The sequence below is a fragment of the Meriones unguiculatus genome, chromosome 6, assembly GCF_030254825.1.
Source record: "Meriones unguiculatus strain TT.TT164.6M chromosome 6, Bangor_MerUng_6.1, whole genome shotgun sequence".
NCBI lineage: Eukaryota > Metazoa > Chordata > Mammalia > Rodentia > Muridae > Meriones > Meriones unguiculatus.
The window spans coordinates 38181343-38297634 of record NC_083354.1 but is presented as its reverse complement, the minus strand read 5'-3'; the positions used below and the strand labels follow the sequence as shown (position 1 = coordinate 38297634).

Sequence of the window (116292 nt, the reverse complement as noted above, 5' to 3'; positions counted from 1 at the left end):
CACAGAGAAACCCTAGTGGCACATCCCTATAATCCCAGACTCTGGGAGACAGAAGCAGGGGTATCTCTGTGAGTTCAAGACCAGCCTGGTCTACAAATAAAGTCCAGGAGAGCCAAGGCTACACAGAGAAACCCCATATAATTTTTTTTAAATAGACAAGTATTAGAAGCAGAGATACATTCAATATGACCACACTAGGAAGTGAACCCAAACCTCTCCGTCTTCAAGGGCAATGACAGAGGTTTAGGTCTGATAGAGGACAAGAGGTATGTGTAAGTAATCATTCTCAGTCAAGGTGCTGTCCTAGCCACCTTGCTGTCATTGTCTCAACTCCAATCTCTCCTGCAAGAACAGAGTAAAAGTCTTTCGGGAAGACAGAGGATACAAAATACTATCTCTCCCTCTCTCATCAGTGCCCTTCATCAAAAACATTTTCTACATATCTTTAATACCCCCAGGTGCTATCTCTAAAGTTGGAATCAAGGCAACACAGCCTGTCATTTTCCTAACTTTTGGGATTGAGATTACTTGGTCATGCAACTGCCTCCTTCCCTAAGCCCTCCCTTTAGTGGGAGTTTTGGTGTCTTTTAAAAACTCAGTTATGTTACATAAATATGTTTTTGTTTGAATCTCAGGTGTGGGATATGGGGCTGCTTTAGGTTGTCCACAGCAGCAAACTCTTTGCCTCGTGGGCGCTCTGAGAGGGGTGTGATTTTTGCCAGCTGAGAACAGTTTCATTATGAGGACTCTGAGAGAGAATAACTGTCAGACCCTGGGGTAGGGGATGGGGATCTGAGGAAGGAGGCAGCAGCTGCTTTCCCCCTGCTGCTCCTGGTTGCAGTTGCTGCAGTTTGACGAGAAAGAGAAGTTGGAGACATCCTGAAATGAAGATTGGACTTGCCTCAAAAAACTCCATAACCCTAACCAACAGGAAATAGTCAAATGAAAACTATGAACCCTCTCCCCACTAACCTTCCTTCTCTCCTGCCTGATGTTGGAGTGTTGGAAGGGACTGGACTGGAGAAAGGAGGTAGAAGCATAAATAAACCAAATAAAATAGATTAAAAAAATACATGCAACACTTTTGCTAATCTCTAATGACCTATCCTTCTCCCAGGGTACTCTAAATTCTACAAGCACCCTCCTCTCCTCTCCAGTGCATGTGCCTAAAGAGGTCAGGCGAGGCACTGTATCCCTGGAGCTGAGTTAAAGCTATGACCTACCTGGTGTGGGTACTGTGAACCAAACTCAGTTTCTATGGAAGAACAGCAACTGCTCTTAACCACTAAGCCATCTCTACAACCCAACCCTGTACACACACTTTTTTTTTTTTGAGCCAGGATATTGTGAATGTATAACTCCCTCTGTAGCCCAGGTTGGCCTTAAATTAACTGTGATTCTCCTTTGTCATCCCTAGTGCTGGGATTAAATATCTGGTGGTTTGAATAGAGATGGCTCCCATAGATTCCTGTGTGTGTGTGTGTGTGTGTGTGTGTGTGTGTGTGTGTGTGTTGAATGCTTGGCCCATAGGGAGTAGAACTAGTAGGAGGTGTGGCCTTTTTGGAAGGAGGGCTTTGAGGTCTCTTATGCTCAAGCTACAACCAGTGTGGCACAGTCTCCTGCTTCGAGTCAAGATGTAGAACTCTCGGCTCCAGCACCATGTCTGTCTGCATGCTGCCATGCTCCTTGCCGGGGTGATAATGGACTAAATCTCTGAAACTGTAAGTCAGCCCCAATTAAATGCCTTCCTTTGTAAGACTTGCATGGTGGTGGTGTCTCTTCACAGCAATAGAAACCCTAAGACAACATTCATGAACCATCATGCCCTGTTTCCAAAGATAGTTGTTTGGCAGAGAAAAGTCTCCTATTTTCTTTGGGTGTGGTCTTGAATCTAGTTCCACTGATTTCTGCTTTCCGTTTTTTTCAGTAGAGCTGAGAGCTGAACTAACCTGAGAGTTGTTGCTGTTTTGAGACTGGGCCTTGGTTGGCCTGGAGAACTGTATAGATCGGGCTGGCCACAAACTGAGAGATCCCACCTGCTTCAGCCTCCAGCGTGCCCCACGACCCTTGGCCCTAACCTTAGACGTTGGCAAGTGATCTTAGCAGAGGCTCTGCTTCTGTGTATGTTTGCGTGCTTCTTTAGTGCACAGATTGGTTGAAGAGATAGATGATAGTTTTGTACAATTACACTCACCCCAAGAATCAGAGAATTTACCCCATCCCTTTATTTTCCAATAGTTAATAATAGACCTGGCTAATCCATGTAGCTGGACCCACATCCATCTCTATTCACGACTCAAATCCTTTGGAACTCAAATCCCTTGGACTCAAAACTTTGGAAACTGTTTTGTGAACAGACCTGATAAAAAAATGGAGGGGGCAGTTCTCCTCAGAACCCCATGTTTAGGGATGAGGAGACACAGAAGACCTTCAGTAGGCACCTGGACATGGGCAGGCAGCCCCCATGCTTAGTGTGGCTTTGGTCTTTCGTGGGGCTATCTCCGTTTCTTCGTCTTCACGTTACCTGAACCATAACCTCTCGTTTTCTTTAGAAAAATATTGGTTTTCTTGAAGTTAACCCTCACAGCAATTTACGTGCTTTCTTTTAGCGTACAAGACTAAGCAATCACGAGGGTGTCACACATTCTTGGGCTATTTCAAAGTCACCAGAAGTTCTGGGGTCTGTAAATGTCACTCTTTTGTTTTGTTTGAGACAAATCCTCGTTTGCAGCCTCGGTTCGGCTGGAGCTCGCTAAGTAGACCAAGCTGACCTGGAGCTTGGGATCAGTCCGCTTCTTCCTCGCAAACGCGGGGATTAAAGTTTGACTTTCCACCGTTCCTGAGTTGCCGGGGCGGGGGAGAGAGGACCTTTAGGGAGGGCTGACTGGCTCATTCCCCTGTCAATCAAGATTTCCTGCACCACAGGCCTAACTTAATTCCTCAAACGAGACGCCATCGCTTTTCTCCGCGGCGGGGCCAAAAGCCGACGGCGGGGTATTTCCCGGCCCCGACGGAAGTAGGACCCGGAACCACTTCTTCCAGTGCGGGCCAATGAGCTCTCTCCTATGGCAGCCAATTTAGTCCCGGGGTTTGATTGGTGGCTCGGCGGACGACGCAGAGGCTCACGGGAACGCCTTGCGGCCGCTTCGCCGTGACTGCCCCGGAGACCTGCCAGTCACCCGAGCCGCCCCGCTCTGGTCACGCCCCTTCCGCCGCCAGACCGCGACGCCGCGGGGGCCGGGCAGCGCCGCTCGGCCCAGGCGCTTGTGCCGCCGCGAGGCGCCGGGCCGCGCGGGGCGGGCCTGGGAGGGGAGCGGCTGCGGGGGCGGGGCCGGGGCGGGGCCGGAGGAGGAGGCGGAAGCGGCGAGCGAGCCCGAGCTGGAGCCGCATCGAAGCTGCGTCCGGGCCGGCGGAGCGGCGGCGGCGGGGTTGGCCGGGGCGAAGGGGCGCTGGAGCCTGGGCGGGCGGGCAGAGGGCCGGGGGGGCGCGGCCCGGGAGCGGGAGACGGGCGTGCCGGGGCGGGGGGGATGCGAGCCGGGGCCGCGGGGCGGGGCGGGCGGCGGCCGCGGGAGCGGCGCCGGGGGCGGGCGGCGGCATGAGGCGCGGGGCCGGCGGCCGCGGGAGGGCGGCGCGGCCCGCGGCCCGGTCGCTCCCGCTGCAGCTGCTGGCCGGCGCGCTGTGCCCTGACAGCTGGGCCTCGGCCGCTCTCGTCTCAGCCGCGTCCCGGGCCGCCGCTGGTGACCACTCGCCGCGCCGCCGGAGGCTTCACCCGCGTCCTCCCTCAGGACGCGCCCGCGGAGCTCGGACGCCTTCGCCCCGGACCCGGAGGCCGCGCTACGCGGGGCGGCGGCGAGGCCGGAAGATGGCCTGGGTGCTCAGTATGGACGAGGTGATCGAGTCCGGGCTGGTGCACGACTTCGACTCCAGCCTGTCCGGCATCGGGCAGGAGCTGGGCGCCGGCGCCTACAGCATGAGGTGAGGGGCGCGCGGCGGCTTCCTCGGGGTGGGGCCTGGGCCGCGGGGTCGGGGTCCTGCCGCGTGGCGCCGTGGTCTCGGAGGCCGACGGGGGCGGCTGCCGGTGGACCCCGGGGAGCCGCTCTGCTCCGGCTGTCGGGCTCTGGTCGCGGGGGAACGGGGCTTTCTTTCCCAAGTGATGTACGTGGCCTTTTCGCTGGAACGGGCTTGTACAAAAGGCCCGGGTTCTAATGGGGAAGGTGCCCCCTTTCCCGCGGTGCCTGGTAGCGTGGCCTGCGAATTTCAGCCGCTTGACATTGTTATAGGAAGTTCCGCCGAGTGGAAGGAGCCCCGAGGGCTGGCGAGCGCGTTGGCTTGTTTGTGTAGTCAGTCTCCCGATTGTCTGAGGATGGAGCTGGGCCCTTGACTTGGGTTCTCCCCTCGGGCTGTTTCCTGTTGCAGAGAGGGCTGTGAGATTGTGCCACAAACAATAGTTTAGTCAGTGCTGTCTGCACCAGCAGCTGTTCCGTTCGTGTAATTGGGAGAGTTTGACACAGATAGGAGCCAAGTGTGTGTGCCCCTTACCGCAGAAAGAGTTGAAGACTTCTTCGTGGCCCCGAAGCTCTTTGTTTCGGTATTGGAAAATGACTTGTGGAAGTGAAGAGCTAAGGGGTCTTTGAGATTGGTGAATTAAGTGTAGCAGTCTGTTTTTCAGCAAAATGACTGGTGTGGGACATGAAGTGCAGTGCTACCCAGGAGAGGACAGAAGCATTGATAACCCCGTGAGAAATGACCTGCGTCAGAGCTGGTCTGGAGAAGTCCAGGCTCATCCCGTGAAGCAATTTAGCGTAGCTCTGCCCCACGCGGAACGCAGAACAGTCGGGAGGTTTCTTGGCCCGTGGGGAGGCGCGGTGGAAAGCATACTAAACTGAGAGGGAGGTTGCTCCCATCTGACCCTGGTTTGGTCTCTGCTCGGCTCCCTCACCTTGGCACCTCCTTTCTCTCCAGTTGTGTAACTAGAAGGTTTTGGATGAGGTGGATTGTTTTCTAGAACTGTCTTGGTTGTTGAGGATATTGAGCTACTGAAAATCTCGGGGGTCACCCAGAGAGGAGTACTGGAGTACTGGAGTACTGGAAAACCTCCAGTCAGTGCCTGTCTGCTTGAGAGCACATGAACGGAGCCCAACGTTGTCTCCTTGCTTCCCATTTTCAGTCACATGGGGTTGCTGAAAAGCTTGCTTATTGGTAGTTTTTAGAGCTTGGCTTTTTTCTAGGGTCTTATGCGAAATGTGATTTATTTTTATTGTTGTTGTTATTATTATTTTGGTGATTCTGCTAACTTGGTTAACTTATGTTTAGGGTTATTTCTATGACATTATTATTATTATTTTAAGTCATACTGGCATCTTTGTGGTTCTCATTTATGATACTCCACTTGGGAAAACCTTTTTTCTTTAGTGTTTCTGGCTGTGTCATTAAATCGAAAATTTCCAGGGTCTCAAAAAGTGATTATCAGTTTTGAAGGCACTTGTTTATTTGTTCATATTTAATTATGAGAAATCAAGAGGAGCTTGTCCCTTGTGCCTTCAAGACCTTTGGTTTGAAAATTTCAAGTATTAAGACATTGCAAAATTGAGCTGACCAGCAGAATGGCTGAGGGGCATTAGGCTTCTGCAGGCCTCCCTTGATTTGCCATCTCTCTCCCCATTTACCCAGGGTCCCCAGAAGCAGGCTGCTGCTTCTGCATAGGAATTAGGAAGCAAGCCTTCCCTTGTTGTTACTTGTTCTCATCTGTTAAGCTCAAGAAGTGAGCCTGAGGTTGTGGATAACAATTGTAATTTCAACCCTCGAGAGGCTGAGGCAGGAAGATGATCTGAGCCTGAGTCCAGCCTGGGTACATATTTTGACTGTCATCAGACACACACACAGCTCAAGAAATAGACTTGAACTTTTTAGGAAAATCTTGATAAAAATTTGGTTTGGTGGGCTTCAGAGATGGCTCAGCAGGTAAAGTAACTGCCACCAAGCTTGCTGACATGATTTTCAGCCCTAGGATACAGATGATGGAAGGAGAGAACTGACTTCTGCAAGTTGCCCTTTTTAGGCATGCTTGTGCTAATTTGTTTTTGTTTTTTTTTTTAATTAAGTGTAAGCCACTTTCCATTTTTCTTTAAACTATAGTTACTTTTTTTGGATATCTCAAAACCAAATTCATTCCATCTCTACCTTCAGGGCTCTGAGAATTGAACTCAAGGCCTTGAGTTTACTAGGTAAGGTGTTTGTTTTCTTTTTTCCTTTTTCTCTTTATTTTATTTATTTTTGAGACAAGGTCTCATTATGCAGTCCAGGCTGTTTTGGGATTCACTATGTAGCCGCGGTTTGCCTTGAATAGATCCTGAGTGCTGGGATTATAGGAATAAGCCACTGTAACCAGTTAAGGCAAAGTATTAAAACTTTTTGGCTTTCTTTTTCTTTTTTGGGGGGCTGGGGTGGGGTGGGGTGGGAAGAAGGGTCTCATTTAACCCAGACTGGCCTTGAGCTCACTGAGTATCTGAGTGTGACTTTGAACTTCTGATCCTCCTGCCTCTATCTCCAGAGTGTAGGTACAAGCCACCTCCTGATCTATGTGATGCAGGGATTGAATCCAGGTCTTCTTGCATGGTAGCTGGCCAAGCATGTTACCAATTGAGCTATACCTTTTGTCTTTTTTCAGACTGTTGTTTTAGGTTGTCTTGGAGCTTATAGTATATCCCAGGCTGGCCTCAAACATAAGATCTGCTTCTGCCTTCCAAATACTGCAATTTTATTTTTAAAACTTATTTTAGGAGGTGGTTTCCTTGGCTTTTGCTGACTGTAACTTGAAAGAATATACAGCCTTATACATGTTTTATTAAATAATGTAATATTGGAACTGTGTTTAGGCCATTTTCTGGTATTCCCTTTGCCTTTCTTTTTCTGGGGGAAAGGGTCTGGATCTCATTTTGCAGATATGTGTTCTGTGGCCAAACTTGTAAGCTAGCTGTTCAGATTGCCTTTGAAATGAACCAAGTCACACATAAATCTTAATTTTTAAGATTATAATATCAATTCTAGGCTGGAGGTGTAGCTGAATTCCTAACAGTGCTTGCCTAGCATGCCTGAAACCGTGGGTTCAGTCCCCATCACTGCCTGAAAGTTGGCACAGCGTTACACGCATTGCTTGTAGATGGGAACGTCAAAGTCAAGGCTATCCTGGGCTATAGCAGGGCCCAGGCCAGCTTAACTACATAAGACTGTTAAAGAGGGAGGAAGGCAAGCTAACCCTACTACTCGATAAGTAACTACAAATGCCTTGCCCCATGGAGTGCTCTGGTGATAGTCTCCAAAGCTCTGCTGGCATGTGGAATCTAAAACCATCACATTTCAGTAGTTTTTGATTTTGCTTTTTCTCTGTTGTTTTGAGGCAGTCTATTTTTGTAGCTCTTTTGCCAGGAACTCTATCCTCCTGCCTCAAAGTGCTGGTTACAGGTGTGTGCTAGTATGGCCAGTAACATTTTGACACTTTCAAGTTACATAGTGTCAAGAAGTTGTGTTCATTAATATTGCTGTCTGCACATGGTAGAGTCCAAGAGTTTATTACTGCAACATATTATCAGGTTTTTTTTCTTTTTCTATTTATTTATTTATTTATTTATTTATTTATTTTGCCTTGAATGATGGGCTCACTTTGTTAAACTTTTAATTTTAAAAATTATACTTATTTATTGTGTGTGTGCACACCCCAGGGTATGCATGATGTAAAAGTCAGAAAACAGCTTTTGGGTTTCTGCGTCCACCAGGTGTGTCAGGGATGGAACTCGGTGTGAGGCCTGGCAGCAAGCCCCTTTACCAGCTAGGTCCTCTTGCCAGTCTTCGCTGTGTTAAATTTGAAAACATTTCTGCTCTACATCCAGATCTGAGTAGTCATACCTTTTCAGGTTAAAATGGCTGTTCCAGTCTCTCATATTGTAAGATCTTTCTCTCAGCTTCACCAGTTATTAGAGCCCAGAGAAGCTGAGTAGCCTGCAGAGTGTCACTCAAAAAGTGACAGCTGGAGTTCCCAGATCCAGACTAGGACTGGCCTCGGGTCCTTAACATCATCTTAAGCATCCTCCTCAATAGGAGTTGAGCAGCCTCAGCATTCAAGAGGGGGATCTCAACAGGAGGAAAGTCGGTTGGGAATCATGTGGGGTTTGTTGTTGTTTTGTGTTGTATTGTTTTTTGAGTGAGGTTTCCTTATATAGTCCGTGCCATACATTTGGTCTCAGATTCACTATGTAGCTCAGGCTATTCCTACACTTGTACAGTCTTCACGTAGAGGCACGTGGCTTGTTTGGAACTTCTGTTGTGCTCCCTCACCCTGCTTGTTTTTTATTTCATCCTAGGGCTGTGTAGGATCTCTTGACAGTGGCTTTAACTTAAATGGTGATGGTTTTTTTTTTCCTACTTCTTACATTTCCCTCTTTCTTCCTCTTTATGAGATGCCCTCTGTCTTTCTCTTTGTGAGATGTCTAGGGTTTCAGTGAAATGTTGGCTAAGTACACCAAAAGCTGGAATCCATAGTTATCTTACTGATTTTATAGAGAATACTTCTAAATTTTCATTATTTTTTTGTCTCTGTTCTTAGCTTTTGTCTCTGTTCTTTTAGCTTTCTTTTCTTTCATTATTATTATTTTATTATTTTGGTTTTTCGAGACAAGGTTTCTCTGTGTAGCCTTGACTATCCTGGTCTCCAAAGCAAGTCTAGGACTGGCTTTGTAAGTCCTCAAACTTACAGTGATCCTTCTGCCTCTGCCTCCCTGAGTGCTGGGATTACAGGCGTGCGCTGTCACACCTGGCTTCTTTTTGAAAATGTTTAAAAATATTCCCTTGCATGTACATCTGTGCACCATGTTTGTGCACCGTGGTGCCCAAGGAGGCCAAAGGTATCAGATTTCCTGCTGCTGGGGTGTGAATGGCTGTGTGCTACCATGTGGGTCCTAGGAGCCACACCCATGGCCTCTTTAAGAACAAGTTCTTAATGTGAGCCATCTCTCCAGGTCTTTGTACTGCATTTTACTAGAAAGTAAGTAAATGTGTATGTGTGTGTGTGTGTGTGTGTGTGTCTGTAATTGCCACAGCACACATATGAAGGTCAGAGGACAGCTTTCAGGATTTCATTCTTTTCTTCTACCTTGTGGGCCCCAGCTTTTCAACAAGTGCCTCTACCAGATGAGCAATTTCACTGCCCTTGTTTTTCTTAGAATCACATTCTATAGCCTGTGCAGGGCTGGGATTTAACTATTCAGAGATTGAGGCCAGTCAGGCTGGCACACACCTAAAATCCTAGTAGTACTTAGGAGTGGAGGCAGTTTGAGGACCATCCTTGGCTACTTAGTGAATTCAAGGTCATCCTGAGCTACATGAGACCTTTTAAGACGAAAAAAGTTTTGTGTAGTTTACCTAGAATAAATTCTGGATTTGAGCTTTTAGCTCTTTTTTGTTTCTCTGTGTAGCCTTAGCTGTCCTAGACTCACTTTGTAGGTCAGGCTGGCCTCAAACTCCGAGGTCCACCATGCCTGGCTTTTTTTTAAGCTCTTTTTCAGTGAGTATGTTTGCATTTATTTCCGGAACATGGCACTATTCAGATTATTTCAGGTGACTCAAGCTGCTCGGTAGTTTGTGACATCTTGCCTCTGCTCCTGTCCCTTACCCCTCACTGCTTTCCTAGAGGGCTTTCCAGTCTCAGGATGCTCCCTTTGTGTCCAGCAGACTGACTCCCTTACTTGATGTTGAGTGATCAGAGAAACTCTGCACATACTCAGGACTGATAAGTTGTCTTAGCTGAGGTGTGCTTGGTCATGGCTCCCTTTGTGTGTATCCTGGTTTGGTCAGTTGGGCTTTTTGACAGTGAATTGGGATAGTTATCAAGTCTGATATTTGCTCAGCCTTTGTCTCTTCGGATATTACCCCTGCTGTGGAGGCTTCTAGAGCAGTCGGTGGTAATGTGCAGTTGTAGTCAGGTATGGGCACATACCTTTAATGTCAGCACTCAGGGGGCAGAGGCTGGCCCTTCTCTGTGGGGCCAGCCAGAGCTACATGGTAAGACCCTGTTATAATCCTCCACTCTTAAAAAAAAAAAAAATCTACATTTTTCCCCCTCTTTTTCTTTACATTTTCCCCCTCAATTTGCCATCTCTGGATAACTTCTTTTTCTTCATTCCATTTTCCTGCGTTTTTAGTTACTTAGAGCTGTTGTTTGACCTGAGTTCTTAATTTGGGTCAGCTTAATTTCCTTTCCTGGGAGTTCTGTGTGTTCCCTTTCTGGTTTGCTATCCTTGAAAGTCTCCTGTTCCTGCACATCTTTCCAGATTTGTCTTCTAGTTCTTCAAGCTAGGTAAGCATGATTTCATAGTTTGGGCCTGATAATTCTAGTGTTTGAAATTTGAATCAGTTTTGTATCCAATTAGGAACATGGAAACCGCTGAGGTGCTGAGAGGGCTGGGGAAGGGGCTGTGGTGCCCTAAAGCTCCTGCTGGGTCAGCGTCCAGCTCTCCGAGGCCTGTGTGTTGCCTGCCTTGCGCCTGCCTCACTCTGAAATTTCCCAGAAGTACTTCTCTTTGGCTCAAGCTAACAAGATTCCAGCTAGCAAGAAGTCTCCTGTGAGTGGTTGTGAGGCCTCTGTTTTTCTGCAGCAGAGACAGAAGAGTTGGTACTGCGGCAGACAGGGGTCTGATTGCGTGTTAGCCATCTGTTGTTTTTGCTTCAGTTCTTATTCCTAGAGTCTTGTTTGTCCTTTTACACTCAGTTATTTTAGAGTCTTGGCATTGTGGGATCACCTGGAATAATTTGATGCCTGGAATAACTTAATGCTTTTCATCAGCTTGTCAAACTCTGAGAAGGCCTTCCTTCCTGGTTAGGGCCACCCTAAGTCCACATTTAGCACTTTCCTGGATCATCTGGAGAAACATATGACAGGCATCCTTGCAGAAACTTGCCCTCCTTCATCCTTGCTCTTGGCCTCTTTCCTCTCCAGTTCATTTGGTGGTGGGAGTATTCTAGACCCATAAGGTAGCCAATATCATAACTCAACATGGTGGTTCTATCTTCAACCTGGAAAGGCACCCTTTGGTAAAAGCTGTTTTGTGTCCCAGGCTTGCGCAGAGCTTTTGAACTTTCCTTATATGTCAGCTTACTTCTGTACAAGAGAGTTAATTCATAAGTACTTGTAAGGAGAATATATGTTGAGACTGGAGAGAAAGCTCAGCAGTTAAGAGTGCTCCCTGCTCTTGCAGACAGGGTTTAGCACTCACACTGTGGCTCACAACCACCTGTAGCTTCAGTTGCAAAAGATCCAGTGCTCTCTTTTGGCTTCCTTAAGCTCCTGCATCCACGTGGGGCACATACAATTCATGCATGGGCGTGTGCATACACACACTAAATAAATCTTTAAAAAAAAAAAAGAACGTGATATTTTATAGCCCTCTCCAGTTTGCTGGCCTGGAACTCTCAGTAGTGTTGTCCTTGGGTTGATTGATTTGCCTCATGCTTGCTGTCTTGTTCTGCGTAGAGCAGAGTTGGGCATAGACTGCTCTCCATGTTATTTCCATCTTGGTTTTATTCTTGTCTTTTGAATTTAAAAAAAAAATATTATACTATTACTGTGTGTGAGAGCATGTATACATATGCATGCCATAGCACCCCTGTGAAAGTCAGAAGACAAGTTCTTGTAGTTGGCCCTGTCCTTTAACCATGTGGGTCTTGGGGGACTGACCTGGGCACCAGGATTTATGTGCCCAGGGCCTTTCCTGGATGAATCATTTAACCAGCCCTGGGTCTTTTGAATTCTTTAGAATTTCACCTTCCAAATTACTTACTTGTTACTTTCTCACTAAGAAGGTATCAAGTTTCAACTTGTTTTTGAAAACTAATCCATTGCTGTAGCTGTGTTCAACCTTGGCTGTGAAAGGGGACACGACACCCAGGTGCATGCAGGGCCCAGCCATCCTTCTGGAGAGCAGTAGGCACTGCTGGACATTTAGGTGTCCTTAAGTTATTCATGCAGTCATATTATCAGGTTGGGTGGGGTTTTGTTGTTTATTTTTTCTTAAGGCAAGGTCTTACACAGCTCAGGTGGAGCTCAAACTCATATGTAGCCAAAGCTGGCCTTGAACCCCTGACACCTCTAGTGCTGGGTTACAGGAGTACACTGCCAGACCCAGCATATTTATCTTGTGACAAATAATGTGTTTCCTGTAGCCCAAGCTGGTTTTCAGCTCCACATGTAGCTAAGGATAACTTTGAACTCCTGACCCTGATTCTGCTGGGATGATGGCAGGAATGCACCACTGTGTCCAGCTTTGTTATGGTTTTAAAGTCACAACTTCAGTGCTGTGTAAATGCTTCAGCTTTTTTTTTAAAGTTATTAGTATTATTTATTACAATTTATTCACTTCTTATCCCAGCTGTAGCCCCCTCCCACATCTCTTCCTGGTCTCCCCCCTTCCTCCCTCCTCCCTTGTCCCTCCCCTAGTCTGCTGGTAGGGGAGGTCCTTCCCTACTATCTGACTCTAGCCTATCAGGTCTCATCAGGAGTGTCTGGATCTTCTTTCTCTGTGGCCTAGTAAGGCCACCCTGCCAGGGGGAGGTTGATCAAAGAGCACGCAACCAGGTTCATGCCAGTGGCTGTCCCTGTTCCCCTTACTAGGGAACCTCCATGCATGGTCCTTGGTTGATTCATCAGTCTCTTCAGGCCCCACCCTGGGCCCAGATATTTTGGTTCTGTTGGTCTCCTTGTGGAGCTCCTGTCTCCTCCAGGTCTTTCTATCGCCCCCCCTTCTTCTGTAAGATTCCCTGCCCTCTGCCCAAAGTTTGGCTGTGAGTCTCAGCATCTGCTTTGATACCCTGCTGGGTAGAGAGTCTTTCAGAGGCCCTCTGTGGTAGGCTGTCCTGTTCCCTGTCTTCTCTTGCTTCCAATGTCTATCCTATTTGCCCTTCTGAATGAAGATTAAGGGGGCAATCTGGCTGTGACATCTGTCGCCCCACTGATTGACAGGGTTGAATCAGCTGATCTGGCTGGCTAGGCAGACGTCCCTAGCCACTTCCTCCCTCACCACTCCATGTGTGTACCTCCCAAAACTGCGTGTCAGCTTTTCTTATTTAGAGTTTTGTCAGGTTTTATGCATTTTTTTTTATCATTTATTTTTTTATTTTTTTTAATAATTTATTTTATTTTGTGTGTATTAGTGTGAAGGTGTCAGATCCCTTGGAATTGGTGGTATAGACAGTTGTTAGCTGCCATATGGGTGCTGAGAATTGAACCCGGGTCCTTTGGAAGAGCAGACAGTGCTCTTAACCACTGAGCCATCTCTCCAGCCCCGGTTTTATGCATTTTGAGGCTATGCAGTAGATACATTGCAGAATCAAGTCTGTTGTAGTATCCATGTGTGTTTCACTCAGAAATATTCCACTTGTTTGAAACATCATGTGATGTCCTATATATGTGTATTATTTTGTCAGTCTTAAAAAATAAAATGTACTTATTTTAGTTCAGTTTAAGAATCTGTCCTGGGCTGGAGCAATGGCTCAGGAGTTAAGAGCATTGGCTGCTCTTCCACAGGACCCAGGTTCCATTTCTAGGACCCACATGGTGGCTCACAACCATCTGTAGCTCCCGTTCCAGGGTATCCAGTGCCGCCTTCTGGCCTCTGGGTGCCAGACATGCACATGGGACACAGACATACATGAAGGCAAAATACCCATACATATAAAATAATTTAAAAAGAGCCTTTAACATTTAAAAGGTTCTCCATTTCTGCAATTACAAAGACCACTAAGTGTTAGAACTTTATATGGCTCAACATAGGAAATATTGACCTATAAATGTTTTATTGATTCAGCAAATATTTTGGCTCCTTTGTATTAGATGACAGTTCCAGGGGAGCTAATGTCCTCTTCTGGCTTCCATGGGAACCAAATATGCATATGGCGCACATACACAAATACATACATACAGATAAAACCATTCATACACATAAAATAAAAACAAGTAATTTTTTTTAAATCCTCCCTGTTTTAATGGTGGGCATGTATCATAGCTGCTCTGGAAAGCTGTTTGACCATGAGGACTCTGCTGAGCTCATGCTCCGAGAGCTGAGTCATATCAACACAGAAACATATGTATGTTCCCAGCATTATTCATAGCTGGGACAGAGAAGAAGCCCCATGTCATCACAACAGATGCAGAATGTGTTGTGTCCATATAATGTAGTATGGTTGTACAAAGGAGAGAAGTCCTGGTTCATGCTGAACCACAGATAGACCCAAAAAGATGATAAGTGCAACAGCCCATCACAGGAGACAGTATAGAACTGATGACTCCATTTGCATTAACTGTCTAGAATCAGCGAGTTAGTAGGCCAGTGATGGGGGTGGGGTGGGCAGGACAGTGAATCATTACTGTTGGATATGGGGCATCTAAGTTTTCCTCCTTTGAGGGACGGTGTCTTGTAGCTCAAGCTGACCTCAAACTGGCTCTGTAGTAAGGCTGACCTTGAACTTCTGGGATTACGAGTGGGACCCACTGTATCTTGTTTGAGTGGTGTTGGAGATCAAACCCAGGGCTTCAGGGGTGGTAGGCAAACACCTACATTTTTAGCCTTCTTTGGTTCTTTTGAGATAGGGTTTCTCTGTGTAACAGCCCTGGTTGTCCTAACACTTGCTCTGTAGACCAGTCTGACCTCAAACTCAAAGAAATTCACCTGCCTCTGTCTCCCAAGTGCTGGGATTAAAGGGGTAGGCCACCGTGGCTTTTTTTTTTTTTTTTTTTTTCTCTCTAAAGAAACTCACTGTATAATTTAGGCTGGCATCATTAACTGTTGATTCTTCCAAGAGCAGAGATTACAATAAGAAGAGATTTCTTTTTGAGGAGGAAAATGTTCTGGAATCAGATACTAGTAGTGATTGCATGACTATCAGTATGCCAAGGATAATGGAGTCGTATTTGGTAAAAGATGAGTGCTGCTGCTCAGTGATGCTGTTAGACACACAGAGGCAGCTAGCCATGCCCAGATGTGTTGAGCCACAAGGCTGACAGGTGCAGACCATCCCAGGAGATCCCTGGGTACAGGTTACTCCTGGGACAGAAGTAGCGGCTGTTTCTACTGCCAGTTTGCTTTGGGAGAAAATGTTTTGGACTAAACGAGAAACCTTATGTTCTCAGCCAGAGCAGGCTTCAGTAGGTAGCGGTTTGTTAAGCACCATTTTATTCAGTGTTTCTTTGTGGCTTCATGATGCTAGTGTGACTGTCTTCAGGCAGCAGTGTTAGTCCCTGCCTTTCAAAACAGGTAGCTAAGCAGTCTAAATTTACTTTTTTCCTTTTTAAATAAAGGTAAGCAAGTTTTATTTGTTTGTTTTTACTTGGCCGGACCAGGGTGCCATGCAGCTCAAGTTCTTCTGAGCTACATCATATATCCCTAGCCAGAGTTTTCTAGTTTATTTATTTTGAGAGTGTCAGTATGTAACATTTGCAAGTCTGGAACTTGCTACATAGGCCTTGAACTCATAGAGATCCACCTTCCTCTGCCTCCTGGAACTGGGGTTAAAGACCTGTACCTCTATACCTGGCCAGTTTACTTTTTAAAAGAAAAAAATTTCCAGGTGATTTTTGTGGTGGTGGTGGTATTAGGGGTTAAGCCTAGGGCCCTGGCTCGTTAGGCTGGCATTCTCCACTGAACTGCATGCTACAACTGTTATTTTACCTCGTTCTTTGTGTGCTCTTACTGCAAAATGGTTAACTTACAGCATCTTGTAGATGGATGAGATTAGCATTAATAGTTTTATTCTATAAAACATTTCTTAAGTTTTAAATTAAATAATTCAATAACTGCCTAGCATGGGCAAAGCTTTGGGTTCTATCTTAAGCCCTGAATGGGTGATAATAACCCCTGAATTAGGTTTACACCTTTCAGATATCTGAAACGCAAAGGAAGTTCATTTCTAATGTTGTTTTTCAGTGATGTATTGGCACTGCCCATCTTCAAGCAAGAAGATTCCAGCCTTTCCTTGGATGATGAGGCCAAGCACCCCCCCTTTCAGTATGTAATGTGTGCTGCAACTTCGCCAGCTGTGAAACTGCATGATGAGACACTCACTTACTTGAACCAAGGTTCGTGTGGTTTGTCATACTGATATGTAAAAATCTACAAAAATCATAAGGGAACGTTTTTTATTGTAACCTACAGTGCTAGTGATAATTTAAAATTAGGTTCTTAAATTGTACAGTCTTAGAAAAAACTGTAGGACTTTTTCTGTGAGCCAGCAGTGTTACACAGAAATAGCCCTTTCATGTATATTGTGGTTCTTTTTTTGTCATTAAATGGAATCTTTAATTCATTGAACAATAGGTTTTAGGTTTTATATTTATGGTTAATATTAAAAATGTGGAAAGGGAGCTAGTGGCACATGTTTTTTAAGCCCAGCGCTTGGGAAGTAGAGGCAGACCTCTGAGTTTGGGGTCACTCTGGTCTATATAGTGAGTTCCAAAACTATGAAGTGAGACCCTATCTTTAAAAAGGTATGGAGGGAGATAACTTGTAATTTTCCTTGATAAGGATTTTAGAATCACGAGGCTCTTTGGTAGTCCTATCTGTAGCGCATATGGTCACCTCACTTGGCTTTTAACCTATAGTACTTACTTGGGCTTCAGTTATTGGAGAGTTAACTTTCAAATGATTTTATTAGTAATTTGTTTGGGATTTAATGTCGGGAGCCGCATTCGCCATTACGAGATGGCGCTGGCTTCCTGCTTCCTGGTTCTTCTTGCTAGAACTCGCCTTACAGCGGCGCATGCGCCACATGATGCTAATACGGATTTGAGTGCTCTCCCTATCAGAGAACACATGCTAATTGGGTATTGTGCGGAGCACCAATCACAGACGAGCACGCCGCCCTGCAGGCTATTTAAGCAGAGCGCGCTTGGGGTTTGGGGTCCTTCTCCATCTACCTACAAGAGCTCTACAATAAAGATTCTGCTGGACAAATCTTCGGTTGCCGCGTCTTCCTTATCGGCGAAGGATTGCACGCGACAATTTAAAGTTTTCAGAAGAAACAGCATGGGGCGAGGATACTCATTTAACCTTTTTTATTGTGTTGGTTGACTGTGGTGTCAGGGATAGAACCCTGAGAATTGTTTAGGCATTAACGGATGACATGGTTGATTCTTAGCTATTCTAGTCAGAGGTGTCTTTGAGGTGCTTGGGATCCAACCCAGGGATCTAGGTGTGTAAGGCAAGTGCTGCACTCTGCACCTGGCCCACTAAGAGCTTTTCTGGCACAGGACCTTGTTCCAAGGGGAAGTCTGAATTTGGAGTCCTGACTGGCCAGGTACTTGTGCTTACACAAAGAGCAGTGCTTTCAGAGTTGCAGGGAGGCTGAGGGGCCTAGTAGGTTTAGGGCAGGACCCAGGAGCTTTGCCTTTCTTTTTTGCTCTCTACTTTTCTCTCATCTCTCTTTTGAGACAAGTTCCCTGGCTGGCCAGTAGCTCACAGAGGCCTACCTGCTAAGTGCTGAGGTTAAAGGTGTGTGCTACCACACTGCTAGGAACTTGTGTTTCTGATAAATTGAGGTGAGGCTGCTGCTGGCTTGGGGACCACAGTGCTGGCCCTGTCCCCAGTCCTTTTTTGACAAAAGGGCCTTACTGTATGTCTTAGAGCTTCTATTGCTGTGAAATGACACCATGACAACTCTTATAAAGGAAAACATTTAACTGGGGCTGGCTTAACAGTTTCAGAAGCTTAGTCTGTTATCGTCATGGTGGGAAACATGGCAGCATGCAGGCAGACATGGTGCTGGGGAAGGAGCTGAGAGTTCTATATTTTGATCCACAGGCAGCAGAAGGAGACTGCTACACTGGGCCTAGCTTACGCGTATGAGACCTCAAAGCCCATCTCCACAGTAACACACTTCTTCCAACCTTCTTCAGCAAGGACACGCCTGATAGTACCACTCCCTACTGGCCAAGCATTCAAACACATGAGTCTATGGAGCCATTTCTATTCAAACCACTGTAAATCCCTGACTATCCTTGGAACTCACTTGTGTAGACCCAGCTGGCCTTGAACTCATAGAGAGCTGCCTGCCTCTGCCTCAGTTGCTGTGATTAAAACTGCACCACCACACTCCTCACAATTCACTTTTTGTTTTTGTGTTTTGTTTTTTGAGAGAGGTCTTATCTATGTAATAGCCCTGGCTGTCACTTTCTAGACCCACTTTCTAGACCAGGCTGGCCTCACTAGGATCTGGCTGCTTCTGCCTCCTGAGTGCTGGGATGATAGGTGCATGCCACCATGCCTGACTTGCTTTTTTTTTTTTTTTTAATCACTTGGAATATTTAGAAAAATAAGTGGACTTTCATTGACTTTCTGTTTGCCTGCCTATCTGCTGGGGATCAAACCCTGGCCTCATGCATGCAGAACAGGTACTCCACTGCTAAGCTTCACCTCCAGCCCTCCAGCACCACCTGTTGGAGGATTCTGTTCAGAGGAGAGTTGGCAGTATTCAGGAGCTAATGCTGTGATCTGCTGTCTGCAAGTAGCTTCCGCTTTAGGCTCACTGCTAACCTGCTCTTAGAGCTATTCATTAGGACTGTACCATTGGGAAACATGAAGAAAAGACAGAGGAAACTGTAGGTAACTTAGGTAGCAGAAATTGGAACAAGAATTCTTAGCTGGGTGGCAGGGTATTGTCTTCAAACTGTAGGAATACAGAGCTTAAAAACTGCTGTTGTGTATTTGGTTGGTTGTGTCTGAGTAGCCATTTGTGAGAAGAGTTAGGTCCATGACTTTGACCCTAGAGTAAAAACTAGTCTAGCCTGGAGTAACTGGTTCTTCCTTGAGCAGGGTCTGACTCAAGTAGAGGACTAAGTCTCTAGGGGATGTGAGTGAGACCCGTTCTGCCTTATTGCATTCTGGATTAGCTTCTTGTAGTTACTGGAGCATTCCTTCACTCTGCTAGCCAAAAAGAACCTTTCTCCTAGGTTTTCTCAAAATACTGTTCATTTGTAGCTGAATTCTGTGTGGAGAATATTCTGCTATGAATGTTAATTAATGTTAACCAGTGTTAGCTTCTTTGCAAATAGGTTTTGGGCTCTAGGAAATAATAGCATGTTTATTGACTTATATGTCTATTAAAATACTGTATACTTTAGGGAAAAAAATGAATCTTTTAAATTACTTTCATTCCATAGTAGATTTTCTTTTTTTTAGTTTTGGTTCTTGTTACTAAAAGTCAGAACTACAGAAATAAAAGGCTGAAACTTAGGTAGCTGAGCAGTTAAAAACACTTGCTGCCCTGTTTTTTTTTTGTTTTTGTTTTTGTTTTGTTTTGTTTTGTTTTGTTTTGTTTTTTAAGATAGGATCTCAGCTGCGTGGTCTTGACTGGCCTGGAACTCAGCTGTCCTCAAATTCACAGAAATCTGCCTCTCCCTCCCACATGCTAGGCTTTCCAGCCTTAAAAACACTTGGTACTCAGCTAGGCTGGGCAGTACACACCTTTAATCTCAGCACTTGGGAAGCAGAGGCAGGTGGATCTCTGTGAGTTCTAGGACAGCCAAGGCTACACAGAGAAACCCTGTCAAGGTTTGGGGGCAGGATGAGAGCCAACAAAAAACTCACTTGCTACTCTTGCAGAAGAAGAACCTGAGTTCAGTTCCCAGCACCCGCATGCCCTGTACAACCATTTGTAACTCCAGGTCCAGAAGATCTAGTACATTCTTCTTGCCTCTGTGGACACCGGCCACATGAGGAGACAAAGCATTCATTCACATAAAATTAAAAAAAAATGAATTTTTTTCAAAAGCTTTATTGATTCTTTGTGAATTTCACATCATGCACCCCAACCCTACTCATTTCTCCATCCTTGAAACCTCCCCCCGAAAAAGAATAAAATAAGATAGAATTTAAAAAAACAATCTTGTATCACAGTATATTTTTTTGTTCACACATCTTGCAAATGTTCATTGCAATGAGTCATTGGTCATTTTCAAGGCACCTCTGGCTTCTGCCACACTGGGAATCACAGGACTCCTCTCAGATATCCAGTTGTTACTTTGTGTCATGGAGCTCCTGCAGCTTTGGATCTGCATTACCAGCCCCTTCATATGCCCCAGCAGATCATAGATGGGGTAAATGTTGGGGTGGGCCAACCCAAAGCCCGAGATCTGGACCTGGAAAGTAGCTGAGTTGGTCAGTCTACCAGCTCTCCTGGGCCCACACCACCAGGGTGAGTTCTCTAGCACTGTCCCAGCTAAACTCATCCAGTGCCACAGCCAGCAAGGGACAGGGTCAGCTCTCCTGTTCTCATGACTTTGGGTCCAGTTTACCCACACACTTACCACCAGGGCCAGCTCTGCTATGCTTCCCAGAGGAGGTTCAGGGCCTGCCCTCCCAAGTGCTGCAGCCAGTGAGAGGAGGGCCCAGCTCACCTGCCTACCACAGGCTATGAAGGGCCAGGAGGGGACATCTCTCTTACCCATGCCCATGACACCCCATGGTAAATGAGGGGCAGGGGCAGGTCTCATGCACTCAGGCTCTCAGGGTCCACTCACCTGTACCCCTGCCACCAGTGTCAGCTCTACGGTGCTGTCCAGGCAAGGAGCAGGGCCAGCTCTCATTCTTTCATGACCTGTAGGCCAGTTCACCCACTTGCCATAGGCTGTAAGGGAGGGTATCTCTCCCTAACCCTTTTCCAGTGAGGGACTAGGCCAGGCCAGCTGTCTTTCACTCTTGCCCTCAGGGCCAGCTCATCTGCTGTCGGGTCAGCTCTACTGTGCTGCCCAAGCCCAGGGAGGGTCAGGACCAGCTCAGCACAGTGCCTCAGGCAGCAGTCTAGATCAGGGACATCTGCATGGCCTCTGGTGATAACATGGGCCTGGGACATCAACACAGGCCCAGGCTGCCATAGGACCACAGACAAGGCATGGTCCTGGCAGCAACCTGGGCATGGATGTCCCCATGGCCTCAGGTAGCAGCACAGGCCACTCAGATCAGCACTCCCCACAGCCCACTCTCTCCTGTCTCTATTTCTTTGCTTCCTCAGCCCCACAGCACAGATCACAGACATCTGCTTGGCCTTTGGTGGTAACTAGGGGTGCAGACATCAACACAGACCCCAGTTGCAGCAGGATCACGAACCCAGAAATGGCCCTTGGCAGCAGCCAGGCTAGGACCTGACTCATATCTGCCTGCTCATCATTCCAGTTCCACCTTTCTCTACAGTATTAAACCCCTCAGCTTCACTTACTCTTCCATCTCTCCACCACATACTTCATCTTTCCCATCTCTCCATCACACATTCGCTCATCAAAGCGGAGCCTGTGGCAGGCACTTGGGTGTCTTTCTTCCATCTGCCGCATGGTCCTATGTTAGCATACTTTTTCTAAACTATTTTACTTATGTTTCTTATGTCTCTTCCTCCCTTCTCCTCCCCAATCCCTTCCAGCACCCCATCAACAGGTAGGAGAGAAAGGTGGGGAGAGGGAGCGTAGTTTTCTTTAGCTGATTCCTTCTGGATAGGGTTGTTGGGTTCCTTGGCAAATCCAATCCTTAAGAATATCTCCAGCTTCTCTCATCAAGCGACATCAGCAACCAGAAGCAGCGGGGGGGGGGGGGAGCACCAGCAGTATTCTTCCTTGGAGCCCCTTTTCTCTGTCTGGACTCTGGCCTCTCTTTCCTCTCATAGTCCTCAGAATTACAGTATCTGCAGCTGGCAAAGAGCCCCCTCTCAGAGACTGCACGAGGCAAATAGTTTGCTACTGTGAACATTTGACTCAGTCCCACATCCCACACCTGGGATTAAAATAAAAACGTGCCAGGCATGGTGGCGCACACAGACAGGCGGATCTCTGTGAGTTCAAGGCCAGCATAGTCTACATATCATAAACCAAAATTTCAACAACAGTCCCAGGACAAGTGCTTGGGTGTCTTTCTTTGGGCCAGCTGGTGCCGTGAATTTTATTTGTTTGTTTTTGTTTTTTAATGTTTAAGCTTAGCCAGGTAGACATTAGGTAGATTTAAAGTCTGAGTACTCAAAAGATAGGTAGGGGATATGAACCCATCATAGCAGCTGTATTTTCTTTTCCTGGGTGGGGGAAAGAGCACTGTTTGTTTGCTTGTGTGTTTGTTTTTCGAGACAAGGTTTTTCTTTGTAGCCCCTTCTGTCTTGGAACTCACTTTAGACCAGGCTGGCCTTGAATTCACAGAGATCCACTTACCTCTGTCTTCTGAGCACTGGGATTTAAAGTTGTACACTACCACACCTGGGTAGCAGTTGTATTTTCAACCATGGTAGTTCTTCTGTGCTAATAAACCCAAAAAGAAAAAAAAATATCAAAGTGTGGAACATAAATTGAGACAGTAGTGTCTAGAACAATGGCTCAGTGGTTAAGAGTACTTAATGCTCTTGTAGACAACCTGGGTTTAGTTCCCAGCATACACATGGTGCCCTGTACCTATCTGAACTCCAGTTTCCTCCACAGGCATTGCATGAGCATGGTGCACATGTATACTGTAAGCAAGTACATTAGATAAAAAGTAAATAATTTTTTTTTTTTTAAATCAAAGGTAAAGCTCAAAACAGGATCAGCAGCTCACAGGATGTCACAGTTTGACTGTGTATACTTTATTAAGAGTGGAAACATTTCACATTTCATTTGGAACTAAAACCCAAGAGGTTGAAAAGTCTGGGGAGGACAGGACAGATGGAAAGAGAAACCTGTGAAGTCCTGGTCATCCTTCCAATGGATGTTCCATTGGGGTTTGACCAGGCAGGTGCTGTATCTCTGAGCTATATTCCCTAGGGATTTAAAAAAGGATGTCAAGTATTGGGATTACAGAGCAGCACCATGTCCAGTTCACAGAACCCTTTAAAGCCCACTACTGGTTTTGGGAGAATAAACATTTAGAGCCTATTGTCCAAGAGCAGCAAGTCTTGATCTGTCTGTGGGAAGACACTGCATGGTTCCTTACGTGGACCAGGAAACTTCAAGCAAAGAAAGCAGGGATGCCAGGACTCCTCTTTGCTCTTATTCTTCTGACATGTAGATTTTGAGTTTCCAAGGATCAGGAAATAAGCCCAATGGGATGTTTCCCTTTGTCCATGACAGCCATATGAGCACTACTTTGTCATCCTCTCACTCACTGCTTTCCTTAGGCGACTCTTATCTTCACTCCTTCCGTGACCCTTGTTTAAATGGCCTGACCCAACAACTGTATCCCAAAAAGCCATCTGTTAGCCTCTGCAGCCCAATCTCTTCCTGTAGCTACAGATTTTAAATTAATTTACTGGTGTGGGTGCCCAGTGGGCTCAGACTTAATCCTCTATGTGTTGATCTGCTCTGGGTCTGCTCCTTGCTGCCTTTACCATGTCTGGAGCTGGCAGCTGCTCTACCTTGATTAGAACTCTGGAGCGGCTCTCAGCTCCCCTCTCACAGTTTCAATGAACAGAAAACTCCCTTGGGCTCTTCTTGCAGAGTCTCCAGTGAGTGACCTCTGCTTTCAGCCTGTTGCAACTCAAACTGAGGGGCTGACACCACCCTGATAGGTCAGTAATGGTCTGTATTTCTCTCATGGAGGTTGATTGGTCTTAAATTGGCATTTCCTTTCTTTTCTTTTTTGATCCCTAGGACACAGTTTCCTCTGTGTAGCCCTGGCTGTCCTGGAATTCACTCTGTAGACCAGGCCGGCCTCAAACTCAGAGATCCACCAGCCTCTGCCTCCCAAGATTAAAGCCGTGCTGGGATTAAAGCTGTGTACTACCACACCCAGCTTTGTGAGCACTTACTGAGTATTGGGTGGACAGCCCTTTGAGGAGAGGACAAGTTAAAATAGTGCTCTTATACTTTTGTTAGAATACTGAATCTTGACAGGTGCATACAGGTTGCTTTCCAGAGGGACTATTTACAGTTCACCATTGGATGAAATCATTCCTTCCCCCTTGACTTTTTCAAGACTGTGTTTCACTGTGTATCTTGGGTCTTGCTTCACCCACCAGAGTGTTGACTTTTAGTTAATTAAGCATTTTTATTAGTTGGATAACCAACACAAACCTTTTATTTTTATTTCCTAAATTCTCGTGAATTTTTTGTTTGTTTGGTTTGGTTTGGTTTTTTGTTTGTTTGTTTGTTTGTTTGTTTGTTTTGTTCTGTTTTTCCTTTTTTGAGACAGGGTTTCTTTGTGTAGCCCTAGCTATCCTGGACTATCTTTGTAGACCAAGATGGCCTTGAACTCACAGATATCTGCCTGCCTCTGTTTCTCTGAATACTGGGATTACAGTGTTCGACACCGCGCTAGACTGAGATTTGGTGTTATTTTAAGTATGCAATGGTATATTTTTCAAAACTGCATCTGTGCTTTTAAAAAAATGGTTAGTTTTCAAAATTACAGTTCATTGTTAAGTATGTTGTAGTCTGTGTCTTAAATATTTTAACCTCTTGTCATAAATGCTTTTATTATTCTTTCAATATGATGGACACATTTAAGAATATTTCTCAGGAATGTTTTATGCCCAGCTGGTTTTTTTCATCAGTTTTCAAGTGATTTGATTATGTTTTGATTACCTTTTGTTGAAAACTATGATCTAAAGCAGTATCGCTCAACCTTCCTTATGCCGAGACCCTTTAATACAGTTTCTCATGTTGTGCTGATCCCCAACCATAAAATCATTTTGTTGCTTCTTCAATAACTGTAATTTTGCCACTGTTAGGAATGTTGAGAAGTGCTGATGTGGTCTCTTCTGCATATTTTTCTATAGGCCCACAGGATTGATGGGGCGTTGATAGTTAAAAGTCTCTAACTCACTGGTATTAGACACAGTCTACAGTTTATATCAAAGTACATTTTCATTATTAACAACCCAGGACAGTATTTTGTTGTAATTTGGACATGTACATTTAACTGTGTGCATGTATGTACATGTTTCTTGTGGGGTTAGGTGGTGTGGATGTGAGTGCTGTTACCCTCTAGCTAGCATTGTAGGAGGTTGTAAGCACGTGATAACAGGTACAGTGAATCAAAACTTTGGAAAAGCTATAAGTGCTCTTAAACACTAAACCACCTCTCTAGCTCCTCGTGGTTAATTTAATTTTATTTTTGCAACAGCAGCTTATTCCTAATTTTCTAAATTTTCTAGACCAGTGTGTAGAAATTGCATGCATGTGCATGTGTGTGTGTGTGTGTGTGTGTGTGTGTGTACAAATGAAGCAATGGGCAAATGTGACTTGAATTCAGTAACACAGAGAGAACCTCTCAGATTAAAATTGGTGTTGGTCCGTACAAAAAATATTTTGTCCATGTTCATAGTACCATTTGTTGTCACCCCAAAATTGGAAACAACCCAAAATATACATCATTTATGAGTGGATGAACAAAATTTTTGGGCTGTGTATGCAGTAGAATATTTTTTTGGCAATAAAAAGGAAAATAATTGTATTAATTTATATGAAGTGAAAGAAGCCAATCTCCAAAACCCAACATACTATGTTTTTGTTATATAAATGTCTTTAGTAGCCAAGTCCCTAGAGATTGAGGTGGATTAGTCATTGTCCGGGCCTTAGGGGATGGGGCGGGAGCATAAGAAGGGATTGCTGTTTAAGATAATGAAAATGCTCTAAAATTGATAGATAGTATTGGTAGTTGAACAGCTCTGAACATATTTAAAACTCCATGAATTATAACTTAAAAAATAAAGTTCATGGGATAAATTAATATTTCAGAAAAACAGAAAGTTAATCTCGGATATATATGCAGGAAAACAGTTCAGGAGATTGGCAGGTGAGAGTAAACTGACAGGTGACTTCCATGTGTAAAAGGGTAGAATGGTGTGTTTTTTCAGGGAAATAAAAGAGAAGCATCAACTTGAATTTGCTTCTATGGCACACTGACAGATTAATATCATGTACTTGTATATTCTTAGGTACAGTTAAATTTTGTAGCATGCAGTAGTGCTCTTTACATGGATTGTTTTTGATACAGAATTTCTTTATATTAGGCCAGTCTTACGAAATTCGGATGCTGGATAATCGCAAAATGGGTGATATGCCTGAGATCAGTGGAAAGTTGGTAAAGGTAAGGACTGTCTGTTTTTTATGTGTAATAGATACTGTGGTGATTGAATAATATGGCTGTTTTCATGCAAGAGGTTTCTTTGGTTTTTTAAAAATACGTGTTTATCTTGAGTGTGCCACTGCCACAGCATGCCATGGGAGGCCTTAGGGAACTGCTCCACCATGTGTCTTCTGGAAATTAAATTTTTTTCCTCTGAGCCATTGTTGCAAGCCTTTTTATTTTTTAATAAAATTTTTAGAATACCTCTTTAGAAAAATGACTATTTTAAAAGTTTGGCCTTTTTAAGCTGTGTTTTGCTTACTCATGTGTAACGTAGAAATTATGGTTGTTGGGAACCAGGAAGCAAGAGAAAAGTTAGTTTAGTTATGCGGAGCAAAACCAATCACCACAGTGTTATAGTAAATAAAAAAGAATGTGGGACTATACATTATTAATTATCATGGCAGTATTATTTAACCCGCTATTACAAATAACAAGACACAGACACCTGTTAGATTTATAATTGTGTTATTTGCCTTTGGCCGGGCAGATATTTCACTTACACTGTCTCAGTATCCTCACCATCCATTTCCTAGCCTCCATCCAACGCCATCCACTTTAATCCTCTGCAACTGGACTTTCATCCATAATCCCATGGTATTTGATTGTATTTTTCATCTGGGCCTTTTCACACCATTAGTGGAGGCCTTTCTCTCAGGCCACATGGTTTTTTTTTCTCCACACTAACGCATTGGGGTATCCTCCTTCCTCCTCTCTCCCATCCTTTTGTCCCCCCCCCATTTTCTCTCTTGAACCCCTAAGCCTGGGGACCTAAGCCATGCCTACCTCATTCTGCCCTGCCCAGGTATAGGCCATTTAATGAAGCAGTCAGGTATAATGTTTTAGGCAGGTTTACGTAAACAAGGATGGGTGTATCCGGAGGGCAGTAAGCAGATCTTGAGGGCCAGTAATTAGCATTAGACCAGCCTCCAACACCACAGCTAATCCTAAACTCTTTAAATTTTATTTTACTTATTATTGGTAGAGGAAAAGGAGAGCGGTTTCACACGCACAGGAGTGCACATGCCGTTTGTGGAGGCGAGAGGAATACTTGGAAGTTTGTCTTTGCCTCCGTCTTGAGTTCTGGAGGTTGAACTTAGAGTGTCAGGCTTGTGCTTTCTGGCCAGCCTGAATCTTTACTTTGAAAATATGTTGATTTAAAACTTTTAAGATCCTTTTATTTCACTTTTTAAATTTTTCTTCAGAATAACTTGGATTTTCAGTTTATCTGCTAGTGTATCTAAAGAAGGATTCAGTCATCCTACGTAGAAAAGACATAGTCCTTGTCTGGTCAGCCTTGAGGATTGTTTCTCTGTCACATGGCTCACCTGGGTGAGTCCTTCCAGCTTCTGTCTGCCTGTGTACTAGGGCGTGGTATACACACTATAGCACTAGAGACAGTAAGTTCAGTAATTGGCTTGTCAGGAAGGTCCAGCTTGCACTGTCAGCAGGAGGCTGCACGGCTCAGCTATCCCGACAGTTGCTGCAGTATTGGGGATCAAAGCGGGAGCTCGCATAGGCTAGATAGTGTGCCCCTCTACTCTCAATGACAGTTTTTAAAGATGAAGTATGCCTGCATTTTCCTGTCACTGTGAAAGCTAAACAATGATAGCATGCTGCTTTTACCAAAAATGTGCAGTTATAGAAGACTGAAGATTTGTCATTATGGATCCTGTAATAAATTTCGTGTTTGATGTGTCCTGGGTTAAGCCCTTTAAAACTGGATCCAAAAGTGGTGCATCCGAGTATTGGGACAGGGTCTCCTGTCCTCCAGATTGGTCTCAAATGCATCATATAGGCTGAGGATGGCCGTGAATTTCTGGTCTTTCAGTCTCTACCTGCGAGTGCTAGGATAATAAGTGAGTACACTGTGCTTAGCGTGGATTAAACCCACAGCTTCATGCTTGCCAAGGGAGCTATCAACTGAGCATTATCTCCAGCCTCCAGAGTTGTTAGGATATCTAAAAAACTTTGTTGTTTGGTTTTTTGTTTTCCTCTTAGTGTTAAGTATTGAACCTAGGGTGCCATGCATGCTGGGCAAGCACTCTCTTATCAGTAAGCTAAATTGCAACTCCATTGGACTTCTTATTTTGTAACTGTTTGAATAAGCCACCCTGAGCTCTCTGTGTAGGCCAAGCAGGCCTTGAACTTGCAGTCTTCCTGCCTCAGAGCTCCTAAGAGCATGGTTCCTGGCTTGTACCATCAGGCCTGGCTTTTTAACCTATTTTTTGTAAACTTTGAACACACTCAGAAGTAGGGGGGGGGGGTTACCTGTTATGTGAGAGCATGTGAAAAATGCATATGTCTATCTTGAGTTCTCATGATAGATTCTCTTGTCAGCGTAAACAGTTACCAACAGCTTGCCAGTCTTGTTTCACCTGTGTGCTCTGTTTAAAAAAATATTTTTAAAAATTGTTGTGTGCGTGCATGCATGCACGTTTGTGCTTGTGCAAGAGCCCTCATAAGTCAGAAGACAAAAGATCCCCAATAGCTGGAGTGACAGGTGGTTTTGAGCCTCCATGTGGGTGCTGGAAACAGAACTTGGCTCTTCCTCAAGAGCAGGTTCTCAGCAGTATTTAACTGCTAAGCTGTATGCCTTGCCCTCATACCCTTTGTGTTCTTTGTGTGCATGCTCGGTTAGATAGTATACTAATGTTTTGTCGTTATTTCATTTTTAATGGGATTTCTCTGTGTAGCCATGGCTGCCCTGGAACTCACTCTGTAGGCCTGGCTGGCCTCAAACTCAGAGATCCTGCCGCCTGTGCCTTCCCACTGCTGGGATTAAAGACTTTTTAAGGGAGTTACTTGATTGGGAAATAGCTAGATAGGTGAGATGTGTTTAAAATAATTTCATCAAACTAGTCAAAATGCCTCTCAGATTAACTTGTTATGAAAGGTTAATCAATTTGTTGAGCTGCCTTGGACATACCTCCAAACTAAACACAGAAACAGTATATCAGACTAACTCAACTGAAGAAACAGGCAGCACTGCAGTATGTGAAATAAGAAGCTATAACTAAACCAGCCAGATGGCTCTGCACTGCTGCCGCCATCATACTAGTTTATATAAACATTGAGCACACTGATGGAAAAGAGCTCATTTTAAGAGGCTTTACTTCCAGCTCACCATTGAGCGCATAAACCACATCTGATTTTTTTTTTCCTGTTGAATGTGTTAGAATACACTCAACTATATCCTGAGGGGTAGGATTAAGAACATAGATGACTATAGGATGAACTTACTGAAAAATGATATCTTTGTAAGTTTTATTTATTGGCCCTGTGATTTTTGACTGTACAGCTTAAATTTGAAGGCACCTGGTACGCAAATGGTTTGTTGTCAGCTGTGGCATGGAAGTTGTTTGTGTTGAACATACTTGATGTACTTTTTATTTGTGGATGATGGAGTCTCTCTTTGTAGCCTCGTCTGGAGTAAACTCCTTATATAGCCCAGGATGCCTGTGAAGTCAGTATTGTAGCCTGTACTGACCTGTGCTCCTACTGTCTCGGCCTCCCAAGTGTTAGGATTTCAAGCCTGTGCCTTTTGTACCAGGTTCTTCCCCTTAGCCTTAGCTTAGTAGCTGTGCACTGGGCTCTGCCCCCGTGGCCTTGGCTTGGTAGTTGGTCCCTTTCTCTAGTGCTAGTTCTATAGGTGAAGTCTTTTTACCCAGAATATTTAGTTCCCTTCCAGTGTTCTTTTGTATCTTCTAAGTCAAGTCACTCCCAGCATTACCACCCTTTGACTTTTCAGTGGGCCTGTTGTGGCCTGGCATTTAGTATGTAGCTCAAACCTCTGATTTGCCATGCTCCTCCTTCTTGTCTTACATGTACTGGGCTTATGAGTGTGAGCCATCATGCCTGGCTCTACTTTTTATGTTTAAAACTTGAGACAGAGCAAAGGATTCAGTTGCAAAGGATGGCCTTGCACTCCTCTTATATCCTAGGTTAGCTTCATACTTCTAAGCCTCCAGCCTCCCAAGTAGTTAGGATTATATATAGGCCTATATCACTAGGCTCAGCTAGAATAATTGTCTTTGTAGTTTTTTGTTGCTTTGTTTATTTAGTTGTATGTGTATGCCATGATTTGTGTGTACGTTAGAGGAAATTTCTATGTAATCAGTTCTCTCTAACCACCTTTCTGTGGGTTCCCAATGTTGATCTTAGGTTATCTGGCAAGCACTTAGCCTCTGAGCCATCTCACCAGCCTGTCTAAAGAAACTTAGCCAGCTGGGCACATGGCACACACCTTTGTTCCCAGCACTGGGTGCGGGAGGCAGGACAGGCAGATCTCTGTGAGTCCAGGACAGCCAAGGCTACACAGAGAAACCCTAACTTAAGGTGGGGGTAGGGGGATTTGATAATTTTTGAGATAGCCTCTAGATTGCAAGAATTGCAGGCATGAGTCATGACAGCTGGTATTAAAACAGTTTACTGTTGTGGCTGGGGTTATCTATAATATTTTCATCTTTTATGATTCTTTTTCGGTATTTGTTATTTTCTCAGAAATTAATCCCTACTCACTAATTTCATGGTTGTGAATATTGATTTTTGGATTATAGTAGTGAATTAATTTATTAAGTTATACTGTTTAAATTTGCATAATTTTTAAATATAATTCTGGCAACTAAGTAAGTGTGTTATAATATAAATCAGGTATCCAAGAATAGAAAAGTTGACCGATGGAATTTCTTTTCTCTTATTTTGGAAACAAGATGTCATTCTATATCCTATATTGGCTTTGAAATCTGACCCAGGCTGGCCTCAAACTTGAAGCAGTCCTCCTGTCTCAGCCTCCCAAGTGCTGGCGTTAAAGGTGTGAGTCATGATGCCCAGTTTCACAAAAGGAGTATTTAAAGTGGAAGCTGGTTTTGTATGTGTATGTACTATTGGTTAATATGGATGCTGCTGCCGCCGCCGCCACCTTTAGCTGGGTGGTTGGAATGCTCACTTTCCTCCCTTCTTTCACAGAGCATCATACGGGTGGTGTTCCATGACAGGAGGCTACAGTACACGGAACATCAACAGCTTGAAGGCTGGAAGTGGAATCGCCCAGGAGACAGACTTCTCGATTTAGGTACAGGTGGCTGTCAAAAGACCATGGAAACGAAGGCCCTGTGTAGCTGTATCCATTAGTGTGTCAGTACCACGTAAAATTCATGCTCGGATGCAGTTGGTATTATAGATCTTTGTCTTGAGAATTGTTTTATGCTTGAAGAGTTAAGTAGCTGTGTGGTGCTAAAGTAACCTCAACCAGGAATTGTATGATTTTGAAGCTATTTTAAACTCAATGGGCACCGTCCATCATATTCTTAATGAAATGAAGTATGAGCCGTGGTAGGAGAAACTGTGATTCTTGTTAGGTGGATTTGATATTGAAGACAAGGTTGACTACGGAGAACGTTGAAGGGAAGTTCAACATGGATTAATTATTTCCATAGAGCATAATATAGTAAGTTTTAAGTTTGTTTTGTTTTTTGTTTGATTTGTTCGTTTTGTTTTGAGATGGGGTTTTACTATGCGTCCCAGGCTGCACTTGAACCCCTAGGCTCAAGCCATCCCCTGTACCCCAGCCTCCCGAATAGCTGGGGCTCTACTTGGGTGTGCGGCCACACCAGGCTCAAATTGTAAGTCTTCTAATTACTTTAAATGGATGCATTTTTTTGTAACTTGTGTTTGAACATACAGATATTCCAATGTCTGTGGGAATAATTGACACAAGGACAAATCCAAGCCAGTTAAATGCAGTTGAATTTCTGTGGGACCCTGCAAAGCGCACATCTGCCTTCATTCAGGTTTGCCTTTTTATGTTGTTAGAATTATTTAGAAGATAAAATTCCTATCTCACGAAAATATTTCCTATTTGTAAATCATAATGTCATGCCTATCTTTTTTTAATACACAGTCAAAATGGGTTTAATTTACTAGATTAGTCATGTAGACATAAAAAAATATTTTTTCTTTTTTTTTTTCTGGGGGAGGGGGGCAGATGGACAGGCTATCCCTGGCTGTCCTGGAACTCACTATATTGACAATAGAGGCTGGCCTTAAACTCCCAGAAATCCATCTGCCTCTGCCTCCTGAGCGCTGAGATAAAAGGTGTGCACCATCACTCCTGGCTTTTTTTTTTTTTTTTTTTCTCCCCCCAAGACAGGGTCTCACTTTGTAGCCTTGGCTTGGATGGCCTGGACATGTAGGTTTGACATGTAGGCCAATATGCCACCACACCTGGCTTTTTAATTTTATTTTTTATTATTGGTATTCACAATAATAGACATTTCTATTTTTTTCATGATGTATATATATTTTTCTTGAATAGAAACTGCCATTTAAAAGGATACTACTGAAAAAAGTTATCAGGTTTAAATTTTTTTTCTGACATTATTTAAAGCATGTTTGTAATGACACTTTAAAGCTTCTACAAATAAAGAGATGATAATGAATTCTTCATGTGTCCATGATGTGGTATGAACAGTTACCATTTTTTCCCTCTCTTTTTAGTTATTATTGGCTTCTTTATTTTTTGAATAGGGTTTTTACTGTATAGCTGTAGCTGGCCTGGAACTTGCAATGCAGACCAGTCTCAGCTTGAGCTAACAGACATCCATCTGCCTCGTCCTCAGTACTGGGATTAAAGCTATCCACTGACATACCAGGCATTTCTGGCATGTGTTAAAACATTCCCACTGTATTTTACCCATAAACACTTTGTGTGTCCAAGAGATTACTTTGAAAGTAACATGTTTACATATTTAAAACTGAAAGGTAATTTTAGTATGTGCTATGCAAATTTGTAAGTGGTGGAATTTTAACTACTTATAGTCTTTATATAGAAGGGGATAGCCATTTAATTGTGGACCAGCTTAAGAGTTTACATCAACTCTAAGGATCATCGGCATTCAGTATTTGGGTTGTGTCCCATATATTACCCATCAGTTAATGATGCTGACATGATTCATATTGGTTGAATATTGTCACAGGCTATTAATGTTTGTCCAATAGAATAATCAATTTTGTGGTAAACAAGAGTGATAAGATCTGGCCTTATCTCAGGTTATGCAACCATATTTCAGAGGTAAGCTTTCACACTGCATATCATTTGAAGAGGGCATGTCAGTGTAACAGTCTGAAATGACTGTGTTGTACCCTGAGGCTGCTTTCTGAAGTAGGTGGGGCTTAAAATGAATAGTACCCTCAGGATCCTGACAGGACTTGAAAGGGTTGACCTAGAGAGGTTAGTAATGAGGCTTTTCCTGGGCTGAAAATTGCCCAGGAAAAGTATCATAGTGTGGTGTATGTGGAGAAGCAGTAGCTGGGAGCTTGGCTGTCTCCAGTACAGTGGAGGCAGAGGTGGAACAGGCCTTAGGGGCCTGAATCTGCAAGTGCATGTTGTTAGGTGGAGGCAGGCCACACTGCATAGAGGTTTCTGTGCTCTTTTTTTCCTCACTGGAGCAAGTCCCCCATGAGAGAAGCACTACAACAAGAACTGCTTGGGCCTAGTGAGTCCAGAGATGATGGAGTTGTTAAAGGCACACCTTTGTTCAGAATAATTTCAGGAAATTTATGAGATAATATGAATGTCTTGTAGATTTTAGGTGCTTTTGAATGTACATCTCTGAGGGAAAAAAAAATAGAGCCTCAGTGGAAGGGTTTTTGAATGTAGTTCGGCTTGAATTGTTTTGTAGGTACACTGCATCAGCACTGAATTCACTCCACGTAAGCATGGAGGTGAAAAAGGAGTGCCTTTTAGGATCCAAGTTGACACCTTTAAACAGAATGAAAATGGGGAATACACAGATCATCTTCACTCAGCTAGCTGCCAAATCAAAGTCTTTAAGGTAAGCAGTGGAAACCAGGAGGGATGCTCGGTTTTGTTTGTAAAGCTGTGTGCAGCCAGGTGAATGAAGTCATCTACTTTGTCTTCAAGCCTAAAGGTGCGGATAGGAAACAAAAAAATGACCGAGAAAAGATGGAGAAGAGAACAGCTCATGAAAAAGAAAAGTATCAGCCATCTTATGACACCACCATCCTCACAGAGGTAATACGGCTCAACATTTGGTTTTGGAGAGAAGCAGAGGTTTGCGTGTTAGCAGGACCTCACAGATGTGTTGCAACAAAGGGAGTAGGAAGGCTGGGTGGCGGACTGACATGATATTCAGAGGATTTTGTGGGCATATGTTTTACCTAAGTTTGGGACATTTTGAGTTTATTTGCCTGGGTGGGATTTTGAATGAAGATGCTGAAATCCCAATGAGGTCTCAGAATAGACCTTAAAACCTTGAAATGGACAAGAGGTTTAAGTGGGGGCTTACCAATGTCCAATTTTTGTCACTGCTGGGGTTTTGCATTTTCTTTTAACTTTGAATCCTGTTAGTCATACATTTGTTTAATTGAGCACAAAGACATGAAACAGGGTATTAGGTCTTTCTTTGTATAATGAAAAGACATTGACCCCAATCTTTGGTGTTTGTCCAGATGAGGCTTGAGCCTATAATTGAAGATGCAGTTGAACATGAGCAGAAAAAGTCCAGCAAGCGGACTTTGCCAGCAGACTACGGTGATTCTCTGGCAAAGCGAGGCAGTGTAAGGGGCTTCTGCTTCTCTTTTCATTGTGCAAGAACCCTTGTGCAGTGTTAGATATAGGACCAACTTCCATGGAAAAGTAAAGCCGAAATTGTTTTTGATGTCCATGTCTTGATTTAATTTGCTTTTGTTTAGACTTTCTGCTTTCGGTTTGTTCCTCATTGAGGAAAATTTCCTAAATCTAACACTTTAAAACAAAGCATAAACAATGTTGACCATATTGGGTGGTTTTGGAGGGAACGACATTCAGAGATATGTTTTCCAACTTGTTCCCTTGTTGCCTTCCCCTCTCCCCTCCTCCTCCCGTCTCCCCACACACACAACTCCTTCAAGATAATTGAAATTACTTGACTAATTTTAAATAGCTATCATTTTTATGTAGTTAAGGAAAGTTGTGCTTTTTTCACTTGTATACCTAATAAGAAAATTTTGTAGGTAGTTAAATGATGGCAGCAGGCTTGACATTAATGTGTGCAGTGCTCCGTGTCACATTCCCCTGCATGCACTTTAAGAATGTGTGTCTGTCTGTGCTTTTAAAAGCCTCTTTGGCAGCACTGGTAGAAAAACATCTTTGACTGTGTAGTGTTTCCTTTTGGCACCTCCATTGTGATGTAATGCTTCAGGCCACAGTGGTGGCCTTGCTGCACTTAACCCTGGGACCGCAGGAACAAGCAGTCAGTGAGGTTTTTTTGGTTGAGCTTTGTCACAATTCTGTCCAGCAGTCCATGGAGAATTGTTATGGTTGCAGATTTAAATCAGTTTGCATACCCTTATTAAATAGTAGGAATATTAAAGATTTTCTTAAAATAGCTGTTCTGAGTACTCTGTTCATTATTGCACTGTTTGAATTATTAGAGGCCTCCAAACAGTTTTTCACCCTTTTATGTTTATCTGTGATTAATTGTGGACTTTGAAGGTCAGTATCACAAGCACTATCACAGGAATATCACTTTCATTTTAAAGCGATGTTTAAAAGCTTCTTTATGCATGCTCACACTATTTATTTGCATTTTCTTTAGACAGTAGCCCAGCATGGTCTGGAACTTAATATTGTTGCTCAGGTTGGCTTTGAACTCATAGTAGTCCTCCTGCCTCAGCCTCCTGGGTACTAGGATTGCAGGTGTGAGCCATCTTGCCTGGTATTTTCTTTAACTGAGCTGTTTTGGTCTAAATCAGAGGTGGTCAGAACCACTGAATGCTTCTTTCTCCAAAGGCCTTCCCTCTAGTTTTATGTTTTATCATCTTCTAATTTTTCTGAAAACTTACAAATGTTCTTTATAATTTTTCTTGAGAGCTCATGAGAGCTTAAGTCACTTTCCTTACAACTTGCCTGTTAGAAACTACTTAGCTAATTTAAAGAAGTTGGTTCTAGTGTATTAGAACCCAGAGCCAATCTGAAAATTGGGAAGTTAGTGGTAAATTCTCAATGTTTCTTAAGTCATAATATGCAAAACATCAGCAGTTTATGCCTGGGATTTCACATCTTCTTAAGTGCGTCACCTGCCACCCGCCACCCGCCACCCTGGATACATTTGTGTTGGGTATTGAAAAGCTCCTTTCAGATGCAGGGTCCAGGCCATGAACCCTTAGCCAAGAACTTAGCTGTAGCACTGTATATCTCTTTAAATGTCTGTGGCAAGGGGGGCAGTGAATAGTTGGCTTCCAATTGAAGGGATACATATCCATAAATCTTGACAAAATCTAAACGGTGCTGGATGACAGGGTCCCACACTGAATTGTCACTCCTGCTGGTTCCCAGGAGGTGATGCATAACACACCCTTTGTGTGTCTGTCGATCTTTGGCTTACCCCTGAGCTGCCATGGTTTGATGCTGGCTGTGGGTCCTCATTCCTCATTCTCTAATCTACATTTGAAGTACCCTGAAAGCAGAACTGCACAGGTGTAGACCATTGGCAGAGGTGTCAGGAACATCAGCACTATACTTACTGCAGCGTGCTGCTAACAGCACCACCAGGCCATTAGTGGGACAGTGCTTTCTGAGCACACCTAAGATTCTGGGTTTGCTCTTCAGCCCCATAAAGCAAACAAAACCCCAAGTTAAAAACTCCTCATGGGGGCTGGAGAGATGGCTCCGAGGTTAAGAACACTGGCTGTTCTTCCAAAGGTCCTGAGTTCAATTCCCAGCAATGACATGGTGGCTCACAACCATGTGAGATCTGGTGCACAAGCACATATGCAGGCAGAATGCTGTATAAATAATAAATAAAAAAAACTCCTTATGACAGTAAAAACATCCAAGTTTGTAAACGTGAAATAGATGAGGGTATGGTGAGTAAGTAAACAGGCCATCTCCACTGTGCCACACCAACTTACAGTTTGGGGATAGCTCTGTTTTCTCAAAGAACTGGCAATGATTACCAAGGTAAATTTGTTTTGGGGAGGTATTGCTTTGAGTATCAAGAGTTATGTAGATGTGTATGTTTGGTTGTGTTGTAATGTGTTTTATTAGGAGAAGGATGGTGTGACAGGAAATCCTTGCTTGTGTTGGGTGACAGCCCATGCTCCCTTGGTTAGATGTGTAGTTATAGGTGTGGGCATTTCACACTGTGTAGACTGAGGACAAAGTGATACCTAGTAAGGTAAAAAAGCAAAGTCTTAGAGCACAGGGATGTCCATGTGGAATGTCACCTGTAGTAAGGTCGCTGCTGGAGCTGACCAGCCACTCTAGTTTCTGCTTTGAAAGGTGGTGGTCTTAGGAACAGTGTGTGCAATGATTTTCCTCTTTTCAGGGTCCATACCTGGGGAGATGTGAGGACTGTTGTGGATTTATTTTCTTTCACTACCCATGATGTGTTGGTGGCTGCTGAGACATGTGGTCTCAAGTGCAAGCTCTGTGCTTCACCAAGTGTTCTCTACACTTCACTAAGAAGTTGAACAAGATACTTTTTCCCTTGATTATTTTCAAACTGTCATCCAAAAGTTTCATTGTAAATTTGAACAGTTGCAAAGGAAGTACTTTCTGGCATGATGAATATTTGTTATTTATAATTCTTAAATTAAAACTTATCTCTAAGCTGAAGGCCAGTCTGGTCTACAGAGCAAGTTCTAGGACAGCCAGGGCTACACAGAGAAACCCTGTTTCAAAAACAAACAACCAAACAAAAATACTATTAAAACTATTATTAATCTGGATAAAATAGCCTGCAGAATCCAAGTATCACAGACATTTCAAATTTCTTTTGATACTGAGTTTTACTCTGCTCTTCTCTCTTGGTCTCACCTCTGTATTCTGTTCATTTTCAATGTTGTCTTAATGTGATCCTTATGCCTGGGAGTCTTCTCATGATAACCTCAATTCTTTTAAAGAGTTTTTAATTTTTATTTTATATGTATGAGCATTTTGTATGCATGCATGTCTTGCATCATATATGTGCAGTACCCAGGAGGCCAGAAGAGGTAGTCGAATCCTCTGGAACTCGAGTTACACATGATTGCAAAGCACCATGTGGGTACTAAGAATGGAACTCAGGTCCCCTGTAAGAACAAGTGCTCTTTACAACTGAGCATCTCTTGAGCCTAATAATCCCAATTCTTTACAATAAATTCGTTGGGTTTTTTACTTTTACTCTGTAGTCTAGGCTGTCCTTGAACTTACGGTAGTCTTTCTTACTTGGCCTCCTGAATTCTGGGATTGCAGGTATGAGTACCTGGATACAACAGATTTTTGCAAATTGGAAAGAAAGTTTTGTTGTTTTTAATTTTGTTTTGTTTTGTTTTTTTGTTTTTTGAGTTAGAGTTTCATGTAGCTGAAGTTGGCCTTAAACTTCTAATCTTCTTGCCTCCACCTTTCAGGCTTGACTATAGACATGTACTACAAAGCCTTGGCTTGAAACTTAATTTTTAAAATTTCTTAGGAGTATAGATTAAGCTTGGGTAAGAAATTAAATATTGGTGTGTATGCCACCAAGCCCAGCAACCTGAGTTTGACCTCCAAGAGTCTACAAAGTGTCCTCTAACCTCCACATACATGCCATGGCTGGTGTACACATGCATAGATAAACACACACAAATCAATAAATGTATTTTATAAAGAAAAACGTAGTAGGACAAGTTTATTAAAACAATAAATACAAATGTTGATGAACAGTTAATATAAAAACTATTTTTGTAAATGCATATTGCATAGAAACAGAACAGACATAATTTTTAAATATTTACTTTATGTATATGAGTGCTCTACCTGCCTGTACACCTGCAGGCCAGAAGAGGGCATCCAATCTCATTGTAGGTGGTTGTGAGCCACCATGTGGTTGCTGGGAATTGAACTGAGGACCTCTGGAAGAACAGCCAGTGCTCTTAACTGCTAAACCATCTCTCCAGCCCCCAGACATAATTTTTAGATTATTGTTTTTATTTTTTTGAGACTAGGCTGCCTTGGAACATCCCTGAGTACTAAAATTACAGGTGTGTGCCACCATGCCCAGCTTAGAATTTTTTTAATTTTGCTTATTTTTTTGCTGTTGTTTTTTGAGACAGGGTTTCTCTGTGTAGCCCCCGCACTCACTTTGTAGACCAGGCTGGCCTCGAACTCATAGAGTTCGCCTGCCTCTGCCTCCCTGAGTACTGGGAATACAGGCTTGCACCACTGAGCCCAGCTTTGCTTAGATTTTTTAAAAAGTCTGAGAATTTTGTTTAGATAACATTTGTCAGTATCATTCAAGATTTGGCACTCCTTTTGAGTCTTTTACAGATACCAGTGTTCTTTGTGCATGATTTAGTATCTGCCAGGTGACCATAGGTCCTCCCTAGTAGAGTAGAGTAAGAACTGGAAGTCATATTCTTTAGAGAAAAACTTTTGTAGTCATTAGAATTGCCTGCTGCAGGAGTGGCTATCCTCCTGTCATTTGCTTGGCTGTGGAGAGTCTTAAGCCCCAGTGCTGGGGTTAAATGTGATGCCTTCCTTGTGTCCTGTGGGAGCAGGCTGATTATAAAGGGGAACCTTTGAAACTGACACCTCAGCAGAATACCTGAAGAAAGAATGTTGGGTGTTAGGTGGACCTTTGTGAAGCTCGGCAGGGAAGGTTTCTACTTGATTGCTATAGGCTGCTCAGCATGCTCTGGACCAGGGCTTATTCAGTTGTGCTAACTGTAATGTGTTTGCTGTCTCTTGTCGGAATTTTGGCTAAGGTTGAGAGATACTCAGTTCATCATATCCCTTTCAGAAAACGCACACATACCTGACAGCATACACACAATTGATATGCTTTCATGCTAGCCTTTTTAGCAAATCTTACTTATATCAAGGTGGGTACTGATGGGTATTGATAAGGCTGCTTCCTGGCAGGCATAGGGAGCAATAAACAGGACCTAGCTGTACCCAGATCATTGTGTTATGTCGGATGTTGCTTGTGAATCCCTTGTCTGCTATTTTGAAACCTTGAGATGTGTCTGCTGGAGCACCTGACAGAAGATTCTGGAAAAGAGTGTGTGTGTTTATATGTGTATATGTGTGTGAGCTTTGAGAAAGCAATTGTCTTTATAAATGTTGCTGCTATCATCACTCAGGTCATCTAAAAAGCTAAAAGAGTGTCTCTTGCTGCACAGGGTGAATTTGACAAGTCTGGTAGGCACCAGGCATCTTGTGCTTTATAAGTTTGTACTGGGTCAGTTAGAAACCAGATTGCAAAAGTGCTTCTTCCGCACATTTAGAAAACATGTCATTAACTCATTTCTGTTTCTATCCTTAGTGTTCTCCATGGCCTGACACCCCTACAGCCTATGTGAATAACAGCCCTTCCCCAGCGCCCACTTTCACCTCCTCACAGCAGAGCACGTGCAGTGTCCCAGACAGGTACCTGGCTTGTGTGGCCGTGTGCTTGCATCTAACTGTTGCTCCTGCAAGTCCCTGTCTATGCGGCCTCATTTCTGTTTGTCTGTGTCAGGTGTGGAAAAGAGCCTATGCTTAAGTCATAGGGCAGTCTTCACCTGACAGCCTTTGTGCACCTAGTCCTTCTCTCACCCTTTGACAGCTATGGTAATTGCAGAAAGGAGGTAGGGTTAGGGTTAAGGTTGTTAGAGACCAAAACAGGAAAATTGCGAGTTTAAGGCCAGTCTGGGGCTTATATAACAAGACCCTATCTGAAAACAAAAGGGAGAGGAGTTTTTAAGTCAGAGCCAAGGAACTGTCTTTGAGAGATTTAAGAAAGCATTAGAGTTTAGTTAAGGACCCAGGGTGAGTGGTAGTTAATGTGAGGCTCTGATATGACTATATTGAGATTACATCGCTTACAAAGCACAGGGGGCTTTGAGCTTACCACATGACACAGGTCTTTTTTTTTTTTTTTTTTTTTTGTACTGTTTCTTACCATTTTAGCAAATGTTGTTCTAATTAAGTATTTAAGATTAAAGAACAGACCTTTGGTTTTTGTGAAGACTATGGTGGCTTTCTAATCAGAACCTCTGGATTTTGTTGATTGTGCTGTCTGGCTTTTGCAATTGGGAGTCAAGGGAACTCAGAGTGGGGAGCTACATAGGCCCAAGGCCTCTGTAGTAAGCCTTTGCCTCCTACAGCCTTGCTGAAGGACAGTAGTTCAGAAGTTCTTGGTTTTAGGAAGTTTCTTACGGGCCAGAAAAATTAGGAAAGCTTGAGGTGGCAAGGGAAAGTTCTCTATATAGTTTAGTCTTTTGTTGACAGGGTCTGGTGAGAAAAACTACAAATTTCTGCCTTTTGTCTGTGGAGATGGAAAAACTAGCCAGGAGCCTGTTTTAGTGGTTTTGTCTACAAGTAGAAAAATTCTCATGGACCAGGGGGATGAGAGAGCCAGCGTGTAACACATAAGAAGTATCTTGTGTTTCCTGTCTGGGTATGTTAGCAAATGGCTGTGATCTTAGATGTGAGCTTTGAATTGTATACCTTTAGTTAGTTGTCTAGATGTTTCCTGAAAGCCCACTGTGTTCCCAGCATGATCCCATGTTGGTAGGGGCTTTATTCTGGTGAATGGAGAATAATGTCAGGTGTAGGAGGCAGGGAGTGGCGAGAAAGGGACCCTGCTTAGGAATGGGGAAGGTGAATGTTCTCTATGCAGTCCTTTGCAGTTATTTTTATACCTTTAACTCACAAGGATGGTGACAGGGACCTGGCTGTCACTGTCCTCATTGCTTATGGGTGGACACGTTCATTAATGAGGAAGATTTGTATATTTAGCTAGATCACTGTTTCTTACAGCCTAAAATTTTCTTAGAATGTTTTCTGGTTATTTTTAGCTGTTTATTTTATATTTAATTTCACATATTTTCCTAACTGAAAAAATGCATACCTTCTCCATTTTCCTGGCACCCATACAAAGACTTGAGGGGACACTTTTCACAGTGACTGCCTCACATGGTGGTGCTGTTGTTACTTCTTCTCATGTCCTCATACTCTTCCTGCTGTGTTGCATTCTTGTTGCAAGCTTACATGGCTCTTTCCATAGTGGTGTTCTATTTCAAATTGCCTGTGCAATAATTGCCTTGAATTTTTTAACTTAAAAAAAAAAGTTAAAAACCATTCCTTCCTTTTCCTTTCTCTAGCAATTCTTCATCCCCAAATCACCAGGGAGATGGAGTTGCACAGGCATCTGGGGAAGTAAGTATCTTTTCCTAGAACCATTAAATACTATTAGTGTCTTCATTTAAAAAGATTCTAGCCAAGTTATGTGAGTTGCTCAGTCATCAGATTGTGTTCTGACTTCAGGTTTTAAACCCTTTTAGTTTTGCTTAAACGTTCTTCGTGATGTGCCAGTGACTTCAGTTTTGTTTTTTGCTTGTTTTGCTTTTTTAAGCTTGAATAGTTTTATCTATACTCTTTTTTTTCTTTTTCTTTTTCTTTTCATTAATAGCAAATTCAGCCTTCAGCTACAACCCAGGAAACACAGCAGTGGCTGCTCAAAAACAGGTTCTCTTCCTACACAAGACTGTTCTCTAATTTTTCAGGTATGTATGTATATGAGTATTTGTATGTTTTTGTGTTTTTATTAACTAAGAATTTTTGAAACTTTTGAGATGATTTTGGATAAATATATTACAAACAAGAAAAAAAAGTGTATTATCTCTCAGTTTTCCTCAGTTGTGCCATCTGTTAAATTCCTTCCAAACCATGAGATTAACATTTTTCCAGTCTACTCACTGCAGGTGTATTTTAGTTCTCTGTGGTGTTTTTATTACTTTAAAGTTAGATGTGTACATGTGCCTATATCTGGTACATCCACATGAAGGCAGGTGCCCACAGGAGCCTAGGTGCCCTAGGCTGGCATTCTCCAACAGGGGTGCTAGTACCTGAACTTGGGTCTTCTACAAGAGTAGTGAGGGCTCTTAACTGGCCATCTCTCCAGCTCCAGTTCTAACTTATTTTGAGATAATATTTGACTTAATGATAAACTGTAAAGACAGTTGGGAGATGATCTCTCAGTTTCTCACAAAATTATAGTACAATATCACAACCAGAAATCAGCGCTGGGTACCATGAGTGTATAGATCTGTCATGCCTTGAGTGTAGCTCTGTGTAGCCACCACAGTTAAGGTACAGATGTAGGGTGTCTGCCTACACAGGTGCTCTCTATCCTTCTGCCCCTTGTAAGGTCATCCCATCCCCCCCACCCACACCCTCTTCCCACACACATTGAACTGTCCTGCCTATGGTTTGGGTCATTCTGAGAATGTTAAACAAATGAAACCCTACAGTGTATGACCCTTTGAATCTGGCCTTTTCTTCCTCAGTCTTATGACCTCAGGCCCCACAAAGGCTGTCCTGTGTCCTGTGGATTGAGCCTTTTCACATAGAGCAGTAGCTCATTTGTGTGGCTTTGCTCAGGTGTGGATGTCATAGGCAGCCTGCTGTTTTTCTGCACAGGAGACTACAGGAGAGTTCTGGTGGGACTTTAGGTGTCAAGCAGCACTGCCTCAGGTAGTAGGGCATGCAGGAGAGAGCATATAAGAGGCAGGGGCAGTCTTAAATATCCCTGGTCCTGGTGCCTTTCCCATAGTACTTTTTGCTAATGTGCCCTGAACAAACATTGTGAGAAATGCTGGGCCACAAGGATGTGGCAGCTAGCAGTCCTTTTGCGTGTGTATGGAGCTATTGAAACAGTTTTAAGAGGACAGGCATATGTGTGCACATACCCAGCTGAAGGAAAGCCTGGTTTTACAAACAGTGGGATTTCTATTATGTCATTTCTGGTATTGTTTGTGCATGTAGCTCTTTGACTCTAAAATTAAAATACCACATGGAAATAATTTGCTAGCCGAGATCCACATTTTTATATGATTAAGTAAAGCGTTTAATGTGTGAAAAACTAAAAATTACAGTATTCAATATGGAAGAGGGATGTCATGAAAAGCACAGCCCATAGAATAGCCTCTGACAGCTGGAACCCTGCAGGTTATCCAGACCCAGTGATGTGGAGCTTTTTTTTCCTTGTGCACAGTGATCACAAGGCTTGGCATTCTTTTTCCTTAACCTGGGGGCTTGCTTTGGAGGGTTTGTGTATATTACCTGAGCACATCACTTAGAGAATGGCAAGGATAGAGAGGTCTTGGGCATCTGTCACATGTCAGCTGTGACATGCCATCTGTCCCCTTCTCTTCATGGGTTACAGGTGTCACAACTGGAAGCCCTGCTTCAGAGCTTTATATAGTGCCCCCAGTAAAAAAAGAACCTCTTTATCTGTTTCTTCACTCCAGGGTTGACTCCAGAGCGCTTCACATCTCATGGGAGTTAGGCTTCTCAGGACGTTGCTCCTTTTACAAGCTAGAACTCTGTTGGGCTCTTGCATGTAAGCTGGGTGGTAGGGAGCAACCCCATTATCTTGCTATACATAGGAGTAGATATTTATTTTACAAAGTCATAACTTATTCTGGAAGTATGGGTCTTGACTGATATTAAAAGAGTAAAACCAAGATTTTGTGGATATCTCCAAATGAAGTACATATTGAGTACTTCCTGTGACCACTCCAATTTCACTGCTGCCCAGTGCTTGTTCAGTCTTGTATCCACTTCTCCCTTATACGCACTGGCCTTTTTATTGCTTTTAAGGCAAATCCTAGACACCAAGTACTTAGAGAAGAGGTCTGAAGGAACCGGGTGATTTTCCACTTCACTTTCCTATCACAACTGGCTGCGTGGATAGAGCTGTAACAGTATCTAGGCTGAGGCTGCATATGGTGCTGTAATGAGACCCACCTTGCTTCCAGCTCACTGGTGACTTTGGGCAAATTCCCCAGATGCTAGAATTCCATTTATGCTTCAAAAAAGAAGAAAGGCAATAGTTTGGGTAGGACAGGAGGGGTTTGCTCAGGTCTGGGTGGAGTCAGAAACATGGCTAGCCACAGCCCAGCAACAAGGAAAGAAAGGCAGTATATAGGAGTCTTGTATTGGGAACGGACAGGACTTCTCACCGTCATCACTGATATATCAGCTTCTCATACCTTGTTACCACAGCACATGGTTTCTCTAAAGAACAGGTGTGTGTTCCTGTGTTACTCTAGGCTATGTGTAATCCAGGATACCTGTTGCTGCTTAGAAGGACAGAACCATGTGAAGCAGCCTGCTGTATCCATCCCTTCCTGCTTATTTGAGGATCTCCCCTGTTTTCCAGGTGCCGACTTATTAAAGCTGACAAAGGAAGATTTAGTTCAGATTTGTGGTGCAGCCGATGGAATTCGGCTCTATAATTCCCTGAAGTCAAGGTAAAATGCTATAGGCTGTTCTGCGTGAGCTGAGAATGGGACCTTCTCTGTGTGGAGGATTTGGTGGGCAGAATGTGTTTCCACGCTAGGTTGGCGTGTGCCTGTGTGCGCCACCGAGCATCGGCAGCATCGTGCTCACGAGAAGACTGTTTTGTGTACACCTTCAGGGCAGGCACTGATGAGGGCAGAGGTAGACTAAGACTGGTAGCAATGCACATGGGCAGGACTGATTTCTTGAAGACGACTGGGTTTGTTGCCAAGAAAACAAAACTTCTAATTTAGGTGAGCTCTACAGAATCTATGGTTTTCAAGGTCATGATTTTTGTTAAGCAGTTATTAAATGTGAACTTGTAACTGTCAGTTAGAATGCTAGAACTGTGACTATGCTGGCTCTGAGACCCACTGCCTGCCATTGCTGTCTCTAGATTTGTGTGCTGAGAGTTTAGTGAGCTCGAGCCTTACTGATTTCAAATTGCTTAATCAATCTTGAAACTTAAATTTACCAGCATCTGACAGACCATCTCAATGGTTTAGAGTCTGGACCTGTGATAGTTGGTGTGAGGTGTGTGGTTTTTATATTCTTATTAGAAAATTATTTATATTATGAAATAACACTGTAAAGTTCTCATAAGGAAAAAAATAGACGGTAGATTCCTGTAGCTGTTGATTGTACGTGTGCTGAGGCAGCTTGCACGCATAGCCTCATTGATGCATCTTCTGATTGCAGGTCGGTTAGGCCCCGCTTAACCATCTATGTCTGCCAGGAGCAGCCGAGTAGCACTGTGCTACAAGGGCAGCCACAAGCTGCAGGCAGTGGAGGTGAAAATGGCAGTGGGACACCCTGCGGTGGGTACTGAGGGCACTTCCCTTCCCCTGTCCTTCCTAAGGTCGTCAGACATGAGCTGGATAACTGCTGTGGGATTGCTGAGTTACTGCTACAGAGTTGATAGCAGCAGCTGTAGGGCCACGTCCTTGGGAAAGGAGAGGACGAGAACCTTCCTTTGTTCTCAGCTATGCATGCTGTACCTCTTTTATATGGCTTCTCTGCAAGAAATGCCCAGAAGCTGCACAGTAACTTGAATGTGCTGTGGCCTTTCTGGAAGAATGGAACATTGCCAGCTCACTGGGGAAATGAGGGGTCTTCTTTCTTCCTCCATTTCACTGACTAGATTGGGTGGATATATGGGGATTCCTGAATATCGCACGTGATCAAAGGTGGGTCTGTGTAGCAATCTTCCCAAGTGTAGACCCACCTGACATGAGCATCCATTGTGTTCCATGCAGCCTGGAGGGTGGGTGCTGAGTCTTTGGTCAGTGTTAGTACAAGCTGCATAGTTACCCTCCAACTAAGGAGGGCTTCTTTGCCCTGCAGATTTATCCCAGTTACTGGACAATATGAAGCAGCCTGGCCTCTCTGTCTTCTCTTCCCTCCCTCCTTTGATTATAAAAATTTCGGGAAAGGGAGAGGCTAAGACACGGTCTTACTAGGTAGTCTAAGCTGGCCTCAGAGCTGCCATTCTCCTGCTTCATCCTCCAAAGTACTGGGGCTACTGCTGTGCATCACCACTTGCTCTCACTTGGATGATGGTAGTAATGTCCCTCTTCTCATGTTCTGAGACAGAGTAGCTGTGACATTCAGCTTCGAGAAAACAATTCTAGAATTGAGAGAGGTAGTTCCTTACCCTGAGAGTAGACAAAGCTCTGAAAAATACTGCTTCAAGGCATGGACAGAAATATAAGACAGTGAATTTTGAACAAGGCCAGGACTGTCCCTAAGGAAGAGACTTCACTTTCTATATCCTTACTTTTCATAGGGTGTGTCTCTATTTCTTTTAACTTTGTATGTATATAGGAGGTGACATAGATGATTTTTTTACTCTTAAATCCTCATTTGAAGGATTATTGGCTCAGACTCCTTTTAGATTTCTTTTTATGCATCATTAGAAATACATTGTTGAGCTAGGTGGCAGTGAAGCACACCTTTAATCCCAGCACTTGGGAGGCAGAGGCAAGGGAATCTCCATGAGTTCAAGTCCAGCCTGGTCTACAGAGTGAGTTCCAGGACAGCCAGGACTACACAGAGAAACCCTGTCTCAAAAAACAAAGAAAGAAAAAGAAACACATTTTTTAAACAGTTTCTTTGTGACGTAATTTATACAACAGCCTTCCCCCCCCCCATTGTGTCTGCAACAATTTTAGCCCATGTATATATATTTTTTATCCTTTGCTCCAATCCATTGTAAGTTCCATTTACCCTGAATATCCTGATCCCTGATGCTCTTCTTACTCCTCAATATATGAGGCTTTGTTGCAGAAAAGAATATAGTCACATCATTTTATTATACATGAACATAAATAATGTGTTCTTAGACTTCAAATAGGTGGGTAGAGAATTTAAGGGGACAAAGAAATGTTACCATGTCCCTGTTTCTAAGTTTGAATTTTCTGTGCCAGTTTGGAAAAGGTAGGCTGTATAGATCAAGTTTAAAACAGATCAAACATTATTGTTAAAATGGCATTTTTCTTTTTTTCAGTTTATCATGCAATCTACTTGGAAGAAATGGTTGCTTCAGAAGTTGCTCGAAAACTTGCCTCCGTGTTTAATATTCCTTTCCACCAAATTAACCAGGTTTACAGACAGGGCCCCACTGGTATCCACATTCTTGTCAGTGACCAGGTAAATCAAACAGTCGGTCATCACTCTTCCATTACACTGGCACTCGTGTGTATTGTCACAACTCTAAGAGATGCTGCTGACCTCTTTTGCAAGTAGTAATAGTCATTTTTAAAGAGGAGGGATCAAAATGGCTAAGAACTTACAATCAGGAGTTACAGTGTCCTAGTAGCAGAAGGAATACAGTCAAGGAGAGTGGACTGGGCTTCCCCTAACCTTTTTTAACTCAGATACTTACAGGGATCTAAGGTTTGTGGCAGACTTTGGTCCTTTCTGTGAGGTGAGGTATTAGGTATCTTCTTTTGTGCATTACTGGAAGAACAGCATTCTAAAAACATGTAATATTAGAAGTACATCCTACCCTGCTCCAGCTATGTTCGCTGACAAGCAGTGGCAATAGGGAAACAGCTTGCGTAATGTTTGAGTGAGTATCATCCACAGGACCTGGCACAGCATGTCCCCTGTGGCTCACGGGTAACAGGTGTAAACTTTTACTATCATTCTGCTGTCAGGAATTATTTGCATCTTGTATTTGTGTAAAAAAGATGCATAGATTATGTTGTAGCCCTTTAAGTATAAATTTAAATCATTTCTGGTGAGTTAAGGACTGATGGCTCTTAATTACACTTACACATCTGCTTTGTCCCTCTAGATGGTTCAGAACTTTCAAGATGAGAGTTGTTTTTTATTCTCCACAGTAAAAGGTACTTTTTATGTGTATGTGCCGTGATGTGTTGTGATCATGAAGGACATCGTGCCCTGATTAGCAGCTCTTCTGTGTCTGTGCATATTCTTGAAAAAGATGTCTTTGCTAATTTTAAAAGGGGCTGGAACATGGAAGAACAGTATTTTTAGTGTTTGTAATAGAAATTAGCGAGCAAATATAGAAAGGGTCGTTTTTTCTAGATGACTAGAAACAAACACTGAGTCCATTCAGCTAGTGTTTGCTGAGCATTTTGTCCAAGACAGCACTCTGCTAGTGGTTGAATGGAACAGGGGTTCAGGGAATCTCACTGTAGTGGAAAAGAAAGAATTGGCCACAGGCACAGAAGCTGACCAGTGTCAGGTGCCATGAAGGAGTAAGAAAGTGTAAGGCTTGTGGGGGGGGGGGGTAGCATGGAGCCTTACAGAGGCTCTTCTGAGGAGGTGGCCACAGGGCTAGCCAAGGGCACAGTGGGACTGTGCAAAAGTATGCACTTAGCTTCTGTGAGGCCTGGAAGACGGCCATGCAGCTGCCATGCAGGGTGAGGGTGAGCAGAGCAGAACGGAGTTAGGGAGGGAGGGAGGCCCTGCATGCACTGATAATGGGTGATGGTGCTCATTAGCTCTTATGGGTTGGAAAGTCAGTGAAGTGGGTTAAACACAGGAATAAGATTGGGTTTTTCTTCGACTCCAACTGTGGAGACAGTTTATAAGATTGCAAAACTGGAGGTAGGGAGTCCATGTAGGCAAGAGGCAAATGAAGTATTTGACGTGTGGACAGTGCCCATTGGGTGTCCCTGTAGTGGCTAAGAGCTGAGCAGGCTGTACAGAACTAATTAGGGAGCAGTGTGGAACAAGGTCCAGGCCAGGTCAGCTCAGCTCCAAACTACAAGGTTAGAAAAGGGAGGGCAGACAGAACATGGGTTAAGATCAGTTAATAGTCCCATCCCCTAGAAGAGGAGCTCTTGAGTCACCTGGTAATGGCTCTAGAAAGGGGCTCCCTGAAAAGATTGAAAATAGAGTTTTGCTGTGTACCTGACTGGGATGTATGCCGCTGGCTATCAAGCTACCAGCATTCTGGGGTGGTGCCTCCCGTCGCACCCGTTCCCCGCGCGTGTGCAGCAACAGTGAACTGGCCCCTGCTTTCATGCAGAGACTTCTTTAGCTTCAAGACTAATGGGTATTTGTAGCATTAGTTCTCACAGGGTTCTGTCCAGTCTTACTTTCCTGTTTGTGAGACTTCATCCACATGAGAACCTTCATTTCTGTCATGAGGCCATTAGGCAGTCTTGCTGTATCTACCTCTGAGGGTTCAGTTTCCCAGAAAAATAATAACTAAAAATGTGCAGCTACAGCAGACCCTGTAGGCTGCCTGCACACTTGTGCAGGGCTTTCTCAGCTCTGCCCCTGTGCAGGGCTTTAGCCTGTTTTGCCCTAGCATACACACACACCTCACCCTGTAGAGCCGGTAAGTGGTGGTGCAGGGCCTGGGCTCCCTGAGCAGTGTTCAGGGAGTGTGTCTGAGGGAAGAAGAGCTAGAGCAGCACAGTCAGCGTCTCATCAGGCTGCAACCTCTAAAGCAGACTGTACATTTCCATCTTTAATACTGTTTCTAGTCTAAGCTTATTAAAAGTTTTAATAAAACTTTTCACTTTTTTTTGCAGCTGAAAATAATGATGGTATTCACATAATTTTGAAGTGATACCTTATACAGACTGAACTCTATTCAGTACCAAATAAAGTCATGCTTAAAAGTGTGTGAAGACTGAATCCAAGAAGTCTTGGGATTGGATTTTACTGTGAAATGTTTCATATTGAAAACACAAGATGACCTTCCTAGTGAGCTGTAGGAGAGACAAGTCTCCTCATTGTCACTGCCACAGCCCAGCATCCTCATGAGAGTGAGCATGTCAGGTGACATGCAGCCAGCTCCCAGCCGTGGTGTGGGCACGAGTGCTCACTTCCCTAGCAGGGGCCAGCGGACAGAGTTCCCAGAAGCAGTCTCTGCTGGCTTTTTACACTGTATGCGGTTTGAAATGAATGTACAAACTCAACCGTGGGCATTTACCTTTCTGTGCCAGTTTGGCTTTTGTTGCCTGACCCTTATGGTGACCTGGGGAGGAGGTAGGGAGTTCCTGGGGGAGCTGCACTGCACTGATGTGGCAGTACTGGTCAGGTAAGAGGCTGAGCACCTTCTCAGAAGCGATCATGTCTGAAGGTGTACATCAGAGGGGAGCATACCAGACCAGGGAAGAGCCAAGCCGAGATGAGCAAACTGCACTATCAGCAGTACCTTGAGAGAGGTCAGTGTAAACCCTAATAGGTACAGAGACTTGGGCCTTTGGCTTCCGCTTCCATTTTTAGCATTTTAGTTTCTGGATTTCACCTTCTGAAACCTCCTTGCCTTTTAAACTCATGTATTTTCCTTTTCTCAGCTCCCCCATCCCCACACTCCTGGTCTCTAGGGATCCCCCACTTCAGCCTCCCACGTAGCTGGGACTCCAGGTGCACACTCACTTGGTCTGGTACCTGGTTCTGTTCTTTTGTTGGTGTTGTTTTGGTGGTGGGTTTTTTGTTTTTCTTTTTTTTTTTTTTTTTTTTTTCTTTTTCTTTTTTTTTCCTTTTGGGACAGGGTTCCTCTGTGTGGCTCTGGTTGTCCTGGAATTCACTCTGTAGACCAGGCTGGCCTTGAACTCAGAGATCCACCTGCCTCTGCCTCCAGAGTACTGGGATTAAAGGCATACACCACCACCTGGAAGCCTGGCTCTGTTCTTAAACATGTTTAAAGCCTTTTCCCAGACATTAGAACTAGGTGATGTAACAGGGGAAACAAAGTATTGTCGATAGCTTCTGACTTGCTGTTAAAGGGATCTTTGTTTTGTTTTTTTGAATGAGACAAAATTGCCTGTGGGAACACTAGATGTCATAACAAGACACTAAAATGTACCATAAACCCCCTTTTCTCCCCTCAGATACGATCATGAATATACAACACTCTGGTGATTAGCTAGGGGCTTTTAAGATACTCTGCGTCTTTGCTGCTTTGTCTGTAACAGGTGTGCCTCTTCACAGAATCACACATGCTGAACACTGCTCTGAAAGGAACTCTGGCTTTTCTCTTCCTCCACTGCCATCACCTCTTTTACCACTCACGACTGCTCATGAGGCCTGTGGCATATCTGAGTTTTAAAAAACTTCTTTCCATTTTAATGATGTAGCATCTCTGCCCATTTGCTCAGCTGCTGGCTGTGAATGTGCTTGTCTGACCCTTGTTGTTCAGGTGGGTAGGAATGATTAACTTTTAAGAGAAATCTCTTCCAGAAGACAAACTACTTCAGTGGGTAAAAGGCTTTAACGTCTTGTTTTATTCATACCAGGGTTTAATTACTTGCTACAAAGTCTGTCTTACTCTTCTCATCTTGGGTTTGGCAGTGCTGTGGCTCTGCAGGCCCTTTAGGGAGGGGGGGCATTCCCATCAGTCCTTCCCTTTGCTTTTGTGTGACACATGCTTTCTGTACCAGTCACGTATTGGGAAAGAAGTGAATTTATCTTCTAATTGTTTTAAGAGTTTTGCTTGTCTATTTAGCTTTCTTTGGATCTCATGATTTATGGAACAATAAATGTCATTTAATGCTGTGTGCTATTTTTGAATTCCTTATCAGGTTTAGAAGTGGGGGTGAAAGTACTTACAAGCTCCTCAGACTTGAAATTGCGCTGAGCAGCACAGAGTGCTAGTCCGTCTCAGTGAAACTGTATATAACCCACGGCACCAGCAGTTTGCTACTTTGGGTAATAGGATGTACAGCTCAGTGTAATAAATGTTTTCTGACTGTTTTGCAAGCGTGTCGCTCATTTAAATCTAAGTTGTACTAGTGTCATCTCAGGACACATGTAGTCAGGGGCTTCCCCGAGTGGCCTATAGTGTAAGGTTCACCACTGTGGGCTGTCTTGCTCATGCTCTCTCTCTCATACAGATTACCACAACGGGATGCAACTCAGGACAAGTAACGACAGGAACTGGCACACTGAGGAGACAAATGAGCCCTCTACAAGAGGCTCTTCGGGGCTGCAAGTGGAGTCATGGTCACTGACTGTCAAGTACAGCATCTACAACAGGCTGCACTCTAGCTCAGAAAAACAAGTTTTGTGAATCAGCGGAGCAAGGCTAGGAGACTTGCTTAGCAGCTTCTCCCGTCACCTCATTACCCCACCACACACACACGGCGGTAGTTTACATAACTGTGACGGCAGCCTTGGAACCAGAGGACACTGCAACACCCAGGAGGCAGTACTACAGTAAGCTAATGCTTGCAGGGCTCTCCTGGTGAGCTTCCCTCTCAGAGTGCAACTGAGGCAGGGTGTCTGCACTGTCCCTGGAGAGATAGAAAAGCTTGTCTTTATAGTGTGGGGGAGGGAGGGATGGCCGGGAAGGTTGGGCTACCATTAGTGCAGTAATATGGAAGGTGATGGTAAAGGTTGATGCCACTGAGCGAGCAGCAACCACAAGAGCAGGCAGGTTATGGTGCCCCAGTTCTGGTGACACGGATGCCTGCATTTGGAAAGTGGCCCTGCTGAGATCTGCCGCCTCTAAGTAAAGCAGTCAATTCCAGCAAGCACTGGGACGCTCTGTTCACTTTAAAGGAGCTCAGAGGGGCCAACACTTCACTCACTCGAGTTTTTCATGTGTGAAGCTTCAAAATAGTTCTGGTGTGATTTCTAAAAAGAGTAAGTTTTAAAAAACCACATCCATTCTACATGCATCTGTTCATTATTTTACTTGATTAAGTTATAAATAACTCAAGCCTTAATCCTGGATTTCTTCAAGGTTCTCCCAAATTTCTTACGAAGTGTGAACACAACTGGCTTTTTTCCTTTAACAAAAATGCACTCTATGCTGTAGCATATGGCAGAGCTTATAATTCCAATGGACTGATGAAAAGTGGGCTGCTTTTGTTTAGTTTTTGGTCCCAAGATTTGGGTATGACAAGTTGACACAAACAGAAAGGTGAAGATCCTGCCCCACCCAGCTTAGAGTCCTCATTTCTTTGGTGTTTTATGGAAATGTGTTAACATGCCTTTCACACGTTTCTACACATGAAACTACCAGCCATTCCAAGTTCCAGTACAGTCACATTGATGAAGGTGGTATGTAGTCTTCGAAGTAGTCCTGCAAATCAACAACAATTGCCATGGATAACAGTAAGCCGCTGGCTTAAAGATCAGGTAGAAAACCAGCAGGAAGCTCTTTTTTGTTCTGTTCAGGTTGTGCTAACACTGAAGGTCTGTAGGAGGCTGACAAGGCGTGTTGGGCTCATGTGCCTAGGCAGGTACCCACCTCTGCTGGGCTCCGGGTTGCGTGTGTGGTCTTGCCACGTGGTGACCGACACAGGCCTTGGGTTGGCTTGCTTCCTAGCAAGGTTAAGGTGAACATCACCAGCTGCTGCAATCTGCCGAAGGCTTTTAGCTGTAATGCTCTCCCCACGGAGAAGCTCGATGGGGAGATGGTGGAGCAGTCTGGAGGGTGGGGCTCCTGGCCTATGCAGCTGCTGTCAGAGTATAACACAACACCTGCACAGTCGGTGTCCACTACCTGCCACTGTTGGTGGAGGGGTGACTGGAGCAAAGTAGGCGTGGACTTTGACATGAGGAAGCTGAGCCTGGAAGGAGATGGGAAACGGAGTAGGCTGCCCTGGTATTAGGATTCTTAAATAACCTTTCAACTCTAGCCCATTTAAAATTGACTGCCTTAGAATTAGGCTGGTACAATGCTGTAAGCTAGAACTGCTCCAATTCATTCCCCCTTTACCCCCAAATCCAGCATTTTCTAAAGACAAGTGGAAACATTTCTCTCCAGTAGGAGGGCTCACCATTTCCAAGTGGCCCCATCAATGACCTTGGATTGATTTCCTTGGCTGGTAGCTTGAGAAGTTGCCAGACTAGATGGGACCCCCACCTCTCACAGCAGATGTCTGAGGAAGCCCAAGGAAGCACCTGTGTAGTCAGGCCAGTTTGCATAGACACACTAGACTAGAGAAGTGGGTGTCATTGTAAGTACATGTTTTGCTAGTGCAAGTGCATGCCACAGCTTGTGGGTGGAGGTCAGAAAACATTCCGGAGTTGCTTCTATTCTACCTTGTAGCGTGTTCTTGGACTCAGGAAGACAGGCTCGGCGGTGAGCACCATCCCCTGCCTAGCCTTCCCTCCAGATGTGGATGCCTGGCCATCCCTCCGTTGTTGAGGGCCCCACACTTACCCGCATGCGCTTGATGCCTGCACGGGTGACCTGCTGGCAGTCGTACAGCTCCAGGCGCTCCAAGCCCCGGCAGTGCTCCAGGTGCTCCAGCGCAGCGTCAGTGACGAGGAGGCAGTTGTCCAGCTCCAGAACCCTCAGCCTGTCGTGCCCACATGTGCTGCTGCTCAGGTGTAGGATCCCGTCATCCGTGATGAGCTCACAGTGGGACAAGCTCTGGGGAGGGAAGAAAGAGGACCTCATCTCAGGCTCCAGCTGGTGAAAGCCGGGAGAGCTGTCTCCTGAAGGGTGAATGAATGGAGGGCCGGAACAGCTGGAGACCATTCTTCAATCTAGGGGTTTCCCTAAGAGCAGTACAAAATGGAGGCGCTGGCAAGGCCTAGGTTTGCTCCACCCAGGCTGTGGCAGCTAATTTTCTTACATTTTTGTTGTGAGCCTGGCCTAAAAACCTTTTGGGGTCCAAGTTGGAAAGGGCAGAGTGCTCTGAGGCCCAGGCCTCTGGAGGCGAGTGTCAGGTGAAGAGTTTAGCAGGAAATAGTGGCTGTCCCTGCAGGCAGAGGAAAATGGGGCTAGGTCACAGGAGTGCTGGCCATGTGAGCCTCTCTTTGTTGTTGACATGTAAGGCATGCCAGTGCCACAGCAGACTTGTGGGAGTTCTTTCCCACCACCGTTTGGGTCACAGGAATCCAACAAGGGTCCTAGCCACTGAGCTTCTAGGTTTTCTTTTGAAAACCTGGGAATATGATGTTACCTCTTCTCAGAACGTTCATCAGTCCTGTTATACAATCCTGATAGTTCTTTAAATGTCAGGAAGAATTCTATAGCAAATCTGTTTATACATGTACATTTGGGGGAATTTAGAGATTATAAGTGAATTTCCTCAAGACGGATTTTGGGGTTATAGCAAATGAGTTATGTGTTCATTTCACCTAAGTTGTCAGATTTCTGTAGTTGTTCCTCCCATAGGCTGAGCATCCATAATGTGAAAGTTTGAAATTCTCCAAAATCTAAAAATTTTTTGAGTATCAACACAGTACCACAAGTAGGAAATTCACTACTAACCTCATGTGAGTTAGTGCCTAATGCACAGTGCATAGCAATTGGGAAAGGTGCAGGTGAGACACAAGATGAATTTGTGTTTGTATTTTTCTATTTTGAACCTACTGCTTCACGAATAAATGTGTATAATGAAACAAATCTGGAAAGCCCAAACACCTCTGTCCCAAACACTTTGGATACGGGGTGCTGGGTAGGCCTGGTGACAGCCCCATCTTGCTTCCAAAGCAGCAGCTGGCGTTGCTAAGATACTGCTGCAGTGTTTCTGTTCTCGGTTTCACTCATCTCCCCCATGTTATGTCCTTCTGATTTGGGCTTTGCTTTTTAGCAGCCTCATGGGGGTGAACGATTAAGTCATTGGAACCTTTCTCAAATGTAAGCATTGGTGTTGGAGTCTGCAGAGCGCTGTCTTCTTTAAACCACACACTGTAGTGTGTTGTACTTTTGTTTTCAGTTGACTTTACTCTCCTGAGTCTTCCTCCTTGGCTGCAGTATCTAGAAGCTTCTTTTGAGTTTCTACAGATACCCTTTTCTGTTGGAAAAAGCCTGGAACTTTACCTCAGGTTATCACTTGGTGGGGCTCAGGCCTTTCGGGGTGCCCTCACTGTGGAGCTCATTCTCTTCCCTCAGCCTCTGGTAACCATTGTGCTACCTTCTATCCAGCTGACTCTGACTGGCCGTCTCCGTGGAAACGCCTGCAGAGGGTCTTTGGAGGACTGGCACACTTCACTTAGTACCCTTCCTCAGGCTCATCCGTTTTGAAGCAAGTGCCAGGATCTTCTGTCTGAACAGCATTCTCTGTGTGTGGATGCAGCATGTTGCATTTGTCTGTCAGTGGGCATTAGGGTTGTTTTCCCCTTGGCTGCTGTGGAATAATACTGTGAATTCCAGTGTGCACTTCCGTCTCTCACGTCTAGTCTCTCTAGTTGGCTTGTGGTTTTTTTGTTTTGTCTTTGGACATAGCAGCAGCAGCATGGCTGAACTGGGCACTGCAGTTTGGGACATTCTGAGGATCCAGAATGTTGCCTTCTTAGTGGCAGGCTCCTTTTACATTCCCAGCAGCACTTCGCAAGGGTGCTGCTTTCTCCACGTTCTCCCAGCACTTCCTTTGAAGGAGATTCCTCCTCACCCCCTTCAGCACACACACAGGATTCTGAGCTGAGGATTCTGGGCCTTCGCAAAGGCTGGCTCTGCCCAAGGTTCCTTGTGAGGAACTGGCTTTGGTGGTTGCATGACGGACAGTGATCCGCTTGGACCTACAGGTACACTTTGCAAATTTGGGAGGTTTGGGTTCTAATTGTGATGTTGTGACTGTCTGAAGTCAGCTCTAAAATGCTGTCATGTTATCTGGACTTGTCCACCTCTTCTCATCTGAGTCCAGACTGTTCTGTTGTATCCAAGATACTCCGTGTCTTTTGTACATCTCGTTGCACCAGGCCTGTGGCAATGTTGCTGTGGGGTAATGCCCTGTTGTCAGCATACAGTGGGCAAGTCTCCATGCCCAGTGTTCTGATGCCCCTGGGCACAGGTAGGTGTTCAGACTCCTCCAAACAGTCCTGACTCGGGTGTGAGACAGCTGGTGAGGCTCCAGATCTAGACTCCCTATGTGGTCAGCAGTGATACAGCAGGTGGGGGCCAGCAGATTGTCACTCCTGGGCAAAGATGAAAGCCTCCCAGCTCTCCATTCACCCTGGACTGGCAGGGTAGGCAGCACAGGTCTGTTTGCGATTGCTGTCAGAAAGGCTTCTTAATAGTCTTTTGATCAGAAACAACAGGTTTTTGGGTTTTTTGTTGTTGTCCTGTCTCAGCATCTCTTGTTGTCAGCTCCTTCAGAGTCCAGCCTGAGACATACAGGGACTCCCTCAGTCCAATGGCCCTCAGGTCCCTGGCTGGCATCCCTACCCTCACTTAGAGGATCTGTGCTTAGGTACTTAGTGGAAAATCAGTGATAAGGTAAGAAAGAAAAACAAATTTTAAAGACAGGGTCTCTCTATGTAGGCCAGGCTGGCCCCAGACCCAGAGATCTGCCTGCTTCTGTCTCCTGAGTGCTAGGACTAAAGGTGTGTTCCACCTGACCTGCAAAGGAAGATGACAGCTAAGGAAAGGCCTCTGGCAGAGAAGGGAGGCTGACGTTTGCACTCATGCTGGCTTTTCTATGCCCTATAGGGCTGCTGGGGCCTGCCAGGAGTCCCTCTGGCCAGGGGCCATCCTGTTGTGTCATGATGTCAGTCACACCAAGCTGTCCTGTGTAAGCTTGGACCCGCTGTACTACAAGTGTGTGTCACATAAAACCCATGCCTGGATTTGCTGGTAGAGGGCTGCTGGGGTGTAAGCATGGGGCCAGGGGCTCTATGCTCCTCACCTATCCCTTACACAAAGATTCAAGTTCCAGAGCTGGTTATGAGGATGCTGTTGCCTGTCTTCTCCAGTGAGGAGCCCTCAGGAAACTGCAGCCCGCGGCCTTTCTCTTCAGTCTCTCCTCCGCAGCGCTGAGCTGTAGTTTCACTGCAGTTCGAGCCTGACTATATGCTCGTCATCTTTGGTGGGTTTTACCTTGGGCTTTTTTTTTTTTTTTTTTTATCTTGTTCTTTGAACTATGGTCACTGCATGCCAGCCACCTGAAGTCTCCTGTGTCGGTTTCCCAGGAGCTCAGATCATAGTTGCGGACCTCACGCCGCATGACTCACTGTCTTAGTTTAGTTTTACTTGGAAGTCCTGCTTCTAGAAGCAGCGAGTATAAAAATAAGGAGTGCACTGAGGTTTTTCTGTTTGTTTTTTGTGCTCTGAAACCCCCTGGGGAGAACCCTGGTTATTGTAAGGCATCCCCAAGAAAGGCAATGGATCCTGATCTCACAGGGCCCCTACCATGCAGAGGGCCCATGACTCCCCACGGCTGAGGGAGTGAGAAAAGCACACCTATCGGGAGGATGGCCCCAGTCTTTGGCGGTAGGTAGTGGTATTTTACATGTCGATTTTCCTCGCCCTGACAAGAAGAACATGAGGTTACGTGAAGTGATGGGGCTGTGAGTTCTAAGAATGTAAAGCTGATGGGGCTGTGAGCTAAGAGTGTAAAGTTATAGGAAGAGTGTAAAGTTATAGGAAGCTATAACTTCCTACAGTGGATGCAGTAACAGGCCAAGCTAGCCCAGCAAGGAGATCTCGGAGATGCAGAGTGATAGAGGCTTTACAGGAAGTGACCGGCACTCTTACAGGATACGGGAGCGTCATTCTTCCGGCGATACTATCAGCAGTAACTCAGACTCACCAGGGCTTGCAGCTTGGGACAGTGGATGGAGAGCTGGATGAGAGTGTTGTCGGTGATCTGGAGGAAAACACGCCAGTTTTCAGTGTGGCGTCTGCGCCAGGACTTAATGCCTAAATCCTGCTTCTCCTGATGTGGGGCTCGGAGGGAACAAAAAGGAAACTAAAGCCTCATCCCCACACACTTGGCTCTCACTGTCAGCTCCTAGGGAGGCTCACTGTTGTCTGGCTTCGCTTCTAGTGCCTGCGGGAGCCCGGGGACAGGATAGAAAGGCGGTGGACAAGGGGGTTCCCTGGGACCTCCTCTGTAGTCACCCTGTCACCCAGCATGCAGGTTCATTCTTCTCCCATGCTTTGTGTAAAATAAAAGGCAACCCATGCTTAGGAATGGATGCTTCCTGCACGCCTCTGCTGTAGACTGAGATCCTGGAACAGCAGGCACTTACAAAGCCCATTACAAGTAGCCTAATGGGGCCCCAGTCTGGGGTAGTGGTAGCCTGTGCTTACTACCATGCCAGGCCCCTAGCAGTGACAAGGAGTCCACTCACCAGGACACACTCTTCAAGATCCATCTTCTCTAGGTCATGGCAATTCTGGAAGAGGCCACAAGACACTGCTATGCAGGCCACACAAAGGGTGGCCTGCAGCCACCTCAAACCAGCAATTCGAAGCCAAGCTCACTTTGGACAATGAGTGTGGCTGCCGGGGCCCGAGCATCATCATCTCAGCCTAGAAAGTCGTCACACCTTCCTACACCCCAGGTCAGACTCAAGGACAGCCTGCAAATGGATGCTTGGTCCTATGTGGAAGGTGAGGACAGGAGGCCGCTGGCAGTGTGGAAGACAGGGTAGAGCATGGCTCCAGCAGGGGAAGCTGAGCAGGGGCCAGTCTGGTTTCATACAGAAAGAACGCCTGCCCCTGGAGACAGGCTTTGTTCAAGGTTGGTCTCGCTGTCAAGTGACAGTGAGGCTCGAACTCATCCCACAGTCCTATGAAGGCATGCAGCCTGTGGGTAACACTGCCCAAGGACAGGTATGGCTGCGGCCCAATGTTTTTTTTGGTAGCTCAATTGTACAGTTCTTAAGCATGAGCTTTATAGATGACGGTGTTATGTTGAAAAGTTGAACACATCTGCCAGGCTCTCCCTGGAGTCCTGGCCAGCTGACAAAGTGCCAAACCTACCTGCAGGGTTCTAGCCTCCCTCGTGTTCATCTCTTCTGAAGCTGGGTTTTGGTTTGTTTGTGTACTCTAAAACCACCCCGGGTCACTTTGAATTAGGGAGATGAATTACAGCACGGTTTTGTCTCAAACTCTATGCCTTACCCGAGCTAAGAGTGTAAAGCCTGCATCAGTCAGATGGGAGCATCGGGCAGCCTCCAAAATTCTGTGACAGGGGCATGAGGGGAGAAAAAAACCAGCGCGCCTGGTTAGCGACAGAATCACTGCGTGGTGCATATTCTTGAGCCTGCTCTGTGGCACAGGGAGATGACCAGATGCAGCTCTAGTCATCTCCTTCTGGGTTATGCAAACACTGCCTCTCGCGACAGACAGCACCAGGCTCAGAGGACTAGAGCACTAAGTGGACGGTGAGCCAGGAGCCTTCCCACCGCTGCTGCTTTAAAAACAATGAAAATGGACTTGAGCAGGGCTAGCGCTCCACCTTGGGAACTGGGCTTTCTTCCTGTATATTCAGGAAGATGATAAGCAAGCAGCCTCGGCTTTCCCTGAGTTTCCCCACCTACTGACAGGCTCATCAGAGGCCCACTCTTAGTCTGTGCACCACCAAGCCAGTCTGATGGCAAAAGCCAAAGCACAACAGCATGAGGCAGATTCTGGACAAACGCACGAAACAGACCAAGAAACAGCAAAAGAGTCAGCTGCCTGGCACACCCACACTAGGCCCTTGATGGGGTCAGGCGCTGTCTTACTGCCATCCACCAACAGCCCTGGCCCCAGCACCCCTCCCTGAGGGCTGGCAAACCTCCCCTCTGGCAGCCACAGCAAAAGGGGGTCATACTCACTGCAGTCTGGGGCAGTTGAGCCCCAGGGCTGTGAGAGACGCATCTGTGAGGGTGCTGCAACCTGAGAGGCACAGGGCCCGCAGCCGGTGGCAGCCCCTGCAGATCTGCACCACGCCATCGTCAGTGATTCGCTGCGGAGAGGAGCGTGGCAGTCAGGCGCCAGCACCGGCACGCACCGCCTGGCTTCCCTGACTGCCAGCCCTTCCCCCTCACACCAAAGGAAATGTAAGCAGGCTGGGCATGGCAGCACTCGCCTGTAGCCCTGGCACTTAGCAGGCTGAGGCTGGAGGAGTAGGGAGTCCGAGCCCATCCTGGGCCTCGTAAGTGAAACCCTACCTCGCCAAAACCAGCCAGGCATGCGACTTTGATGCCAGCACCCAGGAAGCAGAGACAGGTAGGTCTCTGCCAGTCTGGAGTCAGCCTGGTCTAGGTAGCAGGCTCCAGACCAACCAAGGCTGTGTTCCGAGAACTTGTCTGGGCTATCACTAAGCGGGTATGTGCCAGCACCACTAGACAGAGTGGAGGGAAGCTCCTGCCCGGCGGTAGAGTATTCTAGTACTAACAATGGACATTGAAAGTCAAGGGCCCACCCTAACAGTCATCAGAAGACTTCAGGAGAAAATTTATCAGCTCCCGAAATCCATGAATAAAGAGCTCAGGCCTCCCAGTTAAGGGACACACTGGTGTGTGGTGGTGCGGACGGTAGTGCTTCGTGTCCTTGTAGAAATCACGCTGTGTTTACGTGCATATTTATAGCATCACGCCAGACAGTTCGGAGAAAAGGGAAACCGGTTACTGCGAATTCCTTGGAGTTCTATCTAAAGTGGCTATGAAGATCCAGACCAATCTTTGCATTTAGAGACTGATTCGCGCAGGCATAAGCGTGTACCTGTTAGGCTCACCATCGGCCCTGCTATGCCGTGTAGCTCCAGGTCTGTCCTTTGGGCAGTCCAGGCAGGTCTGTGAAGCTAGCTATGACGATCATTGCTTTCCTCCCACCACCACACACTCGACACACTAAGATTCATTAGTCAAAAGCTGAATGCAACGTCTTTCTATTACGTTTCTCAAAAATCTAGGTTCCTCTTGGGCCATGCAGCTCACGGCTGTACGTCCACACAGCGGCAGTCAGGAAGGCTGGCAGTCCCTCCAGGCTACTGCCTAGAGAACATGCTGGCTTCCTCTTGCGCATGCCCCCTGTTTACAGCTCTGCTTTGCGCGTGCATGCGTGGACAGCCTCAGGTGCCGTTCTTCAGGCTGGCCACCTTATTTTTTGAGACACATTCTGTTACTGGCTCAGGACACAGTGGGTAGAGCTGTCTGCTGCCCCAGCGCTCAGCTTTTCTACATGGCTCTATGGGTAGGTCTCAGGTCCCATGCTTGCAAGGCCACATTTACGTGACTGAGCCATGTCCCCAGCCCGGTGCTGTGGCTCTCAGAGGGCGTGGGAGGCCGCCAGCTCTAACATGTTAAAAAGAAATTACGCTGAGATCTTACCAGGCTGTTGAGCTCTGACAGCTAGGGAGTGACTGGACACAGCATTCCTGATTTTTTTTAAGAGCCAGCCAAGCATACTAGCTCACACCTGTAATCCCAGCTTTCCGTATGCTGAGGCGCGAGAGTTTCAGGCTAGCCTGGGCTATGCACTGAGACCTTGTCCATTTGTTTCTCATATATATGCGTGCGTGTGATATATGCCATATATCATCATATACATGAAAAGCATAAATGTTTCTGCCTGAATGTGAATTCAGGTACAGAAATTAACAATCGAGGCTGATTTCCATGATTTGGGGAGGTGCCAGTGGCCTTGTGCGGCCTTCCATAGTCCCTCACTTTACAAAGACTCACGGCTCCAATGAGGATAGAGGGTGAGGAGTCGGGGCCAGGCGACCAGGGCCACAGGCCAGCCAGCCGCGCTGCACGTGCAGCCTGCCCGCGGGCTGCGCGCAGATGCTCGGGCCGTACTTACCGAGCAGGACTGCAGGTTGAGGCTCACGAGCTCGTGGCAGTGGTTCTGGATGTGCTTCAGAGCTTCGTCCTCTAACTGAGCGGGTGGAGGAAATGAAAGAGGGATGGGATCCCGGTGAGGGGCCGGGTCAGGCACCCCGGGGTCCGCCGCCGCAAGGAAGGCAGGCTGGGCAGGCGCGCCCTCTGTACCTGGGTGCAACCTCTCAGGAGCAGGGCTTTCAGGCCCCGGCAGCCCCGCACCAGCACCTCGATGCCTTCCTTTGTGATCTGGTCACACCAGGAGAGGTTCAGATACTCCAGGCTCCGGCAACCCTCGCTGAGAGAACAAAGAACAACGGCACCTGTGCAGCCTCCTGCAGACGGCGCCGGACTCAGTATGCCAGGGGCGACCGGGGAGGAGGGGGCCCGGGGCCTGACACCCCTTCCCCCCCCTCGCGAGCCGCCCGGAGTGCCTCAGACCGAGACACCCCCCCTAGTGTGGGGGGTTGGGCTTCCCTGTGGAAGTGTGTGTGCTCTGTGTGTGTGTGTGTGTGTGTGTGTGTGTGTGTGCGCGCGCGCGCGCGCGCGCGCGTTCTTTGTGGCCAGAGGTTGACTTCGGGTGTGTGCCTAAATTGCTTGCCACCTCTTGTTACTAAATTTTAAACCATCAGTTGATGGTTTGAAATGAGCTCACAAACAGACAGGATACAGCTAGATAACGCACAAATCAGACAGCACTAACCCAGCCTCAAACTGCATCTCAGTGAACGTCCGAGGTGTAGAAGGGCCATTCCAAGCCAGAGTTCTACCTCGGATTTCACACCTTCACTATCAACGACAATTTTATGTACTTATCCACCACGAAAAAAAAAAAGAATTAAAAATAGAAAACAGGAAGCTGGAGAGATGGCTCAGTGGTTAAAAGCACGGGGTTCAATTCTCAGCACCCACATGGCAGCTCACACCCGTCTGTAACTCCAGACGATCCGGATTCCTCACACAGACAGACACACAGGCAAAACATCAGCGCACATAAAAATACATCTTAAAAAAAAAAGAAAATAGAAAATAATTAGCTTTAAATTCTCTTTTTAACTTTAAAGTGTGTGTGTTGTGTGTGTGGTTGTGTCTCTGAATGCAGTTGCGCACAGTGGCCAGAAGAGGTCGCCATGCCGGCTCTGGAGTTACAGGCGACTGTTAGCTGCCCGCACGCGTGAGGGGGACTCGGTTACCCTGGAGTAGTGCGTACTCCTAACCCCTCTCCGCAGCCCCTAGCTCCATGCCCGCTTTCATGACTCATGTGTGCTTTGTCCTGCATTCTGCCCCTCCCTGTCGCACAGGGGCCCTGAGCCCGGCTGGAGCAAGGCTGGCTGGCCAGTGAGCCCCCAGCGCGGCGGCGGCAGGCAGGTGCCAGCACTCCTGGCTCTTTACGCGGACTCCGGGTACAGGCTGAGCCGCCTCCTCCGCCCGCACTGCTCTCTGTGGCCCCCAAGTGCCAAGTCCTCACCTGATGCCTTTCAAGGAGCTGTTGGTGATAGACACGCAGGACGTGAGATCCAGGTGTTTCAGCTTGGGGCAGAATCTGCTGAGGCTGTAACACGTGCTGCAAGAGAGCAGGCGCGCTGAAGACAGGTCCAGCCTGTTACACACACACACACACACACACACACACACACACACACACCGTTTCCCTGTGGTCACTCTGTCCCCAGACCCATCCTTAGTCCTACCTGTCAGTGATTTTTGTGCAGCCATTGAGGTTTAAATGTTCAATGTTTCGGCAGTTCTGTGCAAAGGTCCTAAAATAAGAAAGAAAGAAAAAAAAAAAAATAAGGTTTTCCCCCAAAGCAGCAGAAATGCTCTGAGAGCCCGGCGGCCCGCAGCGTGTTCTGGTGGCCGCGTGCTGCGGTGTGGCCACTAGAGGGCAGCACAGCCTCGCACTTCAAACAGCGCTTTCCAAACCCTCATCAGATCAGCGAAGGCCACACAGACTCCAGGGCAGAAGCTGGCTCGGCATCTGGGTGGCTCTAAGGGGTTACCACAGGTTGAGGAGCGGAGGCCCCAGGCTACGTCAGTTGAGCCTCCCGCCCACTGATCATCTGAGGTGAGAGGCCTGGCATTTCCCTACTGGAAAAGTCAGCGTGAAGCAAGCGGTAAACTCTTGCACTGCACCCTGCGGCACTCTGGCCACTGCAGCGTTAGTCACGACCCAGCACTCACTGGCAAGGACCCTGAGTCGTGGAGAACAGCTGCCTTGACCGTGGGTGATAGCAAGGCCAGAAAACTGCACCTCCTGCCTCTTTCTGCCAGGACACACACGCTCAGGCAACCTGAGCATCTTCCCGAGATTTGACTTCAGCGGGTCTCATGGCCGAGTACTGGCCGTTCCAGGAAGCACCCACCACTCTACAACCTGGCCACAGGGCGCCTGCCAGCAGCTCACTGTGTCCTGCCAACGTGTGGGGCCCTGAGGTGGGTCCCTGTGGGCTAGGCTGGGAAGATGGAGCCGAAACCCACGAAGTCCATGATGCTCAAAGGGTGCAAGAGGACTAGAATGCTGGCAGCTGCCATGTGTGACCCTGGCACGCCTGTGAGCAGCTGCCTATGGCTGGGAAGACAACCACCTAGGAGCATGACATCGGAAGGTCACCCCACCCCTCGGTGGGGTTCAGCGGCTGCTCCCCCCTGAAAAACCTCAAGGTAGGTCCTTGTTCCTGGGGTTGGGCGGTGAGGGGGCTCTCGCTGCAGGAGTGCAGAGGCCGCCTAAAGGAATGCCTCTCGTCCGACATAAAGATCTTTCATGCTCACTAATGGGGGCTGGAGAGATGACAGTGGTGAAGAGCTCTTGCAGAGGCCCTGAAGACGGGAGCCACAGGCTGCATACACAACCATCTCTAACGCCAGTTGTGGGGACTCCAGGGGCCTCTCACGGCCTCTGCGGGCACACACACGTATATGTGGACAAACGCTTACATACATAAATGATTAAGTCTTTAATTAATTAATGGTCCGAATGGCTGTTTTGTGGGCCTGAGGATCTTGTGCTTCTCATGTGCCACAGGAGCATTCGCTCTGTCACAGCTACGCCCCAGCCCCAAGCCTAGCAGAGGGTATGACCCTGGAAGACAGATGAAAGCAAACGCATTTAAAGACTTCCCCCGTGAGAGCCCGGCTCAGGGTGTCTGTGGCCCCAGGAATGCAGCACGTTCTGACGTTCCATAAGGAAGAAGTCAGTGGGATACTCTGCATTAAAAACTCTCGAAAATTCATAAAAACAACCTACAGGAAAAAAAGGGCCCGTGCAGTTCAGTGAGGCTGTGTATTAAATGCAATTGCAGGAGGTTACTTTTAGGTGTGTGTGTCTGGGTGTGTGTCATGAGTGCAGTGCCCCTGCAGGCCACAAGGGGGCCCTGGATCCCCTGGAGTTACATGGGTTCTGGGCGACCTGACACTGGCGCTGGGACTTCCGCAAGAGCAGCAGGTTCTCTCCACCCCAGCCATCTCCCCGCCTCCCAAGACAGGGTTAGAGGTCGGGAGCTCCGCATCTGCACAACATCTGCACGTCACAGGATGGAGTACTGCTCATGCGGAGAAAGGAACGAGCTGCCGCTGTCTACAGCAAGGTGAATGAGCCCCAGGACAGCTGCGCTGAGTGGCAGGAGCCACGCACAGAGGAGCACTCTCCCTCTGATGCACAGATGCATAAGTAATCAAGAGTTTCGGCCTCAAACTCACAACAAAACAGGTCACGTTCCCGGCCTCTCCACAGTGCTTTCTGCTAAATCGGGGTTTCGTTCCACAGTGAGAAGTATTGCATCTGGCAGCGACGGGGCACACCCTTAACCCCAGCACTCCGGACGCAGAGGCAAGCTCCAGGCCAGCCACAAGTATATCATGGGACCCCAAAACAAGCAAGCAAGCAAGCAAATAAACGGCTTTTGATAGTCCCCAGCAGAAAGGCACACTTGTACATCTATTTTGGCATCTTCAATGGGACAACTGTTAAATTTCTGTCTGGCGTTATAAGCTATATCAGGGCTGCTTTCCGACACACTAGACTCAGTCCGTTTCACTGACGTACAAAGCTTTTCGGCAGAAAATCTGGCCTGAACTAGCCTTTGGTGTATCAGTAGACCTACCAGTACCTGCGACAGTCTCATTACGGCCTTTCTGTTCTGGCAGGTCACGGGTGCTGACCATAGTCACGCTGCGTGACCTATATCTGCCCCCTTTTCCCCACCCAATAAAGCCGGCTCTACTCTCCGCTGTATGTTTGCTTTAAAAACCCTCACGGAGGCTTACTGTGGTGTGGATCTCTGTAAGTTCAAGGCCATTCTGGTCTACATAGTAGGTTCCAGGGCAGCCAGAGCTAAATAATAGAGAGACCCTGTTTAAATATATATATATATATATATATATATATATATATATATATATATCCTTTGTGGGCTGGAGGGATGGCTCGGCAGGTAACAAAGGCCTGAGGTCGCAGGTAGCATCTGTCAGCTGCAGATAAACCTAGAGTCACCAGGAGGAGGGGACCTCAGCTGGAGGATGGCTTCAATCACTTGTGGCCAGATCTGTGAGGCGTTCTCTTAACTGCCCAGCCCACCGTGGGCGACACAATCCCTGAGCTGGTGGCCTTGGCCATGTAAGAACAGAAGCTAGGCCAGCCAGTAAGCTTTAAGCTCTCACGCTGGCTTCCCTTGATGATGGACCGTGACCTGAAGCCAAAGAAACCCTTTCACCCTCCAACAAACCACGGCTCCCTGGCAGGGAGGGGTGTGCAGAGTTACACACTATCGATCGCTGTAATCAAAGTAATGCTTTAGTCCCGTCCCACCATGAGCAAGCAAAAGTCTACCTTACCATAAAGGCATTTCCGAAAGAATTGTTTTGTGTGTAAGTAGTCTTTTCTAAGGAGCTAGGAGGATGGGAGAGTGGAGAGCGGGGCAGAGGAGAGCGAGCAAACGCAAACACAATTCCCAGCGCTGATCTGATGCTCACCCCGACATTCCACGCATGCCCCTAACTGCCCCACTGACACCAGGAGAGAGTTCACGCTGGGCAGGTGAAGCCGCTTGTCCAGGCTGTCCCGCTCAGGACACTGGGGTGTTCCTCCAAAGGCGTGGCTCTCGTTAGGCGAAAAACCACAGCAAGGGCCAGAGCACAGCCTAGAATGAGCTTGCAGCCATCAGCTGCTGTGACCAAGCAGCCCCTGCGGCTGTCACTCACTTCAAGGAGGAGTCCCCGACACCGAGGCAGCCGCGCAAGCTGAGCTTTCTCAGGAAGCCGCCGCACCTCTTAGAGATGTTTTCCACGACCCGGCCCTGGAACGGAGAGTGGGAAACGGTCATGTTTTCATGTTGCCCAGGCAACAGCAGAAGCTGCGCTGTAGATGCAGTTTTCCGGATGCAGCAGAGGCATGCCCTCCTGCTCTCCAGAGGCCAGCCACAGGCTCTGAGGGCTGTCTTCTGCCTGTGCAGCGAAGAATCTCAGAGAGCCCTGCTGCCCTTGGAAGGACGCGGACACACCCTCCTCTCAGCTGTGGACGCCACTTGGGGAATGAAATAACGCTGCTGACAAAGGAACTCAATCTTCTTAAGGTGCGCATTTCATGTGTGCATGTGGCACGCAATTATGTTAGCCATAGAGACCCGTAAATGCTGAATTTGCTGGGACACAAGCCAGCAGACACGGCTGCCCGGCTTGCAGTCAGCTGGACTGCAGGTCTGAACTTTGACACTGATAATATGCATTACGCTTTCTTGAGGATTACCTGAGCTAATTAATACACACACACACACACAATTTTAATTTATGTGTATGTGTGTGGGTACCCCAAAGGCCGGAAGAGAGCGCTGGCTCCCCTGGACACCGAGCTTGCAGGGCGTGTAAGCCTCCAGCATGTGTGCTAGGAACTGAACTCGGGCCCCTAGAAAAGCAGCCAGCGCCTCTAACCCTGAGCCACCTCTCTAACTCAACTTCATCTAAACAAAACCCGAGACAACTGCAAGAACTCTTTGCTGCTAAGGGGGAAGATTGGGAGTTGGACATCTCAGCGTGTAAGCTCCTAACCACCGAAGCCCGCTGCACCGTTGCCGGCTCTCTCCGATGTGAGGATTTCTTTCTTCACTGGAACAACAGTTCTTACGCCGGAATTAAAAATAAAAGTCACATCCGCGGCAATAATCGTAGGCCACTGTTTCTAAGAGGGGGAAAAACAACAACAACAAAACAGCAAGACCTTTGCCAAGTCAATATTTATTCCATAACCCCTGGTACCTGCCAACATAGCACAGCAGAGGCCTGGGCATTAGAACGAGCGGCTCCGGGGAGGAGAGCGCCTCAGTGGGCATCGAACCCAAGTTAGAACCTTCACTTGGGACACTCCTCGTCCTTGCTCCCCTGGCACTTTGTACTCAGATCTTTGAGACTCTGTATCACCTGTTTTCATCATACTCCTCCCTCCCCCGCTCCTCCCAGATCCAGCTCTGCCTTACCCTCCCGGCTTTGCGGGTTGATTTGTCTTTCACCCATTGGGTCCAGCTTGTGCTGCCCATGGGTGTGCTCTCGAACGTGTGCCATTCCACTGGACCACAACCGGTTTACCAGGGGAAATATTCTTGTTTTCTTTTTGTTTTTTGTTTGTTTGTTTGTTTGTTTGAGACAGTGTTTTTTTCTCTGTGTAGCCCTGGCTGTCCTGGACTCACTTTGTAGACCAGGCTGGCCTGGAACTCACAGAGCTCTGCCTGCCTCTGCCTCCCTGAGTGCTGGGACTCTAGGTGTGCGCTACCACCTCGCCTGGCCCATGGACAATATTCTTAAAGAAAACTGACTCCTCACTCTCCCAACAACCATCAACTGTCAATAGCTCCTGGGTAGCATTTTAACTGGGAAGATTGATGAGGAACGTCCGATTTATTTTAATTTGTGATTTATTTATATGTGTATACTTATAAAAATGCCACATCAGGTGTGTGGGGGTCAGGGGCTGATTTGCAGGAGTCTGTTCTCTTCTTCCACCACACGGGGCCCCAGGACTGAACTCACACAGTCGGGCTTGGTGGCAAGTCCTTTGCCCAGCGAGCCCTCTCCTGGTCTCACATGTCCAGTCTGAAGGCTTCACCTCAGGGAAGCACGTACACTCAGAAAGTGACGGCGGCCCTAAACTCCCATCGCTTGGACACGTTGTTCTGGCGTTTGGATGAAGCCACAGGTGTGCAATCCACTTCCCTAATAGGAAGTACACACACCGGCCTATCTGTTCCTCGGTTTCTTTGGTCTGCTTTTTAAAACTAGTTTATTTACCTCATTGCATGTACTGCGAGTTTATGTGCACAGCGTGAGTGTAGGAGCCTTGAAAGGTCAGAGAGGGCATCAGGTCGCCTGGAACCCGGGTTACAGGTGGTGGTGAGCCACCATGGGGTATTGGGAACCAAAGCTGGGTGCTCGGCAGGAGCAGCCAGCACGCTTGTCCGCTGAGGGTCTCTGCAGCCTGGTGTTGAGAGAACCATGCACGCATGCCACTCATGCCTGGGCATGCTCAGAGCACGTGGGCAGTCACTGCACTCATGATTGTCGCATGCCCTGAAGGGCGGTCAGGACTAACTGCTGTGTGTCATCTCCAGGGACTAGACAGAGGGACCCATGGGCCCCTCCTCTATCCTCCAGAGCCTGAGGAGGGACGGAGAGGCGCTCTGCACGCCTGCTTCGGCGGCAGTACGGAGAGACCCTGCCTCAGAGACACGACCACCGACACAGCCGTCCCGGTGGGAGAACGTGCCTGTGCCCGAGCCTGCAGGCCTGAACCGGTCCTCGGCACCTGCTGGGTGGAGGGAGGGAGCAGCTCCTGCAAGCTGCAAGTTGTCCTCTGACCTCCACTTACACCCCTTGGCAAGTGTGCGCACACACATATACACACATACACACACACACGCACACACACACGCACCAGATAAACATGATTTAACTGAGTGAACTCACCTCCACATCTGTTTGAAAGTTAAAAAGATCTATTCTTTGCCAGTTGCTTCCATCCAGGGCTAAGACGTTCCAGGCCTGGGAGATGGAGGAAAAAGAGGGGGCGGTGAGAGGGGCACGCTGAGAACTGATATGTCATGTCTCTTCTTTCCAAACTTTTATTCTTGGGACACATCAAGTTAAAATAAAATGCAGGATTATCAGGCTTATTTGAATAAGACACATCTAAGTGTAACAGCTTGTTTGAACCAAGCCCGCCTGTGTCTAGTTGACACCGAGTAACAATCAGGCAAAACTCTACCTTGGAGATCTGTGCGCATCGGCATAGAGTTACGATATCCAGAAAGGAGAATATTCTAGAGAGAAAGAGAAAAGGCAAGAGGATGAGACCGTGTCCACATCTTAGGACAGTTAGTACTCGGAAGACAAAATCTAGGGCCTCAGCTGGACACACAGAACGCTCGGGAGCCCGCAGCCGGCAGCCGGCACGCACCGCCTCCCCAAGGCCGCCTAAACTCGAGTGTCTGTGCGCACCATTCTGCTCTAGTCACGCCACGAATTCTCTCAGAACGGAAGTCACTGGGCTTGTGCTCGGAGAACCCGGTGTGGGAAAGTGGACCCTGTTCGTTCCCCTTGGAGACCGGCACTCCAGCTTCCCAGGTGCGGAGGCTGGGCAGCCCACTCCCTGCCGCGTAACCTGTCTAACGCGCGGTGCCAGCTCCTGCTGTGGCCTCCCCAGGGGGACACGTGGTTCAAAAGGTGCGACAGGTGTGACGGCCCATTCGGGTAGGTGTCTGTTCACTCGGCAAAGGGCTCCCCCTCCTTCAGGGGGTTCTTCCGGGGGAAAGAAGCTGCGGGAGATGAGGAATGCTGGAGTGGAGCCGAGGAACTGACAGCGGCCTGCTGACAGCGCAGTGGTTTTAGAGGGAGGCGGCCACGGGCCTGGCAGGGCCTCCAGGGTCCCTCTGACGCGGGGTGTCAGAGCAGGTTCGCTGTGTGAGCACCGCGGTGCAGGAGGGTGGGAGTGCTGAGGGCAGGCCCAACGCTGTGTGGGTGAAAAGGAGGAGGGCGGCAGGGGGAGGTGCCAGACGCACACCAAGAGGCTCCCAGCAGCCTTCAGAGGAACAGCTGGTGTGGAGCCAGGATTCCCTGGGCTCGGACGGACACCACCTGCTGCACTACCATGGTGGACCCACAACATACCGGGGGACTACAGGTGACAGATGCCCTCGGAGAACACAAGGGACGGAGCCTGTGGCTGTCCTGGCCTTAACACATCATCTAAGATACCCATTTCTCCTCCTTTTGTATTGATTAGTTGGGAATTTCACATAATGCACTCTGATCACACTCACTTCCCGGTCCTCCCGGGTCCACCCCTGACCCTTGTGACCTCCTCCCAGAAGAAAGAAGAAAAAGAAAAAAAAAAACAAATCCATTTTGTGTGTCATATTCTCACTGGTGCGGGGTCAAACTCCCCGGGTCCGGCCCGTGAAGAGAAGAAACGCTCCAGCGCCCTCCTCACAGTTTTTAAGAATTCTCAAGCTGGGCGGTGGTGGCGCACACCTTCGAGCCCGGCACTTGGGAGGCAGAGGCGGGCGGATCTCCGTGAGTCCAAGGCCAGCCTGGTCTTCAAAGGCTTCTTGTCTCGACTGTTTCTTTTTCTTGGGGTGGGGGTGGGGGTGTCACGGAAGCGGTCTATGTCTTTCTTTTTCGGCTGGGAGGCTGCAGTCATCCGCAGCGCTGCAGGAGGGCCAAACCTCCGCCTCCGCGTCAGGGCGGCTGCACAGCTAGGCGCCCTCTATCGGAGTTTATCCTGCTCGCCCCGCAGGCCCCTGCCTCAAAAGCCATGCGCTAGCCCACAGGCGGCCCCGCAAACTACCCCTGGACACATTTCGTGCTGGCAATGCAAAAGCGTGTGATACAGAAAAACAGGGGTTGGCTGGGGTCCGCTTGAGCACCCTGGGGGACCCACCCCGGGGAGAGTCAAAGTCCCTGTCTGCCGGCGACACAGCACCCCTGACAAGGACAGCCAGCCTCTCACGGCGCACGGTGCCACCACAGGCTGCGCGTTAGTCACTTGTCACGGCCACACCGGGAGAGGACTACCGTGAGGTTTCAGAGCCAGGTTGGGTGACCAGGCGCAGGGGTGAGGAGGACGGAGCTGCAATCTGAGCCCACCAGCCCGAGAGCCCACGACCGCACACGCACATTCCCCGGGAAAGGCTGACGCCTGCTGGCTTCCTTGAGGCTCAGCTACCCACAGGGTGGAGTTCTCCTTCGGTGAGCGTGCTGTTTGGAAAAATCTAGACCCGCACGCAGTGAAACAAGAGCTCTGTAGACTGAAGGGGGGGGGAACCAACTGGGCCAGAATGCTGACCGCCCAGGTTTACGGTCACTGGGCGGGAAAGTGCATCGCGGGGGTGGGGGCCACATCATTTTCCCATGCACATCTTTACCCTGACTGCAACTTTGAGTCCACGAACAGGCATGGTGATAGTTCCAACTGCCAACCTACAGCTTACACCAGCTCCTGACTCGTGATTTGATGAACAAAACTGATGCTGAAAGACAGACCCGGGGCACACGTCAGGGAAAGTGCCAGGCAGGCCAGGGAAAGTGCGAGGCAGGTAAGGGGGCCTGCCGCCAGGCCTGGTGACCCACCCCCCAGGTTATCCGTCCGTCCGTCTGTCTGTCCGTCTGTCTCTCTCTCTCTCACACACACACACACGAGAGAGAGAGAGAGAGAGAGAGAGAGAGAAAGTAAAGTAAAAGCAAAAAGAAGCAGAGCTGGCTGAGGCAAAGAGTAGTTATGGCCCCTCAAGGGCATTGCTTCTGAAGAGGCTCCCAGCTTCCCCTGTGATGGCACCCGAGAGAGCAGGGTGACACACGGGCAGAAGGGGGTAGTGAAGATGGCAGCCGTGCTGTCAACGTGGCAGACTCCAGGATCACGGGGGAGACGGCCTCTAGGCACGCCTGACAGGGTCCCCTCACTGCTCACCTGAGCCAGGGGCCCACTGTGTGGCTCTGGGGGCTGAGCGCTGGGCAGAGTGGACCGGAGCGAGAGCTGAGCGCCACCATTCTCAGCTCTCTGCTTGCCAGTGGCTGTACCAGCCCAGTGCCTCAAGCCAAGCTTGTGCCTTCCCCCCGAGGTTGCACTCACTCTGTGGACCGAAAGACACCCTTTCAGCCCAAGTTGCCTTAGCTGGAGTTTTTGTTCGCAGCAACAGGGAATGACACAAATCTACTTGTAGGTAGATAGCTGCTCCATTGGTCCTGTCCTGCACCCTTAGAGCCCAAATTCACTATGGAGCTCTGTCCTATGTTCTGAAGTCCACCGTGCAAATTCTTTATCCTTGTTCTTCAGTGGGTCCATCCTCATTATTCTTGACCCTCTGAATTTCCATTTCCACTCTAGAATCATGTCAATTTGCATAAGAACAATTTCTGAAACTTGTACTGGCATTACACAGAATTTGCAGGAAACTTGGACAGAATCAAATGTTTTAGAGTATTGGGGGAGAAAAAAATCTACACACAAAAAACTACACACACTACCTCAGAAGGCATCCACTAAGGTAAAGCATACTTTCTATTTTCTGGCACTCATCTTACTCTGCCGTTCGCTCCCAGAGACTTAACTAATGTTTCTGGGCAAGAAATCCCGTTAGCACTGTGTCTGTGGTGAATCTTCCTCAGCCTGAAGTTACTTGAAAAGGGTTATTTTAAAATAAAATATATTATTTGTGCCTGTACGTGCATGTGCATGTGCGCGTGCGTGTGCGTGTGCGTGTGTGTGTGTGTGTGTGTGTGCGCGAGTGTGCGTGTGTGTGTGAGAAAACCACAGAATACACATGGAGGTGAGAGGACAAGTTTGGAAAACCGGTTCTCCCCTTCCATGAAGGATCCTGGCATTGAATTCAGTCACCAGGCTTACACAAGTGTTTTCCTGCTGTGCCACCTCAGCAGCATTGGGTTAATTTTAAAAATTATTACTGTGGTACATAGGGTGTCCAGGAATACAGGTGTGGACGAGCCACAGAATACACGCAGAGGTCGGAGAGTAACTTTATGGAGTTGGGTCTCTCCTTCCTTAAATGGGTCCCAGAAATACTGGGCCTGTCTGGCAGGCACCTTTCATCTGCTGAGCCATCTTACCAGCCCAGGCTTTGTGTTTTGTCTTTGTTGGGGCTTTTTTTTTTCTTTGAGACAGGTTCTCTTGACATAGCCCCAACAGTCCTAGGATTCACTATGGAGGCTGAACTCAAAGCGCTCCACCTGCCTCTCTGCCTCCTGAGCGCTCAAATTGAAGGTGTGCACCACCATGCCTGGCTCCAGGCTTTTTGTTGTTTGTTTGTTTTTTGATACAGGGTTTCTCTGTATAGCCCTGGCTGTCCTGGACTCAACTTGTAGACCAGGCTGGCCTCTGTCACACAGAGATCCATCTGCCTCTGCCTGCTGAGGGCTGGAATTTAAAGGTGTGTGTCACCACACCGGGCCAACCTTTTCTTTTTTAAAATGAACACACGCGCTGTATAGTTTTAGGACAGGAGAACTTTCTTTCAGGACTTTAAAACTTCTTTCCTTTTGAGCCACTGAAGACGAGACCCCTGGGCGTGCTCTTAACCCTGCTCTCCCACAGCACAGCCCCAGGTTTTTAGCCTCCAGGGCTATGCTACCTCGCATTACTCTCCCTGCAGTCAAAAAATTCACTAGCAGTTCCAGGCTGTCCCCGTCATTGCTGCCCTGGTCACCCTCTCCCCACGCCCCTGCTCTCTAATTCCTCCACATGCAGTAATTGGCCACATTTTCTTTCTCCTAAGATCAATACTTGGCCAGGTGTGGTGGCACACACCTTTGATACCAGAACTTGGGAGGCAAAGGCAGGAGGATCCCTGTGAGTCTGAGTTCAGCCTGGTCTGCAGAGCAAGTTCCAGGGCAGCCAGGGCTACATAGGAAGAGCCTGCCTCAAAACAAAACAAAACATGCTGCAACTAGACAATGCTCACTGAAGACTCGCCCTCTGTTTCTTACTTCCTGGTCAGCACTCTGAGGTCAAAGGTGTTAAAGTCCATCTTTGACAGTTTTCAGAAACGTCAGCCCTGACACTGGCAAGAGATGCTTTAAGAGGATGAGGTGAAATCGTGTGACATAAAATCAAACACTTAAATCACACAGCGCAGCAACTACTGGTGTTGCACCGTCAGCTCTGAGGTCGAGTTTGAAAACAGTCCCATCGCCCAAGTGGAACGCCACATTCTGTAGCCAGCCACGTCCCTGAGCCCCTGGCGAACACTGTGTGCTTCCGGCTGCAAGGTGCCTCTCTGATCCTTCAGGGAAATGGACTTAGCAGACCTCCAGGTCATGGCTTCCTTCCCTAGAGTGTCTTCACACTCATCCACACTGGCACACACCGGTACTTCTCCTCTTTGTATGTTTATGTCTCGCTTTGTTTGGTCAGTCATCTGGTGACGGACATCTGTGGCTCCTCATTTTGGCTCTTGTGAGCAATTCTGCTACAAATATTTGTGTTCGTGTATTTGTTGGCACTTTCAATTGTTTTGATCACATACTTTGACTCTCCTGCAGCTTCAGTTTTTAGGTGGCCAACTATGGTCTGAAAATATTAAATGCAAAAATTCCAGAAGTAAGCTATTTTTAAATTTGGGGGGGGTTGTTGTTTTGTTTTGTTTTTTGAGAGAAGGCCTCACCATGTAGACCAAGCAGGCCTTAAAGCTCACAGAGATCTGCCTCTGCCTTGCCAGCGCTGGGTGAATTCATGTGCCACCATACCCGGCTCCAGTTCCCGTAGTCTTCCTGCTGTGTACTGTTAGGTTTCACCACTGGCTATTGTGATTTGCTGGGCTCCTTTGGAGCTTCAGCTTTAGCTGCGCAGGAGAGAGCACAGCGCAGGGAGAAATGGAGCGCGCCCTGCCGGGTCCCTAGGCTGCTGGGATGCCCAGGGCTGTGGTGTCCGAGAGAGGAATGACCACCCTGTGATTACTTTGTTTCTCTTTGAAGAGTTGCCAGTTGGCTACACCATTACGAAAAGGACTTCGTTATCACTGTTGTGTCTTCATCCTAGAATAAGGAGCTCAGGGAAACAGCTGGAGGCTTCTCCTCCTGTGGGCGCGGGGAGTAGACCTCACGACCTTCCTATTGTCACTGCTGCGGCGGCCCTGCAGCTGGCTACCGATGACTGTTTCCTGGGGTGGGGATCACTCTACAGGTTTGTTTAGGACTTTTGAGATGGCTCAGCTGCCACACCCACAGGCCTGAGGTCCAACCCCAGAGCCTACAGGATGGATGGAATCAACTTCACCAGTTGTCCTCTGCGCTGGACAGTTTTATGTCAATTTGACACCAAATGGAGTCATCGAAGGGGAGAGAGCTTTAACTAAGAAAATGCCTCCAGACGCCCGGACTGTATGCAAGCCTGTGGGCCATTTTCCTAATTAGTGGTTCATGGGGGAGGGCCCAGCCCATTGTGGGTGATGTCACAGCTGGGCTGGTGGGCCTGAGGTCTATAGGAAAAGCAGGCTGAGGGGCTGGAGAGATGGCTCAGCAGTTAAGAGCACTGACTGCTCGTTTGGAGGACCTGGGTTCAACTCCCAGCACGTACACGGCTACATACAACCGTCTGTAACACCTGTTCGCTCACCCTCTGACACCCTCATCCAGACATACATGCAGGCAAAACATCAACGTATATAAAATACCAATAAATACAATTTTTTAAATGGGCTTTAAAAAAGTACCTATGGAGCAGGCCAGTAAGCAGCACCCTCCATGGCCTGTGCATCAGCTCCTGCCTCCAGGTCCCTGAGTTTGTGCACTCACTGTCTTCAGTGATGGACCGTGAGTGAAATAAGCCCTTTCCTCCCCAACTTGCTTTGGTCATGGTGTCTCCTCACAGAAACAGTGACTCTAACTAACTAAGATGTCCTCTGGCTCCAACATGCACAGCCCAACCAACACACATACACACAAAAGAAACAAGGGCCGGAGAGCCGGCTCAGCTGTTAAAAGCACCGGCTGCTCTTCCAGAGGATCGAGGCTAAGTTCCCAGGACTCGGATCAGGCAGCCTCTTCCGGTACACCTGTGCACATTCACACACACATACATGCACACATAAACAAATGTTTCAAAACAAAACCTAATAAAATGAGGCTTGTTGTGTTGAAGTTCTGCCATTTGATTGTAACTATGTGGGTATGAATTTACCCTTCCTGATCCTGTTTGTAACTGATGCTCTTCTATACTTTGAAGATTCACACCTATAATCCATTCTAAAAACCAACTCAAGCCACAACTGCTTTCAATCTCCCTGTTCTTTGTGTACGATTCTCTTTAGAGCTCGGATCTGCCCTCAGGTCCCTCGAACGCAGTTCAGTGTTTCTGTGATTCTGTCTCGTGTGCTGATCTCTGCTTGCTGGGTTTCTAGCTCCCTGGACCTACCCTATGCCAGGACTTACTCCACCTTACAGTAGATCTTTTCTTACATAACTTTGAAAGCTTCTCGGGACTGTATTTTTATATGGCTCCTGAGGAGCAGAAGGCTCAAATGTTCGAGAAATTCCCTCTTAAGCTGTTTACACCCGACTCTCCCACACTATTGCATGAATCAAGTTAACACATTTCTAAGCACACAATTTCTGAGCCTCCCCACCCCTTATTTGGAAGCAGATTTATCTTGTTTGTTTTGTTCTGCAACAGGTAGAGCAGGCTAACCTCCTGCCTCAGCCTCCCAAACACTGGGACTCACCACTGTGCCTGGCTGGGACCAGCAGGACAAACTGCTCCCTCCTTCACCCAAAGCGCTGAGCAGACGGTATGTTTGCTGGCGCTCTCTTCCCTTTGCAGGCATCTTCCACTGTGAATGGACTTTTAGGTCCTCTGCTCACTCACTCATCATGTGGACACGCTCAGGAGCTCGTCTCTCCCTTCTCCTCGGGGGCGTTGGGATACAGCCCGGCCGCTTCAGACAGCTGGAACCCAGCTCGCCAGCCATCCAGTTTTGAGCATCCCAATGTGACTCACTCCCTTGAACTAAATATTTACTAATAATATTTACTCCCTTGAACTAAATATTTCAGTTTTACTTTGTTAAATGATCTATTATTTTTATTTCATTGCATTGGCATTTTGTTTGCATGTCTGTCTGTCTGTGTGAGGGTATTGGATCCCCGGAACAGGAATTACAGACAGTTGTGAGCTGCCATATGGGTGCTGGGAATTGAACCTGGGTCCTCCGGATGAGCAGCCAGGGCTCTTAACCTCTGATTCATCTCTGCAGCCCATTGTTTTATGTGTTTGTTTGTCTTAAGTTTGCTTTCAGTGTGTCTTAGTCAGGGTTTCTATTGCTATGACGAGACACCATGACCAAAAAGCAAGCTGGGGAAGAAAGGATCCGTTAAGCTTACAGTCTACAGCGCTGCTCACCGTTGAAGGGAGTCGGGACAGGAACTTAAACACGCTGGAGCCTGGAGGCAGGAGCTCATGGGGAGTCCACGGAGGGCGCTGCTTACTGGCCTGCTCCTCACGGCTTGCTCAGCCTGCTTTCTTGTAGAACCCAGGACCACCAGCCCAGGGACGCCCCTCCCCCATCAATTACTAATTACGAAAATGCCTTCTAGGCAGACCTTACGGAAGCAATTTCTCAGTTGAAGTTTTCTCCTTTTGATGACTCTAGCTGTGTCAAGTCGACGTCAGGCTAGCCAACCCACTGTGCATGTTCTCCACATGTGTGCCGAGAGCAGAAGAGACCGTTCGAGCCCCGAAACTTCTGCTACGGATGGCTGTGAGGTACCACGTGTGTGCTGGGAACAAAGCTGGGTCCTTTGCAAGAGCCGAGCCTCCTCCCAGGCCCATTCACATTATTATAACTGTTATTTCTACCTGTGTTTTTACACCAGCCCCAGAACCAGGATCCAGGGTCCAGGCATCCGGCTCCTTCTCGTTCATGACAGAATGGATGCCACACGCCAGCACAGGAGGGTGTCAGCTCTCTTCTATTACAGCAGGGAACCATGGATTCGCCCAGCCACAGTTCAGCTAGACTCGGGGCCTCTGGTGCTGAACAAGCAGTGAAGAATGGTGCGTACAGTTGCTGAAAGGTGTGCACCGCCAAACGTGGGAGCGCTGGGGAGGCAGAGGAAGGCAGAGCTCTGTGAGTTCAGGGCCAGCCTGGTCTATGGAGTTCCAGGATTATGAGGATTTGTGGGATCTCTGCTGGACAATGGGACCAAAAACAAGCTGCATACTATTGCTTTAAGCCTGTAGAGTGATGATACGCTTACAGAGGAAAAACCATGAAACTTGACATGTGTACCCTTCAGACTCCAACAGTACACTCTTACTACCTGTGGAATATGGATGAAGACACCCTGCCTTTGGGCCTGGTTTGTCTTCTCTTCTACACAGTGAAGAGCAGTCAGGTCTATGCTGCCTCTTCAAGACACTGCTTTGATTATCAAGTGATGGTGGTGGTCAAATTGCTAGAGTGCATTCAAGAAACCTTTTTTGGCCGGGCATGGTGATGCACTCTGTAATCCCGAGCACTCAGGGAGGTAGAACTCTGTGAGTGTGAGGCCAGCCTGGCCTGCATAGAAGATTCCTGGCCAACGCCACATGGTGAAAACCTCTCTCACAACAACGACGATGATGAAACAGAAAGAAACGAAACCTCATTTTCTAGGGCAAATGTTGAGCTAATTGGATGGTGCAAATGAGGGAGCTTTTTAAAAATGAATTAAAAGAACTATGACGATGCTGAAGCCGAAAGGAGCTGACTCCTGCACAACACTGTAAGGCAAAGATCTGCCTTGAGAAGTAAAAGGGGGAGATGGGAGGATCCGGAGTTTAAGGAGCTAGTGAGACTGAGACCAGCCTGGGCTACCTGAAACCATCTGTCACGAAACAAAAGCAGGGAGTGGCGAGCTGGCTCAGCAGGTCCAAGCCTGACAACCTAAGCGCCATCCCCAGGAGTGATGCAAAGGTGGAAAAAACGAGGGGCTTGTCCTCGGGCCTCCACAGATACACTGTAGCACACACAACACACAAAGTGATAATAAATACCCAATTAAGAGCATTTCCTTGAGACAAATATATAAAACAATTTTTTTTTTTTGAGGCAAGGTCTCACAATGTAGACCAAGCTGGCCCTTGAACTCACAGAGATCTACCTGCTTCTTCCTCACAAATGCTGGGATTAAAGGCTGTGTTACCATGTCTAGCTAAAAAGAGAAAAAGAAAAACATAAAAAAGGCCGAAGACAGAAATAAAAAGGATTTGGGAGGAAATGAGAAATAATGAAGACAGGCACAGACTATCTAGCTTATAGGTTGTCACACATCCCTGGAGGGGGCTAGGGGAGGGGCATGCAAATGACAGGAAAAGCAGAAATGGTGGCTTGGAAAACACCCAAAGACACAGACTCATGTATTTATGAGTTTAAGTGTGAGGCCAGAAGAAGGCATGTGGAGCTGCAGTTTATTCTGCCCAGTGTGAGAGCTGGAAACGGAACCCAAGTTCTCTGCAAGAGCAGCAAGTACTATTAACTGCTGAGTTCTCTCAGCCCCTCATGGAAAAGTAAAAACTGACTTTAGGGGTCTGGAAAGATGGCTTAGAGGTTAAGAGCACTGTCTCCTCTTCCAGAGGTCCTGAGTTCAATTGTCGGCAATCACATGGTGGCTCATAATCATCTATAATGATATCTGGTGCCCTCTTCTGGCCTGCAGGTGTACATGCAGGCAGAACATTGTATGCATAAGAAAAGGAAAGAGAGAGAAGAAAGAAAGAAAGAGAGAGAGAGAGAGAGAGAGAGAGAAAGAATTGGCTTGTTCAAGTTAAGTGGGGCGTTTTTTTGACTAATGACTGATGTGGGAGGTCCCAGATCACTGTGGGTGGAGCCACCCCGGGAAGGTGGCCCTGGGTTCAAGAAAGCAGAGGCTGAGCAAGCCATAGTGAGCAAGCCGGTGAGCAGCACCCTCCATGGTCCCAGACTGAGCTCCTGACTCCCAGTTCCTGCCTGCCTGAGTTCTTGCATTATGGAACACAAACTGTAATATGAAATAAACCCTTTCCTCCCCAAGTTGCTTTTGGTCATGGCGTTCCATCTCTGTAATAGTGAGAGAAAAACATGCAGGGACAATGTTTCTTCTAAGCCCTTTCTCAGGAAGAGTCTGGAGACAAAGCATCAGAGATCAAAATGCCGACACAGCAACTGGAAAAACGGCTTGAGACAGCCAAAGAAAAGAATACAAAACCAAGTACCACATATTAAGGCGTCATGAGAACAGATAAGGTTAGGATGCCAAGCCATAAAATCTGGCTCCAAAAAGCAGGAGAGAGGACAACAATGTGGAAAATCCAGGCACTACATTTTCACCTAGTGAAGGCGACAGCAAGCACTTCCACTCGCATAAACAGCATATAACTGATTCCCCAGGGACAGGAACGGCATGAGCCACCGAGCTATGTGAGAGAAAGGATAGAGACCATCACTTTTAAAGGAGCTTTATTTTTATTTTTGATTACATGAATGCATACGTGTCCCGTGTGTGGGTACATGAACGTTCTTGCTGATGGAGGCCAGAAGGGGGTGCTGAATCCTCTGGAGCTGGAGCTATGGGTGGTTATGAGCCACCAGAAGGGAGCACCAAGAACCAAACTCAATCTCTGAAGGAGCAGCTTGTGCTCTTGGCCACTGGGCCATCTCCCAAGCCTAAGAAAATCTTTAACTCAGGAGTGAAAGGTAGGTAGAAAAAGTCAAGCTGTATAAACGTAGTAACAAGGTGGGTGGAAGGAATATGTGAATTAATAACATTAAACATTCCTAAAATGATCAGTTAAAACCACCAGATGGAGGCCAGACAGTGGTAGCACAGGCCTTCAATCCAAGCACTTGTGAGGCAGAGGCAGGGGGATCTTTGTGAGTTCAAGGCCAGCCTGGTCTACAGACCAAGTTCCAAGACAAACCAGAGCTACACAGAGAAACTTTGTCTCAAAAAAAAACCTAAATAAGTAAATAAATACAATAAAATAAAATTTCAACTTCTCTGACTAGTTCCAAAATAAGAACAGAAATGTGGAAACCCGACCCCTCAAGAAAAGTGATGGACAGCTGCTCACGTGGCAGTTCATTTCAGAAGATAGCTGACATAGGAGCCTGTGCAGAGCTCACCCAAATGGCCACAACCTCTATGTTCTTAACTGGTATACTGTGAACTGCTGGTCAGTCAGTCAGTCTGTTTGTCTGTGTGTGTGTGTATAAATATATATATATATATACATACATATACATATATATGTGTGTGTGTGTACGTGTGTGGAGGTCAGGGGTTAATCTCCTCATAACCTTACCTTTCGGAGACAGGGCCTCTCACTGACCTTGAGGCTCATCCATTGCAGCTAGGCTGGCCAGCCAGTGACCCTCTGGGCCCTCCTGTCTCACCCCCTCAGCACTGGGATTTCAGGTGCATGCCTCTGTGCCTGGATATTTCAGGCTCGGGTCTTCAGGCCTCCACACTCCAACTCTTTTTTTATTCACTGAGCGACCCCAACACCTCCACACTCCAACTCTTGGGTCACTAAAACAATATATATATATACTTTAACAATGTCTCACTGTGTGGCCCAGCCTGGCCTAGAATTCATGGAGATCTATCTGCCTCTTTCTCCTAAGTGCTGGGATTAGAGGGGTGCGCCATCATGCCTGGCCTAATTTAGATAATTTTACTAATGGAGACAAGATAATGTTCAGTAGACAAGGAAAAGCACCACCAAAGAAGGTCAGCTTACTAGCAGAGTTGAAAGTACTAAATTTTTTATTAAGAAATGTTCAGAATCCAAGTTATCATATTTTTCCAAAGCTCAATTCTTCCTGGGTTGCTTTTCACTCAAAAGATTTTGGAGGGGGTGGAGAGCTGGCCTAGCAATTAAAAGGAGGCTCTGCTCCTGCAGAGGCCCTGAGTTAGTTCTCAGCATCTAAATCAGACAGATCACAAGCACAACTTCAGCTCCAGGGGATCTGATGCCCTCTTCTGGTTACTGTAGGTACTGCACTCACATGCACATACACACATAGACATAAATACACATAATTAAAAAGTAAATCTTTAAAAATAAAAAGACCAAAAGGAGAGAAATCCTCTGGGTAGCCACCAGTAGTTTTTATGGTTTTCTCTCATAACCTGGAATCTGTCTTCAGACTCCTCTAGAGGACCAAAGTCTCTGCTCCGATCTCCTGGCTCCCACCGAGCTCACTGCCCCCCACCATCTTCCACTTGCTCATTCTTCAAGTGTTTACTCATATTTCAATCAAGACTGTCACTGCAATGACCTAACAATTCCCAGAACGTCAGTGTCACTTGGCCATATAGTTAGGTCAGCTGCAGCTGCCACAGGCAGACAACCAAAATAGCTAACTCCTAAGCTGGGTTTAGAAACGGCCACAGAGAGTGACAGGATCCCTTACCTTGACCTTCATTCCTTTGTGTGAACAAACAGAAACCACTCCATGGCTGAGTATAAAAGCTAAGCCTAACACACATGGGGAAAGGAAGTTGGTGGCCTTTGGTCACCAACAGCAGCAGCAGCCATGAGAAGGGCGGAGTTTAAGCACAGCCTAGTGATGAACGGCTAATGCCCAAAGCTGGCTACGGCCCCCCAGGATCCCACGGCCATACTCACATAGCAGCCTGAGGCCTGGGCTAGCCCAGTGCTCATGCTGAGGCTGGAGGCCCTCCCTGGACCACGTCCCCTGCAGCTATACAGTGACAACAGTCCACCCTGGGCTTGGCCACATCGGAGCTGATGGTTCCTGGGTTCTTCCAGGGCCTGAGTGGGTTTATGCCATCTCACAAAGCGTCCTCTGACCCCCACGGGGCGCTGTCTCACATGTGTGTGCCTCTGCCCACGAAAAAACAACTTACAGAGAATTACCCCCCAATAACCACGCAAACAGATTCACTTCTGAAATCTAAGAAGATACAGCCTGGCCAGGGACGGGGATCATGGGCTCCATCTCTGTCTGGATGTAAGCATCTCCTACCACTCCCGTGCAGCTCTGCCAATAGCTGCTCACCCCTGGCCATCACCATGCGCCGAAGAAATGCCCATCCTCTCAGAACCCGTTCTCGTTTTGAGGGACATTGGCGACGGTGTAGAAAATGCCACTCAAAGATTACCACCTGTACATAAACCAATTGCTTGTAAAGAATTAAGATGCCACAGCTTCCACAACTAACAACCATTTGACAACTACAGAATCAAAAGCAAAAAGCCAAGGACAGACAAAGTTTCGGTGCGTAGTGGCCAGCAAGTGTCACCTGCGAACTCGCTTGGTGTCCTTTGGAACCGTCGCTTAGAGGGCGTTCTGCTCGGTGCTTGGGGGACAGCACTGCTCAGGGAGGACAGTGCGACCACACGTCTTTTGAACAACTCATCTCTTAGAAAATGCCGAAACTCTCTGACCACAAGAGCCCACGCCTGTAACAATACCCTCCCCACCGTTACTAATCAATTCACCATTATCAGGGGCACCTGCAGGCGATTGCTACAGTACTCATCACGCTACCAAATGATCACACTCAGTACTGGAGCACACCAATGGAAACTCAGCAACAGGCTGAACGGCATTCTGTAAGACAAAACCAAAGTCCGCTGTGCTCCGTCCCTCCCGGCACAGGGCGGCGCCTGGACCCAGGCCGGAGCCAGCCCGAGCTTTCTAACGCGGGCGGGCTTACCTTAGGAGGAGCTCCTTGGGCAACTTTTTGTTGATGAGGCCATCATCGTTGTTTGAGAAAACCTGCAAGGAAGAGAGACACTGGAGAATGGTTCTTTGGCCATCCCACACCCGGGCATGTGTCACATCCATACACTCACCTGGCACACCCCCACGTTCACACAGAAAGAAAACTAAAAGAATGTAATTTTCTGGGAGGGGTGGGTGGGCACGCCTGCAACCCGGCGCTGCAGAGGTTGGTGCAGAAAAGATGTCTGCCTGGGCCAGAGAGTGAGACCGACCTCAGAAAATCCGGAGAGGGGAGAGAGAAACAAGACGGGGGAGGGGAGAAGGGAGGAGAGGTGCTTTAAGTGTTGACGCTGATATGAGACGTGAACTGACAAGCTCCATGTTCATGACGGTGAGGTGTGAGCAACCTCCAGACTGCTGCCAGGCCTGGGGTCCGTACCGACAGCCAACCTAAACCTCCAGTGTGTGCACAAACGCAAGCAGCCCAGAGTGGCTAACACAGACTGGAAAAAGAAAAACTTTCCTGACTTTAACATTTACTCTATGGCTGGGCACGGGAGCATGTAGCCATCTCAGCTGCTTCGGGGGTTGGCACAGAGCAAACACTTGAGCCCAGACACGCCCAGACACACACACACACACACACACACAAATAAACGTAACTAAAATACTTTAATGTTTTGGGGTTTTTGTTTATTTTTTAGCTCTTTATTCAAACTCGTGTGACTCTGGGTGTACGGCTTTGAATGAAATGACCCCCATAGGCTCACAGAGGCACTATTGGGAGGTGTGGCCTTGTTGGGGGAAGAGTGTCACTGGGGTGGGCTCTGGAGCTTTAGAAGCCCAAGCCAGGCCCAGCGTCTCGCTCTTTTCTTGCCGCCTGCTGATCCGGATGTAGAACGCTCAGCTACCCCTCCAGAACCATGTCTGCCTGTGTGCTTCCTGCCATGACGACAGCGGGTAAATGTCTGAAGTGTTAGCCCCAATTAAATGCTTTCCTCTGTAAGAGTTGCCAGGGTCATGGTGTAGCTTCACAGCAATAGAAGCCCCAAGACTATGCGCATGTGTGCAGTTGTTGTGCAGTGCCCACGAGGCCAGAGGAGGGCGTTGGACCACCTGCAACTGGAGTCACAGGCAGTTGTGAGCAGACATGGGTGCTGGGAACTGAACCCAGGTTCTCTACAGGAGCCAGCTTAACCAGCGAGCCATCTCTCCAGTCCTGAAGAAATAAGTTTAACTGAAACAATGAAGTCCTGACATAATTAAGGACAAATGGATGAAGGGAACAGAGCTGAAAGCCAGGAGCCACTGACTTAAATGGTAAAGAAAAAGTCTTTTCAAGAAATGGCGCCAGTGTGGCTAGAGGGATGGCTCAGTGGTTAAGAGCACTGGCTACTCTTCCAAAGGACTCAGGTTCAATTCCTGGCACCCACATGGCAGCTTGTAACTGTCTGTAACTCCAGTTCTAGGTGATCTGACATCTCTACACAAATGCACATAAAATAAAATTAAATAAATTAATTTAAAAAAAGAAAAAAGAAATGGTGCCAGGAAGATGGGATATCCCTCATGAAAACAATGGGGCTGATCTTTATCTCCACCTCAAGAACTCACTCCTAGTAAAGGCATGTGGCATAAACACAGGATCACAACTGCTACCTCTGTGCTGTGAGCTACGACAGGTTTAAACCAGGAAACCAAAAGCACATGTAACAGCAGGTTAAGATTAAAACCCTCAGCCAGACATGGCAACACACGCCTTTAATCCCAGCACTGGGGAGAGAGAGCAGGCGGAGCTCTGTGAGTGTGAGGCTAGTCTTGTCTACAAATCGAGTCCTGGACAGCCAGGGCTACACAGAGAAACCCTGTCTTGAAAAACCAAAACCAACCAAACAGACAAAGAAAAAGATGAGAACCTTCTTGATACAGAGGGCATCACCGAGAACAGGAAAAGGGCCTGGGCGTGATAGCACACTCTCCTGCAACCCCAGCACTTCAAAGGCAGGGACGGAGGCAGGATTGCCTCAGTTCAAAGCCACACTAGCGCCTACTGAGAGATCCAGACCCCGTGGGCGAAAACACCTGCTCAGCAAGTATGAGGATCTGAGTTCAAACCCCCAGCACCCATTTAAAAACAGCAAAGCACAGCTGAGTGCACCTCAAACCCAGCACCGGAGGGGGGACAGGCAAATCCAAGGAACTCACGGAACAAGGAGCAGGGCTGAAACGGTGAGCCTCGTGTTCAGTGCGAGACCCTGTCTTAAGCAAGGCAGAGTGACAGATGAGGACATCCAGCACCCTGCTCTGGCCTCCACGTGTGCAGATGTGTACCCTCACAGTCACGTGTATGCACCTCATGACACAAGTCACACATAAAGATGGCGAAGAAGCTGACATGATGGTATGTGCCTGAAGTCCCAGCTCCTTGGTATGACGAGGCGGAAGGAGTCACCTGAGACCAGCCTGGGCAACATCATAAGACCCACCTCACAGGTAAACTGAGGCCGTACCTCGGGTGACAGAGTGCTGGCCTAACCAGGAAAGGCCTGGTTTTCATCCCCAGCACTACGTAACTGACTGTGGAGGGGTCCATCCGCAACCCAGGCATCTGGGAGGCAAAGGCATGGGCATCGGAATGTCAAGGTTATTCTCAGCAACACAGCAAGCTTGAGACCAGCCTGTGACTTTTTTTTTTTCTTTTAATCTTTAAAGATCAAAAGGATGGCTATGAGCCTCCATGTGGGTGCTGGGAACCGAACCCAGGTCCTCTGCAAGAACAGCAAGTGCTCCTAACCACTTAGCCACCTCTCCAGTTCCCAAACATTGAAATTTTTAGGATTTTTTTTATTTTGGTTATATGCATACATTTCTATGAATGTATGCCATGTGTGTGCGATGCCCAAGGAGTCCAGAAAGGACACCAGATCCCCTGGAATTGAAGTCACAGGCAGCTGTGAGCCATGTGGGTAATGGGAACCAAACCCAGGGATTCTGCAATTCTTTTTGTCATTTATTCTTTTATTCTACGTATATGTCTGTCTGTGTACCACTTGCAAGCCTTGTACCTACAGAGACCAGAAGAGGCCATCAGATCCCCTGGAAATGGAATTCCAGAAGGCTTTGAGCAGCTATGTGGGTGCTGGGATTTGAACCTAGGTTCTCTGGAAGAGCAGCCAATGCTCCTAACCCTGGGCCATCTCTACACACACACCCCTGTAGTTTGGAAGGCCTTGGTGTGAAGGTTAAGATTGTAGGTGAGTTGAAATCCCTCCTTGGCCACTGGCCAACTACTGTGTGGCTGAAGCACACACTGAGTCTAGCGAACCACATATGTACAGTGATGTCAGCTCACAGGGATGGTGGAGGGGGCAGGAATTCATTGCGATTAGCCCGGAACCAGGCAACAGGGAGGAAAGCTGCTGTTGGAGCGACTGAAATTATTCTCCACCTCAACATCAGGAGCAGGAGCCCAGACAACCTGCTTTTCATGGTCAATAGCACAGGGATCTCGCCACGTCTCTCTGCTTCAGTCAGCACCTCATGGTGCTGGGCATTGCCAGCCTCGTGCATGCCAGACAAGCACCCTACCCCTGAGCACATCCAGGGCCCCTTTCATTATGAGACAAGACCTTTCTAAGTTACCCAAGTCGGCGTTGAACTTAAGACCTTCTGTCATAGCCTGTGTCGGGAGCTTAGGGGCCAGCAATCCCAGCACCCAGGACCTAAGTTAGGAGGATCACCACAAATTCAAAGCCAGCCTGGACTACAGAGTGAGTTCTAGACCAGCCAGGGCTATGGGGGAAAAAAAAGTTCTGCTTTAAAAGATTAAAAACAAAGTCCACAGCGTACTTGTTAAAGTGCTTGTCAGAGGGTATAAGGACCTGGGCTGCCCCAGAACACACATAAATGAACAATAAGAACCAGCTGGGGCTCACTGCCCAGTCAGTCTAGACCAACTGGTGAGCTTCGGGTCAGAGAGACTCAACAAACAAACAAGCAAAAAACAACAAAGCAGACAGCTGACACCTGAGGAACAGCCCTCAAGGCTGACCTCTGACCTCTAACCTTCACACACATGCATGTGTACCTGCCACACAAACCCACAAGTCAAAGAGGTAAACAAACAAACCCAAAAAACTGCAGTGCAGAGAGAAAAACTACCCAAATTTATGCTTCCCAAACCTGTAACAGGACCTGTCCAGACAAAATCGGAAAGTGGGGTGCAGAGTAAGGGAAAATGGCAAACAGAAGGAATTTTAACAGGAAAAAGACATGTTGATATGACATACAAACAAAAAATCTATTTTATAAGCTGAATTAAACTAATAAATCTCGTTGGCAACAAGGAAAGATACTCTAACGAGTATTTTCCAAAGGAGCTAAATCAAACCAACCCCCGGATGTCTGTAAACAGCAGCCACAGAAGAAAATTAGGAAGAAGAACAGAAAAGGAGATGAGGAGAAACGGGAGGAGGAGGTGGGGGGGAAGTGTGTGGGTTGGGGGGACTGAGGAGAGCAAAGAGAAGAAAGCAACTTTTTACAAACAAAGCTGTTTCGCCCTGAGCACTAAACCTCCCTGTGTAAACCATCAGGTCCGTTGTCCACAAAGAGCAGATGCCAAATCCTGAGCACACACTGAGGCGAGGGAACAAACTCCAGAGCTGTGCTCGGCGGAAATGTGCACAGCCATGCACCCAAGCTGCTAATCCCTTCCCATTAGGGAAAGAATGCAGAGTCCGGAGAGGGCGAGGCCTGCCCAGTCTGTGCGCCTCAGCACCTAACCCAGGGCTGCGAACAAGATGCAAATCACTCCAGACGCCTGAGAACCAACGCATCCGAGCAAGAGAGGAGCCGCACTCCAACTCCAGCGCATCTCCACAGGGGACACGGACGGCTCTACAATACATCCCACTCCTGTGTGGCTGTCTGTAACCTTGGTGAGGAGGCGGCCATGGGTGGAAGATGGGAGAGGCGGGAAGGTCCCCAGAGCGCCGGGTCCAGGGAGAGGCCCCATCAAAACAGGGTGGACAGGGATGGAAGAAGACATTCAGCCACTGACCTCTGGACCTCACACCCGCACCCGGGCGCGCGCGCGCGCGCGCACACACACACACGTGCACACACACACACCAAGCAAATCTCCATCTAATTACTCACGGTAAATACTTTCTAAAATATATTTTGTTATTTATATTGAGGACGTGCCCTGTACAGAGGTCAGAGGACGATTTTCGGGACCCTCTGCTCCCGCCACCCCTGGGGCAGGCTGTCAGGATTGGCAACAAGTGCCTTTACCCACTGGGCTATCTCACGGGCCCTCTAGATGGGTAGCTCTTAAGTGTGGGCGCGTCTCTGTTACCTAACCCTTAAATATCCTGTTTCCAGGGTGTGTCACGGCCCAGGGAGCCCACTTCTCTTCGGGATGGAGGTCTCCCCAGAACTCACACCTGAGCCTTGCCCATTGGAGCCAGCACGCAGGCCAAGTCAATTAAGGCGTTAAACAAGAAGTTGATGGAGGCCAGGTGGTATGGCCGCAACCTTTCAAGTTTATTGAGCAAAGCTAACGGCTGCTGTAAGGCGTTTACAACGTACTAATGACAGATTCATTAAATCCCTCACTGAGCGCAGCACTCAGGAGAAAAAAAGTCCAGTGCAATGTCCCCTATTTTCATAAAAAACAAAAGGGGTGGAGGGTGAGGCCGAAGCCACCCACATTAAGTCCCCCGGTGCTGGGGGCCCCGTCGAGACGCTGAACTCGAAGCCAAAGCATGGCTCGATATTGACATCATTGCATGAAAGCAGCCCTGAAGTACGCAGACTGAAGAGCGTGTGGCTGTGGGTGGCTATGGAGCCACACCCTCTCGTGGCTTCCCGGGCACGCGAGGGCCGAACAGCGTCACGGCGTCGGGGTGGTCCACCGAGCGGAGGTCCCGGGTGTGTGACCCAGACGCGGGGCATCAAGACAGCACAGCGTCCCCCCCCCCCCGCCGGCATCCCGGACCTGGGGACCCCGGGTTTCCTCCTTCTCCAGGACCAACCCCATCAGCCTTGCCATGCCCTGCCATGCCCGGCCTCACCCTACCCTGCCCTGCCCTGCCCAGCCCGGCCCAGCCCCGTTCAGCAGGCCTCGGCTCTTCTCTGCACCCTCCTCCTCTACGCGTCCAGCATCTCCGCCGCCCCGCGAGCGCGGGCCCCAGACTCACCATGGCCGCGAGCGCGCCCACAGCCGGGAGTCACACGGTGCTGGCGACGCCCGTTGTCCTGGTGACGCCAGCCCGGCGTCCCGCCCCGGCCTCAAGGTGGGCTCCGAGGTAGCCATTGGCCCGCGTCTGCCACGTGATCCGTAGGCGCGCCCTTCGGCCCTCCCACTCCTCCTGCCCCACGCAGCTCTGAGGCGGGGCCTGGCTGCCTCCGGGGCTGCACACCTGGTCCTCTCCCATCACCGCAGCATCACCTTGACGCCCTGACAACAGATGGGCGGCCCAGCCATGCACTGGCCAGAGCAAGACTCTACCTTTGTGGATTCTCGCTGTTAAAGAAACAAAACCAAACGAACAACAAAATCCCAATTTGTTGGTGCTGGGGGCGTGCCTCCGTTGGTACACCCCTTGCCTAGCGTGCATGAAGCCCCGGGATCCATCCCCAGCGCCACACAAACCCAGCACCTGGGAGGTGGCGGCTGGAGGACTGGAAATCCAAGGTCATCCTCAGCGACTTAGCGAGTTCAAGGTCAGCCTGGGTACGTGAGAACTTGTCTTGGGAACAAAACAAAACAAAACAAAGCCAGTTACCCAAGATGGAACTTAACTATTGAGGCATTATAAATGCCCAGTGCATAAGATCAAAGCAAACACCAGCACTTGAAACTGTCACAGCTGCTACTCTAGTCTATTTGCCTGCATGTTTCCGATCAAATATCGAAGCATGCATCTATTCTATAAGCTACTTTTTTCAATTAAAAATGACCATCCTTAAACTGATGTGCCAAGGCTGAGTTGGAGTACACTTGGGAGACTGAGGCAGGAGAGTCCCTTGAGTTAGGAGTTCAAAGCAAGACTAATATATACCCCACCTCCATCTCCAACACATAAACACGTGTGTGTAATCTTCGTAGCTAAATAAGCATAGCTCCTAATTTAGTAAACCAGGCAGCAAGCTGTTGGATGTTTTTAGTGGGACTGCATAAAGTTTAGATCTCCTCAGAGCCAGCCCATCAGTCTGATGGAGGAGAAACATTTGATCTGGGAATGAGGCTTTCGGTTGGTGGAGCACTGCCTGGCAGGCAGGAAACCTGGTTTTGATCCACAGTGCTGCAGAAACCTTGCAGGGTGCTCCTGCATGCTAGGCTGGAAAGTCAGAGGTTCAAGGTCATCCTCCATGAGACATAGGAGGTCTGAAGCCACCCTGGGCTCCATGGGACCCTGCCTCAAAACTAACTGAATACGTAAATAGAAATAAAAATCAGCTGTCAACCTGGCATGCCCCCTGGAATGCCCGAGAGGCACCAGTGACTGCCTTTACACTCCCAAGGTTCTCGCTCCCCAACATTTCCAACCCCCACAAACATGCCTGCTGTCCCCTGGTTGCTCGGAACAAATTCTTTTTTTCTTTCCATCGACCTCACTTTCCATGTTGTAGCAGACATTCTCAAGCCTACTTAAAAAAACGTGAGGATGTGGTGGCTCACGACCTTAAACCCAGCACTCAGGAGATGGAGACAGGAGGATCTCTGTGAGTTCAAGCCCAGCCTGGTCTACAGAGTGAGTTCCAGAACAGCCAGGGCTACACAGAGAAACCATGCCTCGAAAAACAAAGCAAAAACATGTCCTCCGGGGCTTCGGAAATGCCGAGGGCACGAAAACACGAGCTTGATCCCAGAACGGGTGTTTAAAAGAGAGGAAAGTCAGTCGTGGCGGCCTGTGACTGTAAGCCTGGCACTGTCGATCCCTGAAGCTCGCTGGCTGCTCGGCAAGACACAGTGAGAGACCCTGTCTCAAAACAAGGTGACTCGTGCCTAGGAAACACCCAAGGCTGTCCTCTTGCTTTCACATGTATCTGCACACACACATGTGCAGATGCACACACGTGTAACCATGCCGCACACATGCCCACTACAGACAGAACTGTATGAAGGTATGTGTCTTGAAATCTATTTTCTCAACTTATTTTCTCACCCACACCACCATCTCCTGCCTAAATTTGTCTCTTCGTGCTATACTTTGAATGTCTGTGTCCAGAACTGAAATCTTAGTCTACATGTATGTGTGGAGGGTGCCCTACAGGGGCCTCCTTTGCAAGGGGAATCAGTTAATACAGACACTCACGAGCTAGTCCAAGAGCTGAGAACAAGCGACCTCTGCTCAGTCCTCAACGGGACATCCAAGGACCAGGAGACACTGAGGCAGGAAGAGCAGAGAGATTGCAGGAACCAGAGGATGAGGAGGGCTGTGAGACGCTGTCTTGGGATATACGGCGTTGTCGAATGGACACACAGGAGCTGTGGCTCTGCACAAGGCCTGATACACGAAAGGGACATGAAAGCAGGAGGGGGACCAGCTGGGAGGAAGAAACAGGTAAGAGAGAGTAATGTGGGGTTAGCATGACCACGATACAGCAAGGGTGTGTGTGTGTGTGTGAAATTGTCAGTGAATTAAAAATTTTTAAACTGAAATAAAAAATTAATGGGGCATGACCTAGTGTCTGACATTAGTGCTTTATAAAAGGGCCTGAGAGGCTAAGTCCAGCGTTCTGTGCCCTCTGCCACATGAGAACACCATGTCTGTCCGTTTGGGAGGACAAAGCCACAGGATTCCATCTTGGGAGAGGAGAGCAGCCCTCACTGACACTGAGCCTCCCTGGGCTTCAGTCCGGCACCTCCCAGCCTCCCTAACCATCAACACAGGTTTCCATTATTACAAGTGACCCGGTCGGTGGGGTTTTGTCGTGGCAGCATGAACAGACCAACGCATTGTGCCGCCGGGCTTCTCTCTAGTGAGGTCACACAATGGTGGGCGTCAGTAGGTTCTCTTGCATTTAGGACAAAATATATGAAACTTTTCCAATGGTCTACAGTCAGTTCCTCACCTCTTGTTGTGATGAAATGCCCCAGTAAAGGAACTTCAGGAAGCAAGGGTTTATTCTGGCTCACAGTTTGAGGTTAGCGTTCCTTAGGACAGGGAAGGCATGGCAGCAGGAGCGTGGGGGCGCATGGGGGAGTCACAGTGTCACTTTGCATCCACAGTCAGGGAACAGTAGGGGCGGCTGGTGCTCAGCTTGCTTTTTATTCAGTCGGGCACCCCAGCTGGCCCTCCAGTAAATGATCCTCACCTGACTGAGCCACGAATGTCTGCAGATGCGGGACGGGTAAATGCCCCAGAAAGGCTTGGCACCTGCCTCCATTTGGCATCAACTCCTCTACTGTGTGTCGCCGTCTTACCGGCATCTTGGATCACAGGAGCAGCAGGTCTGAGAGATGACCATCTTCTAAGGAGTGGAGACTACCCCGGAGGCCCCGCCTGATCCCAGGTTTAAACGGTCTTTAGTGATATGTGGCTTCGCCTCCTCAACCGTAGGATCTTGAATGAGATCTTTGCAGCCTGCTGAGGACAGTTTTGAAGCAGTCACCATTACCTTTTCTGTTTGCTTTGAGGAGGTGAGTGTATGGACCTGATTTTTTGGGACCTCCCAGAGCCAGGCCTCTGGCCCAGGACTCCAATGACAACCCATACATTAGCTCACATTATTTCCCACGGACCCTTAGGCCTGCTAAACTCCGGTGGCCAGCCTCTGCTTCCTTCCCTGCCTTTTACAGGGTCTGGCTGTGTATCCCAGGCTGGCTTTGAACTCTTCAGGGTAATCCTTCCACCTCAGCTTCCCCCTACGCCCAGCTCACTAATAAGATGCTTGTTATGGCTTAACGTTTGCAGCTGAAGCCTTGATAGTTGCGTTGTCTGCAGCCGCTGTGGGTATTTGTCCCGGCCTTTCCTGATCTGAGATATTTTTGTGTACTTAAAAAAAAAAAGTGGACCTCAGTCAAATGCATATTGCTTACCAAAGCTGCCATATTTGTGAGCCCAGGGCACTCGCTCAGCTATTCCAATTTTATAAACCTACTATTACTGATGTGTGAAAAGGGTGTTTCAAATTGACTGAAGATGGTCAATTTCTTTCATGTTCTTTATCAGTTTTTGACGTTTATTAAAGTTATTATGTGCCTTCCATGTCTGCTGGGAGGCATTCTCTTGGAGGTTTGAGACCATGGAGAATATCGGAATATAGTATTTCTTTTTAACATTTACCTATCTGTTGGGGGTATAAAGTGCCACAGTGCACATCTGGGGCCAGAGAACAATTTGTGGGAGTCAGTTCTCTCCCTCCCCCTTTAGGCTCTCTCTTGTTCTTGCTGCTGCTCTGTATTTCTCAGCCTTACTTGCTGTCTTGAAATTTCTACCGCTGGGAAGAGACACCATGACCATGTCAACTCTTGTAAGAGAAAACATTTAATCGGGGCTGGCTTCCAGGTTCCATCATCATTCCAGCAGGGAGCATGGCAGCGTGCAGGCAGACACGGTGCTGAAGAAGGAGCTGAGAGTTCTACCTCTGGATCAGGAGGCAGCAGGAATAGAGAGCCACTGGGACTGACTTGAGCTTTTGGAACCTCAAAGCCCACCCCGAGTAACACTTCCTCCAACAAGGCCACACCCCCTAACCCTTCTCAAGTAATGCCACTCCCTGATGACTAAGCATCCAAATATATGAGACTGTGGGGGCCATTCTTATTCAAACCACCACACCAGACCAAAAGATTCTGGGCATTGTATCTTCAGCTTCCACTTGGCATAGGAGGGCTGGGATTACAGAGGCAAGCCACGCCCAATCTCCACACCTCCAAATCTGTCTTTGTGTGGCTTCCAGGGACCATTTCGTGTTACCCGACTTGAACAGCAAGTACAGAGCCTGGTGAAATTGTTTTTAATCAATCTTGTTTCTTTTTCAGAGTATACACCGGATCAAGGCTTTTAGCGACTGGCGGGCTGGGCAGAGGTTAGAGAGTTCCCCGAACATTTTGATAGTGTTGTTTTTGGGTTATATTGGTGATAGGTTTTGGTTTTTCAAGTCAGGATCCTGCTACTTACCACAGGCTGGCTTGGAATTCGTGATGGGTCTGCCTCAGCTGATATTATAGGCATGCTTCAACATGCCTGCTCCAAACTATGCATTAGTTAAGTGTCAGATTTCTCTTTAAAATTACTTTATGTGTATGCATGTTTTGCCTGCATGTATGTCTGTGTGTCACACGTGTACTGGGTGCCTGCAGAGATCAGAAGAGGGCATCAGATCTCCTAGAACTGGAACTACAGATGGTTGTGAGCCACCATGTAGGTGCTAGGATTCAAACCTGGGTCCTCTAGATGAGCTGCCAGTGCTCTTCCCTGATGAGCCATCTCTCCAGGCGCCACAGTCTGCTTTCTCGATATCCTACAAGCAGATTCGGCCACTTCCCCAGTTTCTCAGCATCTTCCCTCTCGTCTTGGGGCTGGTGAAGAAAGTATCAGCCAAGTCCTTCAAAGCCATATTGTCATAGCAGGGTGGCAAGGTGTGGACACAGGAGGCGTAGGGATCCAGAGAGACCCAGCGGTTGATGGAGCATCTGGGTCCTGGTGGTATTTTGACACAGCTTGGAGGGGGCTGCTGTGGTTGTGGCTGCACTGGGCAAGTCGTGGAGGTGCAGAGAAGGAGCAGAGGGAGTGGCTGGCTGGGGTCAAGCTCCAGGTTCCATTCAGACAGCTCTGAAGCAGGAAAAGATGGAGACTTGGAGGAGAATGTCTGTTTTTTTCTTCATTTTATTATCCATTCTGTGTGTGTGTGTGTGTGTGTGTGTGTGTGTGTGTAAATGAAGTATATGAAGTATATGCATGACACTGTGCTTATGTAAAGGTCAGAGGACACTTTGGGGAGTTGGTCCTTTCTTTCTACCATTTCGCAGGCTTCAGAAATCAAACTCAAGTAGCTAGGCTTGCACTAGCTCAAGAGTTCACCAACCATATTTACTGCTGCAACAATAAAAGTTATTCTAAAGTAGCCCATAATACAGCTGGCAAAATACCAATCAAACTGACGTTTGCTTGTTTGCTGTCCAGGCACACTGGGGTGGTTTAAGTGATAATGCATGTTTGAATATTTGTTTCTCCCCCCCCACCCCACCCCTGTTGGTGGAACTCTTTGGGAAGGATTAGGGGGTGAGGTCTTGTTGGAGGAGATGTCTCACTGGGGGTGGGCTTTAAGGTCTAAAAAGACCATGCCATGCCCAGATGGCTCTCTCTACCTTGCTTGTGGGTCAAGATATAAGCTCTAAGTTACTGCACCAGTGCTATGCCTGCTGCCCGCCTGCCTGCTCTCTGCCTACCTGCTGCCTGCTGCCTGCTCTCTGCCTACCTGCTGCCTGCTGCCTGCCGCCTGCCGCCTGCTCTCTGCCTACCTGCTGCCTGCCGCCTGCTGCCAGGCTCCTGTTCTGGTGGTCATGAACTCTAACTCTCTGGAACTATAAGCACCTAATAAACTCTTCTATAAGGTGCCTTGGTCATGGTGTCTTATCACAACAATAAAGAAGTAACTAAAAGACATACATTTTCAAAGTACCACAGACTGGTTGCCTATTTTGGTTTTCTTATCCATGTCATTTTAAGTTATAGACTCTGCCTTTCTTAAGGATTGTGTCTTATTTTTGCTCTGAGTACTCATGAATAATCATAAAGTCAACCACATTCTTCTCAAGATTCCTTCAAAGAACAATTTAGTACATATATAAAAAGCAAGCCATTAGGAGGTTGTGACTGGAGAGATGGCTCAGTGGTTAAGAGCGCTTACTGCTCTTGCTAAAGGTCCCAGGTTCAGTTCCCAGAGCCCACATCAGGTAGCTCACAAACATTTTCAACTCTAGTTCCAGGGAACCCAACATTCTCTGGCCTCCATGAGAAACTACACGTATGTGGTACACATAAACTCATGCGGATACACACACACAAATATATGTATTTAAATGTTACTGGGTGTAGTGGCTCACACCTATAGTCTGGGCACTCAGGAAGCAGAGGTGGAGTTCAAGGCTACTTATGACTTTATATTCAATTCAAGGACAGCCTGAGCTACAGAGTGAGAGCCTGTCTCAAACCAAACAACCACGTTTGCAAACCTAGCACTTGAGAAGCTGAGGCAAGAGAATTGCTCTAAGTCTGAGGCCAGCCTGGGCTATAGAGTGAGACTCTGCCTCTAAAAATAAATAAATAAATAAATGATAAGTTGGGGACCAGCCAGAGGGCCGGCAAGTTAAAGGGGCTTGCTGACAAACAAGATGGCCTCAGTTCATCTCTCCTTTGGTGACCTCTGAGCTTTGGTGAGCTCCCCTGTTACGCCTCACAGCCTCTTTACCTAACTTCCAGAATAGATGACTTCCTGAACAACAGAATATATATATATATGACCCAAAAATAACCTCTGTCCCAGTACAAGTCGGGGGTCGGGGGGCTCTGTGTGCTCTCTCTGCATTGGCTGTCCCTCCTGCAGTTTCACTTAGCTGTTTGCAGGAACGGCTGCAAAGGCAACACAAGATTCTGGGTCTGCAGCAGGAACTCTTACGCCAGATGCACCCTCCCAGGGTGGCTGTCTCGTACAGTTTACCTGGGAAGATCTAAAACGCTCACCACACTAGCTTGGATTGGAAGGAGCCCAGCCAATGGCTGAAACGTGGTGGATTTCTGACTTGCCTGCATCAAGAGGGTCCCAAGGAGTAGACAGGGAGCAAAGCCACAAGGAGACAGCCTGAAGACTGGGCTGGGACATAGCCTAACAGACAGAGGGCTTATGGTGAAAGTCGGACTGTAGTGAGAATCCCCAGAGCTCACAAAGCGTAGCACCCCTACAGTGAGATGGCAGACGAAGATGGGAGAGTCCCTGACAATCTGTGGCCAGTTAGCCTGGCTTATGAGTAGGTGACACAGCAGGACCCACTGCCTCTAACAAAGTGGAAGGCAATGACAGACACCCAGCATTGTCCTCTGACCTCCGCGAGTACACCATGGCACACATGTAGGCACTCACACACAAATACTCAAACACATATGAACATGTACACACAACACTATAAACATGAAATATACAAATAAATAAGTATTCTTTTAAAAGACGGGGGTCTCAGAGTATACTGGCTGTCCTTGAACTCAGTAGGCAGCTCAGGATGACCTCGAACTTCTGACCCTCCCTTTTCTATCTCCTCAGAGCTGGAGTTGCAGGTGGAAGCTACCACCGTACCAGGGATCAAAGCCAGGGATCTGCGCGTGCCGAGCAAGCACACTGGCAACCAAGCAACATCCCCAGCACCTAAAGCTGTTCTTTTTATTTTTCTCCAAAAATTATGATATTTATTTACTGGTCGGGAATGTGGGGATGTGGGTATACCCCAGCATGCACGTGAAGGTCAGAGGTCAACTTGTGGGAGCCAGTATTCTCCTTTTACAGTATGGCGCCTGCGAATCAGACTCAGCCGGCATGGCAAACGCCTTCACCTGCTCTGCTGGGCCTTTTACAGCACAGCAAGCTGTTCATAAGAAAACCTGTGTTATTAGCCCTGACACATTCTTTTTTTTTCCCCATGATGCTCACTACTTCATATATTTATTTTTTTTAATATGCATTACTGTTTTGCCTGTATGTCTGTCTGTATGAGGGTGACAGATCCCCTGGAACTGGAGTTACAGACAGTTGTGAGCTGCCTTGTGGGTGCTGGGAATTGAACCTGGGTCCTCTGGAAGAGCAGCCAGTGCTCTTAACCACTGAACTATCTCTCTAGCCCTGTCCCTGACACAAATCTAAAAAATAATTTATTTACTTTTATTTTATGTGCATTAGTGTGAAGATGTCAGATTACTGGAGTTATAGGCTGTTGTGAGCTGCCATGTGGGTGCTGGGAATTGAACCCAGGTCCTTTGGAAGAGCAGAAAGTACTTTTAACCACAGAACCATCTCTCCAGGCCCCTGACACATTCTTAACTGTTATTGTCTTGATGGTTTATCATTCTCCATCAGAAATATCCTCTCTGTTCTGAATGTCTCAACTTGAGTCTCATTTATTCTTGACGATTGCTTTGCCAGGTATCACTTGGTACTAACTGTAGTCACTCTTCCTCTTCTCCCTTGTCTTCAAATATCCTGTGCTGCGTCCTTTGGAAAGCTGCTCTCAGTTGATTAGTAAATGAAAGGATAATAAACAGACAGACTTGTTTCCCAAACATGCATACAGAGTCCTGAATTTGTTATGTCAACAGAGATTTAAGCCATTTTATGTCCATCTTTAACATCAGATGTCTTAGCTCTGAATACATGTTTAATGAGTCCACAATTAGTATAAGTTACATTGCACTTTCTTTTGCTTTGTTTTTCAAGACAGGGTTTCTTTGTGTAGACTTGGCTATTCTGGGCTTGCTTTGTAGACCACGCCCGCCTTGAACTCACAGAGATCCACCTGTCTCTGCCTCCCTGAGTGGTGGAATTATAGGCATGCGCCATGGCGCCTGGCTGACTCTCTAGTTTTTAAAAACTTTATACTTATTAAGGATTTGTTTATTTTTTTATTTTTTTAAAGATTTATTTATTACTTATGCAATGTGTGTTAGCATGTACACCTGCACGCCAGAAGAGAGAACCAGATTTCATGTTTAGATGGTTGTGAGCCACCATGTGGTTGCTGGGAATTGAACTCAGGACCTTTGGGAAGAGCAATCAGTGCTCTTATCCTCTGAGCCATCTCTCCAGCCCAGATTTGTTTATTTTTGCTTTTATGTGTATGGATGTTTTCCCTTCATGTACATCTGTGTAGCACATGCATGATGGTGTTTATAGAAGCCAGAAGAGAGTGTTGGATCCCCTGGAACTGAAGTTGCAGGCAGTTGAGCCAATATGTAGGCACCGGGGTTTAAACAGGAGTCCTCTGGGAGGAAGGCCAGTGCTCTTAACCACTGAGCTATCTCTCCGGGCCCAAGGTTTTATTTTTAACTGTCTATGTGTGTGTTAGAATATGCACACTTGGCAGCAATGCCCACAGATGCCAGAGGAAGGCACCGGATCCCCGGGACCTGGAGGATCAGGTTGCATGGTGACTGATACGGGTGCTGGGAAGCATGTTTGGGGCCTCTGCCATGCTCTTAACCCCTGAGCCATTTCTCCAGCTCCGCATCTGTCCTGCTTGGCTTTGTATGGTCTAGATCTGTGATGCCGTATCTCTCATCAGCTGAAAAAAATTCCAGTGGTAACTCTCCAGATTTGCTTACGCCCACTCTCACTCATCTCCCCTCGCTTAAATTCAATAAGTGTCTTTGTTTGTCACATGCCTTGAGCATTTAAATTCAAATATATAAATTTACCCCATTTGCCTGCCCCCCCTTTTTCTGAGACAGGGTCTTGGGTAGTCCAGGCTGGCCTTGAACTCCCTGAGTGGTTGAAGCTGACACTGAGACTCTTGGTCTTCCTGTATCCACCTTAGAGTGCCATGAACTACGATGGCCAATTTAGTCTTTTAAAAATTATGCACAGCAGCTCATTACGGTACAGGCTTCTGATAATACATTTTTACAAGATAAATGAATTAATTTTAACTTGCATAATTAAGAGTTTGAACAAGTCAGAGCTGGAAGTGAGGCAAAGGCCTCTTGGGATTAGAGCAGAAGGCCTTTTTGGGCAGAGAGCATCATTTTGCCAGACAGAAGCTTCTAACATTTGAAGATTTTTTTTTTTATGATTATTACTTTGAGTGTATTTGACTGGTGTTTGGTCTTTTGGGACAGCATGCCCTTACATAGTTCCCTCTGGCCTAGTTTGTCATCCTCCTGTCTTGGCCTCAAGTGTTGTAAGCGCTTGCCACGTCCTAGGTCCTATGTTTCTATAATATACTTCCAGACGGGAATTATTTGTGTGCATGTATGTTCATGTGTGTGTAGGTGAGGTACATGTGTATGTGTGCTCATGTGATGCACTTGAGTAGAGGCCAAAGAACAGCCTTGGACGTCATATCTGTTTTTGAGATAGGTCTCTCATTGTCCAGAATGTACCAAGTGAGTAGGCTGGTTGGTGAGCCCCGAGGATCTGCTTGTTATGGTTTCTCTAGCCCTGGACTAATAAGCATAAGCTGCTAGAGTCAGCTTCCTTTCTTTTAGATTATTTTTTACTTCGTGTGTGTGTGTGTGTGTGTGTGTGTGCAGGTGTCCTTGGAGCCCAGCAGTGTCAGAACCCCCTGGAGCTGAAGTAACAGGAGGTTGTGAGCTGCCTGATACAGATGCTGGGAACACGCGTGGTTCCTCTGGAAGGGCAGCTCAGTCTTCACTTCTGCGCCATCTCTCCAGGCCCAGGTTTTTAGGTGGATGCCAGGCGTTGAACTCCAGCCCTCACGCTTGCCCAGCAAGCACTTGGCCGACTAAGCCTTCTCCCCGCCTATGGGGACTGTTTTCAGTTCTCTGTTCATAGTATTCCCCCAACAGCACTGAAACCGCCCCTACTGCCCTCCCACTGCTTCCCCCCACCCCGCTCCACACAACCACCTAAGTGGTCCAGGCCGCGTCCTCCTGTTCACTGAAGCAGGAAGCTGAAATAGAGTCATTTTTTCCACCCTTTCCTCTCTGCTCCCATAGGCACACATTGTACTTTTTTTTTTTTTTTTTTTTTTTTTTTTTGGCGAAACATGGAGTTAGAAACTGTTTATTTTTTCTTCATGCAAATGAAGATAAAGTTCCAAAGCTGTCCAAGCAGCTACAAAGCAATCCCTTTATTTGCTCATTTGCTCTGGCACAGTCTGGCAGGGTGGCTTAAAAGTCAGTAGACGGGAAAAGATGCAGCGTGGAAACACAATGTGGTGAAAAGCAGTGGGCTTCGGATCCTTCTCCCGAGGCTATTCCCACCTCTTCCAATAAACAAATACCAGCTTGGCCACCTTTCTCAGGGGCAGCATAGAAGTAAAAGGGGTAGGGTAACAGATGGCATGCCTAGCAGTCTGAGAGGTAGCTGGTGCATGCCGTACCCTCTGCAGGGCTTGAACTGGGCTTTGGTCAGGCGCCTGGTGGAGTCCACAGTGGCTGTGTGCCTGTGGCACTACCCAGTGTAGAGGAATTTTAATTCAGAACATGGCTGTTTTGGCTGGAGATCACATCCAAAGACTTCTAGGTCTGCGTGATCCAGCTGGAACAGAAGCGCGTCTTTAATCCAGGAGACAGACGCAAGCAGATCTGAGTAGAGCAAGTTTCAGGTAAAGAAGAGTTTCAGTCCAGGCATGGTGGCCCTTAATTCCAAACAAGGAAGGTAAAGTTAGTTTGTAGAAGAAGCACCCATGCTTGAAAGTGATGTCTAATTGAGTGGCAGAAAAAGAAAGTGATGAATTAGAGATGATTTGACAGAATGAGATATGCCCAATTTTCATAAGAAGAGAGAGGAAAGGGAGGCTACTTAAGGGGCAATACAAAGAGACAGAGAGGAGGCAGTTTTACCAGGGGAGTTTTAGAGAGAGAGGTTGAATGAGAGAACAAGCTAGACACAGGTGAAGACAGAACAAGGCAGAGAATGAAAAGGAGCCAGGAGATTAGAAAAGATTGCTGGAGTTAGCTGGAGGTCAAGCAGAGCAATTCTGGGGTGGAGAGAGAGAAGCCAGATCGAATAAGTCAGCTGGGAGAGGAGTATGAGCCAGAAGAGCTGAGTTGAACCAGCCAGCAGAGTTCAGTAGGAACAGAAAGGGTGAACTTATTCAGCATTAAGTCTCAGAGGCTGAAAACATTCTAGGCCTAGGTTGGATTGTATGGAGGCTGGAAGCTTCCAGGACTAGGCCCAGGCTAGCAGACAGAGGCAGTCAGCCTCAAGACAACAATTGAAACAGGTGAAAAAGAAGTTTCTTTCACAACCCCATGCAGTGCTCTGCAGCCCTCTCTGGGTTGCAGCCAGGACTCAGACCTACAGTTGGGTCATCAAAGCAGACACTGTACTCTAGGCCACACTGTGTCAGCCTGCCATCACGTGCGCACTGCCAGCACACGTGCAGGTTCCGAGGTCCCAGCAACTGGGTTCCAGCCAGAGGCCGTTCTAGCGGCGAGGCTCTTTGCTTGTCCTGTCAGCTCCCTGCTATCCACAGTAGAGCGGGAACAAAAGGATTTCTCTTGCTATGAGGGCCTGACTGGTTAGTCAGTTCTACATCAACAGAAGTTTCCTCCTTCCGGGAGGGAGGAGGCAACTCACCAGCCTCAGGAAGTAGACAAAGCTCAAGGGTCTAGGAGGAAAGAACAGAAACTTTGATTCTTTTTGCTTTGTTGTTGTTTTGTTTTGTTTCATGACAGGGTTTCTCTGCCTAGTCCTGGCCATCCCAGAACCTACTCTGTAGACCAGGCTGGCCTTGAACTCAGAGATCAGCCTGCCTCTGCCTCCTGAGTACTGGATTAAAGGTGTGCACCACCACTGCCAGCTAAACTTGAAAGATTCTTGAGGGTCCCTCCCAGCAGCACAAAAATGGAGTAGATCACCTGGGAAGGAGAGTCTGACCAACAGACAGCAGAGAGGAGAGAACAGAGGTTTGGGCTCGCGACCTGCATGCCAACTGCACAGCGAGCTCCCAAATCACACCTACTGAGTCGTGACCCCCCAGGCTGGGGATGTAGCTATCTTGAGTCATCCCTGTCCATGTAAAAACAAACAAACAACAACAAAACCCAAACCCTTCATCCCTATTCCTGTAACCCCTATAAAAACTCAGCACTTCACCAACTCGGACACTGGTGTCTGCCATGGTTCTCTTTCCGAGGTGAGTAGAGGTATATCTGTGCCTCTCCCCAAAATATCTGCCACACGAAAACTGCCTAGAAAACTTGCAATAAATTCTTTTTTATTAAAAAATGTACTATTATTATGTGTGTGTGTGAGAGAGAGACAGAGAGAGAGAGAGAGAGAGAAGGTGCCCTTGGGTCAGAAATAGGTGCTGAACACCCACTACAAACTGGCAGTCATGAACCACCTGAAATCAGGCCTGGGAATTGAACTTGGGTCCTCTTCGGGAGCAGTACCCACTATGAAGCACTGAGCAGTCTCCCGGACACACTTTCACACCCATAGGCCTAGCCTGTTATTTTTAGACACACTAGCTAATTGCTATTGATTTGCTGCCTTGTCAGGAAGTGGATTTAGCTCCCAGTGTATAATGTTAGAAACGGCAAAAACTGTATACAGTTTTATATACAGAATTAAATAATAAGCTGAGGTTCCAAACGAATACACACATGTTGGAAACACACGAGTGGATCCAGACACAGCAGTATACGCCTACACTCTCAGCATTTGAGTAGCTAGGACAGAAACACGGTCACAAAATTCTGGGTCAGCCGGGGCTACATCCTAGTTCAAGGCAAACCTTGACTACACGGTGAGTTTGAAGCAGGCACAGCCAGCTTCTGGAGTTTCACAGCCAGATCCTGTCTTAAAACAAAGCTGCCGAGGGCTGAACATGGCGGCTCGGCTATAACCCTGGTATTGGAGAGGCTAAGTCATGGGTTTGAGACCAGCCTTGGTTACATAGTGACTACAAGCCAGCAAGGGCTGGATATCATGATCCTGTGTCAAGAAGCCAGAAAAAACAGAAACTAATGTTCAACGAGAGTGACACACAGAGCTGGGCCAGGCGTACACGCCCGTGGTGCACGCCTGTGATCTCAGCACTCAGGGAGGCCGAGGCAGGCTGACCTCTATGAGTTCGAGGCCAGCCTGCTCTACAAAGCGAGTTGAGGACAGCCAAGGTCACACAGAGAAACTCTGTCTTGGGAAAAAAAAAAAAAAAAAGAAGAGTGATTCATGGATTATAAAGCTGTTATAAATAAGGCACTTTCAGCTTGCTTGGAGCTGTAAGGTTTGTTTCTGTATGCAGGTGCCCCCATTGGCCAGAAGAGGGCGGCAGACCCCCTGAGCCAGGGTTCCAGGTGGCTGAGAGTTGCCTGATGCGGGTGCTGGAAGCCAAACTCAGGTCCTCCGAGAGTGCAGCCAGCGCTCTTCCCCACAGAACCGTCTCTCCCGCCTTCTTCCAAGTGTTTGCTGGAGCAATTTCTCCTGCCCTTTAACCTTCAGTTTTCCCTGTTTTTGATTTGTACTATTTTTCGTTTTTTTTTTTTCCTCCCCCACTTAAAGTAATCATCAATTGGCTTTTCTTTTCCTTTTCCTTTTCTCTCTTCTTTTTCAGTGCTGGAGAGCATGCAAAACCTTTCCATGCTAAGCAAGGCTCTACCACTAAGCTACATGGCCTGCCCTTGGGTTTTGAAGGGGCGGAAGCCTAGTTATGCAGCCCAGGATGGCCTTGAGATCTCTGCCTTGCTATTTTCATTGCCAACGCGGTTTTGGTTCAGAAACTGCCACGAGAGAGTTAGCGGTCAAAATACCAACTTGCTTGTCATTATGGCCTCTTGGCTGGATCGGGCTCCCACATCCATCATGGTTGCTTCTGTTTCGAAAGTCCTTGAATCCCTTCAACTTGCATAGCTGATATAAACCGCGGTCCTCTTGCTGATGAGGGTCATCACCTGCTCAGAGGGCCTTCTGTGTCAAACCCAAGATAACCTCATGCTGACTCGCTCTCTAGGATGGCACAGATTTGGGTCCCCAAATAGCCAGCGGGACAAGCATTCAAAATATGAGTCGGGGGTGGGGGTTGTTTCCTACTGAAACTGTGACGTTTGGACTTAGAGACTCCACCCTGTCCAACAGGAGGCATCCGTAATTCAGGAAAGAGCGGTACAGGAAGGAGGCCTGTGCAACCCGCCTCCCCCAACAGGCGAAGTCGGGTCTGCCTCCGCTGGGCTTCGTGCCGCAGCACCAGAAGCGGCATCCAAAGGACCGATCAACCCGGCGATAAATCGGCAAAATGCTTTCGATGCCAGCAAGCCTCGAACCACGTGCGCTGGTGCTGGAGATGAAGCCAGGTCGTGGCCGCCCAGCACGTGTCCCGGGTTCAAGTCCCAGTGCTTGCCGGGCCAGAGGGGGGTGGGGCAGGAAGGGAGGAATACAGGAAGGAAAAGCTTTGAAACAAAGCCGGAAGCAGCACAGGATCTCAGATGAGTGGGGTCTGCTGTGTCCCACGCGACAACCATACCTAGAAGCAAAGGTCTGCGCGTATAGACTGACAAACACGTTTGCCGATGGGTACAGAGGACCGCTGATCCACGGACTTTCTGGAGACGGTCTGGATGGACAGACCCCAGAAGGGCTGCCGCTGTTAGGCTGCCAGGACCACGGAGGGGTCAGCGGGGAAGGTCAGCTTGTTTCTCACAGGAAGGTGAGTTCGTGATCTTTAAAGTCCTCTTCGTATTTTTTGATTATGTTATAGGTGGGTAGGGGGTGCCCACTGGTCCTAGGGGCAACAAATCCTCTGCAGAAGCCATACACACGCTTAACCACTGAGCCACTTCTCCAGCTTGCGAGGCCCTGTTTTTAAAACAAACAAAACCTCCACCTCGGTGACATAATTATGCGCTTTAGAGGAAAGCAGCTGAGGTCCAGAGATGCAAAATAACGGGGCGCCGAGGAATCTGCGGATTAAATCACAAGTGCCAGGATTAACCACGGGTTTTAAATACGATTTTTTTTTTTTTTTTAAACCAGAACTATCCCCCTCACAACCATCTGCATTTCAACAAGACAGGAAGAAGGCAGCCGGGTACCATCTGGAGCCTGTAGGGGCTTCCTGAGAGACTGGGGGCTTCCCAGAGTCCCTGAAATGCCAGCAAGGAGCGGCCGGGGACCACACCCACCCAGAAGTAAGCCTCCTCCTGAGGGCGCCAGGGTCTCTCCTCGGCGCCCCCCAAGCCGCCTTCTTCCCTCGTCCAGCCGGGGCCTCCCCCGAGGCCCAGGCTGCAGCACCTCTCTGTGGGCCCATCCCGCTCCGCAGGCGAGGTGCTAACAAGTCTCCTGCCGTTGGCAGCCTCACGGCCTCTCCTTGGATGGTTTCTTTTAGTTAATTTAAAGAGGCCGGGAAGGTAAGTAAGTTGAGGGTTGGGAGGCAGGGAGCAGTCTTGGCAGTGACTTGGGTCCAGCTGCGAATCGGCTTCAGACCCCGGAGCAACTTGAAAGAACCCCAGTGCCCACAATGGCTCTTCAGTGCAGGCCGTGTTTACCCGGGGACCCAGCCCACAGCCCCCGGGGCCTCCGAGGCGGCGCACATGTAAATGCCACATTGTGCTCTGGGTTGTTTCAGCGCCGTCCGCGGCTGCAGGCTGGCGGCGGGATGATTTGCGAGGCTGCCGCACCGCAGACGGGCTCTGCCTTCTCTCTCGGCTGCTGCAACGCCGCTTCGCGGGCTGCGGAGCCGGCACTCAGCACGGCTTCACCGAACGCGCGAGGCGAGCCCCGCCCGGTAGTAGCCGCGACGGGCAGCAAAACTCCAGGAACAGCGCTGGGGAGGCAGCTCGGTTGGCCAAGTGCTGTGCGGGCCGGAGGACCTGAGTTCAAATTCCTGTCAGCCGAGCGAAAAGCCAGATGTGGGGGCAAAACGTGCAAGTGATTCCGGTTCCGGGGAGGTCCAAGCAGGAGAAGCCCTGGGACTTGCTGGCCAGCCAGTCCAGCTAAACTGACGGGCTGTGGTTCAGTGAGGGCCTCTGTCTGGAAATGTAAGGTGGAGAGCAACCGAGAGACGCTCCTAACTCACATATGAGCGCATATGCACACACGCAACGACAAACGTACAAATAAATGCACAGAACGAACGCAAAAACCAAGCATACAGGAGACACTGAGACCAAAGAACTCGTCACCATGGGCTGTGCTCTCTCCTGAGCCCCGCCGGGGTTAGTCTGACCCGCTGGGCACATTACTATTGCGCTGCTGTGGCTGAGGACCCGCTGTGATCTGCGGGTGAGGCCTGCACGGAGCAGTGCTCCCCCAGTTAGCGTGGCTCTTCTCAATGACCCTAACCCAGCAATCCCCCGCGGGCACACCCGGAGATCTGTTTCCTAGGTGAATCTCTGTCCTCTCCCGTCGACAACCGATACAACCATCGTTTGCACAGTGGAGTCTTACCCATCTACAGATAATGGTATGAAGGGGTGGAGAGGTGGCGGAGTGCCCAAGAGCCACCGGGATGCTCCTGCAGACAAGAGTTTGGTTCCCAGCAGCTCACAACGGCCAGCGCGTTGTGAGGAGCGCGTTGTGACTCCAGCGCGGGGTGGGGAGAGGAGAGGGGGGAGGGGGCGACCAGGGGACTGAGGAGGGAAGGAACAGGACCTGACAGGACACAACGGCGACACCTGGTGCCCTCTTGTGGTCTCCTTGGGCAACTGCATGCACATTGTACACACACACACACACACACACAAAATAAATACATATTTAAAAGAGAAGGATGGTGCTGTGTGCTGGGAAATGGATGAAACAGGAGATCACGTTAAGTGAAATAACTATTAAGTGAAGATTTCTCATTTGTGAGTCCTAGAATTTTGTTGTTCTTGTTGTGGTTGTTTTGTGTTTTTGAGACAGGGTTTCTCTGTGTAGCCTTAACTCTCCTGGACTCATTTTTGTAGCCCAGGCTGGCCTTGAACTCACAGAGGTCTGCCTGCCTCTGCCTCCCGAGTGCTGGGATTACAGGTGCACGCCACCACACGCAGCTCTAGAAGTCTGTATACATGTATAAAGCCATATGTTTACAGTATACATAAACACAAAGACCACACACACGTGTATGACATGAAAGCAGGAGGAGGTCCGGGAAGGGGGACTAACAGGAGGGAGAAGGGAACAGAAGGAGGGAGCAGGAGGGGTGAGACGGTAAAGAACATGACGTGCTGGAAAGGAAGCTGCTGCATGACCCTAACACGCGTACCACAAATCTACACCAAGGAGAGAAAACCCGGGCCCTCGCTCCGAGATGTGCAGAGAGGATGCGGGCTGTCCTCCAGGTGAGACAGGCGGCTCTGTGGCACAATGTTCTGGTCAGTAGCCGGGTTACCAGGTCTACCAGGGCAAGCTATAGGCGGGGCTCCTCTGTGGAGGGGGCCAGCTTAGTCACCAGGAAGGCTGCACCGGGGAGGCGCTGCTGCCTCGGGACCCTGAAAGGACAAGGTGCAGAACCAGGGGGATTGTGGGAGAGGAAGCGTCTTCAGTGTTGTGGAAACCATCTCCCTCACTCAGCAAACCTTCACCGGCCGGTACACGCCAGGCGCCAGGCTAGGAGCAGTGCAGGCGATAAAAATATGGATTCTGTAAGACCCTGTCCTCACCCTGTCGGAGGGGACAGACTCAGAACCGGAATCTCAGTGGCCCCAGCTGGGCAGGCACAAGACAGGCGGCTTCGTTCACTTGTGCCGACCAAGTACGAACCGGGTCTCCTTCCTGTAGTGTGACTGCCTTTCCTCTCCTCCCTCTCAACCTCCTTCCTTCCTTTCCTCCCTTATTAAAAAAAGAAAAAGAGATTTACTTTAGTTTGTATTTATGTACATGTATAAGTGTAACTGTATGTGTTCAGATGCTAGCAGGCCGTAAAGCGCCAGCTGGGAAGAAGGCTTTCTATGGCTGTGTAAATGGCCTCCTCCTGGGATCCTTCCCTGCCTATAACCTATAGCCCCTCCTAGAGATCCCAAGGCCATGAGCAAGTAGGGCAGAATTGCACACAGCTGGTTGGGAGGGGTGGCTAGATGCCCAAGTGAGGGTCCCTGTCCCCTCCTGCCAGGAGGGAAGGGCAACAAGGCCAGCTGTGATCTCTGCGGATCAGGCCCTGCCAAACTCCTGAAGATGGCAGCGGCTTGGCTCGGAGGACGGTCCATGTGACAGGGCCTAGTCTCACTTTAGTCCTCATCTGTAAGTATGAGAATCTTGGGACATTTACAAGTTATGGTGGGGAGCAGAGACCTCAAATTGAGGAAGAATTTGATGATGAGAAGGATAGGAGACAGGTAAGAAGAAACGGGGAGATGGTAAACAAAGCAAAAACCGAAACAAACAAAAAACCCAATGAAGTTGGAGCCAGGCGGATGGCATGGTAAGAAAGCCTGCCTCTCTAGCTTGATGTCATAGCCACCTTCAGCTGTCATTTTATACAAGCTTATCATCGCCTAGGAAGAAGGAAGCCTCGACTGAGCAATCACCTCCATCACGCTGGCCTACAGGCAGGCCTGTGAGGCACTGCGGCCCAGCCCATTGTGGGTGGTGCCAAGCCTAGGCTGGTGGGCATGGGCTGGGTAAAAAGACAGGCTGACAGAGTCTGAGATGCTCTGGCAGAGGAGTTAGGTACTGTTCCCCACAGAGACAAGGAAGCTCATATGCATCCATGGCTCCCTTCCCGGGGAACTGCCGCCCTCTTCTGGCATAGACCTAAAATGAAATAAAACAAATACTAAGAAGGAAAAGAAAGGCAGCTGAACGCGAGCCTGGGAGGAAGCCAGCACGCTCTGTTTCCCGTGATCTCTGCTTCAGGCTCCTGCCCTGAGTTTCTGCAGTTGGCTTCCCTACCTGACGACCTTGACCTTTCATCCCCGAGTTGTTCTTGGTCATGGTGTTCATTACAGCAAAAGAAAAGCAAACTAGGACCTGAACTCAACCCTGAGATTTCATGAACCAACCTCAAAAGTTGTCTCTTTCACCGTGTGCACCGCCCCCCCCACTAGTGTCCTGAGTTCGATTCCCAGAAGCCACATGATGGAAGGAGAGAACCAACTTCTAAAAGTCGTCCTCTGACCTCCACAGGCACTGCACATGGGTAGCCACACAGACCCACACACAGCTGCACGACAATAACCACAGTGATACTATGACTAAAAGAAAAATGTAAAACAAACGCTCACTTGGAGGGTTTCAGAGGCTGCAGAAGCACTCTTGGGGGTGTGGTGGCTTACCGTACAGAAAGCATGTGGGGAGAGAGGGGGTCCTGTCACGTGACACTCACAGGGCAGAGGAAGATGGAAACGGTGTTGCCAACAGTGTCTTTCAAGGTAAAATAGGCGCCTGGCCTGCAGGTGGACAAACAAAGCAGTGGTTTGGTGGTAAGAAAACACTCAAACTTGGAGCCCTCGGAGCAGTGCAGCAGGAGTCTGGATGCCTGGGGCTACTTAGGATTGGAGAGTTGATGTGTCGCAGATCCTTGCAAACGCAAAAACCCTTTCAGTGGAGATGACTCCCAGTCAGGGGCTCTTTGTTGCACAGGTGTTGTCCCATCAAAGTCCTATGAAAGCACCCTCAGAACTGGTTTTCCTCTTCCCTCCGTCTCTTCTTCCTTCCTCAATCTCTCTGTTCCTCCTTCCCTCCTTCCCTTTCATTTCCCTCCCAACCTCCTTCTTTTCTCCCTCCTCTCCTCTTCCTCCTTTTCTCTCCCCTCCCCTTCTTCTCTCCCTTTCTTCCCTCTCCCCCATTCCTCCTTTCTTTCATTCCTCCCTGTTTTCAGAGCTTCCACACAGCAGACAAATTCTCTACCCAGTCAAACACACACACACACACACACACACACACACACACACACTCTTTAGAACAATTTCTTCTTCCTCCAACTTACTGAGACTGTGTTCGAGAACCGCTCTTGTGCTCAGTGCGGATTACTAGCGGTCACCAGTCACCTCACTCGGTCCCATCCCTTCTGCTGAGGTGAGGTGAGGGTCAAGGCCCAGGCTCTGTCCAAGCTTCGTCTCTCTGACCTGCCTCTTGGGGCCCAGCGGCTTCTGGTGCTCTGGAAAAGCAGTGAGCTATGATAAAGGCACATGGGCCTCACTCCAGACTGCCATTTCGTCTTCACCCCACTGGTGGTGCATGAAGGATTCTGGCCCTTGGGTTCTGGGGATGGCTGAGCACTTGACACCCTGCGCTGATCAAATGAAAACTGACAGCCATTCATTAGGTGACAGCGCCACACGCTGAATTGACCTAAGTGAGAGGCAGGCTTTGTGGTAACGGGAGGGTGGGGAGATGCCTGTTCCCGCTGTGAGGGTGCGGCTGGCTTGTTTGAATAGTTTCCCAGGCTGGCAGAGACTCGAAGCCTGCTGCTCAGGGGTAAACAGGAACCCTGAGGCTCTCCCTGCTGAGGGCGGGCATTTGGCTGGGAAGCCTCATCCTCAGACGCCCAGTGGAAAGGGCAGGCGTCTGAGGATGAGGCCACTGGAGGCAGGCACTTCTGTTTCACCAGATGTCGTGATTCTGGGGAAACGATTTAAGCACTACAGCTCACATCATATGTATTGAGTAGGGAGATGATGATGGTGGAGATGATGATGATGGGGATGATGACACAAAATCATTAAGTTCTTGCTGTGACCACAACTTCCTGGAAAGCAGCTGCCTGCAAAGATTGCCTGGTTAGAACTGCAGTGATGGCTGGGGATGATGGTACATGGTAGGAATGCTAGCTACAGGTCTCAAAAGCTAAGAATGTCACCAGATAGCATCTGAGGGCCGTACAAGCTTCCCCTCTCTAACTGACCACACCATGACCAAGGAAACTTATAAAAGAATTTAATCTGTGGCTCATAGTTTCAGAGGAGAGTGGAGTCCATGATCAGCATGGCGGCAGGCAGGCCACAGACACTGGAGCAGCTGCTGAGAGCTTACACATGGCTCACAAGCACGAGGCAGGAAGAGCTAACTGGGAATGCTGTGGCCTCTTGAAACCTCAAAGCCACCCCAGTGACACACCTCCAGCAAGGCCACGCCTCCTAATCCTCCCCGAACAGTTCCACCCACTGCAGACCAAGCAATCAAGCATGTGAGCCTAAGGGAGCCGTTCTCATTCAAACCACCACACGGATGGGCTCGCTAATGTATTTGAAACTGGCCTTGATTTACAGCGCTCTTTGTTCCACATTGGAACACGGGACGTGGATTAGCCTAAATCCGGGTTCCTGGGCCACGCTCATTTCAGACGGCTCCGGAACAGACTGCGTTTTACGTTGCTACTTTTAAACGCGAAGTCCCAGTTCACTGCAAACGTGGTACAGTGATAGCTCAGGGACTGTATCGCTTCTCTGTGTCACTCGGGGAACGCGGTTGTGAGAGAGTGATTCACTGAACGCTCTTGGCGAACATAGAGATGACTGTAGTGAAGGAAAGTGACGCAGGAAGCTCTCATGGCAAACATGGAGATGCAGACCTAGCAAACCAACTGACGGTGAGAGGATGCCTAACCAGAGAGGGCTCTCAGGAGGGTGTACCGGGTTGTCTAAAGTCGCGAATGAGCAATGAATCTGGACTCCGTGGGCTTACGTGACGTGGAGCCTGTATCCCCTCCGTGTAAAATGTGTATAAAAAGGAGATGTGTCAGGATCCAGGTGTCTCTTTGGTTGGTTGTGCCAGGCCACGTGCTTCAGGTGACTGCAAATGCTCGTGAGCGCTGGACTGGGGACACACACCTTTAATCCCAGCACTCAAGAAGCAGAGGTGGGGGAGCTCTAGAGTTTGAGGCTAGACTACATAATGAGTTCCAGGCCAGCCAATGCTACATAGTGAGAGACCCAGTCTTTGAGTAAATAAATAAACAAACAAATAAATAAAGCCCCCAAAGCAATCTTATTGGTCGCATGGCAATAGGACATTGTATTCGGGAGCACAGCACAAGGCCGGGTGTGGGGGACCTACAGTCCTGGCTTATATGGAAGACAGGAAGGGGGGGCTCTTGAGCCCATCTTTAAAGAGAAGAAAGGCGAAGGAGAGGCTCTGAGAAACAGAATAGGGCAGGATACTGCTTCAGAATGAAAGAAAACGGGGTGTCGGGGGGACCTGGTGGTGGTGTGCACCCCTAATCCTGCACTCGGGGGCCGAGGCTGTGGCCCAGCGAACTTGCGGCTGTCCTGGGCTATGTGGCAAGAGCTGGTCTCTTAAAGCACACCTGAAGGCTTCCCTGGAAACTAAGACATCCTGGAAGCGAAGGACTCAGCAGATGGTGAGACCCTGCTGCAGTTTCTGGGAGAGAAGGATGAAAGATAGAAACCGAGGAGGAGGGTTTCCGGGAGATACGGTACGGTAAAGAGTAGAAAGCCGGGACTCTTCTCGCTTATGCTAATTCTACTGTCCATATTTATTTTTTTATCTTTAGGGTTTTTGTCACTATCGTTATTGTTAGTTTTGTTTGTTTGTGGAAAGGTCTTGCCATGACACTCTGGCTGCCCTGAAACTCTCTGTGTCGACCAGGCTGGCCTCGAACTCAGAGAGGTCCACTTGCCTACTACGCCTCCTGAGTGCTGGAGTTAAAGGTGTTCACCACCACACCAGAGTTTTTTAATTTTTTAATTAGGGGTGCGTGTGC

The 116292-nt window shown here is 47.7% G+C and overlaps 2 protein-coding genes across 8 annotated transcripts; one reads left to right on the top strand and one right to left on the bottom strand.

Moving 5' to 3' along the window:
• Window positions 1–3286: 3286 nt before the first annotated feature.
• Window positions 3287–52383, top strand: Ubp1 (upstream binding protein 1). Of its 6 annotated transcripts, none has more exons than XM_060385117.1 (17): window positions 3287–3428; window positions 3786–3975; window positions 15966–16117; window positions 25993–26069; window positions 31077–31182; window positions 31794–31900; window positions 33791–33943; window positions 34033–34143; window positions 34581–34688; window positions 40397–40500; window positions 42219–42273; window positions 42527–42620; window positions 45281–45371; window positions 46099–46217; window positions 47906–48048; window positions 48698–48749; window positions 50412–52383. In XM_060385117.1, exons 2-17 carry the CDS (start codon window positions 3863–3865, stop codon window positions 50447–50449), a joined length of 1623 nt encoding a protein of 540 aa, XP_060241100.1. In that variant the 5' UTR covers window positions 3287–3428; window positions 3786–3862; the 3' UTR covers window positions 50450–52383. The 6 variants fall into 6 exon arrangements, with proteins under 6 accessions (XP_060241100.1, XP_060241099.1, XP_060241098.1 ...); XM_060385116.1 differs by having other exon boundaries at window positions 3320–3428; window positions 3717–3975; XM_021635767.2 differs by lacking the exon at window positions 3287–3428 and having other exon boundaries at window positions 3582–3975; window positions 46099–46190.
• Window positions 52384–54098: 1715 nt separating this feature from the next.
• Window positions 54099–92358, bottom strand: Fbxl2 (F-box and leucine rich repeat protein 2). Of its 2 annotated transcripts, none has more exons than XM_060385118.1 (15): window positions 92228–92358; window positions 86017–86078; window positions 71570–71624; window positions 71272–71346; window positions 68521–68615; window positions 65016–65084; window positions 64793–64888; window positions 63496–63622; window positions 63308–63382; window positions 61336–61466; window positions 60638–60698; window positions 59863–59907; window positions 59319–59375; window positions 55001–55213; window positions 54099–54431 (listed from the first exon to the last, which is right to left on the bottom strand). In XM_060385118.1, exons 1-15 carry the CDS (start codon window positions 92228–92230, stop codon window positions 54297–54299), a joined length of 1299 nt encoding a protein of 432 aa, XP_060241101.1. In that variant the 5' UTR covers window positions 92231–92358; the 3' UTR covers window positions 54099–54296. The 2 variants fall into 2 exon arrangements, with proteins under 2 accessions (XP_060241101.1, XP_021491447.2); XM_021635772.2 differs by having other exon boundaries at window positions 54099–54404.
• Between the last annotated feature and the right edge of the window lie 23934 nt (window positions 92359–116292).

Bases quoted from the DNA above. Each gene is read 5' to 3' on its own strand.
- Ubp1 (XM_021635766.2), top strand. From the start codon at position 3,596: ATGAGGCGCGGGGCCGGCGGCCGCGGGAGGGCGGCGCGGCCCGCGGCC. The intron at 42,621-45,280 runs GTATGTATGTAT...CCTGTTTTCCAG, and splicing joins ACTGTTCTCTAATTTTTCAG to GTGCCGACTTATTAAAGCTG. The intron at 45,372-46,098 runs GTAAAATGCTAT...TTCTGATTGCAG, and splicing joins TATAATTCCCTGAAGTCAAG to GTCGGTTAGGCCCCGCTTAA.
- Fbxl2 (XM_060385118.1), bottom strand. The intron at 71,347-71,569 runs GTAGAGTTTTGC...TCCATCTCCCAG, and splicing joins GATGCGCACAGATCTCCAAG to GCCTGGAACGTCTTAGCCCT. The intron at 63,383-63,495 runs GTACAGAGGGCG...CCACCCGCTCAG, and splicing joins TCCTGAGAGGTTGCACCCAG to TTAGAGGACGAAGCTCTGAA.